The sequence below is a fragment of the Prosopis cineraria genome, unplaced genomic scaffold (genome assembly GCF_029017545.1).
Source record: "Prosopis cineraria cultivar Desert tree isolate PC_DT_omini unplaced genomic scaffold, ASM2901754v1 PC7, whole genome shotgun sequence".
In the NCBI taxonomy this organism is placed as follows: domain Eukaryota; kingdom Viridiplantae; phylum Streptophyta; class Magnoliopsida; order Fabales; family Fabaceae; genus Prosopis; species Prosopis cineraria.
In genome coordinates this window covers 25,362,935-25,507,113 of record NW_026555338.1, presented here as the reverse complement: position 1 = coordinate 25,507,113, position 144,179 = coordinate 25,362,935, and the positions used below count along the sequence as shown (strand labels likewise).

General features: G+C 33.5%; 7 protein-coding genes, 1 long non-coding RNA gene and 1 pseudogene across 13 annotated transcripts; 1 reads left to right on the top strand and 8 right to left on the bottom strand.

The window, feature by feature from the left end:
- Nucleotides 1-10,419: 10,419 nt before the first annotated feature.
- Nucleotides 10,420-25,537, bottom strand: LOC129315603 (DExH-box ATP-dependent RNA helicase DExH3-like; annotated as a pseudogene).
- A 12,510-nt stretch (nt 25,538-38,047) lies between these two features.
- On the top strand, nt 38,048-41,678 carry LOC129315134 (prefoldin subunit 2). The gene is made up of 2 exons (XM_054958693.1): nt 38,048-38,214; nt 40,946-41,678. The coding sequence occupies exon 2, from the start codon at nt 40,950-40,952 to the stop codon at nt 41,433-41,435; it is 486 nt and encodes a 161-aa protein (XP_054814668.1). The 5' UTR covers nt 38,048-38,214; nt 40,946-40,949; the 3' UTR covers nt 41,436-41,678.
- A 1,497-nt stretch (nt 41,679-43,175) lies between these two features.
- Nucleotides 43,176-43,673, bottom strand: LOC129316633 (uncharacterized mitochondrial protein AtMg00810-like). The gene has a single exon (XM_054961042.1). The coding sequence runs from the start codon at nt 43,671-43,673 to the stop codon at nt 43,176-43,178; it is 498 nt and encodes a 165-aa protein (XP_054817017.1).
- Nucleotides 43,674-49,443: 5,770 nt separating this feature from the next.
- LOC129315136 (pentatricopeptide repeat-containing protein At1g62670, mitochondrial-like) lies at nt 49,444-51,402 on the bottom strand. Its single transcript, XM_054958694.1, has one exon. The coding sequence runs from the start codon at nt 51,340-51,342 to the stop codon at nt 49,627-49,629; it is 1,716 nt and encodes a 571-aa protein (XP_054814669.1). The 5' UTR covers nt 51,343-51,402; the 3' UTR covers nt 49,444-49,626.
- A 3,481-nt stretch (nt 51,403-54,883) lies between these two features.
- On the bottom strand, nt 54,884-67,810 carry LOC129316632 (uncharacterized). The gene is made up of 4 exons (XM_054961041.1): nt 65,971-67,810; nt 64,338-64,484; nt 57,749-59,548; nt 54,884-55,964 (listed from the first exon to the last, which is right to left on the bottom strand). The coding sequence occupies exons 1-4, from the start codon at nt 67,644-67,646 to the stop codon at nt 55,847-55,849; spliced, it is 3,741 nt and encodes a 1,246-aa protein (XP_054817016.1). The 5' UTR covers nt 67,647-67,810; the 3' UTR covers nt 54,884-55,846.
- On the bottom strand, nt 62,672-65,165 carry LOC129315443 (uncharacterized). The gene is made up of 2 exons (XR_008594495.1): nt 63,677-65,165; nt 62,672-63,394 (listed from the first exon to the last, which is right to left on the bottom strand). It is a non-coding gene; the product is annotated as an uncharacterized LOC129315443 (long non-coding RNA).
- Nucleotides 67,811-70,570: 2,760 nt separating the features above from the next.
- On the bottom strand, nt 70,571-106,389 carry LOC129315442 (putative pentatricopeptide repeat-containing protein At1g12700, mitochondrial). 3 transcript variants are annotated; one of them, XM_054959110.1, is made up of 5 exons: nt 104,515-106,389; nt 103,887-103,978; nt 94,260-94,330; nt 94,095-94,167; nt 70,571-71,087 (listed from the first exon to the last, which is right to left on the bottom strand). In XM_054959110.1, coding segments are annotated over exons 1-2 (1,686 nt in total). In that variant the 5' UTR covers nt 106,200-106,389; the 3' UTR covers nt 70,571-71,087; nt 94,095-94,167; nt 94,260-94,330; nt 103,887-103,977. The 3 variants fall into 3 exon arrangements, with proteins under 3 accessions (XP_054815085.1, XP_054815083.1, XP_054815084.1); XM_054959108.1 differs by lacking the exons at nt 70,571-71,087; nt 94,095-94,167; nt 94,260-94,330 and adding an exon at nt 100,868-102,792 and having other exon boundaries at nt 104,505-106,389; XM_054959109.1 differs by lacking the exons at nt 70,571-71,087; nt 94,095-94,167; nt 94,260-94,330 and adding an exon at nt 100,868-102,792.
- Nucleotides 106,390-117,345: 10,956 nt separating this feature from the next.
- On the bottom strand, nt 117,346-131,456 carry LOC129315471 (pentatricopeptide repeat-containing protein At1g62670, mitochondrial-like). Of its 4 annotated transcripts, XM_054959158.1 has the most exons (7): nt 129,686-131,456; nt 128,290-128,362; nt 128,072-128,222; nt 121,355-121,567; nt 120,969-121,086; nt 119,337-119,541; nt 117,346-117,856 (listed from the first exon to the last, which is right to left on the bottom strand). In XM_054959158.1, the coding sequence occupies exon 1, from the start codon at nt 131,366-131,368 to the stop codon at nt 129,695-129,697; it is 1,674 nt and encodes a 557-aa protein (XP_054815133.1). In that variant the 5' UTR covers nt 131,369-131,456; the 3' UTR covers nt 117,346-117,856; nt 119,337-119,541; nt 120,969-121,086; nt 121,355-121,567; nt 128,072-128,222; nt 128,290-128,362; nt 129,686-129,694. The 4 variants fall into 4 exon arrangements, with proteins under 4 accessions (XP_054815133.1, XP_054815131.1, XP_054815132.1 ...); XM_054959156.1 differs by having other exon boundaries at nt 117,348-117,856; nt 128,072-128,362; XM_054959157.1 differs by lacking the exon at nt 128,290-128,362 and having other exon boundaries at nt 117,348-117,856; nt 128,072-128,289.
- Nucleotides 120,272-123,283, bottom strand: LOC129316631 (putative pentatricopeptide repeat-containing protein At1g12700, mitochondrial). Its single transcript, XM_054961040.1, has 3 exons — nt 123,265-123,283; nt 120,969-121,086; nt 120,272-120,878 (listed from the first exon to the last, which is right to left on the bottom strand). The coding sequence occupies exons 1-3, from the start codon at nt 123,281-123,283 to the stop codon at nt 120,272-120,274; spliced, it is 744 nt and encodes a 247-aa protein (XP_054817015.1).
- Nucleotides 131,457-144,179: the final 12,723 nt, after the last annotated feature.

Sequence of the window (144,179 nt, the reverse complement as noted above, 5' to 3'; positions counted from 1 at the left end):
TAATTTTTGGTCTTTTTTTATATAATTTTTGAGTCTTTTTTGTTATTTGTTATCAACTAACAATTAAAATTAACTTTTATTAATTATAGGGGTCATATTATCCTGTTTTCAAAAATTAAAAAAAATATTGCATAAAAAATGAGTTTAAAATTTTAGATGCTCTTGACATATAGTTTAGGGGTTGATTTGCTATTTTACCCCAAATAATAATAAAATCTTTACCACTTATGTCAACTTAATTTGTTAAAAATAAAAAAATGAATATATAATTATTAAAATTATATGAATGATTTCAGTAAAAATTTAGGGAAAAAATAAATAAAATAAAATAGAATAAATGATTCCACTAAAATCATAATCATTAAACAAGTTAAAATTAATAAAAAATAATTCATAATATTTGAAAAAATATGGACATGTTCCAAGTTTTTCATCTCATTTTAGCAATATGGGGGTTTTCACTGACTCCTATTTATTGTATTTATTACTAGTTTATAATATAGGAAATTTTTTAAAATCTCAACTTAGTCTTAAAGGGAAAGTATGAGCCATTTGGTATTTTTAATAATTTTTTCAATTATATTCTAATTTCATTTATTATTCCTAAAAAAAGATTCATTAGAATTTTAATTTTTATTATTAAGACACTTGTATAAGACATTTAATGAGTATATAATTAAAAAGATGTATGATTTTTTGAAATATTAATGTTTCAATTAACTATGTTTGAAAATCATGGATGGGATTGTAGGGTGAGAAGAATAGGAAGGAATTGTTTGTTGTGACTTGCAGCTCATTTGGAAATTTACACCTTAGTCTAATCCTTAACTTAGTAATATTTCATTAAAAATTCTAAAATACCTATCCTTTTATTTAGAGAAAGCGTAATACTTGATTCCTATAATTTCATCAATTTTATTTTTAGTTTTTGTAGTTTTTTTAAAGTGTTTTTCAATCTTTATAGAAATTAAAAATAATGAAAAGACTGAAAATTATAAGGATCTAACAAATAAATGTTACCCAATACTTTTAAAATTATAGAAACTAAAAACACTAAAAAAATACAGGAACTAAATGCAAAACTAGATAAAACTATAAGAACCGATGATTTTGTTTCTCTTTTTATTCATAATTATGTTAAAAATTTTAAAATTATTAATTTATCCTTATGATTTAATAGTCTACCTTCTCTCCCAAATAAAAAAACTTTTAATAATTAAGATTGTCAATCTTTAAATAAATAAGTTAAAAATTTGTGTTAAAATTAATGAAATAAAAAAAACATAAATTATATCGAGTAATTTATTATATTAAATTCTTATTTCTTAAATTTTTTGAATTTCATGTTTGAATATTATTTTAGCTTATTTATGTATTTAATTTTTTAAAATGACTAAACAAATGAATTTTCATAATAAAAAATTTAAAATATAAATGAAAAGGTAAACAAATATATGCATTAATTTTGTGTGTGGATAATTTGAATTATTTTTAGATAATATATATTTAAAAAAGAGTATTTTGATTAAATATATAAAACTTAACATTCAACTAACATAGGATGGATGGGAACAAGTTTTTATTTCGTAATTCATACTATGAGAAATTTATATAAGTTTTAAAAATAAAAAATAATGTGTGTGTGTGTATATTTAACATAAAATAAAGGGAAAGTCAACATATTTTATTTCATTTTAAAATATCAGTACACAGACTCTCATCAACTTTACTCTAGAGCCAAGGCTATTGTATGAGGAGATAATGAGACAAGGCTTAGTTTGAAACAAGTGAATACTCGGGGTGCCATAAAAGAGGTTGAAAGTCCTCGTACGTTGCAAAAGGTTTGGGTTGTTGTTCAAGTAGACGGGCTCATGCTAATTTTTTTTTTTTTTGAATTGAAAGCCGCAGATAAACTTTATTAATTGACAATATAACTTACGTCAGCATACAAAAGATTACAACAATTAAATAGCGAGGTATCGAAAGTATGAACATATAAATTGTTGGATAGGCTTAATAAGATAATCAATTTATACATTCATTGTCTCTCTAAAAACGTAATCTAATGTAATTGCCTACTCTCACATGGTGAGATTTTTGATTTTATTGATAGTTGCAGAGAATGGGTGATTAATAGAGAACTCATTGTTAACTAACGAGAGAGTTTTTATAAAATCAGAATAGACATTAAACTTTATCGAACTTTTCAACCAAACAAATGTTTAAACCTTTCAAAATGCCTATAAGCTTAGTTTGTTACTTGGATAATAATTAAGGTATTTGGAGTAATCTTTAATTCAATTACTTGGTTGTTTCAGATAAAAACTTGCACAGCTAGCTGCATCGTGAATGTTGATGAAGTCATCACTATTTAATTTAACTCATTCTTCTTCAAAGGTAGACCATTTAGCTTTTGCTCTATTGTTCTATCGCCCTTTAGAGATAAAAAGTTAATTTTAATTTGAAGATATTAATTTTTGAGTATATTCTGAATGCTGGTGAAAGTAAGTTTATGCTAATTTTAATAATGCTAGGAGCTGTAGAGGTAATTATTAAAGACAACCATAACTCTCCATTGGAAGCTGTCATGCTTAAAATGGCAGAGGGAGACTCACTTTTGGTTGAATTGTGGGCAGGTTTTATTAGCATTTGAAGAGCATGGGATTGTGGAAAGAGAAAGGTGAGCTCCCGAAGTTGCTAATTGGAGGCTCTGAGTTTCATCAAAGGTGAAAATACTGATATTCATGCTAATTGGGATCTAATTCTTGAGCATCACAATATGGTTTGTCAGAGATTAGATTATGGATCTTGGTTTTATATGTAGAGAGGATAATGTTGAAAATGATCATTTGGCGAAATGGGTTCTTGGACTTCCCCGTGATCTTCACTTCCTTCCCATGAAGAAGTTGAGTTCATTGTCTATTTGATTTATAGTGTACGTTTTTTGATTAAAAATAAGAAGATATTTTTAAAATAAATTTTATTTTTAATAAAATAGTTATTTACTTTTTAATTAATTTTATCTTTTTTCATATTTATTTCTATTAAATACCCCCTATAATAAATAAAAAGTTACTATCAAAGAAATACTTTTTAAAAAAAAAAGGTATGACTACAGTTCAAAAAATTAAAAATGTTATTACATTTTTGACATCTAATTACTAAAAAAACCTTACATTTTTTAATAGAGGAAGTAATCATTTTACTTTTTTCATTATCAAAAAAGAAAACCTGGAGTAATGATAATACACTATTTAAAAAAAAAATTTATACACTTGACTTATATATTTAACATATTTATTTTTAATCAATCAAAACAATAATTTTAAAAAATGTTAACAATATTAAAAAATAATAAAACTTTATCATAAAATAAATAATACGTAAAATATTACATATTTTTAATTTAATTTAAAGTATAATATGATGCACTAATGGGGGTACTTTCATTCATCATAAATCATATTCATAAATCAAAGCCCTAAAATTTGGAATTAAGAGATTGTTTGAAATGATTTTTATTTTATTATTTTAAAAAATTAATGTTTTATAAATATTTGTTCTAAGAATAAAAAATATAAAAATAAAATTTTTTTATTTTTTTATCCTCTAAAATAATAATTCCATAATATTTGAATGTTATTTTCTTTCTTCTATTTAAAATAATATTTTATTTTTTATTCTTTAGAGATTTTTTAAAAATACGTTAGTAAATAAATTTTTTTATTTTTTTATTTTGAAAAATAGAAAATTGCCATCAGGCCCTAAATTCCTAATCTCGCTATTCTACTTTTTCTCGTTTGGCGACCACAGTTTTTATTATTTCCTTTTAAGTAGGTTACAAGTCTTTTTCTTCTTTTCCTCAATCCTCTCATTTCTTCCCTTTTTGGGTCCTTTTGACTTCCCCTTACTGGGTTCCACTACCAGAGGCATGTCAACAGTGAGAGATCCTGCTATAAAGCTATTTGGTAGAGATATTCCTGTAGATTCAACACGCAGGCATCGATTCCCTCAAGTTATGGTATTCTTTCAACTTTCCTTTGTTCTGTCCTTTCAATTTTCAATTCTTCTTCTTCTTCTTCGAATATTCATTGCCGCTAATTTGTTACGAACTTGTAATTGCGTGTTTTTTTGAACCATACATTCTGTAACTGGTGACTTTTGAGTGAGTGTGTCTCTGTTGGATGAAAACTTGATTTTCGCAGGAAGCGCAAGTTCTAGATGCATTTATTAACTTTCTTTTTTGGGATTCCCGTGATTGATATATCGTTATAGCTTTGAAAGCTTATTTAACTACAAGAAAATCCTTTTGGTTTGACAACCGCTTGCACTCGTTTGCTGTGCGGGCAATTTAATAATCTGTAAACTAATTAAAGTGGCAGGAGCACTGAAGCACTATCTGAAGGTGTTTGATAACTTATCTCAATGGCGGTGGCGTTATACATTTGTGTTCCAAAAGGAGACTGAAATGAAAAGGAAGAAACTTGGTGGAGGATTTTAAGAAAAGATAAAATGTAGGTTTAGCTCTACTTGATTGTGTCTTTCAAAAAATATTTATTCACTTGTCCATTTCTCATATTTATTGGATAATCTAATAGCAGATAACCATGAAACTTTACCTAGTCCGGTGGTAAAAGAAAATGCTATAACTTTTTGTGATTTTTTGTTTGGTTGGGACTTGATTGTTCAAAAATGATGGACGCCTTGAATTGGATCACTTGTCACGAGACCAACTTAATTAGGTGTGTTCTCTCAGACATATAAATTAACGTTTGTGCAAGATGATTTTTTATGCTTCTGTTATGGTGGAACACGGAACTGTAGGACTTTCAACTTGACTCTTATGTCATATTTTCCATATACTATAAAATGGGCTTATATCTGTGTGTGTAGAAATTGCATGCAATTTTATAGCTAAAGATTAATTTGTTATGCTAGCCTCTGTATTTTAATCACAGAGCCTTTTGGGCCCAATGTATCTTCTGCTGTATTCAATGGTATGCCCTTTGATACAATATAGTCCTCAATTGCAGCAGACAGCTATGATAAATCGACAATTGAAGGTGATGATCCTTTCAAACCTGGCAAGCAGCATAATCCTTCTGAAGAAGCAGACGAAAACGTTCGTAAAAGTCATACTTTTGAAGTGGAGGCCAAAATAGTTCATAGAAATAAGGACTACAAGGCTGGTAGTAGGGATATGGATCATCAAGAAAAAGTTTTGAAGAAACCAGATAAGGTGGCTGCCTTGTCCTCGCTGCAAACAGCTTGGAGACTAAGTTTGCTATTTCAATAATTACAATGTTAATCAACCTAGGCATTTCTGCAAAAATTGCCAAAGATATTGGACAGCTGGGGGGGTAATTAGAAAATGTTCCTGTGGGAGCTGGAAAGCGCAAAAATAAACATTTGCCCTTGCCTGTTGGCCCAGATGTAGTATCTGTCACCCACACAGACTCCAACTCTCTTCCTACAGTTCAAGACCTGCTGGAGGAATGGGAAATAACCTAGAATTGGGAGGAAGCTCCTCTTTGTGAATCCTTGGAAACTGTGTTAAATCTAGAAGGCCAGAAAAAACCGAAATTGACTCCTCTATTGGTGATGATAGTGAGGAGCCTTCCGGAGATTTTGAATCCAGGGAAAATGAATGCTCAGCAAATGAAATTGAGCAGGTAGGTTTGGAGCAACACTTAAATGGTTTTAATCCTCTACATCCACTTCATTATTATCCTGTACCTCCATGGCTTACAATGGAGCCCATGTTGGAATTCAAGGGTAACTAGACCCAATCCTGCTTATATGGGCTCTGCAAACCATGATGGCCGTCCCAGGTTTCACTGCACCAACAATAGAATTATCAGCAGCACCTTTTTATTCATGTGTCCCCTGCCAAGCTGGACTGGCCAGAAGGAAGAGGTTCCATTTGTTGGGCCGACATTTAGTGACATCCCATCACCTTCCTCTTCCAGTAACAACAGTGTTTGTTCTGGGACTAAGTCTCCAACCTTAGGAAAACATTCCAGAGATATAAATACTCAGACAGGCGATGCAATGAGACAGAATCTTTGGGTACCTAAGACTTTGAGAATTAATGATCCAGAAGAAGCTGCAAGGAGTTCTATATGGTCTGCTTTCAGTATAAAGAATGAACAGAACAAACCCATTATCAAAGGAAGCGTTTTTAAATCTTTTGAACCGAAGTCAAAAGGTGCAAGTTCTCATATTCAAATACTGATGAAATTCTGAATGCAAACCCTGCTGCTTTTTTGTCGCTCAGAATCTTTTCAGGAAAGAATGTAAAATATTGCATTTCATTCCACATTTATGTTGTGGAGAACAAAACCATGATGGCATTTGTCATTGTATGAAGCATGGAGGATTCCTGCTTGTCTTCCATTCTGTCATGGCTAATTACAGGTCACTGTGTCTCAGAAGATCGCTATGGCACAAGCTTTTCAGGGAATTTCAAGTTATGTGATCTCTGGTTGTTAAAATATTTGATTATGTGACAACCAATACTTTGAGATAAATTGATACCTTTCATGTTCAAACCTCAAGAACCAACTCATAAAAGAGCCATCTCAGTCAAAATGTTCTATTGCATATTCTATTGCATGCGATTACAGCGATTTTGTGTAAGAGGTATGACCTTTGAACTCCATAGCAGTTGCAATCAAGATAATTTGTCTGTTCCATTTAATTTTTTAGTTTAGTTCATCTGGTAGCCAGTTTAGGAGTTTACATGTGCCACTGACTTCTCCGTGCCCAATTTTTGAGAATTTACTAGATGTCTTCTATTGCTTCTTTCTCTTTTTCTCCTTTATGCAATCCTCTACTGTATCTTGAAAATCGATAATGAGAAATAGAAAGATGCTCAGAAAAGCTTCTTTCTATAAGCTGTTTTAGCAAATTTTTCTTGCTCGCTCTTTATATTCTGAGGCAACCAAAACTATGCTATTTTAAGACTGTCTATACTACATCTGGTGAAGCCTTTCTTGCTTCAAGACAAGGTGTTTTGAGACACTAAATACATTGTAATTGGCTAGGAGGATAATCGCTTTTTCTTATTTGACTTCTATTTTTATAGAGCATCTTTTCTTTGTTTCTTGTCCTTCTTATTGTACAATATTTGATGAAATTTTCTGTTTATCTTCATTATATACATGTGTTCCTTGATTCGCTGTGGCTTATCAATGTTGAGCATGACATTTCGATGCGGTTACTGGACTGAGCAATATTTGCCTCTGATATAACTTTCCTTCTTGTTTATTTATTATTTTATTTCATTTTTGGCGTTATGGGAAGGGTAGAAATTTTTCACACCTCTTTTACACATAAAAGCTTGTTGAACATTGGGTCCTTCTTGTAAGATAAGAGAGATTGCTTATATCTTACTTTATTAGAACTACTAAATTATATTTGGTAACATTCTTGTAAAATTCAAGAAGTGATGGGAAGGCCTTGCAAATGAAAATTCCTGGTCATAATTCTGGCAAGATAGATTTAAGTTGTGTAGCCTGTCTCTGCTATTTCTTTAGGGAAAGGATAGGTATGATCACTTAATGACATTTCCCATGATCAAGATTTTAGTTAAACATTTTCCGTCATTTCTCTCTCTTCCATTCTTTTCAATCCAAACATATATTGTGATTAGAAATTAATGCAATGTTTGTTAGGTGAAAAATTGTTTTTTCGGAAGAGAAACAAGAAATATACCTCTCTTATATTTTCTTTCTAGATACATTTCTCATTTTTTTTAAGGAAACACTTTTCCATGTATCAAACATCAGTAATGAAGCACAGAACTATCACATGCGGAAGTTTATGTCTATGCTTGCATATCTGGCTGATCAGCACGTTGGACTGACCAACCTATGATTTCATGCGTTCTTAGCCAATGCTGGAATGAACTATGAAAGTTTGTGAGAGTGGGACTCTCGTTAGTCACACATGATATATAATGCAAAATCACAACAACGTATGCTGAAGCTCTGTCTGGGATGAGATTTTTCGTAGAATTGTTACACGTGGAAACCCCCCCACCCCCCCCAAAAAAAATATGTAACCTTGGATTGCTCAGAAAAAAATTTTCATGTGTCATCATTTTATTGAGAAGTCTCATAAACGCCTGAAATTGTATTTATAAACTTTTCCATTGAAAAAAAAAAAAAATCTTGAAAACCCTAGTAGAAGGTCAATTATGCAAGGCATTTGAACGTTCATACTAGAGTTTCTTTCGGAACACTCAAAACATTACTTGACTGAGATAAGTCTTTTCATTGGGAGGCTGTTATCTTTTGTGCTTCTGGAAGCATACAGAAGTTTATTCATACTTTTCTTTCATATAAATTTATATTGTGGAAACAAAGTTGCGATGGCAATGTGTGGAAGCTTGGCAATTATCTGGGGTATGCAGAAGTGTTATTTCTGATTAAATCAGAAGACAGGATTTTCAAGGGACCTGTTTCTTTTTTTTTTTCGATTTCTCAAGATTCAATTCATTTGAACATATGGTTATCATTGAAAAATAAAGAGGATCACTGAGCGTTGGTTTTAAATGAAAGAGGCTATGGTTGTTTAAGCATAAGATTTTGATTTTAAATTTGTGTTAATACATAAAATATTTTTGCTTATCTTAGGACTGGTATGACAATGAGCAAATTTGACTTATTTATATATCATTTTGTTATGTTGTGCAATTGATCATATACTTCTGTTTATCAATTTTGATGGTTGCAAGCTTTGGCTGTACTTGACGTTTTTAACTCGTCAGAATATCACCAATGCATGTTATTGTATTCGGTAGAATTTGAATTGAATGGTTTAAATTTAAATTTAAAATTTTGCATTTCAAATCAGCATTGGATTCATATATTTAAATTTTTTATTTGGGTAGTTCAAAAAAATTTTAAAGAAAAGAGGTGAACTAAAATTGAATGTAAAATTAGAATGACAGTTTATATAGGACAGTTATAGACGTAATAATAGTGAAAAGTAAAGAAAATAGATATTAAAAGTGATTAGAATTTTACATGAATATATTGTAAGGAAATTGAAAATTATAAAAAATTATAATTTAAAATGAATTTAAATTTAGTTTAAATTTTAGTTCGTAAATTTTTATGTACCTAAATAAATATTTAGTTTAAATTTAAATTCTTGTTAATCCAACCACATTATTAGAGAATTTACACGCGAGTAATGTGAATAACTTGTGAAACTCGTGTCGATAGATTTAGCTAGTTGATATTAATGATGTCTGTGTTTCTCTCGAACTTTTAATTAACATGTAATGGCCCGCTATAACTAAATTGTAACCTTGTACCTCACCCCGGAATTTGAAGTTCAAGTGAATTACAATATTCATTATTTATTAATAAGTTCACAAATAATGTAACTTTATATTTGGTTATAAATGAATATAAATATCTAAGGGGTCATATAGGGTCGTGAACGTGCCGAAATAATTGCCTGCACAATGTCAAAATAGGGAATGGGGCGGGCATTTCGTCATTGACTTGATCCGAATAAAATATAACAAGCATGAGTCTATATTATAGTTTTTTCATGTAATAAATAATAATTTTTTCAATAAAAGATAACAAATGTGTGTGTGTAGTTGCTTTATAAATGACTCATGAAAGGGTGATTTGATTCAATGAAACATAATCCCTCTTCATTCAATGTAGGTCATGTTACAAGTCATCAGTCAACAATCATCTATATTGTTTGGCCCCCCCAAAAAAAAAAAAAAATCTATATGTCAGAATCAAAATATCATATAAAATTATAAAAAGTGACACTCTTCACCCTCATAACTTAACAACTTACCTTGGAAAAGGCCAAAAAAACAAAAACAATACAACTTATCTCAAACATTGTACAATACATAACAGAATTGGTTTACATAAACCACGAAAAATACCATGTTAACCTATGTGCACGGAGATATTGAGACTAAAATTAAATCAGTAAATGCATAATAGAAAAACAGTTAAAAAAAATTTGCAGGAATAGGTAACCAGTCCAAAAAATTATATGCTATTATTATTGGACAAAGCTAAAAGAAATACATGTCAAGTCATCCCTGTTTGACTAATAAATAATGTTTGTACATTCATAAAGCATATCAGAACCTTGAGGCCCAAAAAAGCAAAAAATCAATCTACATAACAGAGTTCCTCAGTACAATTTAAGCTTACAGTTATCCTATCCAAATGCTCCTATTAATTTATGAGTCAACTCACAAAAGGGAGAATACTGGGAAAGAAAAAGAACTCAGCAGAACATCATACTGAAGATCTCATATTTTCTTTCACCATACTTTTTCCCCGTTATCGTTGTCATGTTTTTTCCCATTTTTTGAGGTGACATGTGAGAACTAACATCCATCTAAGACATGTTCCTAACCGAATTAGAACTGGCAAAGCATTGTACAGGGTCCCAATTCAATAAAGAAAAATGATGGACAATATCACTTTTTTAGAAGCCATCTATGAAACACCAATATAGGAAAAACGAAGCAAAATCATGTCTAGTAGAGGTGTTTGACAATCATATCAAACACTGCACGGTGTTTCAAATTGTACCTGGGCGTTTGAGCTGTCTCGATATCATCAAATATCTCATAAGCATATCATTATATGTGATTTTCTTATGAAGCCATCAGGGGACAAAAATGTCAACCTCAGCGACCTTTAGATTTTCGGCGTCGCCCTAGCAGTTTTTAGCATGTTGTCAGTGACATCAGGAGAAGAGCTATCATCTTCTCTTGATTATTGTCAGAGGTATGAGTCAACCAAGCCAATGCCTCTATGGCAGCATCTCTCTCTGCTAGCTGCTTGTTTCTCTTGGTTTGCCAACAAACTGCATTCCTTTGAACTCCACTAGAGCCCTAAACTCATTTGTTTTAAGGTGTTTTTGTTTTGTACTTTGGTGGAGAGTGCCCTGCTCGCATCAACAGTGTTTGTAGCAAGCTCTTGGGGTTTGTCCCATCTTTTGTGAACTTACTCTCATCATTAGCTGCCTTCAGCTTCCTTGTTTCTCGGCCAAATACGAATCTTCCTTCACATTGATCCCCTGACACAAGTCTTGAACAGCAAGCATCAAGTACTTCCCTCCTTGTGGATGTCAATCTTGGGATCTTCAAGCTGCACAATACATAAATCAACAAATTGATTAGCTCATGGATAATTTTCATGAATTCACAGTTTCCAACTGTGACTTTTCCCTTCATGCAAATAATTAGCTCATGAGCAATACTAATGAATGATAATTTCCAATCAGCATATCTACTTTCTTCAGTTGTTTAGTTGAACAGCAGCATTTTAGAATAATGTATTATGCTCATCGATGGTGTATCTGTCAATTGAATCCGCGTGGAGCGCTGGTTTAGTTTCAGAAGGGGGAAATGTAGATTTAGAAAATGAGAGAGAGAGAGAGCAATGTAACTTCAACAACCTGGAGGAGAGTATTTTAGCCAATCAGATTAAAGTATAGCAAATTTTTAATTTTAGGAAAGGAGAGATCTTATATTGAAATTATAAGTTCATTTAATTCCCATATAAAATATATCCATGTAATTTACTCAGGAAAAAAAATGTAGGCTCTCATTTAAAGGATAAGCCTGCATTATTAAGTTTCAGCACAAGATAACACTACCTTGTGCTTTGTGAGACACGTCACGATCGGCTTTTGCTGAGGGTGTTTGTCAAAAGATAACAAAACTATTTATAGACCTTTACATGAACTTTTGCATTGAGATGTTTCATTGAAAAATAAACTGGCAATTTTGATAAGGAAAGGTTGAAACTCCCTTGTATCTTACTTAAACACGCAAGAGAGAGAGCATAAAACATTTGCAACAGGAACAAGATAGCAAGAAACCAAAATCTGCTGACCTTCTTTTGGACAAGCTTACCAAGCTCTTCCTTTAGCTTCATATAGCAGTCTGCTAAACTAGGATCCATGAAAAGTCATATAGCCATCCAACATTTTTAGATGTCCAGCCTACACCCAGTAAAAAAAAAAAAAGGCATATTATCGTCATGAAATTTATCAAGCAAAAAACTTTTTCTGGAAACTCAGATGTATTAATTAGCAAATTACCTGTGTCCCATTAACTAAGGCGCCACCAAAAAGGATAAGTACTGAATCAGACACACCAGTGGAATCACGTATGAAAACAGCATTGACTTTTACTTTCTCACCAAAAACCAGCCATGGATAAGAAATGGTTTGGTAACGCTCATTCACTGAATTCTGACCAAAATCATCAATAACAGTAAAAATCTAGAAAATGAATATGATAGGGGTGGGGGGGAGTTTAACTCGTAGATATCCATACCATCCATTTGCTACTAAATATAAAAAGTTAAGTGGATTTATAACTTCTGCGTTATAATATATGTACACAGTTAAAACATGCCATCTGTTAAAGAGGCTAACGATATTAAATGTACAGAAGAGTCCTCAACTGAATTCAAAGACTTCCTAGTTATTAATGAATCTGTGAGAGCACATGCATACAACAAACAACAACAAGCCTTTATCCCACTAGGTGGGGTCGGCTACATGAATTGCAAGACGCCATTGTGTTCTATCGTTTATCAAGCTTTTAGGAATATTATTAATTAAGAGATCGCGTTCAACAACTTCCAAGAGTGTTCTCTTAGGCCTTCCTCTACCTCTCTTAATCGGACTCAAAGTTATATGTTCCACTCTTCTCACTGGTGCCTCCCTTGGTCTTCGTTGTACATGCCCAAACCATCTCAACCGATTTTCTATCATTTTTTCTCAATAGGTGCCACCCTCACTTTTTCGCGTATGTGCTCATTTCGAATTTTATCTTTACGTGTATGTCCGCACATCCATCGTAACATTCTCATCTCTGCTACTCCAACTTTATGCTCTTGCTGTCCCGTTAGAGCTCAGCATTCACTACTATATAACATGCAGGTCTGATAGCAGTGCGATAAAACTTTCCTTTAAGTTTATTAGGCACTTACGGTCACAAATAACTCCTTTAGCTTTTCTCCAATTAAACCACCCAGCTTGAATTCTATGTGAAATATCTCCACTGATTTTGCCATCATTTTGAATAATGGCTCCCAAATATCTAAACTTTTCTACTTGAGGTATAATTTGATCTCCCAATTTCACTTCCAAATTATTGTCGAACAGTCCTTTACCAAATTTACAATATAAATATTCTGTCTTACTTCTACTTAGACGAAAACCTTTCGACTCCAATGTCCTCCTCCATAACTCAAGTTTGCAATTAACCTCTTCTCTTGTCTCTGCTATAAGAACTATATCATCCGCAAAGAGCATACATTTCGGGATTTCCTCTTGAATATGTTCCGTCAAAACATTTAAAATTAAGTTGAACAAATAAGGACTCAGAGATGATCCCTGATGTAGTCCAATCTTTATAGGAAAATCCTTTGTTTGACCACTAGGCGTTCTTATACTAGTTTTTACCCCCTCATACATATCTTGTATGGCTTTAATATAAGCAATCCATACTCCCTTTTTTTCCAACGCTTTCCAAAGCACTTCTCTTGGTATACGGTCATAAGCTTTTTCCAAATCAATAAAAACCATGTGTAGATCTTTATCTTTACAACGATACTTTTCCATTAATCCCCTTAGTAGATAAATCGCCTCTGTAGTTGATCTACCTGGCATAAAACCAAATTGATTCTCAGAAATACTTGTCTCCAATCTCAACCTGTGCTCAATTACTTTCTCCCACAATTTTATTGTGTGGCTCATGAGTTTAATCCCTCTATAGTTAGTACAATTCTGAATATCTCTTTTATTTTTATAAATAGAAATTAATGTACTTCTCCTCCACTCATCAGGCATTTTCTTGGACCGTAAAATCACATTAAATAACTTAGTTAACCATCTCACCCCTTCTTCACCTAAACATTTCCACGCTTCAATAGATATACAATCAGGTCCGTTGGCTCTACCATTTGCCATTTTCTTAAGAGCTTCCTTTACCTCCTTATTACGTATTATTCGATAGAATGACAAATTTTGTTCTCCTTCACCAGTTCCTAAATCCTCCAAGTTACTAGATGAATCCTCTCCATCATTGAAGAGTTTTAGAAAAGTAAGTCTCCCATCTATTTTTAATTTCATCATCTGTAACTAAAATTCTTCCCTCTTCATCCTTAATACACCTTACCTGTTCTAGATCTCTTGATTTTCTTTCCCTACTCTTGGCAATCTTATAAATATTTTGTTCTCCTTCCTTCGTCTCAAGGTTCTTATAAAATTCTTCAAAAGCTTTAGAACGAGCTTCACCCACAGCTCTCTTAGTTTCTTTCTTAGCCATACGGTACCTCTCCCAATTTTCCTCATTGTTACACAAATGTATGGCTTTAAAACAGTTCTTCTTATACTTGATTTTGTCTTGTACACTATTATTCCACCACCAAGACTCCTTATCTCTCGGACCAGAACCTTTCGATTCTCCCAAAACTACTTTTGCAACCTCCCGGATCTTTTTAGCCATATCCTCCCATATGATGTTAGCACTTCCCTGAGATTCCCAAATTCCTTTATCCAAAAGATTTCGCTTGAAAATATCTTGCTTCTCACCTTTTAATTGCCACCACCTAATCCTTGGTGTTACTACTTGTCGACGTTTTTGGATTTTACTCATAATACACACATCAAGGACTAGGACCCTATGTTGTGTCGTTACAGCATCTCCGGGGATCACCTTACAATTTATATAATTGCATCAACATTAAAGGACACTGTTGAAGGACACATGCATATCCATTTATATAATTGCATCAACATTAAAGGACAGAGGGGGAAGAATCTTAGGAATACTGTTGAAGGTAGTGCATATGAGAACTGGGGAAAATTGAAATTTTAGTGTTTAACACTGAACTCACAGCTATTTAGAGGAGATTCATCTTTTTCAATAGGCTTCTATGGCTTTATTACTAATAAACAGAAGAGAGATACAGAGAGACAAGCAAGGATGTGCAATTAGTGCTTAGTGTTTTTCCAATTTTTTTGATTGCTCGAGTACCACGTATTCCTATTTTTCAGCAATCTAGTCTAGCCAAGAATTTCTTCTATACCTGATTGTTCCTGTCCATTTCACACAACTCAGAATTCCATCAGGTATCTTTAAACTACGTCATATTTTAATTCAGTCTCTCAATGAAGCAAGATGCTCCCATTAATTTCAGTTAGATGAACCTTGTCTCTCTGTTTAGCTTGTTAGGGCAATGAAATTCCCCTAGTTCTTTAATTTTTTTAATGAACTAATTGAAGACTCTTGTTTTGAACCTTATTTCTTCTTTCTAAGCAACAAACCGTAGCTCTAATTGAAATACAAACACTAAATCGCACTTACTAAAAAATTATAGACCAATTGATTCATATATTCATATACATCTAGATTTCCCTTTGTCTTAAGCATGCTGGTAGGTGCTCACAATAGTAAAATGGAATAAGAGAAATAAATCTATTAGGAGGGTATAAAACAAGAATCTCATTTTATACTTCTCTTAATAGCCACACTTAGGAGAATCTCCAAAGGGTTTGAAAGACTGTTTTATTAATTTATGATATGCTAGCTTCTAAGTTGCTAGTCATATTTATAAAGCTAAATACAATAAAATCTAGATAACTGGATAGATTCTCCTAAAATCCAAAATACTAAAGAAAATCCAAATATCTAAAATACTGAATTAAATCTAAACAACTAAATAAAATCTAGGGAAATCTAAATAAAAACTAAATAGAGGAAAATACCCAATAAAATACTAAATAAAATACTGAATCAAATAATCTATCTTAATTATCTTTATCCTATTTTATCTTTTGATACTTCCTTCTTGAATAAGTCTTCATGGGCATGTTATCTGGAATCTTATCACATTCCCCTACTTCAAAGTACACATGAAGCCCATACGTTTTCTTTTCTATTGAAACAAAAATAATTACCTGACCAAAAAGACAAACTATTAAACCAGAAGACAATATCAAGTAACCCCCCCCCCCCAAAAAAAAAACAGAGAGAGAGAGGACAATAAGTCCACTAAGATGAAGTTAGCCATTTCTTATTCCTCATAATAGCAACTTACCATTTATCAGTCTAAGCAGAATCTGTCCCTCATTTACAACTAAATAATTGAGGCTCTTGTACTTTGTTTAATCTATCACCACTGTCCCAACCTATTTTTATACTAAAGATATGCCCCCTGATTACTTGCATATTCAGAAACTCAGAACATTAGTCATGAATGTCACATGACTGATTTGTTGTTTTTGACTTGGTCTCATAGCAGTCACACTGCTCCATAGCATATGATAATATGATTTACTATATATTTTATTATATATATCAACATTGATTAAATATTTGACTTTTGCTAGGATATTCTATTCAGCTCTTGGGAAGCGAGTCCCTTGGTAATAAATATCATCAATGTTATTAATAGCGTGAGGCTTTATCAATGTATGTACATAGATGGTCAAATACTGATAATGCAAATCAACAGGGAACAGTTGCCTGAGTCCAACAAAGATCATCGTCTGACACACCAAACAACTCTTCACAGATTTTTCCCCATCTTTTAATGCTTTCTGGTCTTACAATGCCATATGCAAGATTGATCCTATACTAAGCATATGATATTTTACTATAATGATCACTTTCAGCCTTGACAAAGTAGAACAATAACATGAAAAAAGAATCCATAAAGATCAAGAATGGTTAAAACAAAGATAATATTTTACCTCCCCTAATCATGAAACAAGCAAGAAGGTCATGTATCTTTAAATGTCAAGTCTGAAGACTCAAACTGTGATTCCACACTAATATTTTTGCTTCATACAAATTAGTCTCAGCATATAAGTTGAACATTCATTCAAGGTAACTCCATCAAGGCCCTAATTCCTAAGAATATGAGCATGGGTTGGCCACTTACTGCATACAATAAAACCTGGCCGTCATCCCTTGTTTTAAATGACATGGACGTCTCCCTGTGCTGTACATTAATGAATAATAAAATTTAATCAACTGAAAATTAACTGAAAAAAATTATGACAATTGTTGAAATACATGTCTAAGAAACAAAAAGCTTACCACTACTGATGCTATGCCAGGAAAGAGACCAGAACAAATGACTGAACGAACCATAGATTGATTGTGACTCAGTTTGTTGTTAATGCTTGCATCTGAATCTAACAAGCCTGCGTCTTTTAAGATGAAGCTAAACTGCTTCCGAAGAGAGTGGATAGCCTGAAGAGTCTGGGCAGAGAGGAAATTTCTCCAGCAGTATTCATAAGCAGATCCTTCTCTTTCAGATTCTTTCCATCCCTCGTATGCACGGACAAGAGCCATGTGATCACTGTAATCTTTTGCAGAAAATCTAGACTTTGCTGTCCCTGCCAACTGAACCCAACAGACAAAAGCGATATGTTTACTCTGATAGTATTACCCTAACTTATGCCAGTGCTTAATCCAAGAAATAAAAAAAGTGAGCAAGGAACTAAAGGTTCATTGGTTCGGTGAACTTCAATCAATGGCTCAGCATCATGCAGAACCTCTAGATTCAAAACTAACCCAAATTAGTATGTGCACACCTGACTTCTCAGATAGAAACAAAGTACAGTTAAAAAAATGAAAATTCATATCTGGTTCATAGTCCATAAATGCAAGTTTTCCAACACATTTTTACTAGAAAGAGAAATTTGTTCAGAAAGATAATAAAAGGATGACAAGAAACTCCCCCGAAAGAGAAGATTCAGAAGAATGCAAGAGACAAAATAATGGAGAGAACACTAGTGTGGGAAAATCTAACAATGCTACCCAGCCCCTACTCATGTATGATGCTCACAAAGTTCACATCACATGAACACTGTTTTCACAGGAAAAGTGATGCTACTACTGTCATAACTAGCATGTTCAAGACTTCCAATTCTCCACTGAGTTTAGTTAACCCCATCCAATACATCTTTCTTTAAAAATGTGATGTGAAATAACTGAAGCACAAATTTGTATTCACAGCCATAACCAAATTCACACATTCAGATATTACAATTTTTTTTTCCCTCAGACATTACATCAATTAAGCACTGTAAGATAATTAGCTTGGCTTACATCCTTCTTGTCTTGGGGCAAAAGGAAAGGATCCCTGACACTTAAGCCAGCAACTATTGTAAGAATAGGATCAAAGCAACGAAATATAGCACCCATAATTAACATTTTTCCCAGCTTGGGATCCACTGGAAGCATTGAGAGAAACTTCCCAAGATCAGAAAGATTTTCCTTCTCATCTAACGCCCCAATCATCTTGAGAAAATCAATAGCATTTTGGACAGCCCGTGATTCTGGTGCCTGCAGAGCTGCTGATAAGAACTCTCCTATGCTCTCCACCTGCAAACTCTTTATTTGCAAGCAAAGAGAGTTCAAGGGTGTTCTCAGTAGCTCAGGAAGTTGGTATTCAGAAAAAGCTTCATAAACACATTTGGGGTAAAGGTGGTAGCATTCTCCTGGTTGTACACGACCTGCTCTCCCCCTTCTTTGACGAGCAGATGCTTGTGATATCCAAGAAGGTAGTAGACAAGGTGTGTTATTCAAAGCATCATAAGTAGTCTCTTTTGCTTTTCCACAATCAATCACAAATACTACATCATTGATAGTAATACTTGCCTCTGCCATATTAGTTGCAAGGACTACTTTCCTTACATTTGGTGGTGGTTTCTCAAATATGAGTCTCTGTTCAGAAGTTGCCATTGAACCATGACATGTTAGAAGCAGAACCCTATTAGGATCTCCTAAGAGAGGATGAGCTTTGAGCTGATCCCTTAAACAACTTATATCCTCCCACCCAGTCATAAATACTAAAACAGCACCCGGTCGTTCCTTCCGACATATGTGGCACAGAACAGCTTCAATGAGATTAAATCCTATGCAATCTGGGGCCCAAGATGCAAGTGAATCACGGGTCCTAGAGCTATAACTTTCAAAACTTGATTTAGAAAGAGCATCCTGTGCAACAATCAGAAGGTAATAAAGTCATATTTCCAACATAACAAATGTTATTTTCATTAAGTTTCTAAAGCAAACAAAGCATAGACACAAAATTGTAGGGATAACAACGGCTTGCAGACAAGGCATACCATGTAGCAAGTCTTATATAAGTAATGAGTCCATGCCTTCAAAAACCTCAAAATAAAGGCCAGAGCTCCTTTTTATAGTTATTTTGAGTAATGACATCCCATTCTTTAAAAAAAAGCTCAAAATAAATATTACATGTCACAAGGCATAACATCAGGGTGCATACCCATAAAGATGACATTTGGCCAAACAGGGATCCGCATTCTTTTGAGTCATGTCAGAGCTAAACTAATAAAACCAATAAGAACACCTCCGAGCTGTTATTGAAGCAGAGAACAGTATATTGACACAACAGTATGCCATGGTTGATGCGTAAAAATGAATCAATAAGTCAAACACCATCCATAAGGGGAAAAAACAGAAATTAAAGGAAAGGATTTCTTCTTTCGTCCTTCATTCCAGTTTGTTCACTTCCTTCCTTCGCCCTTGGTCCAAGACATGAAAATAACCAACAATTAAAATGCTAATCTAAATTTATGGGTAATCTAGCGTGTGAACGGATACAGCACATGATGCATTAACATACTTCTGTAGGTGATTTAAGTTTGAAGATTATTTTTTAATGAATGAAAGCAAAATTATAATTAAGATAGTGCAATATACACAAGAAAATTTCCTCAAAATTCTGCATAATAAAGTCTTTATCAACTCTATCCTGCATGGGTGACAAGGAAATCCCCTATAACTATCCATGGGCTCAATATTAAGGTGAAACAAAGAAAGCATATCCATATTCTATAGCAAAAACATGAATTCAAACAGCACATCTATAACATGAGCTGAAAAATCAATACATTAACAAGTATCTCTAGCCTAACTTACCAAAGTTCCAAACAACTACATAACACTGCATCTTGACAAACCTGACCTTCCCTAATCCCACCCAAAACATAAAACTACAATGAACAAAAACTCTGAGAAAAGAACCAAGTTTCCCCTACTCACATCACACACTAACTAAAAGATAACAAACTTCAGAACATTGTGGGAAGAAATTTGAAGAAACTTTATTCAGAAGCAAATGAAGTATTATATTGGAACAGATCCACAATAAATTTCCACAAACACATAAAGTAGGAGAAAAAGAAACACTTAAGCATCATTAATTTACATGTTATATTAGAATCAAGTATTTAAAGTAATTTCACACCTCAACAAGAGCAGTGATCTGATTCTTCTTTTTCCTTGGTGCTAGCTGCCTTTGTGTTTTCCACATTTTCTCTTGACCATAATCATCAATTTGGTTGAAAGGACTTAACTTATATCCAGTCATTTCCAAAACATCTTCCAAAAAATGAGCTCTCACAGGATAGGTGAAACCCTGGGCAACAAACAAATGCACTCAGAACACTTTTCAGAAGCAAACATTTGAAACATCGGATAAGTGAATAGATTCAGTCTCATGGTCATATTAGAAATAATGACATTGAATTCATTTCAACACATCACGAACAAATTTCATACACTGATTCTTATGAAAAGCATTGCTTAACCAAAAGGCATAACAATGAAAATTTGAGTAAATCATCACAATTCAGTTTCCAGATTTAAAAAAAAAAAAAAACTACATCTGAATGCAGTGTGTTGGGATGACAATTGACAGATAACTAAGAGTATAAAAGTATAAGTTCAAATGGAACCTTTGGTAATAAACAATAATAGGACAAATTGTCTAGCATGCAAGAGTACTGAAACTAACAGAAAATTGGGTCAATTAAATGTCAAAACTGACTAATTTGTCATGGAGGGGAAAACTTGATTCGGAGCCTTTAGACTTTTAAAGACAACTTCTGTAATTATCAAATCGCATGCACACCTAACTCAGCAATCATCCACCCAAACAGAGTTGATACATCCTGTATAACTGAATGTTTTCACAGAAATGCTCAAAGAAAACTCAAGGATGGGCTTACTGGAATATGAAATGTTGGTGCACCCCCAAAATAATTAGAAAATAGCTCAGCATTCAAGGTGGCGCTCATTAAAACCAATCTTAAATCCCGACGACGTGGAAGAAGATCCTTTAACACAATCAGTAAGAAGTCTGAGATCAACAAAAACCAAATAGAGGAAACATAAGTCTAATTTAGTTGCTTCTTTAGCAGTACATAATTATTAAACTGATATTATTGAGAGAATTACCTTCATTCATGCCTCGCTCATGAATTTCATCAACAAAAACATGGGTTGTACCATCTAGGTTTCGATCACTCAGCAACCGTCGGAGTAATATACCACTGGTACAGAAAAGCAGATGGGTGTTTTTCCCCTTCATTCCTTCTAATCGAACTTTGAAACCAACCTATCAAAAAACCTCTGTTGTGGAATAGCAGCAACAACCAAAAAGTTCCCAATTTTAAAATGTATTTTTCAAAAGTAAAAAAAGTTTGAGTCTTTAGTTTCTTCATGAATCTTAATGCTTAGAATTGTCTTTTCTGTACCATAATGTTCTCATCTTTTTGTTGGTATTTTTTTTTTCCTAAGCAAACGGAACTTACTGTTTCACCAAGAGGCTCTCCTCTCTCTGCTGATACTCTCTCAGCCACAGCCATTGCAGATATCCTTCGAGGCTGTGTGCAAATAATGTTACAAAATGCTCCACGACCAGACTCTATCTCTGACTCTAATACATATTGAGGAAGTTGTGTGGTTTTACCACAGCCAGTTTCTCCAGATACTACAATCACCTATCAAAATAATGATTAAGATAGCACATTAATTTGTTAACTTGCAAAACTCCACATTCAGCTCACTCTTACGGGTAAGCCATATACAATGCTAGTGTAGTAGACTCAAAGATCACAAGCAAGACCTGATTTAGGGGATAGAATTTCATCAAGTAAAGATAATCTATTATAAAATTATAAGAAGGGTATGCAATGTTCATATAGTAACTCTGTCACTAATCACAAAGCATCTTATCATGGCAGGAATTTAGAGATAGGTGCAACGGTGGCAATTCATTTTGAAACAAATAAAACCTTCCAGAAGATTAAGAGATAGAAAATTAAAAATCAATTTTAATCTTTCACTTTTTTCTTTGTGCAGTAATTCATTGCTATTTTGTTAGAAATTAATCTGATCACGAGTTGCAATTGGTTTCTGGTTTTACATTTATCTTATTGATTCTTGAAGAAACTAATGAAAGATTTTGGAAAACCTTGACAAAGGGGGGATCTTGTTGTGTCTAAGCAGAAAAAACTTAAGATTGTTTGGCTAGTAACTTATGTGGCACTCTATAGTTCAACATACGAAGAAACGAGAGAAAGTAATACTATGCTAACACGTCTCACTTTAGTATTTCATTCATGGTCACTTAGTGTGTGTGTGTGTGTGTGTATAACAAAGTTCCATATCTTTCTGGTATTAGAAAAGGAGCCCAAAACCTAACATGTCCAATAACATACGTGAAATGCTCATTTACACTAACAAGTTCACAACGTAATTTACAAGAGTTACTACCTTCTTGGAATGTGTTAGCTTAACACTGAAGACATACAACAGTGATGCAGGAGAAAAAAGAGGAATTAATATTTTCATGATCTTAACTAAAATCCCATTTTCCATATTTATCCCCATTTCCTAATTGACTAATAAATCATATATTTTCTAATCTCTTTCCCTCCGCCATTTAACATACCATGTGAACTAAATTCATAAAAATAAATAAACCCACGAACACTATATAATGTGCAATTTCTATATTCTAACTTCTGAAGCACTGACAACAAGCTGATTTTTAACCTGGAAGATATTTCAATGAAACCAAAAAATTAATAGTAACTGCAAGAATTCCAGAGGCCTACCTGATTTCGTGCTATAGCTTGAAGTAAGCCTTCCTTCTCCTTGAATGCTGGCAGAGATTTCCGGAATCCCAGCATCATCTTGCCTTCAGGTGATTCCTATAAAAGGTGCAATATACATGTAAAATATTTGGCTAGAACCTGCACATATTATTTCTAGTACTTAGCGACTGATAATTAAGAGCAGCTTCTCTGGTCATTGAAGTAATTAGCTAGAATATTTTAAAGAACATTCCTGAATATCAATTCACCATTATCATACGGTAAGAAAAACCTACAACATGTAGATAATCAAGACCATTAAATCTAGAATGAGTGGCCCACCATATGCCTAAACTCTAATTTGCAGGCATATGTTCATCACTAATTTTGATCCATTATGCTTTTAGAATATCCAGAGCCATGCATGCATCTTGTGTTCAAGGATTTAGGCCCTTTCTGAAAATAATCCTATAACCACATTTTTTTAAGTTACAATCGTAACAATAAGAAAACCTGCAAATAACCTACCTAATCCTCCGAATATTTGCAAGCAGTAAGCATACACATGCAATAAGATAATTAGCAAGGCTTCCAGTGCCCAATATACAGGTAACTCAATAAATTTTAGAATACAATGTATGGGTCCACAAACTAATTGGCAATCATTAGTATTTCTCCAGTTGCATTATCAAAAGCTAGTAATAGGCACTAAAGATGTGAATTTGAATCCTGCCATTCATGATAAGCAACCAGAGTTCTAAAGGCATAAGAAAAATGGTATATTTATCTCCCAATATCACAATAAGGAAAAGAAAATCAACAAATTTTAGCAGGCAGGAATAGGAGCATAGTGACTTGATGACTTTAATGGGGTCAACCATAAAACTTGAAATCAAGGCTGCTTTTTATTGAAGCATCAATAAGATACAATATTTAGTGATTAGAAAAGGTATGCATTCCCTTTAACTTCAAGTAAGCAATCAGTCTAGCTAATAACTCATAAATAAAGTGAAGGAGGAAAAGAAAATCATCAAGCATACAGAGCAAGTGCAGCAGTTATGATCTCTTGACTGCTACTTACTGATTCAAACAGTGGTACTAAATGTTAATGTCAACAAAGGTTTGAGGAAATCAAACAAGTAAAACCTGCCAGGATCTTTGCGTATTACGCATCCTCAAACTCCTCTTCTGGAGAACCTTTTCCATAACAGATTCATCCACAAAAGAATCACCAATATCACCCATATCGACATTTTTAGTTGGACTTGCATCATCCACATTGTTAGCAAGCTTTTCAGAACATAACTGAAGTCTATCAAGGTATTCCTGCAACAAGCTTTCAACCCTCCGCTGCAAGCTTAGAGGAATAACCACCTGTCCCAAAGCAAGGCATGTTTAGTTTAGAATCCAAAATCAGTCACAGGTTATATTAAATTGCCTCACCACCACCACCTCAAAGTATTACCTCTCTTTGAGGACGCTTGTCATCCAAATCTGGCCTGTAGTGAGGAAGAGGCACTTTACTTGCAACAATAACTTTTCCATACAATGCACTGCGCAAAGTGTGACAGGAGACATATCACATACCAATCAAAGACCAAAAACAATAGAAAAAGCTTCTCTTGCAAGCTCAGAGTAATCACTAGAAGTCAAGCAAACTGCAATTATCTTCTATCAATGAGTCTATTAGATTCTATATTGCACAAAGTGCATGAAAACATGTTTGTTTACCTGTAAAGTCCCATTCTTTTGGCAAGATTAGATATCTGCTCATAGTCTCTCCTATCCTTTTTGTCTCTAGCTACAATCTCCTGGTCCTTTTCATTGTGTAACAGCATGCTGAGTTTCCATTTCCACTCGTCAACATTGGCCACCGTAGATGATGCCTATAACAACTAAATTTTCTTAGAACTAGCGGAAATCCCAAAAAGTGGGCTGTTATGGTTGTGAGAAGCTATTGACTACATGATAGCATATAGGATAAAAGCATAAATTATAATTGATAAATAGAAATAAAACCTTTTAACGTTTCCAGCATGACTTAATAATTAGTCCTAGTCTTAACCATAAACAATCTTCAGAGTTTATATTACATATTATACATCCATAACTTGTTAAACGGCCACGAAGATTAAAGAAGTAAACTTTCTTTTCGTTTCTTCCGACCAAAAAATGAAAAAAAATCATGGCCAAAACAAACCTGATGGTTCTCGAAATCACCCTCATACTCATCATCCGAGAACTGCTCCAGGGCGTACCCAGAAAACCGACGTTTGGCGATGAGGAATGCTCCATTACAAACAGAAGAAAGCCAAGGTGGATACTCAGTGAGTACCCTAGAAGGAGAAGTACGAAGATTGGGGGGAAGCTGGGTGTGGGCTTGCACAGATTTTTTCACACATCCTATGAGAAAAGCTATTGATTGCTTGGAATTGTGCATTCTAAACGATGAAGGTGAAGAGGCATTGATCTCATGGCCGTCTTTCGAACCAAGCAAGCTGCTTGACCATCAAGGCATCAAGCTGTCATCCGTGAGAGGAAGGCGATTGAAAAAGTGAGAAGGAATGGAACTAAGTTCGAGTTCAGTTGTCGATCGGGTACTCTGGTGGGGGAAAAAAAATCGGGACAATTTCCTTAAAGGCGTGTGACGTAATTTCCATTGAGCCCAAAAAATTCATAAATTTTACTACAAGCCCAAAGTATTGAAATTAAATAAAGGATTGAGAGTCAATTTTACTCTGAAATATACATAAAAAGTTATAAATAATTTTAAACTTATATATAGGTGATTTATATTCTTTAATCTTAAATTTTTTTTTTCCAGCACCCGCCATTTTTTTTGTCAATTTTCTTGGTTTGTGGGGCCTACTTTTACATTTTTTAATATTTTATTATGAAATATTTCATTGGGTCCCACCAATCATTTTTTAAATATTTTTCTCCTTCTCTCTTTCCTCCCTCCTCTCTCCCCCTCTCTCCCCTACATTCCCTCTCTCTGCAACTCATCACAAAATGCGAAGTTAGTAGTGTAAGAAAGTTGCATTGACTAGTCAAGGAGTCTAGTAGTGTACACTACCATCGATGTCGAATCCATCCAACTTGCCATGTCCGGCGAGGACACTTCTCCCATAGCTCTTCTTCCTCTAGGCTTTGTCATTGTTCCTACAAGAAGCTCCAAGCTATCGCCAATATCAATGCTAGTTTGATTGAACCTGTAGCCACCATCGAGGCAACCCCTCTCGTAGTTGCATTCTTCTACTTTGAACCAAGCTTGTCTTTGAATACACCGAAGAGTGCTTTAGCAAGAAACTACATGAATACACTAAAGAGTGCTCTAACAAGCAACTTCATGGCCAATTTCTCACCACACTGACAGGTTTCATCCTCCTTGAAGGACATCGAAATCAATGGAGGCCACAGTGGCTCTTTCCAAGGCAAACAAGTTGCACACAACTCTTCCTATCCCAGAGTCAACCCCCGATAATTAGTGCCATCTTCCCTTGAAAAACCACACAATAAGCATGGTTTCATCACAGCTTAATACCAACCTTAAGCCTTAAAAAACACTCTGTTCTACCCTGTTTTTTAATTAAAAATAGAGATCACCATGCCTACCAGCTACTACTACTGCACTATAGGAGCACTACTCCATTGCCCTTCTAGTAAACGTACCTCAACCCCTCGAGTGCCATGCCTGGTGGAAGATAAGGGCCAGAGAAGGGGGAAAGAGAGAGAGAGAGAGAGAGAGAGAGAGAGAGAGAGGACATCCATAAGCTATGCATGGTTCTGGGCTTATGGCTTGTTGATGTTGATGATAATGGTGATGAGGTTGCACCACTTGGCTTAAACCATTCCCATTTATTGCTTCTCTTTCCCATCACCATTATAATATTACTAGATGAAACTTTCTTCCCCAAAACCTGCACTTGTTTCTTCAAGCTTGCTTCCCTAAAAGCTTTCTTTCCTATCACTGTTGTGATGAGCTGCTTTGTTATTTGCTATAAACCCATCCATTAAGATTGCTCCTATCTCTTCTTCAGTATTGTTATTATTAGGCCATAGCAATACTCATTATAATGGTGGGTTTGAGTTGGAGGAGTTGGGGGTAAGAGAGAGGAGGGAGGGGGTAAGAGACAGAGAGTGTGAGGTGAGGATAGATTTGAGAGGGAAAGGAGAGAGAGAGGATAAAAATATAAAAAAAGTTATGTGAGACCCACAAGTAATATTTTATAATAAAAATATTTAAAAAATTTAAAAGTGGGCCCTACTAATAAAAAAATGGACGAACAGGGTGCTAGAAGAAAAAATATTGAGGTTGAGGGATATAAATTACTCATAGTTGAGTTTAGAGTCATTTGTGACATTGTGTGTATACTTCAGAAGCAAAATTGACCCTTAATCCATAAATAAATTTTCTTAGTTAAATGACCAAAATGTCCTTTAATTATAATTAACATTACTGAATTAACAAGTCAAGTTACTATTTTTACAAATGACATAATTGAAATAACAAGTCAAGTTATAATTTTTACAAGTAATATTATTATAATAACAAGTCAAGTCATTATTTTTATAAGTAAGATTACTAGAATATTAAGTCAATTTACGATTAATACTACTAGAATATTATTATAATAAAAACCTTCCCCCTTTTTCCTTTATAAATAAATATTTTTTTCAAAAATATACTTATCCAAACAAAACAAGATTAAAAATCACTACTAGGCTTAGGATAGATGAAGCCCAATAAACAATTTGCAGCAAGTCCAAGGTTTAATAGTAGTTTATAAATATAATCAATTCTGCTAAGCACACCTTTTTATATCATTAATATGTACAATTCAAAATAAATGGGGTTGGCCCAATAGAAAACCATGATCTAGGTCGATATGTTTAAAAGTTATTCAGTTTAAACAAAAAGATTAAGTAATTTTAGTCAAATAACCTACAACAATTATCTAAAATAAAATTTATAAAGGGTCCTTAGGTCATGGCAATTATAATTATAAAATAAACAAAAAACCACATGCCAAGTCGAGAGAAGGGAGCCCAAGCTCACTTCTTCAGTGCCCTCCCTATAGCTCTACTTGATTACTCACCTAAAGAATGATAAGAAGTAACATGTGAGATCAAAATCTCAATAATAGTTGGTTATTCTAACATATACCAACATACTTATTAAAACCAGTTCGCAAATATATCTATAAATATACATATGTATTTCACAATCAATACACAAAATAGGGAATGCAGCATTCACAATTATATAACAATTTTTAAATTAATATCAAATTAAAACAACAGTGATATATTTTTCAACCTCACCTTTACGCCTCTCAACTCCTTTATTACTGCTAGCTAGAGCCTAAATTAAGGTTATACTTAACTAAAGGTGCATTGCTGTTAGAATAGAACTCCCTTCCTTACAAAAGAGATGTCCATCATCCCAAAATGTCAAAAACATTAGGAACTACAAGAAAAAGGCCAACCACTATGCGTGTAATGGAGGCAAACCACGTAACATAAATATTCAATCATCAATCCCAAACAAACAATCATATTACTAACCATTATTATTACCTCTTTTGCATCATATAAAACAAATGCTACATTCCACAATAAAATCACACAAGTATTAATACACACACACACACACACAACAATAAAAACTAGTATCTCAATATATGAAAGGTTATTCTAATGTTACCTCCTTTCTAAGTTATAACTAACTCAAATGTGTAGGAAACTTTTTAGCCACAATAACATATTAATCTACGACATCGAATGATATAAATAGCATTATATATATATATATATTGTAATTTATCAATTAAATATAAAATTTAACCAAACTTATCAAATTTACAACCATATCCTTCCAATCTAAATCCCTCCAATAAAAATCCAAAGCTAAGTTAAGTTAACTTGCCTCAGTCTCAAAAACACAATTTAAACAATAGTTAAAACCTTAATTATAAACTCTCCAATCAGTTAATAGAACAAATCTAGATCAATAAAATTTAAATAATAATTTATCTCTATTGATTTATAGTTCTTGTTGTTAAAAGTCAATACTTACTCTAAATTCAAATATTAAAATTTGCTCTACTCATTAAAATTTTACTATCATTAGAAAGCTCTAAAAGAGTAGGAAAATATTTATAAAAAAAGTTTTGAGAATAGGAATAGTTTTGAGCATGAATCTTACCTCAAAATCTCATCAAATTCCTTATCCTCTCCTTCCTCTTCTCTCTATCTCTTATGTGCCTAAAATGAAATGAGGAAGCAAAGCCAATAAGATATATATATATATATATATATTAGCCTTAACTCCACCGCCTCTTCTTCTTGTTCTTTTTTTTAACTTCAATATACTTCCTCATTAAGTCTTCTCTTTATTTTATATATATATATATATATTATCACTTATCATTATTATTTCCAACTTCCAAAAGCAAAGCTTAACAAAAATATATATCCTAAGTTAAACAAAAAATCTCCAATGCATGTGAGTGTGTTCAACTCGACCAAGGAGGCTAGTAGCAATGCATACGTGTGTGTTCAACTCAACCAAGGAGGCATCCATGCTCATTGTGTCCAGCCCATCCACAATAGTCATCGGAGTTGTCATGGCATTGGTGAGGATAAGGACCCGAGAGAGGAGGGAGAGGATGAGAAGAGGGAGAGAGAGAAAGTAGAGGAGAGCAGATAGAGGAAGAGGAAGAGAGAGACGAGAAGGAGAGGGAAGGGAGAGGGAGATTGAATGGAGGAGAGAAAGAGAGAGAGGGAGAGGGAGACGAGCATGAAGGGAGGGACAATGGATTGAGTTGCAAAGAGATAGAGATGGAGAGGGGGGAAAGAGGGAGATAAGAGAGAAGGAGAAATAAAAGAAATAATATGGGACCCACAAGCAATATTTTATGATAAAAGTATTAAAAAAAATGATATGTGAGACCCACATAAAGGATACGTTAGGTAAGTTTATGCAGGGTAATGGAGCAACGATTTTTTAAAGTTAAAAAATATAAATAATCTATAGTTGAGTTTAGAATTATTCGTGACCCCTCATGTGCATTTCAAGGATTAACCTTTTAAATAACTATAATTATAATTTTTGTTAGTTAATGAAATTGTTTTTAAAATAATTTTTAGGCATCAGGCCAAAACCCAGCTTGAACTTTTGAGCGGCCTGATGCCCAAGTATGCACATCGGGTTAGGCATCAGGTTAGGGTGGAGCCCGCCCCAACCCTGTAACATCTCAATTTAAATTTTAATAGTTAATTTAGGTTAATAGAAATTTTGAAAAATATTTAGAGATAAGCAAATTAGTAGAAAATGATTATTAAATCTAACTTAGGATATAATTCTAAATTAAAAAAATTAATTAAAATTAATTAATTAAAAAATTATTATTAAATTATTATTATTATTATTATTATTATTATTAAAAAGGAGAAAAGGTATATAAAAAAAAAGGAAGAAGAAGAAGAACAAGATAGCTTTCGGTGCAATGATTATGTATATAATAATAAAAAAAAGGAGAGAGAGGAAAGAAGAAATAATAAAAAAATGTGGGACCCACAGTATTTTTTTATAAAAACCCACCTCCTTCCCTCTTTCTTCACTTCTTTCCTTCGTGCGCGAGTTGAGGCAGAGTGAGCGTGAGTCGCTGGTGCGGGAGATCTGAATTTTAAGGTAAGAGGTTTTAATAGGATATTTAGGATGTGATTTCAAACTTTTCAAGACTAAGTAAGTGATCTAAAATTCGTTCTTAGCTATCCTTCCTCTTTGGTTTCTGAGTTTGTGGTGGTAGAAAATTTAGAATTTGGAAGAGGGATGAATTTATGTTGAATAAATATAATTTTTGAGGTTGTTAGTAATATAATAAATATTCTAGAGTATAAATTTGTTGATGATCTTCGAATTTGTGGCTTATGGATCAAATTCTAGACTAGATTTTTATTAAATCTGAAAATATATGTTGATTTATTGAGGTTTAGATGTTTATTTGGGATGAGAAATGAATTATTATGGCTATAGGATTATGATTCTAAGCTAGAGACTCAATTTTTTAATTTTTAGGTATTTTAGGTACGAATTTATGAAATAAAAAGAAAATTTTGATAATAGAAATTAGTTTAGAAGTTGATTTTTAGATTATTAATGTTTATTGATGAGTAAAACAGGAGTTAAAACAATTTTACTTAATAGTATTAACTCTAGATTTGTATTAAGATTGAGATTAGAAATTATGTTATATTTTTAATTCTATTATTAGAATTATTTTATTAGTTTCAAAAATTAAAACTAATATTTATAAATAATATGTTATTTGTAGATTGTGTTGTTGGTGAAGATTGTGGTGGGATAGAAATTGTAAGAAATAATTTATTGAAAAAGCCACGAGATAACCATATTTTTAATTTATGATTTGTGTTACTTTATGTTAATTAGGTGATTACTGAGAAAATTATAAATTTTATAATATTGTATAATTGTGCAATATTATTATTAATTTGTTTGATTATTGTGGGAGGTGTTGGGATACTTGCTATTGTTGTTGTATTTATGTGCCACGTGGTACGCCCTTATTGAAGCTGAATAGGTGGCTCGTAAGGGCTCGGACTAATCTACCTTTGGCCGGTTAATTTAGCACCGAGTGAGGGCTACGGCTCGAGGTTAATGGAGGGATATAAGGATAGTTATTTGTGTGTATTGTAATATTTCTTATATTTGTTAGAATTATATTATTTTTAATTCTCACTTAGTAAGCACACACTTAACTGTTTGTATACACTATCATAAATTGGCTTTGGTTACTGGGACTTTTGAGTCTCATTATGTGGTTAACAATTTTCAGGAGAAGAGCCACGAGTGACACGTGGAGGAGTCCTTGAGATTTAGTGGCATAGATCCACTGTCTTTTTTGGGTATTTGATTTATGATTTATAATGTGTTATATTGTCAATATTAGGGCTTTTTGTTTATTGTCAATTATATGAATATATAAATGTAATCATGCCTTTCAAACTATTTCTATTTTTGGTACAATTTGGATGACTGTAATTTTAATATTTGATTTACTTTGGATTGGTTAAAATGGCATGATTATAAGGCCAAATAACTGGCTTGTGTTGAAAATTGACTAAATTGCTTATTTTACTTATTGGGAGTATAAGGATGGACAAATGTGATTTAGCCTAATGGCATGTGGGAGGTAAAAATTTATCTGAAATGTTATATTGTGTGAGTTGAAGTCAATTATAAAATATTTTATATTGAAATTATTGATATAAAATGTGTTGAGTGGCTGTAACCCAACTATGGTTGAGTTAAATTATTAAAAAAAAAAATTGATGTGTTACAAACCCAACCCATATGCATTCTTTGGTGTGGAAGTAAGCAAGGTAGCTTGTTAAACACCTATAACTAGATCAATTTCAGGCTAACTTGCCCTATTTATTGAATAAGTCAAGTCAAGTTTTGACATTTGATTAGACTTATTTAAATAAATAGGTTAAACATGTTTTTGTAAAATTTGGCCTACAAGCCTTATAAAGCGAGTTATGTATACATTATTGTATAATATAACAAGCACAAGTGTGTGTGTATATAATACGTAATATATGTACTATAGTGTGTGCATATATATACGTATATATATTAGGAAATAGTTGAGTTCACCTTTTTTTATGGCCCATTTTTTTTTTCCTGTTCTTCAAAGCATTAAACATGTTCTCCCTTGTCTGAGTTCATTAAACATGTTCTCCCTTGCTTGTGTTTCTTTTTATTAGCTTTTGTAAGGTGAATTGATGATGTATCAATTTTACCATTTGATTTTTAATAGATATGTTCTTTTTTATTTAGCTCAGCCCAGTCATAAAAAAAATTATAAAGACTTCAAGTCAGGTTCAAATATCTAGCATACCATATAGGCTCATATCTATTTAGCCAAAATCTAACTTGATTTAGTCTATTTTCACCTTACATGTGTGCAGGTAAGGGTATAAATATGTATGTGTTGTGTGCATGTCATTATGCATATGTATAACCTTATATTCAACCTAATCGAATTAAATTTAGCTGTACCCAAAAAAACCAAATAAAATCAATTATCATAAGTATGATTGGCATTTCATTATAATATGATGTTACAATACCGTTAGGTTTCTAACTTCGGCTTATGTGGATTGAACCAAACAACAGTGGTAGGGTCTTGAGCAATCAAATTTGATTTATGACATTTGTACATTAATTTTTCAGAAAATGGCAATCAAGAACTCTCTAAGAATATTAATGACAATTATAAACATAAATTATTGAAATTTCAATTAAAAAGAATTGTGATCCTTACTTACAATTAAAAAAAGCAAATAGACAGTTGGGAAATGGAAATCAATAAAATACACTTTGAATCACTTATAACGTTAGTTGAAAATTTACAAGAATTTCTTGTAAATCTTAATTTTTTATTGTCAATATACAAATAAATCACTTGAAAAATTAAGAAAATACATTTAAAATTATTTAAAATGTTAGTTGGAAATTCACAGGAGCTAATTATAGATCGAAAGCCAATAACTTTTTTTTGCTGTCATATAAATAAGTCGCTTGGAAAATATACAAAATGCACTTGAAATTATTTGTAATATTAGTTAAAAATTTATGAGAATTAATTATGAATAAAAAAATCAATCACTTGTAATTTTTTCATTATCATTTGAAAAATTATCAGGAGATATTGGGGAATCTTTATAGTGTTAATAGAGAATTTACAAAAGTCATCTATAAATATCAAGCATATCAACAAAACATAATTTATTGTAAATAAGAACATAGTCTCTTATTGGAATTTTAATAATTTATTATCTATAATTATCATTAATATTCTTATCAAACCTCTAATTATCATTTACCCTTAATTTTATGGGTTTTGAGTTGAGAGTGTGCCAATGTTTTGATGCACTGTGTATTCAGGAAGTGATGTGCTTGGGGGTTTAGGAAATTCGACGATAGAGCTAGTATGATGTTTGAAGTTTGATGAGTTCTTAGTTGATGATATTTTTTTAAAATATACAGGTTGATATTATTAATTAAATTAAATGCTTCATATTGATTTACAAAAGGTTCTTGAACATATTTGACAAACTAATTTTATACAGGTTTATTTCAATTTACTTTACAGTTTATGCATATTTCAGGATATGTTTTGCAAAATGGACCCAATTTTTAGCTATATATTAATTCACTAAAGTGAAGCTTAATTATTGTTCATTGACCCAAAAAGGTATGCTTATTGTTTAGAGGTTTTGAAACTAAGATGTTATTGGTAACCCAAAAAAAAAAGTGCATTATACAAAGGGAAGACTGGATTATATGAATAAAAAGTTGATTAAAAGAATTACAAGAATAAAATTGTAATTAAAAAAATATTACAAGAATAATAGTTTGGAAAAATTTACTGTTTTTATTTCCCTTCTTCAACCAACTTTACTTGGGCTTTTGGCATCACCGAAGCAAAATTAAGAGTTGTTTGTTTTTAGTTTTTAAAAACTATTTTCTCTTTTTAAAAATAAAAAATTTAAATACTTGTTTGAAAAAGTGTTTTTTATTAATTATTTTAAAAAAATTTTTTTAAACCAAAAAATAAAAACAACCTCGAGTTCTTTTTATTTTATTTTTCTTATTTTTAAACTATATTATATTTAATTATTAAAAATTACAGTTACCTTTATCAATTTTTATTATAAATTATTATCATTAACTACTTATAACTATTAATATTAGTATATTTTTTAATTTTAAAATTAATATAATTAAACAGATTTTCATTTTATTTTATTTTAAAAAAATTAAAAATTATATTACAAAATAGGAGAATAGGAGTAGAGAAGAGAACACAAAAAACACCTTGAGACTCCCATAAACTCCACTTATCATTAGCTTTTAGCCTTAGTTTACCTTCTAGTTTAGTTTAATTTATCAATTTACCCATTGTAATTTCATGTCCATGCACATTATTCAATCAAGCTTGTTCCATTTTATTAATAAAATGGATAAATTGATAAGTTAAACTAAACTGAAAGGTAAATTAAGGCTAAAAGCTAATGATCAATGGAGTTTGTGAGAGTTTCAAGGTGTTTTTTATGTTCTCTTCTTTGCTATTGTTCTCCTATTTATAGTGTGTACAAGCTGTGTTGGCTATTTGTAATTGCCAGCCTGTGTTCCCAAAATATCCACGAGTAAAGGTCACAATCTCACAAGAGTTGAGGCTTGTTTGGATCATGGTCTTGTATAAGGTTATGGTCTCGCTAGTAGTTTCGAGTCTTCAAGGATTCAAGGACTTATGCTTACTTAGTCAGGCCATTTTACCATTACGTGTATAGGACTTATTATTGTTAGATCCTTTGTTGGGCCTAACGCTTCACTCACTTAACCTAATTGTTGCTATAACCGTTGCGACTTTTTGAATAGGTGTTGTTGTAGCTTTAGCCCAAATAATGCTTCCAGCGTGCTAGTGGCTAGTAACTATAAGCCACGTGGCACGATTGAGCAGTCATTTCATCATCGTTCCATTGCTCTGTGCCTTCTAGAAAATATAAATTTCTCCCTCTCCCTTTTATTAGTTCCTCTTGTTCATTTTATCATTTCTTCAACCTCAAGCCTTCGTCCTTCCTTGCCTTCATTGCTTTATTTCAACAATGGCCTCTTCCTTTATTGCTACCTCTACTTTTGCTGCCGCTACCACTTCCAATGTTGCTCATGCCAATGTTCCTACAGCTACCTTACCTAAATCTTTGCCTACGACTCGGAATCCCATTGGCCGTCCAAGGAGTGCTTTGTCTTGTATTCGTTCTTTCTCGGTTTGTGCTTTTGGCCTAACATTCTTTCTTTCTCAAGCTTTGTCGTCCATGGTTCCTCAAATGTGTTAATTTCTAAAAAAGTTCGTCCCTTAGGTCAAATTTCTTGATTTCTTGTGGGTTTATACTGATTAAGTTTTGTCCTTTCTCTCTAGCGTTATTCCATGGAGTTTCCAACTAGCCAATTCGAGCAATGTGGGGTATTTGCCTATAGCCCAGGAGCTATCAAAAGTAAAGGATCCTACTCTACCGAACCTGTGGTGCTTAACCTCAGCATGAGATCTTGTACTAGCCCGAGAGACCTTACCCTTCACTGAGCCATCATGTAATGCAACTACCACAAAAATAAAATTGTAAAATTAATGCCCATTGATTATATGGCATTTTTGGCCAACTAATTCACATATTATTTAGCTTCCTAAAACAAATGGTTATATGGTAAGTGGAAACTTCAAGTATTACTACCTAGTAAGAAATAATTGGTCGAAAAAAGAAGAAATTTTTACATAAACCTAGTACATTATGTTATTTGTATATTATCCAACAAACTCCTGTCATGTCAGATGTCTTTAAACATAAATTAATTATGCCATTGACAATGATAAAGAGATAAAATGAAAGAAATTAAAGAAGCACTTTATTTCAAAAATAAAGTCATTAAAATAGTGACACACAAGATGCACTTGATATGTTCATGCAAGAATTTCTATCAAAATAAATATAAAATACTAAATATCTTCAAGAAACAGAAAATAACCACTTTAAGCACTTTTACCTATCAAAAGAATTATCATATCTAACTGTCTAAAAAGACCCACAATTAATCAAACAGGTTGAAGCCCATGTCATCATTAGATTCTTCAGCTGGCTCTTCCTTCTTTTCCTCTCCACCAGCAACCGGGGCAGCACTTGAATCAACAAGAGCAGCCACAACAGCAAGAAAACTTACTAGGATCCTGTAATTGACACAAAAAAGAATTAGTAGAGATCAATTTTATTTATATGTCATTTTTAATGTATTTTATCAAAACTAAAAAAGAGCCTAAAATTCATTAATTCTGTCTAAAAAATTTGATAAATTTTCAACTTTTCTCTTATTAAAAAGTATATATATATATATTAATAATATATTTTCTCTTACTAACATTTAATAAGAATAAAAAAAACATTATAATATAGATAAAAAAAATATTTTTAAAATGTTTTGAGTATTCAAGCCAATCTGAATAAACTCGAAACCTAAAGGTATTAGGGTTGAGCTTGGTTATATAAGCTTTTTAAAAAAAATAATATACTTTAAACTTAATTTAAATAAGCTCACCTTGCCTGAACTATCAATTGTAGGTTATAGATGTTTTGCAGTCAATAATGCCAGGAAGGTATTTTTCTTATAATTTCAAATAAGGGCATATATTTTGTAATTGGATATCACAATTTTTTTTTAATAACATTTGGAGACGTTGGGACTACATTGTTAATTCTTGTTTTCATGGAACTTCGTGGTAATTTAGGTTTTCTTGTAGGGCCTATTGTAATTTTACCCCTATTTTCTTTCCTTCTATGCTTTTGTTTTTATGGAAAATAAGGCCAACATATTGTGTGCATTTAGTTTTTAATTTATTAAAAGTTCATTTGATAAAAGTTCATTTAATAAAAGTCAATTTAGTGAAAGTCAGTTGTTATAATAAAATTTGTGTTTGGATATATTTTTTCAAAAGTTAGTTTTATACACTAAAAGTTATTTGGTTTGTGATAGTGAGATATGCTTTTAAATATATAATTATAAAAAAAGATATTGATTTATGATAATTTACAATTTTTATTATACAAATGTAATATATTTGAAATATATACAAATATAATATATTTAAAATATTTAAAAAATATGATAAATATTTTAAATAACATAAATTTTGATCTATAATGTTAAAAATTTGATCTCTAGTTATTTGTGTTTTTTAAATTTATAATTTTAAAAAATGTAATAAAAATACATTAATGCTAAAACTTAACATGATTAATTATTTAATTTATAATGCTAAAAAAATTGATACCTAATTATTATTAATAAAATAATAATTATATTTTTAATAAATTAATTATTTTTTTAAATAAAAAATAGACGATTAAACTTGAATAATATAGTTGAATAATATCTTATTTTTTAAAAATTTTAAATAGTTGTTTTTATCTAAACAACTGCTAAGTTTTTAACAATAAAATTTTGGTTTCTGAACAAACGGAAGAAAACCAAATTCGTTTCCCCCATCAGCTTTTGTTCCCAATTGCAAACCCACTCTTCAGTCACCGCACCATAGAACATCGAAGACCTCCTTTTATCTTCGTCGTCATCCTCGGCAGTAGTAGGCACCAGCGGAGCTCCGTCAGCCACCGCCGATCACCCAGGTTCCATTCTTCTTTTCCACATCGCCTTGTTTTTCTTTTCTTTTGTTTTTGTTTTGCCCTTCTTTTCCTGTTCCCGTCTTCCATATTTCGTTTCGGGTCTCTCTCCCTCGCGATTTCTCTAGAAAGTTGAGCTTTCTAGTGGCCTTGAGTTCTGTTGAAACTTGGAACTTTACTGCTGTAGATTGAAGATGGATGACTCCCCCCAGAGTTCTCGATTTCCGTTGAAAATGAAACTTGAAACTTTGCTGTTGAAGATTGAAACTTTGCTCTCGGTTTCTTTCCTCTTTGTGTAAATTTCATAGTCAAACAAGAGTTTGAGATGGTTAATCTTTGTTGCTGCTGCTATGTAATTGATTTGAGATAGTTTATCTTGTTGCTTGATAGTAATTTAGTTTGGTTATTGGGTTTCATTCTGTTTTGAGTCATGAAATATGCTAAATCTTGTGTTGAACTTTGACTATTATATATGGGGTTGTTTATGTGTTGTAAACCTGTATGAAATTGGGGTGTTAGATGGTGTCATGTTTTAAATGCCAAAACTTGAAGATCTTCTGTTGAATCGTGGACTTTTATTTTATTTTATTTTAATTATGATTGCCATGGTGAAGCTAGATAGGAATTTGCTATATCTTGCAGATCGAAAGATTACAGGAGATATGTCTATTTCTAATTTGTTCCTTTTCATGCCCAGATTTATTAATATATTGCTTTATGCTTTATAGTTAGATAGCCTTTCTGATTTTTCTAAATAGTAGAACAAAGCATCGCTTATTTGACAAATTATGACGGAAGTTCTAGTATTTTCTTTGTCGACACTTTCATATCAGGAACTACAATTATAGAAAAAACTGGGGAAGCCTTGAAGGTGACACTTTCATATAGGATGACCTGTTTATCCTGGGATTGAACCATAACTCTTCCTTAGTCTCATGACTTTTGGTGCATCCTGTTGATACTTGATTATTGATTTTCATTGTTGATTGGCTGGTGGTTTAATTTTGGTATGTAAAGTTTGAGATTATCCATTTGTGAAGCTGAAAGAAGCGTCTATATTTAAGATTTCATAGAGGAAACTAAATACACACGCTTAATTGTCCCTAGAAAGACACATGCTCAAGACAAGAAGGAAACATGATTAAGCATTTGGGGCTTTATGAATAGCATTAAGTTATTTGTTGTCAGATCTTTTGAATAATTTTTATTCAGATTATGTTTTGCCATTGCACTCTCCCTCACTCTTTCTCCCTCCCTTTATCCCTGTCATTCTGACTCTTTTTCCTTAACCCTCCCCCTTTCCTCCCTTGTTCTACATCACAAAGTCAGAAAGTTGAAAACTTGTATTTGTTTTAATTAAAATGACCCACAATATGTTGTCCCAATTGAAAGAAATGCATCCTTCAGGCTTACTAAAACACTTTCCCAAGCAACAGTTTTAAACCTATATTTTCCATGAGTTGCAACCATGCAACCATTATATTGGCCAAGCAGCATTCCCCTACCTTTGTGCATTGCCTTAGTCTCTGTTTGTTTTGTCCGGCAGCAACCTTCTGGACATGGTGGGCTGGTGACTTGGCAAGAATAAGTTACAGACATTCAGAGTTCTGCCCCTCAAACAGTTTACAGTTTGAGCATGTTTTTTATTGTACAATATTTATATGATATATTCCATACTTATTTTCAATATCTTTTTTACTTGCATGATTTTGTTTGATTTATGATTTATGAAATAAATTAGCCTTCTGATCCACAATTTGAATTGTGACTTGATTCCTATGATTAAAACAATTTATGTGATTTCGAAGTTGTATGAGTTTGTAGATTTTTGTTTCCACTAAGTAAATATTATATACAGCATCTTATAATCCCAATATTTTATCTATGCAACATCTTAGCTGATTCTATTTCTACTTACTCTCAATCATAACAACCTTGCTCCTAATATTTTTTTTCTCATTTGTCTTCACATGCTCATTTAAGATTTTTTAAATGCTTGGATGATGATTGGTATCTTAAATGGAGTGCGACTTTGAACTCTTGTCTTCTAGAAATAATCTGACTGGTGTGCTTATCAGGTTGGCTGGTTGGATTTTACTGTTTTTTCCAATCAAAGTATTGTTTTCTTTGATTACTGGTCATTGGTTTTATTGATTTTTCATGATTTTGATTTATGCGATGAGAAAGTTTTGCTATGAAAAAATTTCTTGAAGAGATTGTATTATTGAACGGGAAACACTTGCACTGCTGGTTGTTTGCAAGTTAGAAGCATATTTTGTTACATCAATTGTGATTATCATTTGGTAGGTGTCATTCGTCACAGCCTAGAGTATGGCCAAAACAAAAATCATGGCCTAGAGTAATGAGCTGATGGATATAGGATACTGTGCATCTTTTATATTGATCAGATCTCTGGCATACGCCTATGACACCTTATTGATATGATTGGAGAGATTAATAATTGAGGTTTCTGAAACTTCTATATGGTCTTTTGGAAATGATTTCTTTACTCTTTGTGGGAATGTTTTTTGTATAGATATTTATGCCATACTCTACATGTTCTATTATTGTGGACTGCATTGCAAGAAGTGAGTCACTGCTATATGCTGCATTAAAACTAAAGAAGGGGGGGGGGGGAAGAAAACTATTTCCTTTTCTAGTGTATCCGAGTTTCATTTTTATTTTCGTATATCCTTTTCCTTCCCCTAATGATTTTTTTCCCCTTCTATTTGCATAGAACAATGGCCAGTAGTGATGCCGAGGCCAGTACTCTAACTGCTGCAGATACTTTATCCATGGCCAGTGGCAAGGAACCAGTTAATGAGCAAGTGATCGCAAATTTGTATGCTTCTATGAGAACTGAACTCAATCGAATTTACTCAAAAATCACTGAACTCGAAATGGAGGTTAGCGAGCACTCACTGGTTATCAATGCCATTCAGCCACTGGATCCATCCAGACGATGCTATCGCATGATCGGAGGGGTGCTGGTGGAGAGAACTATCAAAGAGGTTCTGCCCGCCGTGCAGCGCAACAAGGAAGGCCTTGAAGAGGTTATTGCCAGGCTTAACGAGACATTGGAAAAGAAGAAAAAGGAAATTGCTCAGTTTGAGGCTAAATATAAAATCAGAATAAGAAAGCCAGACCAAGAAGAGAAAGACGACGGTAGCCGGAAAGAAGGCTCTGCACAAGGAGTTCTTGTAGGCCCTGCTGGTGCAAGTGATTAAAATTTTTTTCCATTGTAGTTAGCCGGGTGCCAGCAATCTGAATGTTTGGTTTTTAAGATCACTCTGAGTACGACTTGGTAATTTTGGTTGCTTGAATCTCAACTAGACTGTTCGTGTCTTTTTATTTGAGAGAATCTTCTTAAGTGGGAAATTGCCAAACACATACTCAATGCTTGTTAATCTGCTAGTGCTCCATATATGTATACTCTTTGTTTCATAGTAGAGGGAGATCGTACTTGTTTAGTTTATGTTCACCATGATATTTAGATTTTCTTAGCCCATATCTGCCATGTGATCCTTTTGTTGGTCAATTTTAGTGTCACTGTTATTTTGAGTTTTTTGAGTTTGATTACAAATCTGAGGCTAATGAAATCAATTTGATTTTTAACATGTTGAATACATTTTTTTAAGGGTATCAAACTTAATTGAACTTCATATTCAGTTCAGTTTAGTTAATTGAGGTGGATTTTTTTTAAATGTCTAATAAATTCAGGATTTATTTCACAAAAAAAGGAAAAGAATTTATTCCCTTTTTATGTCAAATAACGAAGAAATTTTATGAAAACGATCATTAAAATCATGTTATAAAAATGTGTGGGTGTGCATATACCTAGCATGGTCCACTATTAACTATTTAAATTAATTCATTCTTAAACTGAGTTAAATAGAATTGTTCAGTTTTTAGTTACTTTCTTTATTCTTTATTTGGATAATGAGTTACTTCTCTAATTCTATTTATAAGCTGCTTCTGACATGTTTCACTAGTATCAAGAAAAATTTTAAAACTTATTAACTTTGTTTTAAAATTTAACAAGTTCTTAACTTTGTCTTTATTAAATATATATACTTTAATAACATATTTTCTCTCTCCAATATTTAATGGAAGGTAAAATAAAAAATTTGTGATAAAAATTTAATGACGTGATTTATAAATATGATAAAAAAAATTTCCTCTCTACTTTAAAGAGGACTAAAGGGAGTACTCACTTTATTTCTAGTAAATTTGTATCCTTTATTTTAGGATTTAATTTGACCTGTTTTTATTAAGCATATATTGTGATGGTTTATATATTCCCAGCTTATTGTCACTAGATAATGTTTTCATTTAAATCTCTACCCCCACACCAAAATAAAGAAAATCTCTTTTCCCTCAGCTGGTTTTTCTCATGTTAAGCAGAGAAAAAGCAGCAAAAAAAACTCTAATCATGTGAACAATGTAGGAGTTGGAAACATATAATATGCCCATCAATGTGTGTATATATATATATTTGAAGATATTTGAGGAGAAATTCTCGTTATATTTCCACTGGACCCTTTCAAGGGAATATATACAGGTATGAAGACACAAATCTGGCCTTAAAATGAGGGATAGGCCGAGATACAAGGAAGGAAAAAAAGGAAATAATCACCCTGACTAAATAAACATATATTTAATTGATATTAATTGTAAGGATATTAGGATATCAATACTCCCCCTCAAGTTGGATCATAGATATTGATCATGTCCAACTTGCCAACAAAATGTTTAAACTTGTCTCGAGCTAATCCTTTTGTAAGAATATCAACAGTTTGTTCTCTAGATGGGATTTAGGACAATTGAATAACACCATCATCAATTTTTTCTCTAATAAAGTGCCAATCAATTTCAACCTGTTTGGTTCTATCATGTTGAACAGGATTATGAGATATGTTAATGGCTGCCATATTATTTGAATATAGTTTAATTGGTAGATTCATGCTCTACTTTAACTCTTCCAAGACTTGTTTAAGCCAAATTCCCTCACAAATTCCAAGAGCAATTGCTCTGAATTCTACCTCAGCACTACTCCTTGCAACAACACTTTGCTTCTTACTTCTCCAGGTTACAAGATTGCCCCACACAAATGTGCAGTAACCTGAAGTAGACTTTCGGTCATCTTGATTACCTGCCCAATCAGCATCTGTAAACAACTCCACATTTCTTTTATCAGATTTTTTAAACCATAGTCCATGACCGGGTGAACCTTTCAAATAGCAAAGGATTCTATAAACTTCATTTAGGTGTTTCTGCTTCGGATCATGTGAGTGTTGACTAATCACACTTACAGCAAATGCAATGTCTGGCCTGGTGTGAGAAAGATATATCAACTTTCCTACGATACGTTGATATCTTCCCTTATCAACCGTCTTCCCAAGATCTTCATCTTCACTGATCTTATCTATTTTGATGGGATTCTTACTTGGTCTGCATCCCAACATGCCTGTCTCCTTTAAGAGATCCAGAACATACTTCTTTGAGAGATGTAAATCCCCTTCTTTAATCGGGCTACTTCCATCCCAAGGAAGTATTTCATTTCTCCGAGATCCTTTATTTGGAACTCTTGGGCTAATGCAATTTTAATGTGGTCAATTTCAGCTGTATCATCTCCAATGAGAACAATATCATCAACATAGACAGCTAGAACTGTCATTTTTTCCTTTCTGTGTTTGTAGAACATAGTATGATCACTTTGTCCCTGAGAGAACCCTTGCCTCTTCAACACCTTGGTAAAACGTTCAAACCATGCTCGAGGTGATTGTTTTAATCCATACAGTAACTTCTTCAGCAGGCATACTTGGTTTGATTTCTTCCTTGGAAACCCTGGAGGCATTTTCATATATACCTCTTCTTTGAGTTCACCATTCAAAAACGCATTTTTAACATCTAACTGATGTAATGGCCAGTCATGATTTACAGCTAATGACAGTAGAACTCTAATAGTATTCAACTTTGCTACTGGTGCAAATGTTTTTGTGTAATCCATCCTATATACTTGTGAGAAGCCTTTTGCAACAAGTCTAGCCTTATATTTTTCCAAGCTTTCATTAGCTAGATATTTAAGAGTGAAGACCCATTTACAACTAATAGGCCTTTTTCCTTTAGGGAGATCAACTACTACCCAGGTGTTATTTCGCTCAAGGGCCTCCATTTCTTCTAGAACTGCTTTCCTCCATTCAGGCATGACTAGAGCTTCATCAATGTTATTTGGTACCTTGATACTATCAAGGTGGGCAACAAATGCACAATATTTTTTTTTAAGGAAAGTGCCTGATAGGAAACGAATTTTTCTATGGGATGTCGTGTGCAAGCTCTAGGCTTCTTTCTGACTGCAATAGGGAGATCCAGGTCTTCTATTTCTTCTTCTTGTTCATTGCTATAACTAACACTTTGTTTCTCCGTTGGACCTGCTGTTGGTTCTGACTCTTGGTGAGTGCTAGGGCTTTCGGGCACAATACCTGTCTTGTGTCTTCGTGTATAGAACTTGTCAAATTTCCTGGCAGTCTCTACCCCTGGGTCAGACTTTTCTGTTTCATTTGGCATTTCCCCACTCTCACTATTAGTATCTTGGGGGGTATTAGTATCTTAGGGGGCAAGTTCCACAGACAACAAGTCAGGTTCAGGTTCATTTATGGGCTGAAATTCACTTCAACTCTCCCCCTAAATTGAAGACTCATGGTAATAGGGGACTTCTTCCTGAAAGGTAACATCACAAGTAATATATAGACGTTTTGTAGTAGAATCAAAGCATTTATACCCTTTTTGAGAGGCAGAGTAACCGAGGAAGACACACCTAACAGCTCGAGGGTCAAGTTTGTTACTATGATGTAGGTGGACATAGGAAGTACAACCAAACACACATAGGGGAAGGTTATTTGTGAGATAGGGTAGGTTATAAGTGGCACAAAGAAGCTGTAACGGAGTTTTATAAGATAGCGTTCTACTTGGTAGACAATTTATAAGGTAAGTGACAGTGAGGATAGCATCATCCCAGTGATATTTAGGCACATTGCTGCTAAGCATTAGGGCTCTAGCTATGTCAAGAATATGACAATTTTTTCTTTCCGCAATCCCATTTTGTTGAAGACTGTGAGGGCAAGTACTTTTATGAATGATTCCATGGTCTTTAAGGAAAGTGGAGAAATTTTTGTTGAAATATTCAGTGCCATTGTCACTATGAATGATTTGAATATTTGTGTGAAATTTTGTTTGAACCATTCTGTAAAAGGTAGCAAAAGTTTGATAAATTTCTCTTTTATCTTTCACAAGAAAAACCCAAGTTACGCGAGTGTGATCATCAATGAAGGTTATAAACCATCTAGTTTGAGTTCGATTTGGAGTCCTAGAGGGACCCCACACATCACTATGGATTGTAGTAAAGGGATGAGATGCATGATATTAAAGGCTAGGAAAGGATGAGCGGTGATGTTTAGCACGTTCACAAGAGTCACAACAAAAGATAGATGAGTCTTTATTAGAGCAAATTGAAGGAAACAATTGAGACATATAATGAAGATTAGGATGACTTAACCGTTTGTGCCATAACTCCAACTCACTAGACCTAGGGAGGGACACTTTATTACAAGTTCCAATACTCTTAACATCACTTTCATCCAGGTAGTAAAGCCCATCAAACTCTCTAGCACTACCAATCGTTGTCCCCATCAACAAATCCTGAAATAAGCAATGATTTGCAAAAAAGTTAACATGGCAACGTGTGTATTTTGCCGATTGGCTAACAGATAGTAAACTACACTTTAACTTGGGAACGTGAAGAACATTATGTAAAGTTAAGGTAGCAGAAATATGAACGTCGCCAATACCAGCCACCAAATAATTAGAATCATCAGCAATTGTAACAAGTTTTTTCTTGCATGAGACGTATGTTGTAAAGAGTGTAATATTATCAGTCATATGGTCAGATGCACCTGAATCTATAATCCAACAGTTCCTTGAGCACTTACCTTTGACGGTAGATAGTGCTTGAGAGAAATTACCTCGTTTAACCATAGTTGTAATTGGTTGTTTGTCGCTTTTCATGGCAACAAGCATCTCCAAAATCTTGTTGAGAGGATCATCTTGTGAAGACATGCTGGGTTCCTTGGCAGCTTCAACTATATATCCACGACCTCTGCTTTTCCGAGGTTTCCAATCAAGGGGTTTGCCATGCAAGTCCCAGCAAGTATCTTTAGTGTGTCCTACCTTGCTGCAATGATCGCAAGTAGGACGTCCCTTATTATTCTTTTGCTCATTTGAACGTACAGCAAGTGCGGAAGATGATTCAGGCAATGTAGATTGTGCTGTAGAATCTCCTTTCAGCATGACTTTTCTCTGAGATTCTTCCCTTCTTAATATAGCAAATGCTTCTCGGACAGATGGAAGAGGTTCTGTGCTCAAAATTCGGCCTCTAGCATCATCAAACACAGCATCCAAACCTACAAGTAATTCAAATAGACGCTCCTTTTCTAATTTTTTTGGGATTTAGCAGTGCCAGTAGGGCAGCACCATGTATCATCACTCATTAAGTCCAGTTCTTGCCAAAGAGAGTTTTTTTCGAGATAATACTCACCCAAACTTGACCATTCTGGATAGAAAGTGAAAGTTTCTGTTTTATCTTAAATACCTGAGAGACATTTTCACCATCACTGTAGGCTTCACGAACAGCCTCCCAAATAGCTTGGGTGGTAGAAAGAAACATGAAGCTCTTTTTGATGGTTGGAATCATAGCATTTATGAGCCATGAAGAGACAAGAGCATTTTCAGATTTCCACTTCTTCCAAGCCTTGAAGTCGAACGTTGGAGGAGTAGGAGATTCACCTGAGATGAAGCCCAATTTGGCACAACCTTCTAGAGTGAGTGTCATTGACTGTGCCCACTCACGATAGTTCTCGCCATTCAGCTTCTCTGGTACGATCAAAATCGCGAAAGTCTGAAGCCCAGAAGAGACGCCTCGTGTGGACCCATTTGCAGCGGAATCCTCTATTGCTGGCAGCATTGTTGATTGCGACTTGCTTTGCCCTAGTCGAGGACTCATCTCTGACTGAGTATCCGAAGACGAATTGAGTTCTCCTGTTGCTCTGATACCATGAAGATATTTGAGGAGAAATTCTCGTTATATTTCCATTGGATCCTTTCAAGGGAATATATACAGGTATGAAGACACAAATTTGGCCTTAAAATGAGGGATAGGCCGAGATACAAGGAAGGAAAAAAAGGAAATAATCACCCTGACTAAATAAATATATATTTATACTATATAATTGATACTAATTGTAAGGATATTAGGATATCAACAATATTATTGGTAATTAAAATCTTAAGAATTGAAATTCTTCTGAAGAATCATAGAAATACACTATGAAAACTTCTAACTGAAGAACTCATGTTCCATAAAATTATAACATGGTCATCCAGATGCTGCAACGGCCCTTTCATTGAGGAAGCAACAAATTAAAATCCGCATTGCAATATCAATTAGTAACTTCGAGTATAAATTGTAAAAAGAAAAAAGAAAACAATAGCAGCCACTTATTTTTTATGATTATCAAAAGTATGAACACTCACAATAAATTTTAATCATGAAAAAAACCTTGAAAGCAGCATTTAAAATGTGTTCAAAGAAAAAATCAACAGTTGCATTACTAGCTCGTGAAGGCGAAAATGTAGCAAAAAGAATGCCATGACCAGGCAATCTGGAGAAGATTATTGTAGGAACTACAACTGAAGAAGAATTTTTGTCGACAACAAACTAGCAAATGTAGTATCCAAGAAAGTAGTCCATTATGAAATGTCTAAGCATATTGATGAGCAGTTCTATTTTATCAGGAAGCATAAAAATTCAAATGAAGCTGAATCAGTGCAGGTGAAATTCAAGGAGCAAATAATGCATATTTTCAACAAAACAACTTAAGATGAGTTTTGAAGAAATCATACATAAATTTTAGTCCCAAATCAAAGAGCGCATGAATTGAAAAAACTGTCAAAGAGGCTAGCAAAAAATGTTGAAGGCTAAGTTCTTGTAAGGATTATAAATCCTTTTGTACACCAAAACCCTGAGATTGTAAATAGAGGAATGCAAGTGTGGGAAGTATTTGACATGATAAGTAATACAGGGTGTTTGCAGCCGTAAGGAAAGAAGGAACAGCTCTATGTTAATCCATAACCAATCAAATTACACCAAGATGTTAAAATAACTACAACAAATGCATGACTATAACAGAACTTCTTCAACAGAAATCACAAGGAGGAATAATCCAATAACTTCTCTAAAAACTTTTGGCAAATATCAACATCAATACAAGCATATTATGATCAAAATAGAGCCTTTAAACTTGTTTTACTGTTGTAGAAGACCTCTATCTATCATCTCATAAAGAAAAATGGTTGCCTTATCATTATCATTTTTCCTCAAAAGAGCTTGTATAAGCATTTCAAATGTCACAAAATTTGGGAGGCAACCATTATCTTTCATCTTTGAGAGCAATGTCAATGCTTCACCGAATAAGCCTTCTTTGCAAAAGTCCATTCATCATAATACTGTAAGTGTAGACATCAAGATGATTGCTTTAGTCAGAAGGAAATCAAAGATCTCTTTTGCAAAAATTAACCTACCTCCCTTGCACAAACCATCAATTAATATATTATATGTACAAATTGTCGGTTGCATTCCTGGGTTGACCATTTGCTGATATAATTCAATTGCCTCATCAAGATGTTTCATTTTGCAAAATGCATCCAACAAAATGTTGTAGGTTATTATATCAGGAGCTAGATCATTGCGAAGCATCTCATAAATAAGATCTTGCACATATAAGAGTCTCTTAGCTTTGCACTAGACATACAATAAGACTGTTGTAAGTGACTCTATCAAGAACCAAATTTTTGCAGCGCATTTCTTTAAAAAGATCAAGGGCTTCATCCTCCATTTTAAATTTACAATAGCAGTGAGTTTTCATTGCAAATTAACCCAGCAATTTCTAAGTGCACACAATATTCTTTGTGCCAGTATAGCTTTAAATAATAAATTTAAGACAATATCATGTTATTTTTAGCAACAATTTATATAAGAAAAAATGCTTATTCATGAGAAAAATTTGATACTAGTCAAAGTTTGAAACAAAAAAAAAAAATCAAATCATTAATGAACTGTAAAACAAGGAGGAACCAAACTAGTCTTAGGACCAAAAATTACACAAAAAAGGTCCAATCCTCTAAGAATACAAACCAAAGTTAATATACTAGCACATGACTTCAACAAAACATCTTCAAGAGCAATCAACCAATTGAATAGTACAACTTCATCAACCCAAAGAAGGAACCACTTTTTTTTTCCCCATATATTTCGAATGAATCTTAACAAGTACAGCAATGATCAGAAGTATCGTGACCTTATTTTTACCATTTTAGAAGACATCGACCAATCATTTCATGAATAAGCATCTCTACTTTATCATTCTCATTTTTCTTCAAAAGACCTCCCACTAACGTTTTAAATGTCACCAAATTAGGAAGGCACCCATTCTTTGTCATTGTTGAAAGCAATGCCAATGCTTCACTGCACAAGCCTTCTTTACAAAGTGCATTCATCATAATGTTGTAAGTGCAGACATTTAGATGATTGCTTTCGGTCAAAAGGAATTCAAAGATCTCATGTGCTAAATTTAGCTTACCACCCTTGCACAGACCATCAATCAATATATTGCATGTCCTCATTGTAGGTTGCATTCCTTGGTTGATGATTTGCTGGTATAATGCAATTGCCTTGTCAAGAAGTTTCATTTTGCAAAATGCATCCAACAAAATATTGTAGGTTATTATATTAGGAACTTGGCCATTAAGACGCATCTCATAAACAAGATCTTGCACATATGAGAATCTCTTAGCTTTGCACAAGCCATCAATAAGAGAGCTGTAAGTGACTATATTAGGAACCAAATTTTTGCAGCGCATTTCTTTAAGAAGATCTAGCGCTTCATCCACCATTTTTAATTTACAATGTGCATTAATCAATATATTGTAACTCCAGACATTAGGTGCGAAGCCATTTTTGATCATCTTGTTGAAAACTTCTCTTGACTCATCAACACTATTCCTCATAAAGTACCCATGCATCAAAGCGTTGAATATAGCAGAATCAGGTTTTATAGAGCATTTCATCATCTTGGCAAGGACAGATTGAGCTTCTACGATCCTTCCTCTTTTGCAAAATCCATTGACTAGGATATTAAAGGTACAAAGATCAGCAGTGATGTCTTTCAAAGCCATTTCATTTAGAAGTTCAGCAGCTTGTTGCATTTGGTTGACGCAGAGGAAACCATGAATTAAGGTGCTGTATGTGACAATATCAGGACATAATCCTTGGCTCATCATTTCAGAACACAATTGAGATGCCTCACTTACAAGCCCTTCTTTACAAAGGCCATCAATGACTGTGTTGTATAAAATCAAATCAGGCTTAGTTTTAATTCTCCGTCTTCCCATCATTCGAAGCAAGTTAACAGCACATCTCGTTTTTCCAGCTTTACACAGTCCATTAACCAAGGTACCATAAGTAAATGCGTTTAAACAAAATCCTTTTGTCAACAGGTCATCGTGAAAGTCCAGCGCCTTCCCTACATCTTTCATGCAGAGTCCTTTCACCAACGTAGTCATTGTTATAGTATTTGGTTTATAACCCCATTTGAAAGTCTTACCCAATGAAGAGAAAGCAGAAGCCATGTCACCCACATGACAATAACAATTGATCAAAATGGACAGCGTAACTAAAGATGGTTGGAATCCTTTCAATTCAGCCTGGGCAGAAAGTGAGATAGCCACTTGGTAGTGTTTGGACTTTGCAAGTGATCCTAAAATCTTATTAATTTCGACAATGGAGGGCCGCGGACTCATGGAGAGCAAGCGATTGAACGAAGCAACAGGATCTCGGAGGCTATTAGGGTTTTCGGAATGGGAATGTAGAAAGCATTGCAGACTAAGGGCGGAAGGGAGAGAAAGAAGGAAAGCAGGCAGCGAAGATTGCAAAAAGAGAGGGGATTTGAGGAAGCCATACCTTGAAATAGCAGAGGAAAACGACATCTCCAGATGAGATTCAAAGAAGAATGTCGAATACATCAACGCTGCTTCAACAAAGGAGAAATGCGAGAAACAGACGCTATGGAATTGAATCGAAGATATGACATTGCCAAAGTGCAGCAGGCGAAGATGATTGGGAGAAATAGGGACTGTAATTGCAACATCATTTTCTAATTTTCTAATGAAAATAATTACTCCTTATATCCTAAATTACAAAATATTTTTAAATAAAATTTATATACTAATAAATTTTATTAAATATATTTAATAATATTATTTTTAAAATAAAAATATAAAATTTTTTAAATGCCTATTATTTAATATATTAAAAATAAAAAATAAAAAATAATTATAGAAAGAGAAAAGATAATATTAAAATTAATGCATTTAATGAAACTTTAATATACTTAAAGTATCTAATATTTTGAGACGAACAAGCTCTTCAAAAGTATCATATGATTTGAAACAAAAAGATAATATTTAAACATGAATAATATAGCTAAGTCAATAGAGTCAGGCAATAGCTTAGTTAAATCAAACCAAAGTTTTTTTTTCTTTTAAACAGATCAAAATATTAGTTAAAATGATTTCTTGACAAACTAATTAAATTAAAATGATATTTAAATTCTCTTTTAATTTAATTTCCTATTATTTAAGAGTTAATTAAAATAATTTGTTAGACAATATTTTCTAAATTTTTCTAAATACATTATAAATTAAAATGATGTTAAAATCACTTTTAACAAGAAAACACAGAAAGATGATGTTTTGATCACATTTAATTTAATTACTTATTACTCCCCCGATCCAAAATACATGGCATTTTCTATCTACTAAATGCCATTTGCTAATATAAGAAAGTAGTGATAATAGTTTATCATTTTAATATTACAAACCAATTTCAATTACCATTCTTAATCTTTATTAAGTTCATTAAAAAAAGGTCTTATCTTTTGAATTTGAAAAAATATCATATTTTATTTACACGCCATCTCTCCAATAAAGTGTTTTGGTGCTATCAAGTCAGGCTAATTGATTTAATTGCCTATTATCTTAGAGATAAGTGAAATCATTTGTTTCAAATGATATTAATAAAACATCTATTTTGACTAAATCTTGCTTAAAAAACTAACACATAAGACATTACAATTTTTTTTTTTTTACATTCTTCTATTAATTCAAGTTATTTGGCCCAACTTTTGAAACAAAAATAAATATTATCTAGTTAATTTATTTACTTTTTATTTCATCACTTAGTATCTTAAAAAACTTGAAACATTATCACATCTATCTAAACTAATGCATACTCTCACTGCATAGAACCATTATTACTAACAGTAGCCTAATAGATACTTTAGAGCTAGTGACTGTATATTTAAAACTTGAACTTTGAAACTCCAAGATAAGTGGAACGCACAAAACATTGCAAAGGTTTTTTTTTTTTTTTAACACTCATCCTTTTCTCATCTTGTTGAATGCTTCTCTTGACCAGTTAATAATGTTCCTCATGCAGTACCCATTTATCAAAGAATTGAAGGTAACAACATTAGGTTTTATGGAACATTTCATCATCTTAGCAAGGATCGAATGAGCTTCTATGATCCTTCCTCTTTTGCAAAATGCGTCAATTAGTATATTAAAAGTATAGTGATGTAGCTGATAATGCTTTTGGATACAATACTTGCCTCATAAGAGATGCAAAAGCTTGTGGCTTTGATTTAGTATGGTATGGTGAAGAGGCAGCAAGGTTGGTTTTGATTTTTCTGTGGACTCTTCTTTGTAGCAAGCTTGATTTTCCTTGTTTTTATTATATCTATGTTAATGCCATATTTCTTATGAATATTCGGGGTTCTGAAGCTTGACAAGTTATATTTCTGCCACAAGGGTCTTTTGGGACCCCATATTCAATCAAATTCTGCCTGCCAGGACCCAGGAGAACTCTTCTGAACCTTTCCACTAGGACTTAGGATTGATATTCAAGTACCTAATTGGAGTGGACTCTTAAAAATATATATTAGGCCTTTATGTTGATTTCGATTAACGAAAGGTTGATAATGCCTTCTCCCTTTTGTCTGTCTGGGTTTGTAAGGTTATATAACTTCCCCAGTAGATTAAGACTAACGACCCTCATGGTGTATGGACAATGATGTATCCTTTTGTATTCCCAATCAATGGTAATGGTAGTTATTATACTCCTTAAATATATTTTAATCTGAATGATGACTTTTTAAACTATGTTTAGATTAATGTGCATCACAAAACTTATTCATTATATAGAGAGTACGGGTTTTATGTTTACAAGATAAGAGGCTCATCCTTCATTTTTGTCTCGTAGAAGTAGACAGAACCAAACCAGATTTGTTGAGATGAATCATGTCATTTTTTCCCGAGTCTTTCCTGTTTAGAACATATGAGCCATGTACAATTATCTTTGTCTTGCTTTGATCCACTGGATGATGTTATTTTGTTGCCTCAGCTTTTTCTACATTGTACTCACAAGTTACCAAATTCAACTATTTACTTATTAATTCCAGCTAAATTAGTGATTTATCTTTAAAATACTGATTATGGCAAGGATCATGGATATACATGATAGTGCCCCTCCCCTTTCCCTCTATGTAGGAAGGGGTATGAGTCTATGAGAGATGTAACTGTTTGGAGACATTCTGCATGTGTCACCTAGAATTAGAATCAAACACATGCACGCACTGACACACATTTATTTTATATTGATTATATACCACTGGTGTTACGTTCTTTGGCAACAGGTCTTTTCTTTTTTTAAAATACATAAGGCAAGCTCGCAGCTAGTGAAATAAAATTAAAACAGAGTAACTACCCAGAAACTAAAAATAAACAAAGCGCATTCGTAACTGGTTGCCTACTCCGATTGCATTCTTAGCCAAAAAATCAGCAACATTGAGACTCTCTCTCTGTGGGCATGATGAAAACTAACCTCCCAATCCGTAAAGATGGTGTTCCGTGTGGTCTCTAATAGCTGTCGGCATCTATTTCCAGCCCCACCATCCCTCATTAAAGCGTTAACAGCTTCGAGAGGATCTGAAAATAACCGACCTTCGGAAATTCCAAGTGATTTGCAGACTTATAAGCCTGTCTTTATAGCTTGTAATTCTTCCGTCTTAATAACATCCATGAGCCCGATTTCTTTTTGAAATCCCTTGATCCATTCCCCTCGTGAATTCCTAATCACTCCTCCGCATGTAGCATGTTGATTATGTTGGACAGAAGCATCGACATCAACTCGAACAACACCAGTTGGCGGGGAGTTCCATAGAATATGTGAGTCTTAAGCTGTATGACATAATCTATTTCCGAAAGTACCATTAATAACCTCCTTCGTTAGATGAGCAAAGCATGACTGAACAACCTCATTTACTGTACTCCAGCTGACACCAAAAATTTTCTGGCAACGTGTAATCCACAAGTTCCAGCAGATTATGGAAAAAATTTTGATCCATGGCCATCTTCTAAATATGGCAACAGGCCTTTTCAGTAACCACGGACCACTCTACTTTGTCTAAACAAGAGTCAGTTTCTCAGAGATGGGTTTAACCTGTCATATTGGAAGGATTCATTGAGGTATATCAGCAGAGTAATTACTGCAATATTAATGATTAATATTAAATGATTAAAATAACTAACAAAAATATATTTGTTTTTGTGTACATTATGTGTATTTGTCTTTGTCCGGGTGTTATTTACTTGTGCTATTACTGAATGTTGATTGATCATTAATCAGGCATCCGTTAAGACTTAATAACAGGGAAGAAATATTAATCTTTATCCAAGTCTGGACAAGGATCTCATACAAGCTAGATAAAGCCAAGAAGGAATCTCCAAGTAATAAGTCAGAAATCATTCATATCTTCACATAGATTGTCTTACAATTATATAAAACCACATAATTACAGTTATAACTATGATTTGACAGCACACACACTTGAACTCCTAATTACTTGACAACTCAACATTCCTAAGATAAGAAACATAAGCTCCAATATTATAATTCTGACAACACATAAGGTAGTTATTCAACGTGAGTAACTCCCTTGTCAACTGATCCTAAAGATGCATTTTGATTGGGACTTTGCTTGCGCCTCTTATATACTAGTAACGGGTTCCTATCAGCATCAGTTGAGAAAAATGCCACGGAGATAAAAGAGTATACAGAGGAAATTAATTGGGGCCCAACAAACGTATTTTGCTTCTTGGGCATAGCAAGGGAGGAGCAGATACGGCCGCTGCTTTATCATTTATATTGGTCTGACTTGAAAGATAAAGTTGCCTGGGGACGGCTTGGGAGAAGGACAGCTTGGGGATTATGTAACTTTACAGAAACTTACAGAGATTCTTGTCTGTAGAATAATAAAACAATAATGTCTTTTGACTGCTTGCCATATAAAACTGTGAGGGAGATCATATATAGAAATATTCATATAAAAAAAAGAGAATATTCGCTAAATAAATTTCTGCGTAAGTCCATTTAGTATGTGTCACCCACAAAACATGCTTAACTCAATCATCAACAACATAATAACCCTATTTGCATAGTTAAACCACTTAGGAGCAATCTTACACTGCAAAACCAAAATTGCCTGTTTTTAGAGTGGTATACCTCCAATGCTAGACAATAATAAGTTCTGCAAGTTCCAAAAATATAAATCAAGACATTAACAAATTAAAACATGAGCAATAGTATCGATGAAACAACTACAGAGGATCATAAAGAAATTAACAAAAGGTTCTGAATATTTAAGTCATTAATTGCATATAGCTAGTGAAAATTAAGTCTATCGGTATATGCATTAACCTTGGGAGCAGCATTGAAAGGCTGTAAAGCGCATTCTTTCTAATCTTAGTGGAGCTATCACTCAAGGTCATTTCATGCTGCTGATTTTACTCTCACCATTTACTGTGATGCCAATTGGCAAAGAAATACAAATGATAGAAAATTATAAAGAATAGTGTAACCATATCTAAATGTTTTTGCCTTGTGGTACCAGCTATATGACATAAAAGGAACAAATACTGGAGTCTGCAAGCTCTTGTAACAATACTTATACGATGATTTTACCTTGCCATCAATGCCTCCATATTTTTCTCTTGCCACTCAGAATGTTTCATCCTTGATGAGCCCATACTTTATAACCTCAGCAAAACCTGATGGACTCATGAAATTTGAAACTTACATTTTTAATTTAAAACTTATAATAAGAATTAATCCCTTTTTCCTAGTAATGCACACAGAAGAGGCCTAACAAAAAACGTCTCTTTCATTAATGCTACCTAACAATTAATAAAAAGTTCTTAGAGAGTAATGATCCCTTTTCTTTTTCAGACCCCAAAGAAAAAGGAGAGCAATGATCTGAAGTATGACATACTTAGGTGGATAATTCTGGCTGCAGCCATTGCTGCACCTGCCACCTCCTGCTTTTCCTCCACCTCTTCAATAAGTGAATCATTTGAATTGATGCTCACAATTCCTTCAATTATGGTTTTGATTCTTGTTATTCACTGACTATTTACTACTATTCCTACCCAATGCTCATTATGCAAGTCTAGGCAATCTATAAGGCATAAAGGGCTTGACATTCATGTCTCAAAACTGATGCTAACAATTCTTTCGATTATGGTTTTGATCCTCAAAAACTCAGAAGTTCACAACCATTTCAGCAAATATTACAGCTAAAAATAAAGTGCTTCCCTTAGCATTGGTACAACAGTGAAACTGTACCTCATCAACAGCTCGCTGAAAGTACTCAACTGAAGAAACCTCTCAAAAGCACTCCTATTTTCTCTGTTCTACCTACCCTACACACTTTCATGCACCCCTCAATTCACATGCCACCATGAGCCGCGTAAATTGAGGTTGGCTTGGTGGTTTTGTTATGTATGATATATTGATGGTGTAGTTCCTCCTCTTGTGGCAACTACACTTGATCTTAGACAAAAGGCCTCCACAATTTTATTTTATATTTTATAATCACTATTAGTTGTTGTAAAATTATGAAATAAATAATGATTACCATTTAACTCATTAATTAATTTTACCCCTATTTGATTGGAAGAATAGAGGGAATGAGAGATTTTAATAAGTTCGATTTGAAAAATGAAAAAAAAAATTGCGAAGTTAAATTAGAGCAAGTGAAATTCAAGGAGCAATTCATGCATAATTCGACAAAACCACTTGAGAAGATTTTCGAAGAGATCATACATGCATAGTGGTTCCAAAACAAAGAGCACATGAATCACAAAAAAGAGTAGTAAAGGCTAGCAGAAAATGTTGACGACCAAGTTCTGGTAAAATAAAGGAGTGCAACAATCTGATAAGTGCAAGTGCCTAAAATTAGCAACAGCTTTTCCTCTTTCATTTATTTCAAATAAATCTTAACAAGCACGGCAAAGATTAGAAATGGTATTTGACCTTATTTTATCTTTTAGAAGACCTCTACCAGTCATTTCATGAATAAGCACCTCTGCTTTATAATTCTCATTTTTCCTCAAAAGAGCTTGTATAAGCGTTCCAAATGTCACAAAATTTGGGAGGCAACCATTCTCTTTCATCTTTGAAAGCAATGTCAACGCTGCACCGAACAAACTTTCTTTGCAAAGCCCATTCACAATGATATTGTAAGTGTAGACATTTAGATGATTGCTTTTGGTCAAAAGGAATTCAAAGATCTCCAGTGCCAAATCTAGCCCACCTCCTTTGCACAGACCATCAATCAATATATTGCATGTCCTCACTTGAGGTTGCATTCCTTGGTTGATGATTTGCTGAAATAATATAATTGCCTTGTCAAGACGTTTCATCTTGCAAAATGCATCCAACAAAATGTTGTAGGTTATTATGTCAGGAGCTCGGCCATTACGACGCATCTCATAAACAAGATCTTGCACATTTGATAGTCGCTTAACTTTGCACAAGCCATCAATAAGAGAGTTGTAAGTGGTCGTATTAAGGACCAAATTCTTGCAGTGCATTTCTTTAAAAAGGTATAGGGCTTCATCTACCATTTTTAATTTACAATATGCATTGATCAATATATTGTAACTCCAGACATCAGGTGCCAAGCTAGTTTTGATCATCTTATTGAACACTTCTCTTGACTCATCAACACTATTCCTCATGCAATATCCGTGCATCAAAGAATTGAATGTAACAGAATCAGGTTTTATACAGCATTTCATCATCTTGGCAAAGACAGATTGAGCTTCTACAATACTTCCTCTTTTGCAAAATGCATCAACTAGTATATTAAAGGTATAAAGATCAGGAGTGATGTCTTTAAGGGCTATTTCATTTAAAAGTCTAGCTGCTTGTTGCATTTGGTTTACACTGAGGAAACCATGGATTAAAATGCTGTAAGTTACAATATCAGGACATAATCCTTGACTGATCATTTCATAACACAATTGAGATGCCTCATTTACAAGCCTTTCTTTACAGAGGCCATCAATGACTGTGCTATATATAATCAAATCAGGCTTAATTTTAATTCTCCGTCTCCCCATCATTTGGAGCAATTTAACAGCACATCTCGTTTTTCCACTCTTACACAGCCCATTAACTAAGGTACCATAAGTTACTGCGTCTAAGAAAAATCCTTTTTTCAACAGGTCGTCGTGAAAGTCCAGCGCTTTCCCTACATCTTTCATGCAGAGTCCTTTCATCAACGTATTCATTGTTATAGTATTCGGTCGGTAACCCCACTTGAAAATCTTACCCAATAAAGAGAAAGCAGAAGTCATGTCACCCTCATGACAGTAGCAATTGATCAAAATGGACAGCGTAACTAAACACGGTTTGAATCCATTCAATTCCGCCCGCGCAGCAAGTGAGATAGCAGTTGTGCAATGCTTGGTCTTTGCAAGTGATCCTAAAATCTTATTAATTTCGACAATGGATGGCCGTGGACTCATGGAGAGCAAGCGATTGAACGAAGCAACTGAATCTCGGAGGCTATTAGGGTTACCGGAATGGAAATGTACAAAACGTTGCAGATTAAGGGCGACAGGGAGAGAAAGAAGGAAGGCAGACGGCGAAGATTGCAGAAAGAGCAGAGATTTCAGGAAGCCATACCTTGAAATGGCAGAGGAGAACGACATCTTCAGATAAGAGTCAAAGAAGAATGTTGGATGCATCGACGCGGCTTTAACAAAAGAGAAGTGCGAGAAACATATGCTGTTCTTCAAAAAGAAACATATGCTGTTGGATCTGAATCAAAGAAATGAGACTGCGATAGAGAAGAGGGCAGGCTTTATTGATTATACTAACAACGTTAAGAAATCCGTTTTTTCAGCAGAACAGAACAGATCATGATCATAAAATCAGTTAAAATAATTAAAATGATGTTTAAATCTCTTTTAATTTAATTGCCTATTATTTAAGAGTTTATTAAAAGCGTTTGTTAAACAATTTGTTGTCAATTTATTTTACAAAAATAATAATAAAATCCATTCAAATAAAAAAATTAATAATATGAATTCTCGAAACGCTGATGAAATCTCTAAAGATTTTTATATTAATAAATTTTTAAATAAAAAAATTATTTTATTTTTATTAAAAATAATAAATTTGAATCTCAACTTTTTTTAATAATAATAATTTTTATTATATAAATAGTAAGAATTAAAAAAAATTACAACCTATTAAATATAATTTTTATTATTTAAAAATAAATTTCAATCATAACTTTTATTAAAAAAATAATAATTTTTATTATATAAATTATAAAAATTAAAAAAAATCACAATATATCAAGTAAAATTTTTATCATTAAAAACAATTTCTCAAAATAATAAACTTTATTCATAATTTTTATTTAAAAAATAATAAATTTTTTTTTAAAAAGGAAGAATTTGAATAAAAAATCATAAAATTGTTAAAAAAAAATAAAATTATCTTTTTAATTTAAAATTTATTGACATAAAAATATCTAAAAACTTCATTAAAATTATGATATTTTTAGATACTAGATTGTTATTTATATAATATGAAAGAATTTTATTGTCATCTTCTCAATTTTTTAAATATATTATTATTAATATTAGTAAAAATCATATCAAAATCACTTTAAGAAAAAAACGTAGAAAGATGATTTTCAAGTAAAAAATGTGTCTTGTAATTTGTAAAAAATTTGAGACTTTATATCCAATTAGAAATTTGGTAGGAAGAAATAATAAAGAAAAGGAAAGGGTTAAGTTGCTAAATGCTATGAACACAATATGGTGTCTCTAATATAAAATGATCTCTAAAAGTAGGATAAGGAGTTACTCCTTCTTTTGAAAAATATAAATTATTTTTAATTAAATCTTATCTCCTAATAAAATAATTATCTACTTTTAAATTAATTCTGTTTTTTTATATTTATCTTTGTTAAATATTATATAATAAATATAAAATTATTATCAATAGAGACACTTTTAAAAAAATAATTATTACACTTTAAAAGATTAAAAATATCTTAAATTTTTAAATATCAAACTTCTCAAAAAATGTCTTATAAAGAGAGTATTATTTATACTATTAAAAATTTAAAAAACTAAAACATAATTTCAACCCTTTAATTTTATAAAAAATTTTAATTTAATTCCTTAATTTCATGAAATATTTTTTTTTATTCGTTAACTATAACTTTATTAGCTTTAAATTATTATTTTTTATATCAATCATTATTATTTTTAAAAAAATTAAATTTAACATATTAACATTTAAAAATATTTTATCAATATTTAAAAATTCAATTAAAAATTTTTTTATTGATGAAATAAAAATATTAGAGTTGAATGATTAAAAAAATATTTTATAAAATATTTTACGTATTAAAAATGATAGGAATACAACAATCTGCATCATTTTAATTTTTTCTATTAGAAAAATATTTACAATAAGATTTTCCTAAATCAAAATTTAAAATTTTTTGGGCTCATTCTCGTTAGCCTAAATTAACAACATAAAACTACATGACTAATAGACTCAATTGAAAATATATTTTATAAGAAAATAATTAGAATGCCCTTTGATTATATAAAAAGACAGAATACACACACACACACCCACACACACATGCGGCTCCTTAAAATTTGCGGGTGAAGCCGTCTCATTCTGTCATCACAAGTTTGTTCTCAATGGCTTTGGGTTTTTGTTCTTTTGGCTCCTGCTCTTTCACTTTCCTCAGATATAAAACAAATAAATTAACACATCTTCAGAACTTGATCAACTATAGAAAGCAAGCAAAGGAAATAGCAAATTGATCATATGTTGGAAAGTACCCATTATATAGGTCACAACTCTAGTCAGGTGATCTTTGGAACTAAATATCTTCTTCATTAGTACAACTAAAATTAAATCAACGAGAGGAAAATTAGAAACTAACGTAAGTTGTTAAACAAGGACAACCTAGGAAAAAGGAAAAAAAAAAAAAACAAAGGAAGGTAAAAGAGAAAGAGTAAGAGAAGAGAAGAGATACGTGGCAGCCAACAAACATTAACAAACTATCATAGAACATACTTTCTTTTAACAAACAAAAGCAAGCATAGCTTGAAACAGAGAAAACACAAATAGAAGTCTACAAACTGCTGGCTACTGTTAGCCATGTCCTTCAAAACAATTTGAGCGCATCCCTATGGGATTTCAAAAGCCACCGATGCATTTGATCTACAACAATGGGCTGATCTTGCCATAAAATCTGCACACTCTTGCCATATTACACCACATACTAATTGATCATAAAACCAAAAATCATAAACAAAACAAAACACGTAGAAAACCATACAGAACAGAGAACAAAAAAGAGAAAATGGACTTAGCGAGCATGAAGAAGTCGATCAGAAAGCAAATGGACAGAAAGAACACACAACAAGAAAGCACAAACAAGACGGTCAGCCAAAACAGCATTCAATTGTTGCTTCATTAGCATGCTGAGGTGAAAATGTAGTAGGAACAGGATACCATAGCCACACAATCCGATGAAGATTATTAGAGGAACTACAAGTGCATTGAAAGAAAGATTATTAAATTTAAAATGTTCATTGATCAATGCTACGTAGATCCAAAGAATAGGCGTCAAATCAGCTTTGTCATCTTATCGAACGCAGCTCTGGACTAATTAACATCATTCATGGTATGGTACTCATTCATCAAAGAACTAAAGGTAATAGCATTAGGTTTTATGCAACATGTTATCAAGTTAGCAAAGACACATTGAGCTTCAAAGATCCTTCCTCTTTTGCAAAATGCATCAACTAGTATATTAAAGGTCAAGGATCAGGAATGATGTTTTCTAAGGCTGTTTCATTTAGCAACTAGAACCTTGCAATTGTTTGATGTAAAAAAAGCCACGGATTAGAGCGTTGAAGATTAAAATATCAGGAGAAAAATCCCTGCCTGATCATTTGAGAACACTATTTACATGCCTCACTTACCAGGCCATCTTTACAAAGGGCATTCACGACCATGTAATATATAAACAAATCAGGCTTAATTTTAAATCTCTTTCCCCCCATCATTTGTACCAATTTAACAGCAGCTCCCATTTTTCCTGTTTTACATAGCCCGTTAACAAAGAAACCATGAGTAACTGAGTGTAAGAAAAATCCCGTGAAGGTCTAGTGCTTTCTCTATATCTTCCACAGAGTCCTTTCATCATCATATACATTTTTACGGTACCAGTCAATAACCCCACTTGAAAATATTCCCCAATGAAGAGAATGCAGAAGCCATGTCACCCATATGACAGCAAATATTGATCAAAATGTTCAACGTAATTAGAGATCATTTGAAAGTCTAGTCATTTGAAATGTCATCCAGAGCATACAATTTGCTCTAGCTGAAGAGGAAGATGTTCGTATTCATCATGCTTACAAGGAAACTATAAAGTGTGCTGATCAAATGGTGAGGAACGCTCATTCAGGAGACTTTGAACCAACCCTTCACTGGGGAGTTCCTTTTGACTGTTTTAATTTCTTTATTGATGACTTAGCTACATTTAATGGTACCTCCAACAACCTGGAGGTGCAGTAGTCTGTCTTTTTTGTGTTTCGTAACTTTCTCAAGCCTTTGACTTGCCTGTATATTGTGGAAAAAAAAAATGTTCATATTCTACATATCAACTCACAAAGGTCATGCTCATTTAAATTCGACAATAAACAAGCCTGCCAAAAAAATTTTCTAGTTTTTATATCTACCAAAACTTAGATATGCTCCAATTGAAAAATATAAAAAAGGGCTCCCACTGATAAAATCACTTTCAAGCATATTTCAATTTGCTGCTTCATTTAAGATAAGGATGAATGCAAATACTATAGATTAAGAAATTAAGCATCACATGTTCATGATAGTTAATCTTACCTTCTAAAAAAATGAGGAGGCATCGCAAATGCTTCAAAATTTAAGGTTTAAACTAGGACAACATCATTCATCGAGTTACCCAATAGAGACCTGCATTTGCAAACCTTTAACACAGATTCAACAACTAATAATAGCATAATAATGACACAACCATTATTTATATTCGTACTCCATAATTGTACTTCCATATGCAAAGGGTGACACCAGAATTGCTGATTTAGATAAAAAAAATTGCATAAAGGGATGCATTTTTACAAACTATCAAAGAAAATTTGACACAAGCTCAACTTCATATGAAGGCTCAAGCTAACTCTAAAAGAAGGGATGCAGAATTTGAGCATGGAGACATGGTATTTCTCCATTTACAGCCCTATCGTCAGCAACCTATGGCCAAAAGACATTTTGAAAAGCTTTCTCCTCAATTATTTGGGCCCTATCCGGTGTTAAGCAAAGTTGGTAAAGCGGCTTATGGGTTACAACTCCCTCTAGGAGCTAACGTATACCCAGTTTTTCATGTTTCACTTCTTAAACTAGCTCAAGGGTATGATTCACAAGCACCACTGCCTCCCTTACCCATTTCAAAAGATTGGGAATTTCAAGTGGAACCTGCTAAGGTTCTGCACTTGACTCCTGGAATTGTTGATTCAGCAGAAAAACAGACCTCTTGAAGAATCTAATTGGGAAGATCATGATCTCATTGCCTCGCAATTTCCTGCATTCCACCTTGTGGAGGCGGTTCTCATAGGGGAGGGTAATGATGGGAACCAATGTCCCTTGTTGGTTTATTCCAGGAAGAGACATGGCATTCCTATGTGATATTGTTTATGTTTTATGGATTTCATTTCAGTTTTCAGTTATATGTTGTTATTTTCAATTTCTTAAGGATAAGACTTGATGGTTATAGTTAGTTTTTGTGTCTTGTCATAAATATATTATTCAAACATATTTGGAGATACTCCTAACTTCTAGAATTAGATTCTGATTCTAAAAAATATCCATTTACTCTTCTTAACATTTTCTTCCACTTATCAATTTCTACTTGTTCCTTTTCAAGATTCTACCAGTCTACCATTATGAATATAATTTATAGAGAAATGTTTACTAATGTGGAAGGAATTAACTAATGTTTGGCATATCCAATCAAATCTAGACAAATAGATCTTAATGTGTTAATTAAATTAATAACAATAATTTATTATAAAATAAATAACTTATAAAAGATCATTTGTCTTGATTTAATTGGAAATAAACACAGCAAGTATATAAGACTAAGTATAAAGGTTTTTTCCCTAACAATAATACCGACTGGTTATGATCATCTGCATTTGTACATCAAATAAATGCATAATTTGGTTCTAAAGAGAGAAAATTGAGAACTAGTAAAGGAAGGGTGAAAAAGAGTGACCATATGTATACTTTTATTCTTTGTATAGCCGTTATTTTGCCCTAAACGCATGTCTGAACAGAACAAGTTCACAATTCAATATTTACAAACCTTAGGATTATAAAGGAACAAAATCATCTTTGGTCTCCAAACGTCTTCGTTGCAGATACCTTGCCCTATAGACTTGAGTGGTGCCAATTGCCAAAATATCAATTTAGAGATGCATGCATGATTCAGAGCCATAATATCAATTCACATGTTCATGATAGTTAATCTTACCTTCTAAAACAAAAACGAGGAGGCAACCAAGGTGCTTCAAAATTTAAGGTTTAAACAATGACAACATTGCCTTTTGAGTTAGCCAACAGAGACCTGCATTTGCAAACCGTTAAAACAGATTAACCAATTAATAACAGCATAATACTGACACAATGCCATTATTTATTGTACTCCATAATTAGGCAGCGATTTTTCATTGCAAATTAACCCAGCAATTTTTAAGCGCCCACAATATTTGTCATGGCAGTATTGCTTTAAATAATAAACTCAAGACAATATCATGTTATTTTTAGCAACAATTTATATAAGAAAAAAATGCTTATTAAAGAGAACAAATTTGATACTAGTTAAAGCTTGAAAAAAAAAATCAAATTATTAATGAACTGTAAAACAAGGAGGAACAAACTAGTCTTAAGATCAAAAATACACAAAAAGGACCAATCCTCTAAGAATACAAACCAAAGTTAATATATTAGCACATGACTTCAACAAAACATCTTCAAGAGCAATCGACTAATTGAATAGTACAACTTCATCAACCCAAAAGAAGCAACAACTTTTTTTTCCCTTTTATTTTGAATAAATCTTAACAAGTACAGCAATGATCAGAAGTATCGTGACCTTATTTTACCATTTTAGAAGACCTTTGCCGATCATTTCATGAATAAGCATCTCTACTTTATCATTCTCATTTTTCTTCAAAAGAGCTCCCACTAGCGTTCTAAATGTCACCAAATTAGGAAGGCACCCATTCTTTGTCATTGTTGAAAGCAATGCCAATGCTTCACTGCACAAGCCTTCTTTGCAAAGTCCATTCATCATAATGTTGTAAGTACAGACATCTAGATGATTACTTTCAGTCAAAAGGAGTTCAAAGATCTCGTGTGCTAAATTTAGCCTACCACCCTTGCACAGACCATCAATCAATATATTGCAAGTCCACACTGTAGGTTGCATTCCTTGGTTGATCATTTGCTGGTATAATGCAATTGCCTTGTCAAGAAGTTTCATTTTGCAAAATGCATCCAACAAAATATTGTAGGTTATCATATTAGGAACTTGGCCATTAAGACGCATCTCATAAACAAGATCTTGCACATATGAGAATCTCTTAGCTTTGCGCAAGCCATCAATAAGAGAGGTGTAAGTGACTATATCAGGAACCAAATTTTTGCAGCGCATTTCTTTAAAAAGATCTAGGGCTTCATCCACCATTTTTAATTTACAATGTGCATCAATCAACATAGTATAACTACAGACATTAGGTGCGAAGCCATTTTTGATCATCTTGTTGAAAACTTCTCTTGACTCATCAACACTATTCCTCATACAGTACCCATGCATCAAAGAGTTGAATGTAAAAGAATCAGGTTTTAGAGAGCATTTCATCATCTTGGCAAGGACAGATTGAGCTTCTACTATCCTTCCTCTTTTGCAAAATGCATCAACTAGTATATTAAAGGTATAAAGATCAGGAGTGATGTCTTTTAGGGCTATTTCATTTAAAAGTCTAGCTGCTTGTTGCATTTGGTTTACGCTGAGGAAACCATGGATTAAAATGCTGTAAGTTACAATATCAGGACTTAATCCTTGACTGATCATTTCATAACACAATTGAGATGCCTCATTTACAAGCCTTTCTTTACAAAGGCCATCAATGACTGTGCTATATATAATCAAATCAGGCTTAATTTTAATTCTCCGTCTCCCCATCATTTGGAGCAATTTAACAGCACATCTCGTTTTTCCACTCTTACACAGCCCATTAACTAAGGTACCATAAGTTACTACGTTTAAGAAAAATCCTTTTTTCAACAGGTCGTCGTGAAAGTCCAGCGCTTTCCCTACATCTTTCATGCAGAGTCCTTTCATCAACGTATTCATTGTTATAGTATTCGGTCGGTAACCCCACTTGGAAATCTTACCCAATAAAGAGAAAGCAGAAGTCATGTCACCCTCATGACAGTAGCAATTGATCAAAATGGACAGCGTAACTAAACACGGTTTGAATCCATTCAATTCCGCCCGCGCAGCAAGTGAGATAGCAGTTGTGCATTGCTTGGTCTTTGCAAGTGATCCTAAAATCTTATTAATTTCGACAATGGATGGCCGTGGACTCATGGAGAGCAAGCGATTGAACGAAGAAACTGAATCTCGGAGGCTATTAGGGTTACCGGAATGGAAATGTACAAAACGTTGCAGATTAAGAGCGAAAGGGAGAGAAAGAAGGAAGGCAGACGGCGAAGATTGCAGAAAGAGCAGAGATTTGAGGAACCCATACCTTGAAATGGCAGAGGAGAACGACATCTTCAGGTGCAATTCAAAGAAGATTGTTGGATGCAACAACGCTCCTTCAACGAAGGAGAAATGCGAGAAACATATGCTGTTAGATCTGAATCAAAGAAATGAGAGCATGAGAATGCGATCGAGAGAGGAAGCCATCTTTATTTTCAGAGTAGGGCAAAAGCTTGTTTTGTTTTGTTTTGTTTTGTTTTTTGTTTTTGATGAAATAAATAAAATCATACTTACCAAATTTTCTAAATATATTATTAATTAAATTAAAATAATATTAAAATCACTTTTAAGATGGGAAAACTCAAACATCAAATTGAGTTAACTCATGTTCTTAAGGATAAAAATAGAGATGTTGATTATCTAGTTAAGCTATCTTATAATTTAAAAGTTAATTTTTGTCTCTTTGATTATTATTCATATCCTAATTTAAGTATGAAAGATGATAGACTTTTTTGATTTGTTTTTGTTCCTTGATATGTTTTGTGTCCTCTAATTAGTACTGTATTTCAGTTTCCATTCCAAAAAAAGGGGAAAACCCAGACGAATGATATTTTAATCACATTTACAAATATCCAAATTAATCATATCATAGAGGAATTATATAAAAAATTAAGAATAATTAAGATATGTTAATTTTTATTGAAGGCTAATATGAGAAAGTAGTAATAATAGTTTATCATTTCAATAATATAAATCAATTTCAACTCCTTTTCTTAATATTTATGAAGACAATTAAAATGATCTTATATTTTGAATTAGAAAAATATCATATTTTATTTACAACTATGTTGTGTGTTGCACCAGAAACATTAATTAATTAAATATTAATAAACATTCATTACATATATTTTATCTAAATATGTATAATTAATTTTTCTTGCAATTCCATAAAACTTTAAATTATAATAAACTAATCCTGAAATATTCACGAAATTAATAAAGGGATATATTTCAATATTAGCAAGAGCATCAAATATGCAAGTTATGATAACATTTAGAATCCACGTAATGCCTCATATTTTGTGAAATAAATGAAATAAAAATTCATGAAATGGTTTTAGATAATCTAGTAAATAATTCAAATTATATAATGTTATATGAAGACAATTATAACGTCCGTTTGTTTATAATTAAAAAAATTTATATTATTTAAGAATTTTTTAAAAAAATATTATTTTACATTTGGTTACAATAATTAAAATAGTAATTATTAATTACTTATTTTTTATTTTATTATATCTTTCTTAATTTATATTTTATAAAAATAATTTATCATTCTATTATTTTTAAAAGTTGATAATATCTGCATGTATCTTGTCTTTATAATACACTATTTCTTATCTACTATATTAGATTATTTTTAAAAATTACTTTACTCAAAATAGTTTCTTAAAATAATAAAAAATATTTTTGATCATTTTCAAAACTTTAAACAAAAATAAAATAAAGTCATAAAATATATATTTTTTTTAAAAATAAGTGATGTTTTTTCATAAAATAAATTAAAACAAATGAGTCCATGATTCAAAGAAGCATAACACAAAAAGAACAATTCATTTCAATGCTGTCAAATACTTGATGAAAAACTTTCAATAAAAAAGTAAAACACGTTTTTTTTTATGAGAAGAACAAAAATATAAATACTAAATTCAATGATATAAGAACAATCGAAGAGCAAAAATATACATACTAAATTCAATGGAATAAGAACGATCAAAGAACAATTAATTTTCTTTATATCTACAATTAAACTTCCCATGATCTTGCCATACAACAAAAAATCAAGATGAGAAATTATAATTTTTTCACTAAAGATGCAAAAGTCAGATAAACATGAGCAATACAACTTACTGAAATCTATATAATGTAAAAAAAAAAATTAAAACTATTATATTAAAACTTCATCAGGCAACATTCAAGAAGTTCCAGAAAGATTCATACATTCATATTCTTCCATGAAAACAGACAAGTTGAAAAAAAGCAGAGACATCCTAGAAATATCCATACATCTATATCTCTATCCACTAAAAATTAAATAGAGCTTGATGAAAGATGCAAGCATAAAGGCAGCTTTTGGAGAAGCAAGAGTAGCAAAAATATAAGAATTTCCATTTTTTGATGATATTGTTCACCTAAATCTACATGAGATATTGCATGAGCTATCTCTAGGATATAAATATACACACTAATGCAAAAAAACCAAAACAATTTTAGAAACATTTAAATCCAAAACACTTATCCAAATAATTTTTTATTTTAAAATAAAAATTATTTTTTATAAACAAATCAATCACACCTTAATGTGTAAGATTATAGTGATTGTATTTCTTTGTTTTCAAGTCGAAAGAGATCGAATGCATTAATTAATTAGAAAGAAAATTTAAAAAAAAAAGTTAATGCTTAGTATCCTTTAGTGAAATCACATTTGGTTGTTAGGAAAATGGCACAATTACAACACTAACACTGGTGTCTGTTCAAAAAAGAAAAAAAACACTTAACACTGGTGTATGCTACGATCTGTCAATGAGTGAAATTGTAGATTAAAATTGCTTCAATAACCTTTACTCATGTATTTGAGTCAGACAAATCTAAACATTTGATCAAGTTTTGTCACAAATTTGAGAAAAGTCCAACCTTTATAGTTCAAAATCAGGGTGAGGTGAGGATAACATTGTTTTGATTTAATTTGCATCCCATCCCAAACTTGCCACATATCTCCATACAATATAAATCTAATAAATTATCAATGATATGTTTCAAACTTACGACTAAAAGATTGCTTTTCAAACGAAGCATTTGGTCGTTAAGATTTGACATACATAATTCATATAAATAGAACAGATGACCACAAGACACATGGAAGACAAGAAACAGAGATTGAACAGATGATCAGCCTGTCATCAGCAGCTGGACAAAATATCTAATTAATGAATGACAACAACCCATACAACCCAAGTAGATGAAAAGAACTGCATAATTTGCAGCTTGTGAAAATATAGAACGAATGCTCAAAGAACTGAGAAGCAATCAAGACGCTAATACAACTTGAATGTTCTTTCTTATTTGTAGGCCAAGATTATTGCCTCAAATCCTTAACTGAGAAACCATTTTTGCTGGGTGTCCAGTGAGAAACTACCTGAAGAAACTTAAAATTTTACTCAGTCTGAGCCATTTAAATTGCCAGAAATGGCAATCCAGTGACCAGTTCAAGTACTTAAAGACCTGGCCTAGACTATCAGTATCCTCAAATAATCATCAAACAGTGTCCATTAACTAACCTACCCCCAATAATTATGCACCTTAATATTTGTAGAGATAGCTGCTGCCAACATTAATTGGCACCTTGAAGATCGTTTTACTTCCTGAAAGATTGCTAGCGATTAGTGTATTTTGAAATGAATCAACACTTGTCCTAGGGCCATCATAAGCTGGAAGCCGGTGAGCATATAAGCCCTGAAATAAAACGATGAACTATACATATTAGGCAAACTATATACGTCAAATCAGAAGCAAAAGGTGAAGGGCAAACAGTTGCATTATGGACAGGCATTGTCTGAGGCATGTGTATAATGTGTCCCAAGCCAGAATCACAGCAAAGAGTAATAAATAAGACAGCAACAGCAATAAATATGAGAGGAAAATACTTAGGTTTTGATATTAATGAGATGAATAACCGAATCAGATGTAGATGGGGACTCTGATTCTGGCCCAAAACCCTATTTCCTCTAAAAGATGATAAAAAACTCTAGCAACACAGATTACAAGCTTATATACAAGAGTCTCACTCACACTGGCATTTGAAAGGCCAATCTCTCCTTACTTTTCCACTCTCATTCTTCTTGGCCCTCTCTTCCTAAACAAAAGACTACTAATACCTTCAGTGGCTGACACATAGCCCATACCACCCAAAAGACCCCAATCATTACTAAAGATCACAAAATACTGTTCCTTACGGCTATGGACCGAAGGGTAAACTTCTAGACTAGTTCAAGTATTTTCACTAGAGTTATTCTTCCCCTTTGACTTCCTCTGATATGTCTTAGGAAAATAACGGGCCCTATCATCAACCTCCCCTAAAAGCTCTACCTTGTCCTCAAGGGGAAAAGTTGGAAACTGTTTGCAAATTGATTCTGCACATTCCCAAGAGTTCTCAAATTCAGGTAAGCCTTGCCATTTAACCAACACTTCTCGCTGTCCATTCATAAGCCGACACACCTTCCTAATATCTTGAGGCTGCACTTGTAAGTCAAACTCATTAGAAAGCATCGGAGGGATGGTAGGCTGTGCCACAGTAGCTGAAACAGTTTGTTTGAGCTGAGAAACATGAAATACGGGGTGAATGCAGGCGGTGGTTGGAAGTTCTAACTTGTAGGCCACTGTTCCGATCTTCTCAAGAACCTTGAAAGGTCCATAAAAACGTGAGTTGAGATTCTCATTGCTCCTCTTGGCTAAGGTTTAGTCCATAAGGGTGAAGCTTCACATAAACAAAGTCCCCAATCTTAAATTGCATGTCCCGACGATGCTTATCAGCTTGCGCCTTCATTTTACTTTGAGCCTTAGCTAAATTGTCCCGTAATTGTTCAATGATTTGATTTCGAGCTTGAATTTGTTCATTCACATCTTCCACAACTGAAGGTTTGCCACTAAATTTTTGAAATGTAGGTGGATCCCAGCCATATACCGCCTTAAAAGGTGTCATGCCAGCCGCATTGTGGAATGAAGTATTGTACCAATATTCAGCCTAAGACAACCATTTAGCCCATTGAGTTGGTTTTTCATTAGCAAAACAGCGCAAGTAAGTCTCCAAACTCCTATTTAACACTTCCGTTTGTCCATCCATTTCCGAATGATACGATGAGCTAAGGAAAAGTTGGGTTCCAGCTTGCTTTAACAATTCTTGCCAAAATTGGCTAATGAAAATTTTGTCTCCGTCTGAAACTATAGTTTTAGGGAAACCATGCAACTTCACAACCTCATTCACAAACTTTTCAGCAACATCCTTTGCAGAAAAAGGGTGGGCAAGAGTGAAAAAATGAACATATTTGGTGAGTCTATCCACTACTACTAGAATGGTGTTGTACCTTTTTGATTTAGGAAGCCCGGTAATGAAATCCATGCTAATGTCTTCCTAAATGTTTTGAGGGATGGCCAACGGCTGTAACAGAGCAGCAAAAGTTAGAGCTTGATATTTATTCTTTTGACAGATCTCACAACTCGCCACATATTGCTGAACATCCCTTTTAATTCTGATAGAGCTCATGATTTTACTAAGACCTATAAGAGGAAATCAATGAAGGCAATGACCTATAAGAGGAAAAGTAATTGATGGTCTAGTGATGTGTTAGATCCCTAGTGATGTGTTAGTCTTCTAGGGGTAAGGGTTGTGTCAGAGTCACTTTTTGGGTCTTTAAATCTTCCTCCTTGCCTAGAGAGAGGTGTGGAGTATTTTGAATATTGAGAGTGGTAAGGAGAGCTCTGGCCTCTCGAATGCCAGGTTGGGGGTGGAGGAAGTCATCTTTCTTCATCATTTTATCTTCTGCTTAGTGTATGTTTGTAAGTGAGTGACTTATATTTTGTGACTGTTGTTTGGTGGAGTGTATTTTGTGCTGTTTCTGTTTCAGTACGTCGTAATTTTCAGTTCCTTATTTCGCTGTAATCCAACTTTGCTATTCGGTAATAGTAATTTTCAGTCCCCATTTGTGGTGTAGTTTCTGGTTTATGCTTGTTTAAAGCTTATTAGAATAGAGGGCTCCATCAAATTCCCTCCCAATACACCACATTGGACAGCCTTTTGTAGGTGCATAAGTAGCCCGAATGCCCCCTATTGGAGAATCATGATATTCCTTTAATAACAAGGGAATTCTGGTGGAATTTTTTGGTAAGACTAACCTCTCTTTATAGTGTAGGCAGCCATGAACTAAGCTGTACCCTTCCACCCCAGTTTTATCAGTTAAGAGTTGTTGCAGAATTTTGCTCAGTTTCGGATCTGCTTGCACCTCCTTCTCCCATTCTTCCACATCATTATATTGCCATAATTAAAAACCCATTATTTCCAGTGATTCTTCTCTTCTGGATAAGGCATCAGCAGCCCTATTCTCTTTTTCGGGCTTGTAAATAATCACAAACTTGAAGCCCATTAATTTTGACACCCATTTCTGCTGGTTTTCATCAACCACTCTCCGCTCCAGCAAGTATTTCAGTGCTTTTTAATCTGTACGGATGATAAATTTATGCCCCTAAAGGTAATGGTGCCATTTTTTAACTGCCATAACAATAGCCATGAGCTCTCTTTTATAAATAGAGCATTGTTGGGCTCTATGTGAGAGTTTTTGGCTAAAATATGCCACCGGTCTGCCTTGTTGCATCAAAACTGCCCCTATTTTGGTACTGGATGCATCAGTCTCAAGCTCAAAAAGAATGGTAAAATCGGGCATTGCGAGCATTGGCAGTGAAGTCATGGCAGTTTTGAGCTGTTCAAATGCCTTTTACGCTTCCACTGACCACTTGAAAGAATCCTTTTTAAGTAAATCAATAAGGGGGCTAGCAATCTTCCCATAGTTTTTGACAAATCGACAATAGTACCCGGTTAGCCTAAGGAAACCCCTCAAGGACTTCACATTCTTAGGCTTTGGCCACTTCACCATGCTTCTATCTTAGCGGGATTAGCTTGAACTCCTTCTCTTGATATAAGATGCCCCAAGTATTCAATCTTGGGTTGTATGAAACTACATTTCTTTAAATTAATCACAAGCTGATTTTCCTTTAGGATAGCAAATACAGTCTCCAAATGCTTTAATTGAGTGGTTAAGTCATCATTATATATGAGAATGTCATCAAAAAATACCAATACAAACTTGCATAAGTACTCCCTGAATACCTCATTCATCAAGGATTAGAAGGTTAAGGGAGCATTGGTTAATCCAAAGGGCATCACCTTGAACTCATAATGCCCTTCATGTGTTTTGAATGCTGTTTTGTGTTCATCCCCAGCCTTAATCTGAATTTGGTGGTACCCACACTTCAAATCCAGCTTGGAGAAAATTTTGGCTCCCTTCAATTCATCCAATAGTTCATCTATGGCTGGAATAAGAAATTTATCCGGGATCGTAATTTTGTTTAAGGCCTTATAATCAACACAAAACCTCCAACTTCCATCTTTCTTCCTGGCCAACAACACTGGACTTGAGTAGGGGCTGTTGCTTGGTTGAATAATTCCAGCCCGTAACATGTCCTTCACCAAACCTTTTATTTCATTTTTCTGCATATAGGGGTATCGATAGGGCCTTATGTTCGGTGGCTACTCTCCAGGTTTAATAAGAATAGCATGATCTTGTGAACGGGTTGGAGGTAGGCCTTTAAGAACTTGGTAGACAGTAGGATATTTCTCCAATAACTCCTGAATTTCAGGAGAAAAAATGAAAGTACTTTCATTGTTGCCCGTGAGTCCACTATATTCAATTAGAAACCCTTCTCCTTTCTTTCCTACAGAGCGAATTAGTAACCTGAAAGTAGCCTGAGCCTGAGTGAGAGATGGATCGCCCTGTAAGCAAATTCTCTTTTCTTTCTTGCCAATCTTCATTATTAACTCGCTCCAATTGGCCTTCACATCCCTTAGGGATTTCAACCACTCCATTCCCAAGACTGTATCAACCCCTTTCAATGTGAAAGGATAGAAGTTTGAATGATTTGGTACCCTTGGACACTCAAACAGAGGTCCTTACACCTTTTCGTCCCTTTCATAAGAAACCCATTATTATATGTTATAGCTTTACTTAAGGGCTTTATTGTCTTTTCGTGTTCTGTTATTGTTGCCTTTTATTATCTTGCTGAATTCTAGGAAGATATTGACAGTGTGGGACCCTTCCTCACACTTGTCCAGGTTTAGGGTATGTGTGCTGTGCCCTACCCATTTTGAATGTTTTATGAATGGAATAGTTATTTTCTCTCCTTCTTCTTCCTCTTCCCCTTTCCTCATAACATTAAGGTATCGGAGTCAGGCTCTCCGGCCATAGCTCCGCCAGAGACACGATCCTCAACTGAACGACTCATTGATTTAGAACATTGTCTTGAGATGCAATCTACCCTAGTCCATCAAAACACCGACCATATAGTAGAGATTAAACAAACTTTGACCCAGTTCTCAGACCAACTTTCAGACATCTCAACCAAGCTCTCCATTCTGACCACTCAACCCCCTCGCCTCCCTACCTTTGAAAGAGGTGAACCTTCCCATGCACCTCCTCCTCTTCCACCCCCCAGACCTATAGTTTCCCTATCGTCCTAGGCCATATCTGCCCCTCTTCTACCTCTTTTACCACCCCAGTTATCTAGACCAGTGACGCCTTCAGCTTCCGCACCCCCACTACCAATTTTCACCCCACCCCCTCAGTTCGGTTCATTTCAAGGCCTTCTTCCTACTCCCCCTTCACACTATTCAGTCCCAAAAAAACACAGCCGCGTCTCATTTCCTATATTTGATGGTACTGATTTTCGAGGATGGGCTTACCGTTGTCATCAATTCTTTGCTGTTGATGACACGCCTAACGAGCATGGCCTACTACTCCTCAGCGTTCACTTGGAGAAACAAGCTTTGCATTGGCATTTAGCTTTCGTGAAACAGAGGCAGCTGTCTAATATTTCTTGGGATGAGTATTTTAGGGAGATGGAGATTAAGTTCGGTGATATTAAAGATGACCACCCCATGATCGCCATTAAGAAGCTTCAAATGGGGGATTCTATTAAGGAATATGAAAAGAAGTTTGGTGAGCTTTTGACAGAGGTGGACTTACCTGATGATGCTGCGATGAATTGCTTCATTGGTGGACTCAGGAGTGATGTCCAGCAGAGCATTCTAAGCTTCCAATCCAGGTCCCTCACCAGCGCAATGAAGCTCGCACGCTATCAGGTCGCTGCCATTAAAGCCATCCACGACCATGCTCTTGTCCCCGCAGCGTCTTCGTCGTGTCGTCTCGCAGTGTCCTCTGCGTTTCAGGCGGCAAACTCTTTTGGTTATTCTTAGGTTCCTTTATCATTTCACCCGGCTATGAAGTCGAACCCCAATTCTAAAGGCATGACATCTATGGGCCCATTACTTGAGAAGCCTAAAATTGGACTGCCAGCAGCTGCCTCGTCGTCGGCCTCTTCTAAGCCTCATAGGGCCCTTTCCAAACACGACATGGATGAACGCAAGACATCTGGGCCTTTGCTACTGGTACAGCGATCGATATAGCAATAGTCATAGGTGTAAGGAATCCCAGCTTTATGCCTTGCTGGTCGAAGATGATCTTGAAGCTTTTGAAGATGCCAGAGACGACATTGAGCCGGAAGAAGCCACGGGCACCATTAACGCCATTGAAGGCAGAGACGGCATTTCCACCTTACGTTTATGGGGGCGAGTTAAGCGTCAACAGGTCCTTATTCTCATTGACACAGGAAGCACTCACAATGTTTTCAATTCTAAGATGGCTAAAAGACTTCGACTACCTATTCATGAAAGGCATGGCTTCCACATCACAGTTGCTGACAATCGCCAGCTTTTAATCATGCAATACTGTTCCAATTTAGAATGGGAAATAGGTGATTCTGTTTTCTCTTCTGACTTCTTAATCATGAACATTAGGGCGTATGACATGATACTGGGTGCCCAATGGCTAAAATCCTTGGGGCGGTTTATTATGGATATGACTGAACAAGTGTTCGAATTTTACAAGGATAGGGTGCTCATTCAATTTCGTGGCATAGAGTGCAAAGCACCAGATCCTATTGGTCGCTCCCCTATTCCATATGGTAATCTACTGCCTACAGACACCCTTTATTTGATTCATGCTTTGTACCAACTCCAGGTTAAATCATCCCCGAATTTATCTCTTTCCCTAAATTAGCAACTTCAACTACAATCTGTTTTAGACTCCTTCCCAGATATTTTTGCTAAACCCACTGTCTTGCCCCCACCCCGTGCTTTTGATCACACCATTCCAGTCACCGTAAATCATCGAATCTCCTGTAAGCCTTATCGGTATGGACCTGTGCAAAAATTTGAGATTGAGAAACAAGTTCAACAGATGCTTGATAGTGGAATCATTTGAGAAAGCCATAGTTCTTTTGCTGCCTCGGTAGTTTTAGTACAGAAAAAAGATGGCACATGGCATTTTTATGTTGATTATAGAAGGTTGAACGAGGCTACTATCAAGAACAAATTTCCAATTCTAATTATAGAGGAACTTCTAGATGAACTGACAGGAGCTCAATTCTTCTCTAAATTAGATTTACGGGCAGTGTAACACACCAAAATTTTTTTTTTAAATAATTTAACTCAACCATAGTTGGGTTACAGCCACCCAACACATTTTTATATCAATAATTTCAATATAAAATATTTTATAATCGGCTTCAACTCACACACTATAACATTTCAGATAAATTTTTACCTCCCACATGCCATTAGGCTAAATCACATTTGTCCATCCTTATACTCCCAACAAGTAAACTAAATCACATTTGTCCATCCTTATACTCCCAACAAGTAAAATAAGCAATTTAATCAATTTTCAACACAAGCCAGTTATTTGACCTTATAATCATGCCATTTTAACCAATCCAAAGTAAACCAAATATTAAAATTACAGTCATCCAAATTGTACCAAAAATAGAAATAGTTTGAAAGGCATGATTACATTTATATATTCATATAATTGACAATAAACAAAAAGCCCTAATATTGGCAATATAACACATTATAAATCATAAATTAAATACCCAAAAGAGACAGTGGATCTATACCACTAAGCCTCTGGGACTCCTCCACGTGTCACTCGTGGCTCTTCTCCTGAAAATTGTTAACCACATAATGAGACTCAAAAGTCCCAGTAACCAAAGCCAATTTATGATAGTGTATACAAACAGTTAAGTGTGTGCTTACTAAGTGAGAATTAAAAATAATATAATTCCAACAAATATAAGAAATATTATAATAAACACAAACAACCATCCTTATATCCCTCCATTAACCTCGAGCCGTAGCCCTCACTCGGTACTAAATTACCCGGCCAAAGGTAGATTAGCCCGAGCCCTTACAAACCACCTATTGAGCTCCAATAGGGGCGTACCACGTGGCACATAAATACAACAATAATAGCAAGTCTCCCAACACCTCCCACAATAATCAAACAAATTCATAATAATATTGCACAATTATACAATATTACAAAATTCATAATTTTCTCAATAATCACCCAATTAACATGAAGTAACACTAATCACAAATTAAAAGCATGGTTACCTTGTGGCTTTTTCAATAAATTATTCCTTAAAATTTCTCTCTCACCACAATCTTCACCAGTAATACAATCTACAAATAACATATTATTTATAAATATTAGTTTCAATTTTTGAAACTAATAAAATAATTCTAATAATAGAATTAAAAATATAACATAATTCCTAATCTCAATCTTAATACAAATCTATAGTTAATACTATTAAGTATAATTTTTAACTCCTCTTTTAATTATCAATAAACATTAATAATCTAAAAATCAACTTCTAAACTAATTTCTATTATCAAAATTTTCTTTTTATTTCATAAATTCGTACCTAAAATACTCAAAAATTAAAAATTAAGTCTCTAGCTTAGAATCATAATCCTATAACCATAATAATTCATTTCTCATCCCAAATAATCATCTAAACCTCAATAAATCAACATATATTTTCAGATCTAGTTTAGAATTTGATCCATAAGCCATAAATTCAAAGATCATTAACAAATTTATACTCTATAACATTTATTATACTACTGACAACCTCAAAAACCATATTTATTCAACATAAATTCATCCCTCTTTCAGATCTTAAATTTTCTACCACTACAAACTCAGAAACTAAAGAAGAAGGATGACTAAGAAAAATTTTTAGAACACTTACTTAGTCTTGAAAAGCTTAAAATCACACCCTAAATATCCTATTAAAAACTCTTACCTTAAAACCCAGCACCGGTGAATTTGGCTCACAGATGCTCTCTCTGCCGAAGCTCACGCACGAAAGAAGGAATGAAGAAATGAAGGAACAGGTGAGTTTTTATAAAAATTCAGTGGGTCCCACATTTTTTTTAATTATTTTCTCTCTCTTCTTCTTCTTCTTTTTTATTATTATTTTATTATTGTTACTGTTGAGGCGGCGGACGAAGCAAATTCGTTTTCTTCTTCTTCTTCCTTTCTTTTTTTTTATTATTATAATAATAATTTAATAATATTATTTTATTATTATTTTTTTTTATTTTTTTTATTTTCTATTAACCCAAATTAACTATTAAAATTTATATTGGGATGTTACAATTCTCCCCTCCTTTTAGAAATTTTGTCCTCAAAATTTAAAATTAGTAACTATTAACTACTCACTTAATCAAAAAGACGAGGATAATCACGTCGCATACTGTCCTCGGTCTCCCACGTAGCATCACCTGGAGTCGTGCCCTTCCAAATTACTTTAACCAATCTAATGGTCTTGTTTCTTAATTGCTTGTCCTTGTAATCCACAATCCTTTCTGGTTCAGCTTTGAATGTCAAATTCTCCCTGAGTTCAATTTCCTCGGGTTCAATTATATGGGAAGGATCTGGTTGATACTTTTTCAGTTGTGACACATGGAATACGTTGTGTATTCCAGCAATTTGGGGTGGTAATGCTACTTGGTACGCTACTGGTCCAACTCGTTTTAAGATCTCAAAAGGCCCCATAAACCTTGGTGTCAACTTCTTAGCCTTAATAGCTCTTCCAACACCAGTTACCGGAGAGATTTTTCAAAAATACATGGTCACCTACTTCAAACTCAAGCGGTCTTCTCCTCTTATCCGCATAACTCTTTTGTCTACTTTGAGCTGTGAGTAATTTTTGCTTGATTAAAGCAATCTTTTGGGTAGTCTCATCAACAATGTCCGGCCCCAAAACAGTTCTCTCACTTAATTCTGTCCAACACAGTGGCGATCTACATTTTCTTCCATACAATGCCTCATAAGGTGCCATCTGAATGCTAGAATGAAAACTATTATTGTAGGCAAATTCAGCTAATGGTAAGTGACTATCCCAATTACCTCTAAGCTCAATGGCACACGCTCTTAACATGTCTTCAAGAGTTTGTATGGTTCGTTCCGTTTGCCCATCGGTCTGGGGGTGGTAAGCGGTGCTAAAACTCAGACGAGTACCCATGGCTTCCTGTAATGACTTCCAAAAGTTTGATGTGAATCTCGGATCACGATCAGATACAATATTTGTCGGCACTCCATGCAATCTCACCACTTCTCTTATGTAGATTTCAGTTAATTTTTCGAGAGAATACTTGATATTAGTAGCCAGAAAATGAGCTGATTTGGTGAGTCGATCTACGATTACCCATATAGTGTCATGACCAGAAGATGTTCTAGGCAATCCTGTAATGAAGTCCATAGAAATGCTGTCCCATTTCCACTCTGGAATATCAAGAGACTGTAGCATCCCGGCTGGTTTCTGATGCTCAATTTTGACTTTCTGACAAGTCAAACAACGAGTTACATGTTCAGTTACATCTCTCTTCATCCTTGGCCACCACCAACCACGTCTTAAGTCATGATACATCTTAGTTGCTCCTGGGTGAATGGTATATTTACTCTGATGAGCCTCCTCAAGTAAGATATTTTTCAATCGAGTATCATTAGGCACACACACTCTACCTTTATATCTTACGACATCATCATCGGTCACATCAAAATGTTCAGCCTTTCCAGCCCCAATCTCTACCCTAATCTTATTCAAATAATCGTCCTTCTGCTGCGAAATTCTGATTTCTTCCCAAAAATTATTCTCAAATTCAGTAATATGTAGAGCAGCCAAACGATTTTCGACTACTTCTACATTTACTGCATGAAAACTACTCCATAATTCATGTTCTCTGACCATCATGTGAGCAGTATGTACAAGCTTCCTGCTCAGAGCGTCGGCGACTACGTTAGCTTTCCCTGGATGATACTTCAACTCAAAGTCATAATCCTTCAAAAACTCAATCCATCTGCGCTGTCTCATGTTGAGCTCCTTTTGATCAAACAAATATTTTAAACTTTTATGATCACTGAAGACTTCAAAAGAAGAACCATAAAGATAGTGCCTCCAAATCTTCAAGGCAAATACCACAGCAGCAAGCTCCAAGTCATGAGTAGGGTAATTTTCCTCATGAGGTCTCAACTGTCGAGAGGCATAAGCCACTACTCGATCCTCCTGCATCAATACACAACCTAAACCTTTCTTAGAAGCATCAGTATACAAGGTATAAGGAGCAGTTGGAACAGGTAAGGTGAGCACCGGTGTGGTGGTCAACCTCTTTTTCAGCTCCTGGAATGCAATTTCACACTCGTTCGTCCAAATAAATGGAGCATCTTTCCTGGTCAACTTAGTCAAGGGCATTGCAATTTGTGAAAAACCCTTAATGAAACGACGATAGTAGCCTGCAAGACCCAAGAAACTCCTAATCTCTGTCACACTTCGAGGTTGTTCCCATTTCATCACTGCATCTATCTTACTAGGGTCCACCGCTACCCCTTCTTCTGAAACAACATGGCCTAAGAATTTAACTTCTTTAAGCCAAAAATCACATTTGCTCAACTTGGCATAGAGCTTGTGCTCTCTTAATATCTCCAAAACAATTTTAAGATGTCTAGCATGGTCCACCTCATCTCGAGAATAAATAAGTATGTCATCAATAAAGACTACAACAAATTCATCGAGATAAGGCCTGAAGATTCGATTCATATAATCCATGAAGACAGCTGGGGCATTTGTTAACCCAAACGGCATCACTAGGAACTCATAGTGCCCATATCTAGTCCTAAAAGCAGTTTTAGGGATATCCTCTGCTCTAACCCTCAATTGATGATACCCTGATCTTAGATCAATCTTAGAAAACACCGCTGAATTGACTAATTGGTCTAACAAATCATCAATTCGAGGTAAGGGGTACTTGTTCTTGATGGTTACCTTATTCAATTGTCTATAATCAATACACAATCTAAGGCTTCCATCTTTCTTTTTCACAAACAGTACCGGTGACCCCCATGGTGATACACTCGGTCTGATAAACCCCTTCTCTAACAACTCTTCAATTTGTCTCTTCAACTCAGCTAACTCCGATGGAGACATCCTATAGGGTGCCTTAGAAATAGGCCCCGTACCAGGTACGAGTTCAATCGAGAACTCAACCTCTCGTTCTGGAGGCAAACCGATCACTTCAGTAGGAAAGACGTCAGGGAATTCTCTCACTACTGGAATCTGATCTACACCTTCTTCAATCTCTGCCTTGATTGAGAAGAAAATCATAAAAGCTTGACAGCCCTTTCTTATACACTGTTCTACTTGAGCTGCAGACAACAACATAGGACTTTGGGACTCTACAGGGGTTACAGTAAGAGCTGAGAGTGACACACTCTTTTTCTGACAATCAAGTACAGCTCCATTTGCAGACAACCAATCCATCCCCACAATAACATCAATCCCAGACAAAGACAAACAAATGAGGTCTATGGTGGTCTTTCGACCCTCATACTCAACCTCTACATTTAGACATGCCTTAGCAGTCCTTACAGTCAAACCAGCAGGAGTAGAAATCTTCACATCAAAAGGTAAGGTACACACAGGCAATTTACATCTTTTCATACATTCATCAGACACAAAAGAGTGTGTAGCACCCGAATCAAACAAAGCACAAACATCATTATCAAGGATTCGGATTATACCTCGGATAGCATTAGGGTTGTTAGCAGCCTCCGGCCCAGAGAGGGCATACACTCGTGCTGGTACTGTAGGTCTCTGATCATTACCCCTATTTTGGTTTTGATAGCAGAATCGAGCAATATGACCAGGCTTCTGACAGATGTAACAAACCCAACAATCACCAGAATGAAACTTCCCACACTTACTGCATGCTTGATTACTAGCAGCACCAGGAGTAGGATTAAAGGTAGCTGGGCTCCTGTAGGACCCTTGACTCCCACTCTGATTCCCTCTGTAGCTTTGGCCCTTATGGTAGTAGCCCTTCTTCTTCTGATTTCTAAAGCCTCCAAAGATTTGACTGCTCCTCTTCTCTACTCCACCAATGGGTCTGGTGTGGATAGGGGGCTTCCCATGAGGTTCTTTCCTCCTCTCTCTATCAGCTTCTAATCTAGCCTCTCTCTTCCTCCGAGAAACTATTCGAAGCTTATTGCACATCTCACTGAATGTCTTGATCTCAAAAGGGGCTAACTGTTCCCTTAGATCAGGCCTCGCCTTCTCTAGTAATCGTTCAGCCATCCACTCCGTATCTTCATGTTTCTGGAGGTAAGTAGAGTATTTAGATAATTCTGAGAATTGTTCAATAAATTCATCCTCATCTAGATCACCCTGACGAAATGCATGAAACTCAGCCTCCTTTTCTGCTCTCAGTGCAGTAGGAAAATAATTCTCGAACAATATGGCTTTAAAATCTTCCCAAGTAAGAGAGGAATCATCCTTCGGTCCTGATGTTTCCCACCATTTCTTAGCACTCTTCTGTAGTAGGAATATTGCCAGCTGCACCTTTTGATTAGAAGTGCACACAACCATACGAAAAATACTCTCCAATTGATCTATCCATTCTTCAACCACCGCTGGCTTAAGATTTCCATCGAAAGTAGGAGGATTAAACTTACGAAAAGTACTCCAGATCTTTGTGATCGTGGATGTCTGTTGGTCAGAGTGGAGACTCACATTCTTCGGACTAGTCTCATGGTGAGAATAGGAAGGTGAGCCTTTATCAGCAGATTGGCTCGCATTAAATACCTTGGTATGGCTTCCTTCTTGTTGGCCATTTCCCTCTCGGTTGGAATTCTCCTTATATTGTCTTAAAGCGGCCAACTCTTCTTCTTGTCTCTTCATGCGGTCACTAAGATTATATAGTAGATCCATCATTTGCCTCATAGTTGGCTCATCCTGCCTTAGTTGTGACTGTATGGGCTCGCCCTGCCCGATTTGTTGCTGTGTGGGCTCTGGTTGTGGCAGTGAAGGTATGTCATTTCCTATTGGCTCTATAGAATCACCGGTAATTTCGCCACCTCTCCTAGTTTTGGACACCATCTCTCCCCTCCTAAAGGATGGAAGTCACATAATTAAAGTTAACACTAATCTCAAGACAAGAAAAATAATGGAGAAGTATTATGATTTACTAATGTATATTGCCAATAAACTAGGTTAATGTATAACAATTTCATAATTTATAAGAATTTGAAACATGTAGCTCTGATACCAAAATTTGTAACACACCAAAATTTTTTTTTTAAATAATTTAACTCAACCATAGTTGGGTTACAGCCACCCAACACATTTTTATATCAATAATTTCAATATAAAATATTTTATAATTGGCTTCAACTCACACACTATAACATTTCAGATAAATTTTTACCTCCCACATGCCATTAGGCTAAATCACATTTGTCCATCCTTATACTCCCAACAAGTAAACTAAATCACATTTGTCCATCCTTATACTCCCAACAAGTAAAATAAGCAATTTAATCAATTTTCAACACAAGCCAGTTATTTGCCTTATAATCATGCCATTTTAACCAATCCAAAGTAAACCAAATATTAAAATTACAGTCATCCAAATTGTACCAAAAATAGAAATAGTTTGAAAGGCATGATTACATTTATATATTCATATAATTGACAATAAACAAAAAGCCCTAATATTGGCAATATAACACATTATAAATCATAAATTAAATACCCAAAAGAGACAGTGGATCTATACCACTAAGCCTCTGGGACTCCTCCACGTGTCACTCGTGGCTCTTCTCCTGAAAATTGTTAACCACATAATGAGACTCAAAAGTCCCAGTAACCAAAGCCAATTTATGATAGTGTATACAAACAGTTAAGTGTGTGCTTACTAAGTGAGAATTAAAAATAATATAATTCCAACAAATATAAGAAATATTATAATAAACACAAACAACCATCCTTATATCCCTCCATTAACCTCGAGCCGTAGCCCTCACTCGGTACTAAATTACCCGGCCAAAGGTAGATTAGCCCGAGCCCTTACAAACCACCTATTGAGCTCCAATAGGGGCGTACCACGTGGCACATAAATACAACAATAATAGCAAGTCTCCCAACACCTCCCACAATAATCAAACAAATTCATAATAATATTGCACAATTATACAATATTACAAAATTCATAATTTTCTCAATAATCACCCAATTAACATGAAGTAACACTAATCACAAATTAAAAGCATGGTTACCTTGTGGCTTTTTCAATAAATTATTCCTTAAAATTTCTCTCTCACCACAATCTTCACCAGTAATACAATCTACAAATAACATATTATTTATAAATATTAGTTTCAATTTTTGAAACTAATAAAATAATTCTAATAATAGAATTAAAAATATAACATAATTCCTAATCTCAATCTTAATACAAATCTATAGTTAATACTATTAAGTATAATTTTTAACTCCTCTTTTAATTATCAATAAACATTAATAATCTAAAAATCAACTTCTAAACTAATTTCTATTATCAAAATTTTCTTTTTATTTCATAAATTCGTACCTAAAATACTCAAAAATTAAAAATTAAGTCTCTAGCTTAGAATCATAATCCTATAACCATAATAATTCATTTCTCATCCCAAATAATCATCTAAACCTCAATAAATCAACATATATTTTCAGATCTAGTTTAGAATTTGATCCATAAGCCATAAATTCAAAGATCATTAACAAATTTATACTCTATAACATTTATTATACTACTGACAACCTCAAAAACCATATTTATTCAACATAAATTCATCCCTCTTTCAGATCTTAAATTTTCTACCACTACAAACTCAGAAACTAAAGAAGAAGGATGACTAAGAAAAATTTTTAGAACACTTACTTAGTCTTGAAAAGCTTAAAATCACACCCTAAATATCCTATTAAAAACTCTTACCTTAAAACCCAGCACCGGTGAATTTGGCTCACAGATGCTCTCTCTGCCGAAGCTCACGCACGAAAGAAGGAATGAAGAAATGAAGGAACAGGTGAGTTTTTATAAAAATTCAGTGGGTCCCACATTTTTTTTAATTATTTTCTCTCTCTTCTTCTTCTTCTTTTTATTATTATTTTATTATTGTTACTGTTGAGGCGGCGGACGAAGCAAATTCGTTTTCTTCTTCTTCTTCCTTTCTTTTTTTTTATTATTATAATAATAATTTAATAATATTATTTTATTATTTTTTTTTTATTTTTTTTATTTTCTATTAACCCAAATTAACTATTAAAATTTATATTGGGATATTACAGGCAGGGTATCATCAAATTAGAATGAATGAAGGCGACATTCCAAAAACTGCTTTTCACACTCATGATGGCTTGTATGAATTTATGGTAATGCCATTTGACCTCACGAATGCTCCTGCTACCTTTCAAGGTCTCATGAACTCGGTTTTCCGCCCATTTTTGCGAAAATTCATTTTAGTCTTCTTTGATGATATTTTAGTCTACAACAGCAATTGGGCAACGCATTTGGACCATTTGAAGGCCACATTATCACTTTTACAAAACCATCAATTGTTTGCCAAAGCTTCAAAATGCACTTTTGCTGCAAGCTAAATTGATTATCTTGGACATGTCATCACTGCAAATGGTGTTCAAGCAGACCCCAAGAAGTTAGAAGCAATAGCTTCATGGCCTACTCCCTCTTCAGTCAAGGAATTAAGGGGTTTCCTTGGTCTCACTGGGTATTACCGACGCTTTATCAAGAGCTATGGTTCTATTTGTAGCCCTCTCACAGCATTGTTACAGAAGCATGAACGCTTTGTTTGGTCCCCTCAAGCTCAAACAGCTTTTGAGTCCCTTAAGAAGGCTATGATGTCTCCTCCGGTCCTCGCTCTCCCAAACTTTAATGAAACCTTTATCATTGAGACTGATGCTTCGGGGCATGGTTTGGGAGCAATTTTATCTCAACAAAGCCATCCATTAGCTTTTGCTAGCAAAGCCCTTTCTAATCGCAAGAGACAATTATTCGCTTATGAGCGTGAACTGCTAGCTATCATCTTTGCCATCAAGCAATGGCGCTCATACCTTTGGGGGAGGAAATTCATCATTAAAACAGACCACTTGCCCTTGAAACATCTATTGGAGCAGCGTGATTTAAGTCAGGAACAGTGCAAATGGCTTTATAAACTATCTCGACTATGATATAGTCTATTGTAAAGGATGTGATAATACAGCTGCTGATGCTCTTTCTAGACGCTCGAGTAGGGGCTGTTTGGCTATTTCTCTACCTATATCTCCTTTATATGATCGAGTGCGTGACTCTTGGCTTCTTGATGATCAGTTACAGCACCTAATTAAGGGTCTCGAATGCGATCCTTTGTCCAACGCTCACTATACTTGGCAGCACCACTTGTTGAAGCGGAAGGGTAAACTCGTGGTGGGGGCTAATCGTAAGCTTAGAGAGGATTTACTTCAATCCTTTCATGATGATGCTATTGGTGGACACTGTAACATCCCAATTTAAATTTTAATAGTTAATTTAGGTTAATAAAAATTTTGGAGAATATTTAAAGGTAAATAAATTAGTAGGAGATGATTATTAAATCTAACTTAAGATATAATTCTAAATTAAATAAAAAATTAATTAAAAATTAATTAATTAAAAAAATTAAATTATTATTATTATTATAAAAAAAAGAGAAGAAGAAAAGGTATGAGAAAGAGGAAGGAAAGAAAGAAGAAAACAAGAGCGGCTTTCGGGGCAATGATTATGTATATAATAATAATAAAAAAAAGGGAGAGAGAGGAAAGAAGAAATAATAAAAAAAAATATGGGATCCACTGAATTTTTATAAAAACTCACCTGTTTCCTTTTGTCTCTTCAATTCTTTTCCTGTGCGCGAGTTGAGGTAGAGAGAACACGAGTCGCCGGTGCGAAAGATCTGAATTTTTAAGGTAAGAGTTTTTAATAGGATATTTAGGGTGTGATTTCAAGCTTTTCAAGACTAAATAAGTGATCTAAAGTTTGTTCTTAACCATCCTTCCTCTTTGATTTCTGATTTAATGGTAGAAAATTTAGGATCTGGAAGAGGGATGAATTTATGTTGAATAAATATAATTTATGAGGGTTGTTAGTAGTATAATAAATGTTCTAGAGTATAAATTTGTTGATAATCTTTGAATTTGTGGCTTATGGATCAAATTCTAACTAGATCTGAAAATGTATGTTGATTTATTGAGGTTTAGATGATTATTTGGGATGAGAAATGAATTATTATGACTATAGGATTATGATTCTAAGCTAAAGACTCAATTTTTAATTTTTGAGTATTTTAGGTGCGAATTTATAAAATAAAAAGAAAATTTTGACAATAGAAATTAGTTTAGAAGTTGATTTTTAGATTATTAATGTTTATTGATGACTAAAAGAGGAATTAAAAATTTTACTTAATAGTATTAACTCTAGATTTGTATTAAGATTGAGATTAGAAATTATGTTATATTTTTAATTCTATTATTAGAATTATTTTATTAGTTTCAAAAATTGAAACTAATATTTATAAATGATATGTTATTTGTAGATTGTATTATTGGTGAAGATTGTGGTGGGAGAGAAATTGTAAGGAATAATTTATTGAAAAAACCATGAGGTACCATGCTTTTAATTTGTGATTAGTGTTACTTCATGTTAATTGGGTGATTATTGAGAAAATTATGAATTTTGTAATATTATATAATTGTGCAATATTATTATGAATTTGTTGATTATTGTGGGAGGTGTTGGGAGACTTGCTATTGTTGTTGTATTTATGTGCCACGTGATACGCCCCTATTGGAGCTCAATAGGTGGTTTGTAAGGGCTCGGGCTAATCTACCTTTGGCCGGGTAATTTAGCACCGAGTGAGGGCTACGGCTCGAGGTTAATGGAGGGATATAAGGATGGTTGTTTGTGTGTATTGTAATATTTCTTATATTTTATTGGAATTATATTATTTTTTGTTCCTACTTTGTAAGCACACACTTAACTGTTTGTACACACTATCATAAATTGGCATTGGTTACTGGGACTTTTGAGTCTCATTATGTGGTTAACAATTTTCAGGAGAAGAGCCACGAGTGACACGTGGAGGAGTCCCAGAGGCTTAGTGGCATAGATCCACTGTCTCTTTTGGGTATTTGATTTATAATTTATAATGTTTTATATTGCCAATATTAGGGCTTTTTGTTTATTGACAATTATATGAATATATAAATGTAATCATGCCTTTCAAACTATTTCTATTTTTGGTATACTTTGAATGACTTTAATTTTAATATTTAGTTTACTTTGGATTGGTTAAAATGGCATGATTATGAGGCCAAATAACTGGCTTGTATTGAAAATTGACTAAATTATTTATTTTACTTGTTGGGAGTATAAGGATGGATAAATGTGATTTAGTTTACTTGTTGAGAGTATAAAGATGGACAAATGTGATTTAGCCTAATGGCATGTGGGAGGTAAAAATTTATCTGAAATGTTATATTGTGTGAGTTGAAGCCAACTATAAAATATTTTTATATTGAAATTATTGATATAAAATGTGTTGGGTGGCTGTAACCCAACTATGGTTGAGTTAAATTATTTAAAAAAAAATTGGTGTGTTACAGGCACTCAGGTATGACCCTAACTTATAAAAGATTAGCTTCTTTCTTTTATTGGAAGGGAATAGACAGAGATGTTTGCAATTATGTGCGTTAATGCACCATTTGTCAACGTTTTAAGCCAGAGTTGGTAGCTTCACCAGGACTTCTCTAACCATTGCCTATACCCGAACATGTTTAGTCTGAACTCTCCATGAACTTTATTAGTGGCCTTCCTAAGTCTGCCCACTTTATGGCCTTGAAGCACCCTTTTACTGTCGTGGATGTTACTAATACATTTATGGATCATGTTGTTAAGTTACATGGTTTCCCCAAATCCATTGTTTCAGACCGGGATCCAATTTTCTATCGTAAGTTTTGGAAGGAATTATCTCGATTGTATGGTGTTAAGTTGCATTTTTCTTTTGCTTATCATCCCCAAACTGACGGCCAAACAGAAGTACTTAATCGTTGTTTGGATTGCTATCTCCGTTGCATGACAGGTGATTTTCCAAAATAATGGGCTAAGTGGCTTTCTTTAGCTGAGTTGTGGTATAACACCACCTATCATTCCTCCATTGGGATGACTCCTTTTGAAGCGGTCTATGGAATGCCTCCTCCCACACACTTACCTTATATAGCGGGTGACTCCCCTAATGACATGGTTGATCGGACTTGCACAGCTCGAGAGCTTACATTACAGCTGCTGAAGCAACATTTGTTGAAAACAAAGCATCAAATGGTGCAGCAAGCCAATAAGCGTCGTTTCGAACGCCAATTCAATGTGGGTGATATGGTTTTTCTCAAATTGCATCCCTTTTGGAAGAACTTATTGAACAATTCTTTACTACATAAATTGGCTGCCCGTTACTTGGGGCCTTTCCCAGTAGTGAGATGCATTGGAGCTGTTGCATATGAGTTAGACTAACCTCCCCATACTCACGTTCATCCGGTGTTTCATGTTTCATTGTTGAAAAAAATTGTTAGCCCGGATGTTCCCCTTTACTCCACCTTGCCACTAGTTGATGATCAAGGCCAATTTTTGTTAGAACCAGAAGAAATATTAGGTAGGAAGATAGTTAATTGCCATCATTTGCCCGTCACTCAAGTTCTCATTCGTTGGAAGTTTTCCCAGCTAGAAGATGCCACTTGGGAAGATCTTTCAGCCATCAAGCAACAATTTCCTCACTTCAATGTTGTTACTCCTTCCACTACTCCCATCCTTGTGGACAAGGATGTTTTTTAGGGGGAGTATTGTTATATGTTATAGCTTTACTTAAGGGCTTTATTGTCTTTTCGTGTTCTGTTATTGTTGCCTTTTCTTATGTTGCTGAATTCTAGGAAGATATTGACATTGTGGGACCCTTCCTGACACTTGTCCAGGTTTAGGGTATATGTGCTGTGCCCTACCCATTTCGGATGTTTTATGAATGGAATAGTTATTTTCTCTCCTTCTTCTTCCTCTTCCCCTTCCCTCATAACACCCATCACCCACTGTAACTGTATATTCAGAAATCTCATTAAAAGGTAATTTCAATTTACTCTGCAGATTTTCAGCCATGAAGTTATGGGTAGCGCCACTGTCAATCAGAATAATCACTTCAGTGCCTCCGATCCTTCCTTTAAACTTCATAGTGTGATTATCGCCAAATCCACCCATGGAATTAAGAGATAATTCCATCTATGCCCCTTCATCAGCATTTTCAAATTCCCCTCCTTCAAGTTCAGCCTCTGTGTCATCTTCCTCTCTCTCTTTTTCCACCCTCATCTCCATTATTAGTACCTGAAGGTTCTTGTTCTTACACTGGTGGGTCGGGCTAATTTATCTCCACACTTGAAACATAGTCCTAACTCACGTTGCCTTGCAATCTTAGCGTCAAAGAGTCGTCACGAGTTTCCCGTCCTCTTCGTCGATGATCCCCAGTTCGAAATGCTCGCAGCTTTAGAGTGCTCTGTTTTTGTATTCCGTTTTCTTCGAATTTTTGGCAGCCGAAGACGTTGTAGTATGCGTGTTGTGATTCCCTTCAGTTACGTGCGCAACTCATGTGGAATAAATGGGTTGTAGCATTTCAGGTTTGGGCCCAAACTGAGGACGTTGGGCTCGGGTGATCCTAGTTTCTCTGTAATCTCTAGGTATCCGATTCCTCTCCTTTATACAAACCGCCATCTCCATTAGCTCTTGTAGTGTCAGAGTTTTCGTTAGCTTCAACTCGGCTCTGATCTCTGGTTTTAACCCAGAACGGAATGCGCCGATCAAGCATTCTTCAGAGGCCTCCTTCAGCGGCGCAGACAAGAGCTTGAATTCTTCAACAAATTCCAGCACCGTCCTGTCCTGTTTGGATGTGAACAGTTGCTCATATTCCTCCCTTGGCTGAGAGGAGTGAAACCTGTGTAGCAACTCACTCTTGAACTCCGTCCAGGGACTCAGGGGTATCCTAGCCTCCAGCCATTGTTACCAGTTTAATGCCTTATCCTCTAGACATACCACCACAGCCTCAAGCTTATCTCGTTCTGCAATGGAGTTAACATGGAAATATCTCTCCACCCGAAAAAGCCATCCCAACGGGTCCTCGCCTGAAAAAATAGGTAATTCTAACTTTCTATATTTGCTTCTGTCTGTATCACCGCCTGGGTTGCTCACCGAAACCTCCTCATGACCTTCCTGTTCGTTTGCACGTGGCCCGGTTATCTTCTTCTCTATTTGCACCAGGGCATCATTAATAGTCTTCAATGTTTCTTTAATACCGTTTACATCTCGGGTCAATACCCTAACCGTCTCCTTCAGTTCTTGTACCTCCAGATCAGCATACTAGACCCTTTCCGCCATATCTCCTTACACACCACACCCAGAGATTGTACCGCTCTGATACCAAATAATGTGTCCCAAGCCAGAATCACAGCAAAGAGTAATAAATAAGACAGCAACAGCAATAAATATGAGAGGAAAATACTTAGGTTTTGATATTAATGAGATGAATAACCGAATCAAATGTAGATGGGGACTCTGATTCTGGCCCAAAACCCTATTTCCTCTAAAAGATGATAAAACACTCTAGCAACACAGATTACAAGCTTCAATACAAGAGTCTCACTCCCACTAGCATTCGAGAGGCCAATCTCTCCTTACTATTCCACTCTCATTCTTCTTGGCCCTTCCTTCCTAAGAAAAAGACTACTAATACCTTTAGTGGTTGACACATAGCCCATACTACCCAAAAGATCCCAATCATTACAAAAGATCACAAAATACTGTTCCTTACGGCTATGGATCGAAGGGTAAACTTCTAGACTAGTTCAAGTATTTTCACTAGAGTTATTCTTCCCCTTAGACTTCCTCTAATATGTCTTAGGAAAATAGCAGGCCCTATCAGTGTATAATAACAAATTAAGGTTAAAATCTCATTTCAGAGTGATAAAAGTCATAAGCTGATAACTTAGTCCCAAAAAAAAGTTATAGGAATATCATGATAATAGATTTTTTTTTCTTAAATGTCACTACAAGGGATTATAATAAGAAAAACACCTTCAACAATTATGCATACAGCACAATCTTAAAAAAAAAGCAAGCTATTATTGCTTTTCAAGCAGTGCAGCAAGGTAGCAACCATATACAAATTACAAGGTCTTTAAAATAATTTCCCAACAAAGTGTAATTTTTCAACCAGCATAAAAGAAGGTCACTCTCGTGATTCAATTATTATAAAAAAACTTCTAATTTACCTTGTAATTCTATCAACCAACAGTCATCAATTATTAAATAGCTTGATATGTAGCTACTATCTAAGCTGTGGTAAGTAAACCACTTACCATAAATGACTGAGGCTTAGAGGAAGAGAGCTCAAGGTAACTGTTCGAAGCTGATAATGATATTTGCTTACATCTACAAAGAGCTTAAACACTATATAAGGGGAAAAATGACAAATGGCAATAAAACAAAATAATGAACTCTTAAATATCTTCGAAGTTCAGTACCTTCCACCAAATGTAGCCATATCCCAGAGCATGCAAGAAGGCTACTGGTGTTACAAGGGACAATATATTCCCTGCAAAAATTATAGACATTTTGAAAGCAATAAATGTAGTGAAAATACAACATTTCATAATATATCAATGATCAATGTGTGCTAAGTTCTAAAATAACTTGCAAAGAGAGTAGTTGCTAGAATATACCACCTAAAGGTAGGGCAATGCAAAAGTCTCTCAGTCCTATCCAACCTAGTACAACCTAAAGAAACCCGATCCAATCCAGTCCTATAAAAAAAAATTAATCCAAATGACTAAAAAGACTAACAAGACAAGACTTCATCTTCAAGCTAGACTAGACAGAGGACCGAGCCTTCAAACCACTTGGTTTGGTCTAATACTATAAAATTATTTTAATGTAATTATAATGTGTTGTGAAGTCAGAGTGTTGAGTTGAATTTGAATAATTTTGGATTGTAATTGAAATGCTTTTTGTTTTTGTTGGAGATTATTATGGATTTGTTATGATTAATCTTTAATATTTTGTGATATATTTTATATGATTATAAGTATTTTTATTATCTTAATTAAGTTTATCATATTGAAATGAATTGTTAAGTCTCATAAAGGAAAAAGGAGGGAAAAAGCAAAGTGAGGCACTAGACTACTGAGACCAGTCTCCCAATCATATGGACCAATTTTGATCATATTCAACTTTAGGTTAAACCTAAACCAAACCAAACTATGAGTTGCCTCACCCAGTCTTTTCTCTAAAAGATACTAGACTTCGACTTAGGTCAAAGTCATGTCCTGTATGTCTTTTGTGCAGTCCTACCTAGAGGAATTTCAAGAACTTTCTTTTCTGACAAGAACTTACAAAAACATAGGCCCATTTGGTATGATGGACGAGTTTTTGAAAGAATTGAAATTGGGATTAAAATTAAAATCATAATTGGATTATAAAAGTATATTCAGTATGTATATGGAATCTGAGTATTATTTATTATTTAATATGCATATTTATATATTAAATGACTAAAATAACCTACCCTAGTAAAAATATCTCCCTCCACTGTTGAAGACAAAAGATCCGACATCATGCGTCCACATCCTTTGTACGCCAAAATCTTCCAATCACCGACTTCAAGTTGAAATTTCAATCTAAAACCCATATTGCAACAGAGTGTAAAGCAAGAATCACAAGACATGACTGCAAAATATAATAGCAAGAATGTGGATAGAATATCGAAGAAGATGAATGAGGATGACAGATTAAAGAGCCATCTTTTCTTATCAATGCATGTGCTTTTTGAAACAAAGTTCATGGCATAAGGAGGTGTATGACTTAGTACAAATTCAGAATCAATCAGCACTGGCTGTATGTGATGTTTGAATGGGCGAAACAATTTATTGTCATTGCTACTTGTGCATCATTACATTGTATTGCTGATCTGTTTCAATGCCTATTAGAACTTACAAACTATAATTTTCTCCACGTACGAAAATTACATCAGTATTTGATACGATATTTATGCCACAATGGCAACGCTCCCTTTCTTTCTACATTGTAGTTGAATCTTGCCTTTTTCTATTTATTTTGTTCTGTAGTATTTTTCACAAATTCCGCCTATGTTTATAGCCGGTCCCAAGCCTGGGTAAAGGAGGAGGGTTGTGTTAGGCCATCAATAGTCAATGTAAAATTTTGTTGAATCTATCATGAACATGGACAACAGACATTATAATACTAATGCTAGGTTGTTGCTCGTAAGTAACGCGCTACATGGCTCGAGTACAATGATAAGAAAGTTAGAGCCATTGCATCGACACCCGAATGTAGTGTTAATTGAGCAAGGGCTATCGTGTCATTGTGGATGTACACAGCTAAAGAAGTTAGCCCATGAAAGCAAAATTAGATTTGGTACTTGAAATATTGGGACATTGAATTGTAAATCTGTAGAGGTTGTAGGGTTATGATTTAAAGGAAAATCAATATCTTATGCCTGTAAGAAACAAAATGGCATGGAGAAGAAGCTAAGAATATTCAAGGTTTCAAACTTTGGTATACAGGAAAAGTAAGCACACACAATGTAGTAGACATCATTATTGATAAGGAGTGGAAGAAGAATGTTGTAGAAGTTAGCAGAATTGGAGACAGAATTATTTCCTTAAAAATGATAGTTGGACGTGAGACTGTTAATATTGTTAGAACTTATGTGCCTCAAGTTAAGACAGAACCTAGTCTTAAAGAATTATTTTAGGAGGACTTGGAAGGGTTGATTCGACACATACCACAGAGTGAAAATTTTTTTATTGGAGGAGACTTTAATGGGCATGTCGAGAGAGAGGCTGGTCAGTATGCGAGGGTGCATGGTGGTTTTAGTTTTGGAGAGCTAAACAATGAAGGACAAACTCTTCTTGATTTCTCATTAGCATATGATTTTAAAATTGCCAACACTTATTTTAAGAAGAGAGATGAGGATCTCGTCACTTACAAAAGTAAAGTCTCAAGGTCACAGATTGATTTTCTTTTGGTTATGAATATAGATAGAAGACTTTATAAAAATTGCAAGGTGATTCCTGGGGATGTTGTAACAACACAATGTAGGGTCCTTGTCCTTGATGTGTGTATTATGAGTAAAACTCAAAAATGTTGACAAGTAGTAGCACCAAGGATTAGGTGGTAGCAATTAAAAGGTGAGAAGTAAAATATTTTCAAGCGGAATCTTTTAGACAAAAGAATTTAAGAATCTCATGGAAGTGCTAACAACTTGTAGGAGGATATAGCTAAAAAGATAAGGGAGGTTGCAAAAGTAGTTTTGAGAGAATCAAAAGGTTTTGGTTTGAAAGATAAGGAGTTTTAGTGATGGAATAATAGTGTACAAGACAAAATCAAACATCAAAAGAACTGTTTTAAAACCATACATTTGTGTAACAATGAGAAAAATTAGGAAAGGTATTGTATGGCTCAGAAGGAAACTAAGAGAGCTGTAAGTAAAGCTCATTCTAAAGCTTTTGAAGAATTTATAAGAGCCTTGAGACAAAGGAAGGAGAACAAAACATTTATAAGATTGCTAAGAGTAGGGAAAGAAAATCAAGAGATCTAAAACAGGTAAGGTATATAAAGGATGAAGAGGGAAGAATTTTAGTTATAGATGATGAAATTAAAAACAGATGGGAGACTTACTTTTTCAAACTTTTCAATGATGAAGAGGGTTCGTCTAATAACTTGGAGGATTTAGCAACTCATGAAAGAAAACAAAATTTGTCATTCTATTGAATAATACGTGATAAGAAGGTAAAGGAAGCTCTTAAGAAAATGAAAAATGGTAGAGCCAACGGACCTGATTGTATATCTATTGAAGTGTAAAAATGTTTAGGCAGAGAAGGGGTGAGATAGTTAACTAAGTTATTTAATATGATTTTACAGTCTAAAAAAATGCTTGATGACTAGAGGAGAAGTACATTAATTCCTATTTATAAAAATAAAAGGGATATTTAAAATTATACTAACTATAGAGAGATTAAACTCATAAGCCACACAAATAAATAGTGGAAGAAAGTAATTGAACATAGGTTGAGATTGGAGACAAGTATTTCTGAGAATCAATTTGGTTTTATGCCAGGTAGATCGACTATAGAGACGATTTATCTATTAAGGGAATTAATGAAAAAGTATCATTGCAAAGATAAAGATTCACACATGGTTTTTATTGATTTAGAAAAAGCTTATGGTTGTATACCAAGAGAAGTGATTTAAAAAGCCTTAAAAAAGAAGGGAGCACGGATTGTTTATATTAAAGTTATATAATATATGTATAAGGGGGTAAAAACTAGTATAAGAATGTCTAGTGGTTAAACAAAGGACTTTCCTATAAAGATTGGACTACATTAGGGATCACCTTTGAGTCTTTATCTGTTTAACTTGATTCTAAATGTTTTGACGGAACATATTCAAGAGAAAATTATCAAATTTATGCTCTTCGCGAATGATATAGTTCTTATAGTAGAGACAAGAGGAGATTAATTGTAAACTTGAGTTATGGAGGAAGATATTGGAGTCGGAAGGTTTCTGTTTGAGTAGGAATAAGATGGAATATTTATATTATAAATTTAGTAAGAGACTAGTTAGCAGTAATTTGGAAGTGAAATTAGGAGATCAAATTATATCTCAAGTGAAAAAGTTTAGATATTTAGGAGCTATTATTCTAAATGATGGCGAAATCAGTAGGGATATTTTACATAGAATTCAAGTTGGGTGGTTTAATTAAAGAAAAGCTAAAGGAGTTATTTGTGACCTTAAGGTGCCTAATAAACTTAAAAGAAATTTTTATCATACTACTATCAAACCGGCTATGTTATATAATAGAAAATGCTTGGCTCTAACGGGACAGCAAGAGTATAAAGTTGGAGTAACAAAGATGAGAATGTTACGATGGATGTGCGGACATACATGTAAAGATAAAATTCAAAGTGAGGACGTACGCCAAAAAGTGAGGGTAACACCTATTGAGGAAAAAATGGCAGAAAATTATTTGAGATGGTTTAAGTATGTACAAAGAAGACCACGGGAGGCATCAGTGAGAAAAGTGAAATACATAACTTTGAGCTCTGCTAAAAGGGGTAGAGAAAAGCTTAAGAGAACACTCTTGAAAGTTGTTGAACGCGATCTCTTAATTAATAATATTTCTAAAAGCTTGCAAATGATAGAGCACAATGACGCTTTGCAATCTCTGTAACCGACTCCATCTAATAGGATAAAGACTTGTTATTGTTTGTTGTAGTATTTTTCACAAAAGTGCATATGATGGTGATTTATTTCACTTTTCTGAATAATTTCAAGTTTGGTTCCAAATGTGTAGGTCCTTATATTGTTCAACTTTTAACCCTATATTTTTTATCGGTTTTGCACAGGATCCATGTAATACCACAGCATGGATTATGGATGCTAGAAGAGCTCAACATATGAGAACTTGAATTCATCATTAATGGATGAATTGGAAACTCTTTATTATCATATATTTTCGTTATTGCTGTACTGGAAGCATGAAAATCGGATTTTCTTCGTCAAGGTAACTTTTTATGATCATTATTATTTTGATTATTTTCCATATTCCTTCCCCATTTCAAATCACTTTGCAAATGCTTTTTAAACCAACTCATTTTTTCAAAGCACTTTGCAAAGTCTTTTTAAATGCTCTTTTTAAATCTCAAGTTAGTGGTTATGATTCAATTTTCTTTTCTTTAAAGCCTATGCTATTTATAAGTGAAAGCAAATTTTCGACAACATTTCAGATAGTCGACATGCTATGGATGTTATTACCTTACCAAAAGTGCAGCAATCAAATGGAAAATAATTAATAGAGGCAAAATATGAAATGATACCTGAATGCAAGTTAAACGAATTGACAATAATTTATATGAAACATGCAAAGATTAACATACCTTGTAATTAACATCAGAGATAACTGTCTCAAATTATAACTTGAAGAACTTTCTATGTTAATAATTTTCTTCATCACTTCACGGGCAATATAAAATAATTGTTTTCATATTTGTCTTCTTCCCCCTATCAATAGATTTGATATTGTTCAGCACATAAGATTTTGCTTCTCCTTTCATGTCTTCTCATCCCTTAAAATCTGTTGCCATCAAATTGTTTGCTTCCTGGCCAATTTGTAGGGTGTAGAGCAACCCATATAGGGTCTGAAGATAGGGAAAAGTGTAAAATTTAGCTAGTTCAGTTGCTCCCTACAGACAACGTATATTGGATGTTAAGTATAGTATGGTGGAAAAAAAATATCAGGCCACGATGAAATTATCACTTGGCTGTGACTAACCTTTGAGAGAAAGGAAGATTGGAGAGCAATATGCCAAGATCGGAGAACTAGCTAATTTTAAGTTGGATAAAATAAATGGATGAAGAGCAAATTCCAGTAAAACAGAGATATCATTATGATGACAATCTTTTGCTTCATGATGTAGTGAAAAGGAAGAAGCAGTCAGCAATTTAGAGGCTAATTCATTGAAACCACTTGAAAAGCCCAGGACAAGCATCATTCATAGTATATTAATAGCGTGGCACAGTACACCAGTCTCATTCTGCAGAACTTTGAGTATTGCTTTTTCATTAGGCTGCTTCATAGAGACCGAATGATAACATGTAATCCTTTCCCTATTTTGGAATGGAACTGCAGCTAGGCCACATGCTAGGCAAAAGTAGAGGTGTTATTTGGAGGAAAAAGTGTCAGAGAAATGGTTTCACTTTCTCTGTACCTAGAAAAGGTGGATAGTTTAGATATCGAAAGAGAAATCATTGCGTTATATTTAAAGTAAACCCTTGCACATGTGCCTAAAAGATATCAAAAGCTTATCAATCTTCCATCTCCAGGTGTCTAGAAGAGAAAGGGACGGGGAGTATGGTCTTCAAATATTATGAGGTCCAGTCAAGAAGAGGGAGAGAGAGGGGAGACAGAAAGACATGGTCTTCAAATATTAACAATCCAAAAAGTAAAATAATAATAATAATAATAATAATAAAAATCCAAATTACGTATGACAAGTTCACCAAAATCACAAGTAGTAGATGCTGAGTAAAAGGATAGAAATCATGGCCTCTTGTGCATTTGACACATTCATTTTTACACTTTCTTTGGTGAAAGTTTGCCCATCCTTACTCCAACACGCCAACCCTGCCCTATTTGTGCCAAGGCAATTCAAGTCACAAAGTCTAGGTATCTAAATCTACAATGTTACCTGATTTTCTTTTTTCAATGGACTAAAACATTACCAAGTTATTGGTATATCAGAGATTCATCTTACAAGCAAGTCCAGGCACACTAATATCAATTATAGGACAGCTAATATTCATTTTTTGGGATATTTTTTAAGCATACTTGGTTGAACATGCTCTACTATACAAAGCATCAGTAATGACACATTTGTATATCTGTCTATTAACCTATTGATATAAAATTCACATACCTGTTTAATTCACTTGAGAATTTAGTAGCTAGATTTATTGCTAGATATGACATATATAAATGCATCCCCTACAATGAAGCTGATCGTCAATTATCTTTCATGAGGTGTTGGAGGGGTCAGGGGTGGGTCTGTTGATATTGAAAGATGAAGAGTGGACAGTTGATACTTGTGAGGCGTGAGTGAGAGGGCTGAGGGCGACATTGAGCTTTACATGAAAGAAGAAAAATGATGTATTTGACTTCTTGGATGTAGTGATCTTTATTTACTTTAGCCATGATGGATTGAAGCTGGAAGAAAGCAAAATTGATAGACCACCAACTTTTTGTACAAATCAAAGAGGCTCTATATCAAGCCTACATCTGTTACCAATGACACATTATGATTATTATTTTAATTTCTTGCAAAAATATTTTGATTTTTAACTTCTTTCAAATCTATTAATTATTTATGCACTGAAGTTTACTTACTAAACATGACCCTTACCGAATTTTATTTCTGATTATTATTTGGATTTATCTGTTCTATTGGTCTTCTTTTCGGTGTTTCCCTAATGTTCTGAAAATGGTTTCTTGTGCAGTACGCCCCTGCCATAGATATCTAGAGTATAGGAAATATTTGTTTTTGAAAATGCTAATGAGGGAGCCTTTATCTCCAGGTAAGAACGTGTGGCATCAATATCAGAGGTTGTGTATGGAAAATATTTGAAGGAAAATCTGACTTCCTATCACAAAGTGAAGAAAATGCAGTTCACTTGCAGTTAGGGAAATCAAAGGCAGTGTAATCAGCTGAATGTTGTGATTAACTGATTATTGGATGTTAACCAAGGAAACCTAACCTTGTGGGTAATCAACTTCATGCGGCTGTATACTTTTGGTTTCGTCAGTGCATTTTTTGTGTGTTGTGTATTGACCAACGGTTTCATATTTTATTGTCAACGTTATTCTTTTTGTAATTTCATTAAACATCTGCAGTAAATCTTTTCCTATCTTCCTTCTACAGTTGCGGTGTCAAACTTTTCTTCCTTTTTAGCTGGAGTGACATGCCTTGACAGCAAGTTTTACAGGGAAGGTAGGGAAATCTTTTTTAGCAGTTACCAATTCAGCCAATGTTTTGTAAATTGTAAACTCACTATTTTGACAAGCGAGCCCCAAAACAAAAAATGGAAATAACCAAAAAAATAATTCTGATTACTAGTCGCGTAGCACAAACTTATACTGATTTTCTCAAATGTCATTCCTATATGTAGCATTCTTTTGTTACCATTCATTAACTTACACCTTTATAGTATGTAATTATATATTCAATGGTTTGTTATTATGTGCTTCTCGAAAGATTTTCCATTATGATGGTTTCTTTTGGAAGATTTACAAGCAGCCAACAATATCAAACCTATAATATCTAAAGGGGCAGTGAGAGATAGACAAGAGTAGAGCACAAGCACATGTGGCTCCAGCTTTCACAATTTGAGGGTCGTGTGTCTGCTAGTAGACTGTAGTGAAACGTGTTTGAAGCATGCTGATGCAACTGAACAAGAGTTGTTGATTAGGGAGCTTCTTGGACACTGATAAAAGGGACAAGATATACTTTGTTAATGCTCTATTTTCATTGGCTTTTTTGTGTCGAAAATGATATTAGTTAAAAATAATTTATACATGAATGTATCTTTAGACATACTTAACTACAAAATATTCATGCTTAGTTCTATATTAATTACTCGCAACAGCCATTCGATGTTTGAAGTATTAGAATCAAAATTAATACTTACAATCACAACATGGTTCTTTCATGTATAATGATGATCAGAAGACTTTTATATATCATTTTCTTACTTTCAAAATGTTGTGCCTTTGTCTGGTTAATTGCAGCATGGAATACAGCACCATGGCCATCACATAGCCACTTGTATAGGTACTTAATTCTATAAAAACTTTTCAGCTAAAATTAAAACGAAAACTATGTATTTGTAATTTTTATTGTTTTTTACTTTTTCCTCTTCATTTTGAAAGTGTGGTGGATAGATTTTTATTAAATTTGTATAACTTCCCCATGATATTAATGGCTCTTTTAGTTTTGCAGGATATAATTTTATGATTTGTTTACTAGGGTAACTTTGTTATCTCAAACTAATATTAATATTTCTGATATTACCTAATCAAATATTACTCAACATCTATAACTATTTTAATTTGTTATAAAACATTTTCATGATTGAAAAAATAAATGCAAGGAGAGCGATTTTTTCATGAAAAAATTGATAACATAATGTCAGCCTTTTTTCATACCCTTTTTTATTAATTACCTTCTTTTTTGCAATTTCCCTTTTTTTCATATCTAAAAAAACTTTTAAATTTAGTTCCTTCATCATTAATGGTATTATAAGTATACTAATATGATTGAAATGTCCATACTCCACATATCAACTCACAAAGGTCATGCTCATTTAAATTTGACTATAAACAAACCTACCAAAAAATTTTCCAGTTTTTATATCTACCGAAACTTAGACATGCTCCAATTGAAAAATAAAAAAAGTCTCCCACTAACAAAATCACTTTCAAGCATATTTGAATTTGCTACTTCATTTAAGATAAGGAAGAATACAAATGCTACAGATTAAGAAATTAAACATCACATGTTCAGGATAGTTAATCTTACCTTATAAAAAATTGAGGAGGCATCCAAAGTGCTTCAAAATTAAAGGTTTAAAACTATGACAACATTGTTTTTTTGAGTTAGCCAATAGAGATCTGCATTTGCAAACCGTTTACACAGATTAACCAATTAATAATAGCATAATACTGACACAACCATTATTTATAATTGTACTCCATAATTAGGCAGTGATTTTTCATCACAAATTAATTTTTAAGCGCCCACAATATTCTTCATGCCAGAATAGCTTTAAATAATAAAATTAAGACAATATCATGTTATTTTTAGCAACAATTTATGTAAGAAAAAAATGCTTATTCATGAGAAAAAAACTTGATACTAGTTAAAGTTTGAAAAAAAAAATCCAAATTATTAATGAACTGTAAAACAAGGAGGAACAAACTAGTCCTAAGACCAAAAATTACACAAAAAAGGTCCAATCCTCTAAGAATACAAAGCAAAGTTAATATATTAGCACATGACTTCAACAAAAACATCTTCAAGAGCAATCGACTAATTGAATAGTACAACTTCATCAACCCAAAAGAAGCAACAACTTTTTTTTCCCTTTTATTTTGAATAAATCTTAACAAGTACAGCAATGATCAGAAGTATTGTGACCTTATTTTACCATTTTCGAAGACCTCTACCGATCATTTCATGAATAAGCATCTCTACTTTATCATTCTCATTTTTCTTCAAAAGAGCTCCCACTAGCGTTCTAAATGTCACCAAATTAGGAAGGCAGCCATTCTTTGTCATTGTTGAAAGCAATGCCAATGCTTCACTGCACAAGCCTTCTTTGCAAAGTCCATTCATCATAATGTTGTAAGTGCAGACATCTAGATGATTGCTTTCAGTCAAAAGGAATTCAAAGATCTCATGTGCTAAATTTAGCCTACCACCCTTGCACAAACCATCAATCAATATATTGCAAGTCCACACCGTAGGTTGCATTCCTTGGTTGATCATTTGCTGGTATAATGCAATTGCCTTGTCAAGAAGTTTCATTTTGCAAAATGCATCCAACAAAATATTGTAGGTTATCATATCAGGAGCTTGGCCATTAAGACGCATCTCATAAACAAGATCTTGCACATACAAGAATCTCTTAGCTTTGCACAAGCCATCGATAAGAGAGCTGTAAGTGACTATATCAGGAACCAAATTTTTGCAACACATTTCTTTAAAAAGATCTAGGGCTTCATCCACCATTTTTAATTTACAATGTGCATTGATCAATATATTGTAATTCCAGACATCAGGAGCGAAGCCATTTTTGATCATCTTGTTGAAAACTTCTCTTGACTCATCAACACTATTCCTTATACAGTACCCATGCATCAAAGAGTTGAATGTAACAGAATCAGGTTTTATAGAACATTTCATCATCTTGGCAAGGACAGATTGAGCTTCTACAATCCTTCCTCTTTTGCAAAATGCATCGACTAGGATATTAAAGGTATAAAGATCTGGAGTGATGTCTTTCAAAGCTATTTCATTTAGAAGTTCAGCAGCTTGTTGCATTTGATTGACGCAGAGGAGACCATGAATTAAGGTGTTGTACGTGACAATATCAGGACATAATCCTTGGCTCATCATTTCAGAACACAATTGAGATGCCTCACTTACAAGCCCTTCTTTACAAAGGCCATCAATGACTGTGTTGTATATAATCAAATCAGGCTTAGTTTTAATTCTACGTCTCCCCATCATTCGAAGCAAGTTAACAGCACATCTAGTTTTTCCAGTTTTACACAGCCCATTAACGAATGTACCATAAGTAACTGCATTTAAACAAAATCCTTTTGTCAACAGGTCATCGTGAAAGTCTAGTGCTTTCCCTACATCTTTCATGCAGAGTCCTTTCACCAACGTAGTCATTGTTATAGTATCTGGTTGGTAACCCCACTTGAAAATCTTACCCAGTGAAGAGAAAGCGGAAGCCATGTCACCCGCTTGACAATAACAATTGATCAAAACGGACAGCGTAACTAAAGATGGTTGGAATCCTTTCAATTCCGCCTGGGCAGACAGTGACATAGCTGCTTGGTAGTGTTTGGACTTTGCAAGTGATACTAAAATCTTATTAATTTCGACAATGGAGGGTTGGGGACGCATGTGGAGCAAGCGTTTGAAGGAAGCGAAGGAATCTCGGAGGCTGTTAGGGTTTGGGGAATGGGAATGAACACAGAATTGGAGACTGAAGGCGGAGGGGAGAGAAAAAATGGAGGAAAAGGGAAAGGATTGCAGGAAGAGATTAGATTTGGGGAAGGCATACCTTGAAGTAGCAGAAGAGAACAACATCTTCCACATGAAATCGGAAGAACAATGTCTGATATATCAACGCTGATTCCCCCAAAGGGGAAATGCGAGAAGGAAATGACACAGCGCAAAGAGAAAAGAAGCTAAGATTGATTGCCCATCTCCGCCGAATGTGATTTTTTGGTGACAATCAAATAAGTAATGTGTTCCTCTTAAAAAAATAAAAAAATAAATGTCAAGAAACGCTTTTCTTTATAAAACTTTTTTTTTTCTGCCAATCATTATATATATATATATATATATATATATGTATGTATGTATGTATGTATGTATGTATGTATGTATGTATGTATGTATGTATTCTATTACATATAACTAGATAATAATTAATGAAAAAACTACTTAACCAAAATATATAAAATCTATTTATATTACATCGATATTTGTTAATCAGTTATGTTGTTTAGGTTTTAATTTAGATTTCGAAAGTTCAAATTCATTCCCTCTAGCATCAATTAAGCACTAGTTAGAAATAAAATAGAGTTGCGTGAATACCAGTTCATTTGTTGACTCTGATTTTTTCTTACATTTCATTCATTTTGAGTTTATCGTTTATTTAGATGCCTTGTTATTTTTTCAATCTCTTTATTAATCTCCATGGGTATTAATTATTTTTCATTTTCTTAGCTTGTATTGTTCTTTTTACTGATGTTGTTTGTGCTGTCAATCCATCAAGGTGTACCTAGCATACTTGGCACCATATATGAAGTTAATTAAAATATAGAATCTACATGCCCAATTGTAATAATAATTATCTTAGATTGACAATTATACATTACATAACCCAAAAAGAAGTGAGACAAAAGAAACTAGTGTCCCATGTATCAATCTAGGCCTCTAGTGTTTCCTCAACTAGACCCATTCTTATAAAAATATTAACCATGATAAATAATATTCAAAGGTCCTAATAACCAAAGTTAATATATAATGATACATATGATATAATTAACCATGGGTTTGCTAAGTGTACATATTACAACAAGCTTCCAAACGCAGTTTATCCAAACAATCCGAATAAAAATGCTTAACACATCTTTTATCCCTCCTTACATTATGTCCAAAACCAACATTAAAGATAAGTCGGCCCAAGCTAAGTGTTACTTAATGGGTTCAATAAAGGCCCACCACATGGTATATTGTCTTTGAACAAAAATCCCTAGCACACATATATTTCAAATCTAACAAATCATGCATATTAAAACATATCCGAACACTTTGTCATAATTCCAAACACAAAAATTCATATCAAACAATATATATCTATATATACAAATATATATCATCCTTCTTGGCAAATAATTTTCAAAACACATAAAAAACATAAAAAAATGCATTAATAATGATTACTTTATAACTCGACAACACCACTTCCACCATACTCTTGGTCAATACAATCTACACAATTATTTCATAATACATTAGTGTTAATTTTAAGTTTGAAATTAATAAATAACTCCAATTATAAAGTTAGAAAGTCTAGACCTAACCCAAAATTAGCATTAAATTAAAGTAAGCACCCATTTTATCCATTTCACACTTCTCTATAAAATTCCCATGCAATAGTAAAATATAATTAAGTCTCAAATCACTCCTAATATCACAATTTCATTAGTCCATATTCCTAAATTCGTCCAAAAATACCTTGAAAAATAAAAAATTATTCTCAAACCTTAAATCACCATTCCAAGCCTTAGAAACATTTACACACACTCAAATAAACATTTAAACATCATAAATTCATCCTAATGATTCATATTCAATATAAACTAAACTATGTAAGTTTAGAGTTTTAACTCAAATTTCTCAAATTCATAATCCAATATCAAATAGATGTTTTATAGCATTTATTACACTCTCAACTACCTTAACAAAAATGATAAATTATTATAACTTTGGATTACCTACCTTATAGGAACACCTTAATTTAAAAATCATCCTCAAACTCAAATAAAAATGGGTAGAATGGTAGAGGGAAAAGCAAAAAACTTATTGCAAAGTTCAAATCTAGCTCCAAGGTTTTGAAAAATTAAGCTCTAGTAGAGAAAAATCACTCCTCTATGTTTTCCTCTCCCTCTCTCACGTTCTAATTTAATTTTTAGGATAGAAATTTTTATCTATGTTTTCAACTGCGATCGATAGTGGTTTATGTATTTCACAATCATGAATGATTGAAATCACTTAAACCCATCCACTGTCTTTATTTAAAGACTGCAGACATTATAATCAAAATTACCACATACTAATTCATCACCAAATCTCAACCTAACTACTTTGAATCCCAAACAGCGACACATTTAAATTCCTAGTCATTTACTAACCTCAAATGACCTCACATACAAACTCATCCTTTAATCATACCCCAAAATAATTTTCAAATCCTAATCTTAAATTTAGAATTCTCACAATTAATTCCTTAAATAAAAACTAGGATGTTACATGAATTCCCATTAAGAGGATTGCTTACATTTAATACTTGATCATATCTTAAATATAATTGTTTCCAATAGGAGGAGACTTGTGAGTAAACCAAAAAAAAAAAAATCCTTATGGTCAAATTTAAAAATTATATAGACTAATGATGTAGACTAAAACTTAAGGGATCTTGAGTAGCAAAAAAATAAAATATGACTAATAACAGAATACAGTAAAAATACAGGGACCAATAATTATATTTTGATATTTTCCCCTAATTTTCTTTAAAATGTTTCCAACTTCCATGATTACCTTTGGGTCAAGCACCTGAACAAAATTTAGTTACATTTTTACTTTGTTAAGACATTTTATAAAATTATTTTCTATGATTTGGAAGCCTGGAGCAGAAGAGTAATATAGTACTTTTGTCCTCATTGTTAAATTATACAATACTTGAAAGAAAGTAGGACTTTGAGAGAGCACGTAATATAATGAGAAAATATGTGATGTAAAACGTTGTAGAAATAACAGAAATAAATATTATTTTAATTTATTTTACATATTTTCTATTTAATAATATTATTTAGGTTTTTTTTTTGTTTTGTTGAGTCATCCTCAAATTTAAGAGTAGTAGGGTATGGGTAATTATAATACTAGAAATTATTTTCTATTCAGTATTTGGATATATCTATGTTAAATTCTATCACATTTAAAGATATGACTATGCACGTTTTCATGATTTGATTATAAGATATAGAAAATAAAATGTTTCTCTTGAGTCTTATTTGGGATGATGAAAGAGTTTTTTTAAAAAATTAGAATTGAAATCAAAATTAAAATTGAAATAGAATTGAGATTAAAAATATGTTTGTTATTTAGATAAAATCTTGATATAATCTTTTTAAAAATATATATTTATAATACACAAATACCACAATCCCCTCTCAAGATATGGGGGGAAAAAATCACATCCCTCTCAAGTAATAACCAAACAACCATTGACGACCACCTTAGCCGATGACCACCATAAAGCACCCTCCCAACTACAAACAATACTACATATATCCTATTCAATCAATTACATTAGCAAATCACAAATATCTTAAGAAATTTGAAACCAAAAGAACCATCATCGTTTTCACCTACTGCAAGACCTATAAACCACTGCAGAAGCCACGACGAAGGTGAGAAGCTCAACAGAGATCTTTGGTCTTCCTTGGTGAAGATGCTGTGAAAAATATAAAGCTTCGTCCTTCTTGGTAGTTGACGGTGGGTTGAGGTCATCCTCTGCACTGGTTCATGGTGGGTGGTGGTCATCTTCCTCTGAGAGTGGTGGTCGTTGACAAATCTCGAAGGTGGGCTCTAATCCGCCATGGAAGAAGAGGAAGCTACCATCTAATATCACTAGACGAAGGTAAGGAAGAAGACCAATACGTATATGCACTACATAATGATGAGAAAAGAATATCATGGCTAGGCAATCTGGTGAAGAAGCAAATTGGAGGAACTACAAGTGCATCAAAAGCAAGCTGTGGAGATTCTCTGTCTTCAGCAAACCAAGGTCTGAGCATAATGATGAGCAATTCAGTTTTATCAGAAAGCATACAAGTTCTAATGAAGTTCAATTAAAGCAAGGGAAATTCAAGGAGCAAGTAATACATATTTCTACAAAACCACTTGAGAAGATTTCCTAAAAGATCATGTATAAATTGTGGTTCCAAAATAAAGAGCACGTGAACCACAAAGTAGTGTCGTAAAGGCCAGCAGAAAATGTTGATGGCCAAGTTCTTGTGAGGACTATAAATCCTTTTGCGCGCCAAAACCTAAGACTGTAAATAGAGGAGTGCAACAATCTGATAAGTGCGAGTGTGCAAAGTATTCAACATGAAAAGTATTGATGCAGGATGTTCATGGCCGAAAGGAAAGAATTAATAGTCAAATAACTACACCCAATATATGACTAGAACATAGCTTCTTCAATAGAAATCACTACGAGAAATAATCCAATAACTTTTAATCCAAGAGAAGCAAGCATTTTCTGAAAACATTTGGCCTATAAACATCATAGGATTTCATGTATTTTTAAGAAGTCACTTCTCAAAATGCAACACTGAACTTCTAGTTGCAATAGCTCATAGGTGTCTTGATGGAAAAAATCCATTAAAAATGAGAAGAAAAATTGATCTATTTCACACACAACTGCCGTCATGCAGAAGAATACTGAGCAATGTCAATTTAGCTCTTGATTTTGCAAATTCAGGGCATATATGCAGTCACTATAATATAATAAATGTGAGGGTTTTTTTTTCTTTAAATGATGGTAAATAACATCATTTCTAACAATAAATAATCCTTTTGAGCTCTAGGCAGATCGATAGAAGTGCCCATCTTGCTACCTCTACCCTTGGAATTTGTTCATCGTGTGTTCTACTTACCAAGTTCTCTGCTTTGTTCTTCCAATAGCCCTGCCCCATACGAGACCTCTTTAGCAGCACAACAAAGGACTTCATTGAAGATTGAACTTACCTCAAGACGCAACTTGAATGGCTGCAACAACCTGAAATAAGCCTAGTCCTTGATGACGTTTGTCACAGGAAAAGGCCAGGATGATCACGTTATTGAATTTATTGTTTTGCCTCGTCAAGATTATGACAAATGATTTTAGCAAAACATTTTGCATTCTATGACACTACCATAAAATATGAATAACTGTAAATGGGACACCCAAATAAAAAAAACATTTTTTCATTTTTTGAGATCACAAGTACACTTTGTGATCTCAACTACAGAGAATTGTTATGACTTATGACTAGCATCTCCTTAAACAAATGCGTTTATGGCAGCAATTAGTCCTACCAACTGTGACTCAAATGTTCCTACAGGAATATTTGAAATGTTCATATTCCACATATCAACAAACGAAGGTCATGCTCATTTAAATTTTACCACTGAGATAACATCTTGAATTATGCATTTACCATTTGATTAGTGTTAATTTGAGGTTTTGATGTCTCTATTGTGTTTGACACTTGTGTATATGGATTTTACTATTAATTTAGGTCCACTGTGGTCTGTATAAGTTGGTTTAAGTGATCTTTAGACTATTGACACTTGATTTGTGGTTTTGGACACCTTTGTGTACATTTTGAAGAGAAAAAGTGATTTTTTGCACCTACTGTGCAAATCACAAACAGTGTTGTGTTGTGAAATCAGTTTAATAGTTAGATAACTTAATTACATGTGAACACTTATATCACTCAAATCGAATGTCAGATGGTGAAATTGTATACACTTCAAAGTTGGTTCTGGAGTGCTGTCATGACAACTTATTGCCGTTATAATAGGAAGGGTGCGCTGCGGCATACGATAAATGAGAAATTTCTCCTTTTGTGCATGCACCGTGGCATACAGAGCACATTGGACAATGTCCAATTTGTCCGTATTTGATACTCGTTTTTTTTATTATTTCTTTTGCCATATGTCCTGTATCTTCTCTATTAATGTTTTAATGTATGTTTAAGCTCAAACACCTTATAAAAAAGGGTTTTTTTAGGATTCGAATTCTTAACTACCTTTGAGCTTTAACACTAGTCTATTATGATAATCTAATATAAGGATTTACTTAATTCTAATTATTATGATAGTGTTGTATGGCATGTTTTAGCAATATCAAAGCAGACATTAAAATTTGTATGGTTGCATGCTCTTTTTGTTGCTTCTGCATATAAAATTAATACCAACTGGTTACGATCATCTGCATTATATATCATATAAATGCATAATTTGGACCTAAAGAGCGAAAATTGGGAACTAGAAAAGGAAAGATGAAAAAAGAGTGACCCTCGTATGCTTCTTTTATGTTTTGTATAGCCGTTATTTTTCCCTGAAAGGATGTGCGAACATCTGAAGTTCACAATTCAATATTTACAAACTAAAGGATTAAAAATGAACAAAATCATCATTCTTGGTGTCCACAAAACCTCTTCATAGTAGATACCGTACCCTATAGACTTGAATGTTTCCAAAATTTCAATTTAGAGATGCACGCATGATTCGGAGCCACAAACACAAGATCAATTAATGTGTGTACTGACCTGAGATCTCTCTGAAACACAACAAACCTTTTGGAAACCAAAATCATAGTGTGCTTATGTTGTTGCACATAGTGGGCTTGTGAAAAAATTTAAAGAAGCATTTATAATGTGTTCAAAAATACATTCAATTGTTGCATTATTAGCATGCAGAGGTTAAAATGTAGTAGGGACAGAATACCATAGCCACACAATCCGGTGAAGAAGATTATTGGAGGAACTAAAAATGCATTGATAGAAAGACTATTAAATTTAAAATGTTCATTGTTCAATATAGTGAAGATCCAAACAGTAGGTGTCAAATCAGCTTTGTCATCTTATTGAACGCATCTCTGGACTAATTAGCATCATTTGTAATATAGTATCCATTCTTCAAAGAATTAAAGGTAATGGCATTAGGTTTTACACAACATTCTACTAAAACTTAGACATGCCCTAATTAAAAAAAAAAAAGTTCTCCCATTGACAAAATCACGTTCTAGCATATTTCAATTTGGTTCATCAGGAGAATAATTTTTGAGATGTTACATATTACTTGTTTCTGTTTGAATAATTGAAAGTTTAGATGCAATTTTGTTTTCAATAATAAGCATCCTTAACCTGTGACTCTTTTTGACTCCACTAACTATATGATTAGAGATTTCTTGCTTGCTAATGCCTTTTTTCCTTGTAGAATCAAGAAGTATAAATGATGCTCTTGAAAGTGCGTTGGAAGCCTCCTTTTGTAGGGGTTATTTAAGATAAATTCTGATGCTGCTTCTACAAATATTCCTCTTCTGCTGGGTTGGGAATCTTGTGCAAGGATGATACAAGATTATTTCTTAAAGGTTGGATGGAAATAACCATGGCCTGCTCTAGTTTTTCAGCAAAAACGCTCGCTGTAAAAAAAGGTATGGTACTTTCCCAAGCGCAATTTAAAATGATGGAAGAGTTTTTAATTTTGTAATCAGAATCAAAATAAAATTAAGCTTTAAATATATATTTAGTATAAAAATGGAATCTTAATTTAATTTTAATTAATGTACATACTTAGAATAGAAAAACACCAAATTGCCCTTTTTTTTCTCAAAATTAAAAAAACCTCCTTAATCATAATTAGACAAAAAAGATGAGGGTAGTGGGGTTCAGAATACAATTCTAAAGAACTAAAGCAATTCCAAGGTCATTGTAATGGAATTACATTCTAGCATTTTTGGTAGAATCAAAATTCTTAAGAATTGCAACTTTTATATGCCAAATAAGTTTAGATTAGGATTCTCTTTCGGATTTTATTTTCACCTTGTCAATTTAATAATACCAAACATGGCCAAGAATTTTTTCCACAAGAAGCTATAATTGAAATGGATTACACTAATCTACACAGGGCTCTAGCTTCTCGAGACATTCTTTCTTGTGAATGGGAATGCCACAGTACCCTTGAAGACTTGGTTGATGCTTGTGAATTGTTTTGGCTTCAAGGGAGTTGGGATTGTTAGGTTTGGTTTTACCACCATTACCTCCTCTAACTTCTGTTATTCTTACAGATGCTTTGCATTTTTCTCTATCTGTTATGAATTTAATTTGAATTCTCTCTATATCTTCTCTCAATACATCTCTCAATACTCAATCTTATCCATTCATTTGATTTAATTACATCATCTTGTTAATTATGGCTGTAATATAAATAGATTATCCACTATTATCTCTTAAATGTTTTGAAAATAAATTTATAATACTTATTTATGATGATCATTAAATGAATAATATATTTATTTTAATGTTATAATCAACAATCTGTCACCATTAAATCAAATAAATAATAAAATGGATAGATGGGATTGAATATTAAAAAATGTATTAATAAAAGGCATAGAGAGGATCCACATCCGTTATGGATCAAAGGTGCAATGAGGCCGAAAGAAAAGGAACAAGCCAATTGTTAGTGTGGATCTCTGTAATATTTTTTGCTCATTTAGTTTAGCGTACTTTCTTGTTTAGTCGTTTTATGTTTGTTTTGATTTCTTTGTTTGTGAAAAAAACATTTTAACAAAGAATTTAAAATATACTTAAAATACATTTGATTTATCAAAAAAATAATTTTAATAAATGTTTTTAGAAAATCTTATTATTTAGACGTATATAGAAAGCATGAATTAAAAATGTAATATCATTATGAATAATCTGGTTGAAATAATTTATAATTTCTTTTTATAAAAACTTCATTAAGTTTTTGTACGATGTTTTAAATAATTTATTTATTTTTTAATATAGTCATTAATTCAAAATTTTTAAATTTCGGGGGAGTAGACATTTCTATTATAAGAATAAATTAATAATTTTACATTTTTTTTACCCAAATTTCGACAAACAAGAAAAGCAATTTACAGGTTATTTAGATAGCTCTGAGCTATCTCCTGTTTTATCAAAAAAAAAAAAAGCAATGTAAAATTTTTTTAAAAATATTTTTCACCGTGATAAAAATTAGATTAAGAGAATGTTTTAAAAATATTATAAATATCAATATATTTTATGTATAATAACCACATCCGATATCTCTTCTTGGAAATGCATTTGCAACAAAGTATACACGGATCAAGTTCGCACAATAAAATAACACCACCAATTAAAATCATAAACAATCAGTCAAGGATAAAAGTACTTGATTAATTGAATTTCATTCAACGTTAAGAATTTTTAACGTTAATTGACAAATAACTACCAATATATCAATTACTAAATCATCAATGGAATGAACTGATGTTCCATCCTACACAAGCACAATGAAGCTTCCAGATAATTCAAAGGAAAACATAAAAAACAAAAAAGCCATATCACTCCACAGTTTTGGTTTCTTTGAACGAAGGAGCAAGCATTGCCAATCTAACACAGAAGAAACAGAAAGCATGGTTAAAGTGCAATAAGCAAGTAGAGCAACAGAAGCAATGCCAATCTAACACAAGTTCCAGAATACCAAAAGAATAAAGCTCAGCAAACAGGGGAACAAATGAATAATGAGTGAACTAGATCATATCCACAGAGTGCCATCACTCACTTTGTATCTTATAAACAAATAAATCATCTGGTTACAGGGAGATTATAGCCAACTTGGATACAATTGAAATTCCAAACAGTATGAAAGAATCTTCACTAAATGGAAAGAAGTTGTTGCAGAAAAGCTCCGGACACTTGAAATAATTGATGCATGGCAACTCACTCAGACCACAAGGAGAGCAACAAGAGGAATGCAAATGGCTGTTTAGTGTGGAATATATATGGCAGATGGCAGGGTTGAAAGATACAAGATGGATAAGCTGCAAAAGACCACAAAAGTCTTTCATTTTCCCACAATTTAGGCTGGATAAAGAAACTGCATGCAATTATGTATGGAAATGTTTAGGGTTTAAGGTTTAGGGTATAGGGTGCCACTAAACTGGAATTTGGAAATGTTCATAGTTCCCATTTCCCAACTTCCATATCGACTCACAAAGAATCAAGCTCATTTACAATTGGCTACAGGCAATCCGGCCAACAATTTTCCTGTGATGAGGCATGTCTTGTACACAGTCCTCCCACAAGTATGGCATGCTACAATTGAACAATGAAAGAGGTCTACTCGTGGAAGAAATCACACCCTAGCACATTTCAATTTGCTACTTCATTTAAGACAACTACATAAGGATGGACACTCGTGAGTGCACGTGCTGGAGATTAAATCATTTAAGAATCACATGTTCATGATACTGGACCTTCTGAAAAAAAGAGGAGGCTCCCCCCGTGGACTTTAAACAATAATATGACACCAACATTTATATCTGTACTTCTATTTCCTAACTAATCCAAAATAGGATTTTCTTGGTCCCAAAACACCAGAGTGAATTTTAAAGAGCCCATCATATGATTGTCATTTTAGATGACAAAATCACAGACAATTTCATTTTATTCCTTCCTGCAATTTAAATCAGGAAATAATAAATCATGTGAAACAACTTAGCTGTGGCGATTCGAGACGGACAAACTACTTAGCCAATGCAGAAGCCAAGAATGAAGTTCGTTATCAAAGGTCTAAGCATATTGATGAGCAGTTGTGTTTTATCAGAAAGCAAACAAAACAAATTCCAATGAAGTTGAATTAGCGCAAGTGAAATTCAAGGAGCCAAAAATACAATATTTCTACAAAACCAGTTGATGAGATTTTTGAAGAGATCATACATAAATCGTAGTTCAAAAATAAAGAGCACGTGAATCACAAAAAGCCTCATAAAGGCTAGAAGAAAATATTCATGGCCAAGTTCTTGTAAGGATTATAAATCCCTTTGTCTGCCAATACCCTGAGACTGTAAACAGAGCACTGCTACAATCTAATTAGTGTGAGTGTGAGTGTGAGTGTAGGAAGTATTCAACATGAAAACTTTCGATACAGTGTAGGGTGCTTACAGCCGAAATGAAAGAAAGAACGGGCCTATGTTAATCCACAAGGACCATAACAAACCAAAAAAAATAAAAAAGATGTTAAAATAACTACACCAAATATATGAATAGAACAGAACTTCTTCAACAAAGATCACAAGAAGTATTAATCCAATAACTTTTAACCCAGCAGAAGCAAGCATTTTCTAACTATATTAGGACTATAAATATCATACGATTTTATGTATTTTCAAGAACTCTCATCTCAAAATGCACAATTGAATTTCCAGTTTACATAATAAGCTAATTAGCTTTGAAAGATATATCACATAAAACAAAGGCCTAGATAACCTGTAAGGCAGCAAATAATTCGTAGGTGTCTAGATGCAATAAATCCATCAAAAATTCCGGGCACCGTGCAGAAGCATACTGAGCAATGTCAATTTAACTCTTGATTTCGCAAATACAGGGCATATTTTACAGGTTAAAAAAAGCAGTCACCATAAAATAAAAAATCTGTTGATTTTTTTTTTAAATTATGCAAATAGTACAATAAATAACGCTTTTGAGCTCTAGGCTGATCAATAGCAGTGCCCATTACTTGCTACTTCTACCATTGGAACTTGTTCATCATGTGTTCCACTTGCCAAGTTCTCTGCTTTGTTCTTCCGATAGCCCTACCCCATGCAGGACCTCTCTAGCAATACAACAAAAGACTTCATTGAAGATTGAACTCACCACAAGACGCAAATTGAATGGCTGCAACAACTTGAAATGAGCCTAGTCATTGATGATGTTTGTCTCAGGCAAAGGTAAGAATGATCACCTTATTGAATTTAGAAAGAATGACAGTTGAGTCCATAAAGAGTGAATTAATGATAGGCCCTCGATAAAATTTTCCACCAAAAGAAATGTAAATATCAATTTAAATAAGCAGAAATCTTTATTATAATTTAAGAGTTACATTTTATACTTAAATACTTATTGCAATTGAAACTCCTGGATTCATTACAATCTAGATGAATATTTTCAACTTACTTTTTTAAAACACTTGTCAAGAATTCAACTGTTATTAATTCAGTGTTTTGAGACCTAACTGTATTCTGCATTGACTTTATTATTTTGGCTCACCAAGATTATGACCAATGATTTTAGCAAAAGATTTTGCATTTTATGACACTACCATAAATCAAGAATAGCTGTAAATGGGACACTCATATAAAGAAAACATTTTTGCATTTTTTTTGAGATCATAAGTACACTTTGTGATCTCAACTATAGAGAATTGTTATGACTTATGAATAGTATCTCCTTAAACAAATGCCTTTATGGCAACAATTAGTCCTACCAACTAGGAATCAAATGTTCCTACAGGAATATTTGAAATGTTCATATTCCACATGTCAACGAAGAAAGGTCATGCTCGTTTAAATTTTACCATAAGCAATCCTACAAAAAAGTTTCTAGTTTTTATATCTACCACAAGTTAGATATGCTCCAAATGAAAAAAAAAAAAAAAAAAACAAGGTCTCCCAATGACAAAATCACTTTTGAAGCATATTTCAAATTGCTACTTCATTTACAATAAGGATGAATACAAATACTAGAGAATAAGAAATTAAGCATCACAGGTTCATAATAGTTAATCTTACGGTTTAAAAGAAAGAGGAGGTATCCCAAGTTTCAAACTATGACAACACCATTTATTGAGTTAGCCTAACGAGACTTGCATTTGCAAACCGTTAACACAGATTCAACAATTAATAATACCATAATACTGGCTCAAAACCATTATTTATATTTGTACTCCTTAATTAGACAGTGATTTTTGTTGCAAATTAACCCCTTCAAGGCAGTATTGTTTTAAATAATAAAATATAAGACAATATCATTTTATTTTTAGCAACAATTCATATAAGGGAAAAAAATGTTTATTAATGAGAAACAAATCTGATGCCAGTTAAAGTTTGAAAAAAAAAAATCAAATTATAAACAAACTGTAAAACAAGGAGGAACAAACTAGTCCAAAGACCAAAAATACACAACAAAGGACCAATCCTCTAAGACTAGAATGAAAAGTTGATATATTAGCATATGACTTCAATATAACATCTTCAAGAGCAATCAACTCATTGAATAGTACAGCATCATTAACCCAAAATTAGCAACAACTTTTTTTTTTCCATTTATTTCAACTAAATCTTAACAAGTACAGCAATAATCAGAAATAGTATCTGACCTTATTTTAACATTTTAGAAGACCTCTACAAGTCATTTCATGAATAAGCATCTCGGCCTTATCATTCTCATTTTTCTTCAAAAGAGCTCCAACGAGCGTTTTAAATGTCACCAAATTAGGAGGGCAGCCATTCTTTGTCATTCTTGAAAGCAATGTGAATGCTTCACTGAACAAGCTTTCTTTGCAAAGTCCGTTCATCATAATGCTGTAAGTGTAGACATTTAGTTGATATCTTTCAGTCAAAAGGAACTCAAAGATCCTGCGTGCTAAATTTAGCCTACCTCCCTTGCACAACCATCAATTAGTATACTATATGTACACACTGTAAGTTGCATGCATTCCTTGGGAGACCATTTGTTGGTACAATGCAATTGCCTCGTCAAGACATTTCATTTTGCAAAATGCATTCAACAAAATATTGTAGGTTATTATATTAGGAGCTTGGCCATTACAATGCATCTCATAAACAAGATCCTGCACATTTGAAAGTCTCTTAGCTTTGCACAAGCCATCAATAAGAGAGCTGTATGTGACTGTATCAGCAACCAAATTCTTGCAGCGCATTTCTTTAAAAAGGTGTAGGGCTTCATTCACCATTTTTAACTTACAATATGCATTGATCAATATATTGTAACTCCATACATTAGGTGCCAAGCCAGTTTTGATCATCTTATTGAACACTTCTGTTAACTCGTTAACACTATTCCTCATACAGTACCCATTCATCAAAGAATTGAAGATAACAACATTAGGACTTAGAGAGCATTTCATCATTTTAGCAAAGATAGATTGAGCTTCTATGAGCCTTCCTCTTTTGCAAAATGCATCAACAAGTATATTACATGTATAAAGATCAAGAGATATGTCTTTCAGGGCTATTTCATTCACTAAGCTAGCAACTTCTTGCAATTGGTTGTTACTGGAAAAACCATGAGTTAAAGTATGTGTGTGACAATATTAGGACATAATCCTTGGCTGATCATTTCAGAACACAACTGAGATGCCTCACTTACAAGCCCTTCTTTACAAAAGCCATCAATGACTGTGTTATATATAATCAAATTACGCTTAGCTTTAATTCTTCGTCTCCCCATCATTCGTACCAATTTAACAGCACATCTCGTTTTTCCACTCTTACGCAGCCCATTAACTAAGGTGCCATAAGTTACTACGTCTAAGAAAAATCCTTTTGTCAACAGTTCATCGTGAAAGTCGAGTGCTTTCCCTACATCTTTCATGCAGAGTCCTTTCACCAATGCAGTCATTGTTATAGTATCTGGTTGGTAACCCCACTTGAAAATCTTACCCAATGAAGAAAAAGCAGAAGCCAAGCCACCCACATGACAGTAGCAATTGATCAAAATGTTCAGTGTAACTAAAGATGGTTGGAATCCTTTCAATTCGGCCTGGGCAGAAAGTGAGAAAGCTACTTGGTAGTGGTTGGACTTTGCAAGTGATCCTAAAATCTTATTAATTTCGACAATAGAGGGTCGGGGACGCATAATGAGCAAGCGATTGAAGGAAGCCACAGAGTCTTGGAGGCTATTAGCGTTTGGGGAATATGAATGAACACAAAATTGGAGAATGAGGGCAGAGGGGAGAGAAAGAATGGAGGAAGAGGCAAAGGCATACCTTGAAGTAGCAGAAGAGAACAACATCTTCAGATGAGATTGGAGAACAATGTCGAAAATATCAACGCAGCTTCCTCCAAAGGGGGAATGCGAGAAGGAATTGAGTCGCACGCAAGAGACTGCAAAAGAGAAGAAAGCGAAGATTAATCATCGTCTATCTCTACCGAATGTGTGATTTTTGGTCACAAATAATGTGGGAAAAATCACTCTAAAATCTCATGAAGGCATTTGAAATACATTGAGATCTCATAAATTTAAGAAATTGCTGTCAGATCTTAAAAGATTTAAGAGTGAATAAATTTAAAAACAAAATTATCCATTTGCCCAACATTTGAAATATTTGAAAATCACTATGTTTCCCAATCACCCACGAAAGCTGAAACGCACAATAAACGGTTCTGTGTTCCTCATTCTAACATTTTCCAAAGTTCATCGCCGACCACCATTCTCACAATCACATTCCGTTAGAGAAGACTATAACATCTGTTGTCGGAGAGTCCAAGACTAGAAGGAGTAAACAAAGAAAGTAGCGAGCTCCCGCTTCACTGACTTAAATATGCCTTAACCACCATCATCGGACTGTCTCTGCAATAATTTAGCCTGGCAAATGAATTTCTTAGATCCCAAGGAACATATACTCTTGTCTTGCTTAAGGATATTGGTATAATTGTTTGTAAATAGAAAGAAAAAAGGAGAAGTGTAGTTGTGCATGAGATTTTTGTAATCAAGTATAATCATGGTTTTTCTTGTCAAGATGTTTGCGCATTAATGACAAAATTCTCAATTCTGCTTATAAATCTATAATTTTAAATAATTATGAATTTCGCGATCGACGACAACTGCTTTCTTTGTTGACAACAACCATATACTCTATTGACAAAAACTATTTATTCCATGAATGACAACTAATTACTCCAATGACTACAACCATAAATTCTATTGAAAACAACAATATGCTTCATTGACTAGTAAACCATCATGACTAGTGAATCGCTTTTCTCTATGACTTGTGTTTTCTTGTTCCTTATGGATATTAATAAACAATGTCAGTGCAAAAATCTATGAGTTGGAACTTAGTATTAATGACTAGTGTGTAAAAATCTTTTTTCGACATATTTAATTAAACTTTTCTATTTTTTTTGAGATAAAGAAAGATGGAAGAGAAAGTAAAGACAATAGTGAAGAAATTTACTATTCCATTCCGTACGCACTGCTCTCCTAATCAATTTATTGAAGTAACAAAGTATGTGAAGGAAAATGAGAAATTATAAAAAAGGATAGAGAAGTTAGGATTCAATAGATTATTTGATATGTCTTGTAAAAAGATTTTTTATAGAATAGATTACTTGATGTGTCTTGTAAAAAGATTTTTTTACAGAACTTTAGGATATAATTTTATTGATAATCATATCCTTTTATATAGTTAGCTTATTTCGTGTAGTTAACTTGGATAATGCTATTATAAATGCTGATTACAAGTTTGTAAATGTGACAAACATTGAATATTAACAAGTGTTTATCACTTTATTGATAAGTAGTTATAAGTATATTGAAAAGCTATTAATTCACCATTGACAAGTGCTGAGGCACTAGGTGTTATTATTCCCTTCAAAAATCAACCAGTTAAAGGAACATGTTGACTACTTGTCGTTGGAAATTAACAAATGGTTATAACTATATTAACAAGGTAGTAATTCACCATTGACAAGTGCTAAGGCACTAGGTGCTGTTATTCCCTTTAAAAATTAACAAGGTGCAAGAACCTGTTGACTACTTACCATTGGCAACTGATAAGTGGTTATAACTATATTGACAAGGCATTAATTCACCATTAACAAGTGCTAAGGCACTAGGTGCTGTTATTCCCTTTAAAAATTAACAAGGTTCAAGAACCTATTAACTATTTGCTGTTGACAATTGACAAGTGGTTATAACTATATTGATAGGCTAGTAATTTGTCATTGACAAGTGCTGAGACACTAAGGGCTGTAATTCCCTTCAAAAATCAACCAGGTGTAAGAACCTGTTAAGTACTTGCCATTGGTCATTAATTACAAGGTATCACTTCATTTATAAGTTATGTATTCGCTATTGACAAATGCTAATATATTAGGTGCAATAAATAAAAAATAAATTCCAGATACATAAACAAAAAAATACACTAGTCTCTAATATTTTCTAGCATGAATTAGAATTTTTGCAAGTCTTGAAAGTATGACCAATCTTATGGCATTTTTCACGATGATAAACCTTTTTGTTTTGGAATTGAAATTCCCTTCTTTTATTCTTTGACCTACCTGAAAGCCTTCTAGTCATTGGTGTCCCTATATATGGAAAAAACGTAATATATATTTTTCAGAAGAACTTGCCATCTTATTAGTCAACTTGCACTACATACAGTGTATTGACAACTACACACAATGTATTAACAACACATTCATCCACTATTGACAAGATGCAGTGTTGTTTCATAGCAGAGATTTTTCAACAAAACAAGCTTGCATCAGATGCTTGAGAATAATATAAAAAATGTCTCATATGGAAAAAAAAAACCTAATACACGTTTTCCAATAGCATTTGTATTTTTACAAGTCAACCTGCAGTCCTACACAATACAGTGTATCGACAACTATTCATAGTATATTGACAACACAAGAAAACACTATTGATAATATATAGAGTTATTTACATCAAATATTTTTCAACGTATCAATATTGCATCAAATTATTCCATATATTAGCTCTACAAACCAAATGACTGCAGGTATACCTAGAAAGCATTATTTTATCCTTAAACAATAATGAAATCATTAATGCACAAGAAATCGTTTACCCAGCCAACAATAAATATGTTGCTATCAATCGATGATTTACCCAATTTTACGGCCAACAATCATTTACCTAGAAAAATTATTTTCTGTCGATGAAATGCTGTTGTTGTAGATGAAACACTCCCAACTCGCTTAGATAAAGACAAGGGCTGTACTCATAGATATAAAAAAGTGAAAATTACCCTATTGTAATCAACAAGCATGGATATGCAACAATCTTTAGTATTTTTGATCATGAATTTCGTGAGACATGCGGGCACAAGCAAAATCTCCTTTTTAATGCTAGAGGACAAATGAATAATTTCGTTTTCAGACTTATTCACCCTTAAGTCCCTTGAGATCTGGCAACGATTTTTTAAATTTATGGAATCTCAGTGTATTTTAAGTGCTTCCATGAGACTTTAGAGTGATTTTTCCATAAAAAAAAAGTTATATATGAATGGTCAAAAAGAAAAAACAGCCAATCCCAACCAATTGATAGGGCCAATTTATACATAAATTATGATAGGCATTTGGCTCTCAGATTGAATAAGTGTGGCTTGTATAATTTGAGAAAAATAGGAATAAATTGCTTCACAGAGTGTTTTATGTGGATTTCTGATAAAGAAGGCAAAAGGAGAACAAAATCCCATAATGACAAAGGAATCATGCCCTTGGTTACATTCGCGCACGGACAAAGCTTGTGATGAAGAGGAGTGTTTGTGCATGGCTTGCACACGGACGAGCTACAATGCGGCTCAACCGTAAGCAGACATAAATAGAAGAGACAAAGATAGCAACTAATAAAATTATTAAAGAATTATATTAATTATATGATAAAAGGAAATTTGGGCCAATTGGACTCTTAAGTTTTTAGGGTGCGAAAATTTTGTTTTTTTTTTTTAACCCCTCACTCTAGACTGAGCATCGGATTATGGTTTTTCTCTTAAGATATGAAAATTTATGAAAAAGAACTCGCCCTGGAGATTTGGAGAGTGAAGCCAGAGATGGCAATCAATCCATCCATGAACACAAAGTTTGAAGATAATGAGTATAAATCTTCTGATTTTCTGAATGACTTTTGCTAGTAGATCTAGGTGGTTATGATGTGAATCAAGATTTCTCTTTTGACAAATGAAATTTACAAAAGCAATTATTTGCTTTAGTAATTCAGATTGTAGTTATTGCATGAGCAAAAGCAATGTGTCCCTATATTCATTCAAATCTAGAGACTTATTAAGCAAATGAGAGCAGTCCCAATAATCCATACTTGCTTACAGTTAAGGAGCAATTAGGGATTGCCTTAATAACTTCCAATTGGCATTAATTTTTTTGGACAAATTGCATATAGGTTTTATAAAGTAGACTTATTTATAAATAAGTCTGTAAAATTTAGAAACCATAATCAAGTCTCTTAAAATTTTAAATGTAATTTAAAATTAAAATATAAAAACAATATTATCCTTACTTGTAATGCATGATTAGTCTAACTATTAAATATACGAAGTTATTATAAATTACTAACAAAATAATTTACAAGACTTATTTGTAAATAAATATGCTCCACAAGACTTATAATTTTCTTGATTTTTATATATAAATCTCTTTATAATTTTTATATATAATAAGCACATCTAATATCTCAATGGAACGACAAAGCATACTTGTATCAAGTTCAAACAATAAAGTAACATCACCAATTAAAATCACAATCACTTAGTCAAGGATAAAAATACTTTATCAATTGAATTTCTTTCTATCTTACTCCTGTAGTCCTACTTATAGAATAGAGAACGAAAATTTATCTTAATCTTATTTATAAAACACCTCAATAATTATTATATTCATCTTTACTCCTTTGTCTCTATTAAATGTTGAGGTCATTAAATGTTAACATTATTTATTTTCAAAGTGTGTATATTTAACAGGGATAAATTTGAAAACTTGTTGAATTTTTATATAAAGTTAATGAAGTTAAAAGTTTTTTAGTTCCAATAAAATATTAAAAGTGACTAATAAATAAAAGTAGAGAGAGTAAGAATTTTAAACTTCAATTGACAAATAACTACTAATCTATCGATTACTAAATCATCTATTGAATTAATGTTCCATCCTACAGCAGAATGAAGCTTCCAATTAATTCAAAGGCAAAAAAAGAAAAAAAAAAAAAAAAAAAAGAGGCCACATCAGTCCACAGTTTGGGTTCTCTGTCCCACAAACTAACCATGGTTGATGGTTCTCCAATGCCTTACACTTGCCTAAACCTGAATGGCTAAACCTATCAACCCACGTGAGACCCTTGAACCAAGGAGCAAGCAAAGACAAGCATAGTTAAAGTGCAAAAAGCAAGTTGAGCAACAGAAGCATTGCCAATCTAACACAAGTTCCAGAATACACAAAAATAAAGCTCAAATCAGGGGAATTAATGAATAATGACTCTGAAGAATCTTCACTAAATGGAAAGAAGTTGCTGCAGAAAAGCTCTGGGCACTTGAAATAATTGATGCCTGGCAACTCACTCAGACCACAAGGAAAGCAACAAGTGGAATGCAAATGGCTGTTTAGTGTGGAATATGTATGGCAGATGGCAGGGTTGAAAGATACAAGGTGGATAAGCTGCAAAAGAGTACAAAAGTCTTTCATTTTCCCACAATTTAGGCTAGATAAAGAAACTGCATGCAATTATGAATGGACTACACTAAACTGGAATTTGGAAATGTTCGTAGTTCCCATTTCCCAACTTCCCATATCGACTCACAAAGATAAATCTCATTTACAATTGGCTACAAGCAGTCCGGCCAACAATTTTCCTGTGATGAGGCATGTCTTGTACACAGTCCTCCCACAAGTATGGCATGCTACAATTGAACAATAAAAGAGGTCTACTGGTGGACGAAATCACACCCTAGCACATTTCAATTTGCTACTTCATTTAAGACAACTACATAAGGATGGACACTCGTGAGTGCACGTGCTGGAGATTAAATCATTTAAGAATCACACGTTCATGATACTGGACCTTCTGAAAAAAAGAGGAGGCTCCCCCCGAGGACGTTAAACAATGATATGACAACGACATTTAGAGCTGTACTTTCCATTTCCTACCAAATCCAAAACAGGATTTTCTTGGTCCCAAAACATCAGAGTGAATTTTAAAAGGCCCATCATATGACTATCATTTTAGATGACAAAATCAAAAACAATTTCATTTTATTACTTCCTGCAATTTAAATCAGGAAATAATAAATCATGTGAAACAACTTAGCTGTGGTGATTCCATACGGACAGACTACTTAGCCAACACAACAGCCAAGAATGACGTTCGTTATGAAAGGTCTAAGCATATTGATGAGCAGTTATGTTTTATCAGAAAGCAAACAAATTCCAATGAAGTTGAATTAGCGCAAGTGAAATTCAAGGAGCAAAAAATACAATATTTCTACAAAACCAGTTGATGAGATTTCCGGAGAGATCATATATAAATTGTAGTTCAAAAATAAAGAGCATGTGAATCACAAAAAGCCTCATAAATGCTAGCAGAAAATATTGATGGCCAAGTTCTTGTAAGGATTATAAATCCTTTTATCTGCCAATACCTTGAGACTGTAAACAGAGGACTGCTACAATTTGATTAGTGTGAGTGTGAGTATGAGTGTGGGAAGTATTCAACATGAAAAGTTTCGATAAAGGGTAGGGTGTTTACAGCCAAAAGGAAAGAAAGAACGGGTCTATGTTAATCCATAAGGACCATAACCAACCGAGCAGAAAGATGTTAAAATAACTACACCAAATATATGACTAGAACAGAACTTCTTCAACAAAAATCACAAGAAGAATTAATCCAATAACTTTTAACCCAGCAGAAGCAAGCATTTTCTAACTATATTAGGACTATAAATATCATACGATTTTATGTATTTTCAAGAACTCACACCTCAAAATGCACAATTGAATTTCTAGTTTACATAATAAGTTAATTAGCTTTGAATGATATATCACATAAAACAAAGGCCTAGATAACCTGTAAGGCAGCAAATAATTCGTAGGTGTCTAGATGCAATAAATGCATCAAAAATTCCGGGCATCATGCAGAAGCATACTGAGCAATTTCAATTTAACTCTTGATTTTGCAAATACAGGGCATATTTTACAGGTTAAAAGAAGCAGTCACTATAAAATAAAAAATCTGTTGATTATTTTTTTAAAATTATGCAAATAGCATCATTTCTAGGGAAAGAACAATAAATAATGCTTTTGAGCTCTAGGCTGATCAATAGCAGTGCCCATTACTTACTTCTACCATTGGAACTTGTTCATCATGTGTTCCACTTGCCAAGTTCTCTGCTTTGTTCTTCTGATAGCCTTACCCCATGCAGGACCTCTCTAGCAATGCAACAAAAGACTTCATTGAAGATTGAACTCACCACAAGACGCAAATTGAATGGCTGCAACAACTTGAAATGAGCCTAGTCCTTGATGATGTTTGTCTCAGGCAAAGGTAAGAATGATCACCTTATTGAATTTAGAAAGAATGACAGTTAAATCCATAAAGGGTGAATTAATGATAGGTCCTCGATAAAATTTTCTACAAAATGAAATGTAAATATCAATTTAAATAAGTAGAAATCTTTATTACAATTTAAGAGTTACATTTGATGCTTAAATACTTATTTGCAATTGAAACTCCTGGATTCGTTATAATCTGGATCAACATTTTCAACTTACTTTTTTAAAACACTTGTCAAGGATTCAATTGTTACTAATTCAATGTTCTGAGACCTAACTGTATTCTGCCTTGACTTTATTGTTTTGGCTCATCAAGATTATGACCAATGATTTTAGCAAAAGATTTTGCATTTTATGACACTAATATAAATCAAGAATAGCTGTAAATGGGACACTCATATAAAGACAACATTTTTGCATTTTTTTTGAGATCACAAGTACACTTTGTGATCTCAACGACAGAGAATTGTTGTGACTTATGAATAGTATCTCCTTAAACAAATGCGTTTATGGCAACAACTAGTCCTACCAACTAGGAATCAAATGTTCCTACAGTAATATTTGAAATGTTCATATTCCACATGTCAACAAATAAAGGTCATGCTCATTTAAATTTTACCATAAGCAATCCTACAAAAAATTTTCGAGTTTTTATATCTACCACAAGTTAGATATGCTCCAAATGACAAATAAAAAAGGTCTCCCAATGACAAAATCACTTTTCAAGAATATTTCAATTAGCTATTTCATTTACGATAAGTATGAATACAAATAATAGAGATTGAGAAATTAAGCATCACAGGTTCATGATAAAAGAACAAGGAGGTATTCCAAGTTTCAAACTTTAAGGTTTAAGCTATGACCACACTGTTTATTGAGTTAGACAAAAGAGACCTGAATTTTAAAACCATTAACACAGATTCAACAATTAATAATAGCATAATACTGGCTCAAAACCATTATTTATATTTGTACTCCTTAATTAGACAATCATTTCTGTTGCAAATTAACCCCTTCATCGCAGTATTGTTTTAAATAATAAAATATAAGACAATATCATTTTATTCTTAGCAACAATTCATATAAGAAAAAAACTGTTTATTAATGAGAAACAAATCGAATACCAGTTAAAGTTTGAAAAAAATCAAATTATAAACAAACTGTAAAACAAGGAGGAACAAACTCATCTAAAAACCAAAAATACACAAAAAAAAAAAACCAATCCTCTAAGAATAGGAAGAAAAGTTTATATATTAGCATGTGACTTCAATATAACATCTCCAAGTGCAATCAACACACTCAACAGTACAACATTATTAACATAGAAGAAGCAACAACTTTGTTTTCATTTATTTCAAATGAATCTTAACAAGTACAACAATAATAAAAAATAGCATTTGACCTTATTTTATTATTTCAGAAGACCTCTACCAATCATTTCATGAATAAGCATCTCTGCTTTATCATTCTCATGTTTCTTCAAAAGAGCTCCCACAAGCGTTCTAAATGTCACCAAATTAGGAAGGCAACCATTCTCTGTCATTTTTGAAAGCAATGTCAATGCTTCACCGCACAAGCCTTCTTTGCAAAGGCCATTCATCATAATGTTGTAAGTGCAGACATCTAGATGATTACTTCTAGTCAAAAGGAATTCAAAGATCTCATGTGCTAAATTTAGCCTACCACCCTTGCACAGACCATCAATCAATATACTGAATGTCCACACTGTAGGTTGCATTCCTTGGTTGATGATTTGCTGGTATAATGCAATGGCCTTGTCAAGAAGTTTCATTTTGCAAAATGCATCCAACAAAATATTATAGGTTATTATATTAGGAGCTTGGCCATTACAAGGCATCTCATAAACAAGATCTTGCACATATGAGAATCTCTTAGCTTTGCACAAGCCATCAATAAGAGAGTTGTAAGTGACTCTATCAGGAACCAAATTTTTGCGGCGCATTTCTTTAAAAAGATCTAGGGCTTCATCCACCATTTTTAATTTACAATGTGCCTTGATCAATATATTGTAATTCCAGACATCAGGAGCCAAGCCATTTTTTATCATCTTGTTGAATACTTCTATTGACTCGTTAACATTATTCCCCGTACAGTATCCATTCATCAAAGAAGAGAAGGTAACAGCATCAGGTTTTATAGAGCATTTCATCATCTTGGCAAAGAGAGACTGAGCTTCTACAATCCTTCCTCTTTTGCAAAATGCATCGACTAGGATATTAAAGGTATAAAGATTTGGAGTGATGTCTTTCAAAGCTATTTCATTTAGAAGTCTAGCCGCTTGTTGCATTTGATTGACGCAGAGGAGACCATGAATTAAGGTGTTGTATGTGATAATATCAGGACATAATCCTTGGCTCATCATTTCAGAACACAATTGAGATGCCTCACTTACAAGCCCTTCTTTACAAAGGCCATCAATGACTGTGCTGTATATAATCAAACCAGGCTTAGTTTTAATTCTCCGTCTTCCCATCATTTGGAGCAATTTAACAGCACATCTCGTTTTTCCACTCTTACACAGCCCATTAACTAAGATACCATAAGTAACTGAGTCTAAACAAAATCCTTTTGTCAACAGGTCATCGTGAAAGTCCAGCGCTTTCCCTACATCTTTCATGCAGAGTCCTTTCATCAACGTATTCATTGTTATAGTATCCGGTTGATAACCCCACTTGAAAATCTTACCCAATGAAGAGAATGCAGAAGCCATGTCACCCGCTTGACAATAACAATTGATCAAAATGGACAGAGTAACTAAAGATGGTTGGAATCCTTTCAATTTTGCCTGGTCAGAAAGTGAGATAGCCACTTGGTAGTGTTTGGACTTAGCAAGTAGTCCTAAAATCTTAGTAAATTCGACAACGGAAGGCGGGTTACTCAGGGAGAGCATGCGATTGAAGGAAGCGACGGAGTCTCGTAGGCTATTAGGGTTTGGGGAATGGGAATGAACACGAAATTGGAGAATGAGGGCGGAGCGGAGCGAAAGAAGGGAGGAAGATCGAGAGGATTGCAGAAAGAGAAGAGATTTAGAGAAGGCATACCTTGAAGGAGCAGTAGAGAACATCGTTCTTAGATGAGATTGGACGAAGAATGTCGGATATATCCACGATGCTTCTTCCAGATAAGAAATACTAGGAGGAATCAAGGAATTGAGCCGCAGGGAGGACACAGCAAAAGAGGAAGTGCAAGGTTTTTTTTTTTTTTTTTTCCATTTCTTTATAAAAGTACAGTAATCTGAAAATACTATTTTTTTATACAATTTTAATATAAATTCGAATGATATTTAAATTGATGGCAAAAAGAATGATATAATAATTTAATTTCTTATAATTAAGAGCCAAATAATAGCATGTGATGAAAATTTTTACTCTCACTATTATTAATTTATTATCTACTTTTATTAATAAAAAAAACTACATACGAATGATTAAAAAGAAAAATAGCTCCCCAATCCCAACCAATATATGAAAATATAATGAAATAAGACGGCTACTTTTTTTTGCTGCCAATGTGATCCTTCTGGCATTACCCATAAATAATGAATAATTGTAAGGGAGAGCATCGGTTAATTCGATTTGGTTCGATTGTGATTAAAGAAAATTGATAAACTAAAATTTAACAATTTTTTGAACCGAACCGAATTTTAGTGGTTCGGTTCGGTTATTTATTTCAGTTATTAGGCCTTTTTATCAACACACTAGGCCTTTTTTTGTCAACAAATTGGGCTTGTCTTCAAAAAAGAACATCATACTAATTAAGAAATAATTTAAAACACCAGATGCCCCTAACTAAAGTAGAGGAAAAATGATCTGGACTGGTCTAGTGCTGTGAAATCTTAATTCTTGAAACGTCAAACAATTATAAAATTAACATGATAAATATAAATAGTGAGAGAAACAAAAGGGATCTCCAAAAACAATAACGTGGACACTGGACAACATAGAAAAACATATCAAAATAAAGGAATCAAATATAATACTAGTATTTCTAAAAAATATTAATAAAAATACAAACAATCCTTAATAATATAAATCAATTATAATATTTATAAATATATACAATTAATTTTAGTTAATTCGATTTATTCGGTTTTGCAATCTTCAAACCGAACCGAACCATTTAAACTAGAATTCTTTTAAGAAAAAACTGAACCAACCATTTAAACCGAATAAACCAAACCAAATAGATCAAACTCAATTTGGTTCGGTTCGGTTTTCGGTTTCGGTTCGGGTTTGCTCACCTCTAGATAATTGTATCCTAAAAAGATTACTACTTATCTTTTAGCCTTTATTTGCAATGTTTATTTTTTTAATAAAAGAATATTTACGATGAAAAGAAAAAGCATCAAACTAAAGATTGCAATGTTTAGTTGGGAATTGAAAGAACTACAAGAAATGAATTTTTTAGATGTATTTGTTTTTATTTTAAATCTCAACTTACCTTTCTCATTTCTTTGAATTTTTTTCCTTGGTCAAGATTTCTTTGAAATTTTGAGTTTCTTGCCTTTTTGTGCTTTACCAAATGCTGTCACTATTAGCTCCAACTTGAGTTTTGTAACATCCTCCTTATATGTTCTCAAGCAAGGCTCTTCTTGTGTTCTCAAGAAAAAGTCCTATTTAATGAGTGACTTCCCATATGTATATATTTGTAGGTCAAGTTTAAGCCTGACTTCTTAATTATCATTGGTAAGAAGCATTTTGGGAAAATGATAATTAAGTTTTAAAAGATTCAACTGATAATAATTAAGTTCTCAAGAAAAATTAAAAAAAAAGTTGAAAACATTTATTCAAAAAATTAAAAAAATTATGAAATTTAGTTGAATATAAAACCTTCAAGTGCAACTCTCATAACTCTCAAACTATATATGTGATTCCTCTTATTTGTAACTATTTAAATTGATATTTATAACTTATTTTTTAGAAAAAATTGTTAAGAATTTAACTATCATTAATTTAATGTTTAGAAACCTAACCATTATTCTCACACACATTTTTCATTAGCCCATATAAATGACGCATGATTTCTTTGCATATGAGAAATATTAGCAACTTGATAAGGAATTAAAAATATGCTCACCAATGGATATTGAGTCTAATAAAAGAAATTAATCCTTTATAATATAATAAACTAAATTCAAATCTCCACTGAGAGATATGCTCATATTTAGTTTATCAACCATGCCTCGAACATTATTACTTTTAATAGAAAGAAACTTGTGGGTAATATATATATATATATATATATCCTTATCTTCAAATTTAAAAATTATTTGGACTAATGTTGTGGATGAATAAAACTTAAAAGACTTGGATCAACAAAAAAATATAGACTGCCACCAAAACACACTAAATATAAAGATCAACAATTATATTTTTTCTTATTTTCTTTAAAGTGCTTCTAACTCCCATGAGTAATACCTTTAGGTCAAAGCTTGCACCTAAACCCAAAATTAAAAAAATTATTTTCTATGATTTGGAAGTCTTGAGCAGAATAATATAAATCATAACTAAAAAATAAAGATATTGAATTGTATTCTTTTGCCAATGTTTTTATATCCAATCCAGTTTGATTTTTTTTTTAGCCAAATCCAGTTTGATTAAAGAATAATAGAATATTCAATCCAGTTTGGACTAAGAGTAATAGAATATTTTTGTTTTCATTATTAAAATTATATAATACTTGAAAAGAAAGTAGGACTTTGACAGAGCACGAATTATTATAAGATAATAAATGATGTGGAATATTATAAATAAATGTTATTTTAACTTATTTTTACGCATTTTTTATTTAATAATTTCATACCTTTTTTTTTAATAAACCGTGGGGCAAAGTTCAAACAAAAACATAATGAACCTCGGGAAATTCTAATTTCATAATTTAATAGTGACTTCTGTTCATTATTTGGCCAAACCTATCTTAAATCATATTCACTTCGTCCCAAATTATAAAATACTTTTATACAAAATTTCATATATTAATAAATTTTATTAAATATACTTAACAATCTTATTTTTTTCAAAATAAAAATGTAAATTTTCAAAAATATCTTTCATTTAATAACATTAAATTCACATCTAATTAGTATTAAATAGAGAAAGAGAAAAGATAATATTGAAATAAACCTACATAATCAACCTTTAATCTTCTCAAAAGTGATTTATATTTTGAGTCGGTAAATCTCTTTTAAAAGTATTTTATAATTTAAAATGAAAGGAGACAGCAAGCCCATGCATGTTTCCATGATTCGATTACACAGTAGGAAAAATAAAATTTTACTTTTAAGCTTTATTTAGAATGGTGGAAAAAAATTTGTTTAAAGGGTTATTAAAAAATAAATTTGTCTTGAAACCTTCTCCCTAAATATACTTGGTATCCACTATCCTATACGGCTAAACTTTTTATTAGAGCAATATTATCTTTTGTTTTTTAAAAATGATGTTTAATTCTCACTCGCTCACACGTTAACCGTTAAAAACATTGATGTGGCAAGCGGACGAACTCCCATGCGAAAATTTTTTTACATCCGTGGCTCGAACAATCTATTGTCTGCAACATATTTCAATTAAACCACAACTTCAAAAGCAACGGAATCAATCAAACAAAATCATAAAGCAACATAGACAAGCTCTAAAGTTTCTCTTTATATCCACAGCTTTAAAACAAACAAAACAGCTCTGATTTTACTTGCACAATTCAGATCAATTAGATTCAGATTTCAATGTCAAATCTCTAATTTTCTTCCCAGAAATGGATGAAACAGAAACGGAACAAGGCTTTTGCTAATATCTCAAGAATGTTATATATTCCGAGAGAAATAGAGTAATCTCAGAGAGATTGAACCAGCAAAGAACGAGGAAATAAAGAGAAGGTAAGAACTAGGGGTGTTCAGTCCGGACCCGTCCCGATTGGTCCGGTATCGTCCCGATCATATCGGGACGGATCTTGTCCCAGCCCAAAAATAATCGGGACGGGACTTTACGGGACGGGACAGGAAAGAGGTTCGGGACGGGACGGGACACGGGATTACCATCGAGACGTCCCGTCCCGTCCCGAATATTATATATATTATTTTTTATTTTAAATATATTAATTATATTAATATAATTTATACTTATATTAATTATATCAATTATAATTTTAATACTTACAATTCTTATTTAAAACTAAAGTTTTTTTATATTGATAATTTTAATGGCATGGAGTAAACATGGCGATATCTTTCTTTATAATATATTAATTATATTAATATAATTTATTCTTATATATATCTATTTAATAACTTTTATTTACAACGTATTTTTTGCTTATTTTTAGAAGAGTAATTAGCTTAGTACATCTTCACTAAAGTAGAAGAATAATGATTTGATGTTATGTTTGACTTGTCTGTTGTTACTAATCTTATAATATAAAGATCATTTGTGCTTATTATTATAATGTGTAGTTATGATTAATATAATTCAATAATTGATTTTAAATTATTGTTATTTATGTACTTGTGTTGTTTTGATTTTAAACTTAATAAATTATATGATTTAAAATTTTAATGAATGTTATTATCCAGATCTTTTTTCGATATTATTCCATTTATCGGAACGGCGGGACGTCCCGATCTTGTCCCGGTCCCGTCCCGACTCTTAACGGGACGGGACGACTTTCGAGACAGGACGGGACATGGGACTAAAATTCAGTACCGATCTTTTTTTCGGGATGGGACACGGGACAGGGGTGTCCCGGTCCCGTCCCGTAAACACCCCTAGTAAGAACATAGAGCGAAGAGACTTACTCGATGCCGGCGACACAGTGACAAGGAGAAGACGAGATGGGTGAGAAGGAGAATGGCCACAAGAGAGGAGACTGATAGAGAGAAATGGGAGAGAACATCGAAGAGTGAGGGAAGAGTGAGAGGTAGAAATTGAGCTTCGACACAAGAACCAAGCCACACTGCAACGCCGGGGAGATGAGAGACTAGTCTGAAAAGAGGAAATGGGGATCTTCAATGGTGAAGGAGGTGGAACGGTGGAGTGAGCTTGAGCATGACAAGTCGACTGCAGAGGAGGAATGGTGTCAACGGAGGAGCAAACGGCCAGCCGCCGGCGTGAGCCAGAACGGCGAGGAACCCCAGTTTCTGACAAATGAGGATGGGTTTCTTCCTGCGCGGAAACGAGGAACGGCAGAGAAGTAAATTGTTGCTTTATTAATTAACAATAGTTAATGATTAAAAAAGAAGTCCAACTCAGGTTCCCACCTCAGTGTTTATTGGTCAAAGAAATACACTTCCTTTCGTCTAAAACACATTTTAAAAAATTCATTTAATTTTATTTATAAACTGTGATATAATTTTTTAAGTAATATTTAAAAAATATTTTTAAAATTATCTTTCATGAAAGTTAAAAAATAACATAACATTACTTTTTAAATTTTTTATATATGAATATATTTAAAATTTTATATACTTTTATTTTTTATATTAATATTAATAAGATTGATAAAAATAATTTATAAAAGGGCCTGAAGGAGTATTTAACAGTGAATGTTCTTCAGAATTAACGGCGCAATGCACCGTTTTTAAAAAATAAAGATAACATTATTCTAACAAAAAATTTATGATATTAGGCGCATTTGAAAAAAAAGATTTAGAATCCTTTAACCTTTAAAAGCATTAGAATTGAAATCTTAGTAAGAAGTCCCAAGTTTAATCTTATTTGTAACTACCCTTCTAATTCAAAAAAAGAAAAAAGAATTAAAATTGGTATTAAAATTGAAATAAAATTAAGTTTAAAAATATGTTTGTTAAGTAAATGAAATTCTGATATAATTTTTATTTTAAATATATATTTAAAATTCACAAATATCAAAATCCCCTCTTCAAGATATGGGGAAAAATCACATCCCTTTTAAGTAACTAAAGACCAAAGAGCCATTGATGACTACCTTAGTTGGCGACCACCACAAACCACCCACAACAACAACAAACAAAACTACATATACCCTATTCAACCAATTACATCAGCAAATCACAACTATCTTGTTTAAGAAATCTGAAACCAAATGAACCATCATCATCTTCGATCTATTGCAAGACCTGCGAACCATTACTAAAGTTGCGATGAAGGTGAGATCTTCAGTCTTCCTTGGTGAAGATGCCATGAAAAATATAAAGCTTCATCCTCCTTGGTGGTTCATGGTGGGTCGTGGTCATCCTCCTGTGAGAGTGGTGGTCATTGGCAAATCTAGAAGGTAGGTCTCATCGACGATGGAAGAAGAGGAAGCCACCACCTAATATCGCTAGAGGAAGAAGGTGAGGAAGAAGACTGATGCATGTGGATTGAGAAGGAGGTGGGTCATAGATGAAGAGGTAAAATGAAGAGGGAAGCATAGAATTAGATTCCAAAGAGGGCACGATGGAATTGAATCCTACCAAATTTCCTTGAATCAGAACTCCTAAAAATAATGTTTATTCCGTACCAAACATACTTGTCAATGGATCCCATTTTCAATTCCATTTTCTACTTCCTGACTCTAAGCTAACAACCTTAAAAAATGAGTATGATAGACATTTTCCCCCTCTAAAATTCAATTGAGTGATTCTAGACTAAACTAGATGCAACGCAACCACCCTACTTATTATTATATGACTTGACTTGATGAGTAATAGAATATGAGGTTAGATCAATCTAGTATCCTTACTCCTTTTTATTGTGCCATCCACATAATTTTTTTAAGGAGTCATTAGATGTATTATTAACAATTAAAATCCTAAATGTTCAAATTCTTCTCAAGAATCATATAATCTGAGGATGTCATAACTCAGGATAATCTGCAATCATAGAAAACAACAGTAGCAAGTTCCATTAAATTCTTTTTTTTTCATTCAAACCCCCCCACCCGCAGCAAGTAGTCACTTATTTTTTATTATTATCAACAGCAAGATCAATTACAATATGTTTTAATCATTAAAACAAAACATAAAAGCAGCATTTAAACCGTGTTCAAAGAAACAAGCAATTGTTGCATCACTGGCTTGTGAAGGTGAAAATGTAGCAGGAAAGAGTGTCATAGCCAGGCAATCTGGTGAAGTAAGAATATTGGAGGAACTACAAGTGCATCAATTCAAAAGTAAGCTGTGGAGATTCTCTGTCTTCAGCAATCCAAGGTCTAAGCATAACAACGAGCAATTCAGCTTTATCAGAAAGCACACAAATTCTAATGAAGTTAAATTAGATCAAGTGAAATTCAAGGAGCAAGTAATACATATTTCTACAAAACAAAGAGCACGTGGATCACAAAGAAGTGTCGTAAAGGCTAGCAGAAAATGTTGATGGCCAAGTTCTTGTGAGGATTATGAATCCTTTTGTGCGCCAAAGCCTAAGACTGTAAATAGAGGAGTCATCAATCTGACAAGTGCGAGTGTGGGAAGTATTCAACATGAAAAGTATGGATACCGGGTGTTTATAGCCAAAAGGAAACAAATAAAAGGCCAATGTTAATCCATAACCAATCATACAACAAGAAGATGTTAAAATAACTCCACCAAATATATGACTAGAACATAGCTTCTTCAACAGAAATCGCAAAGAGAAATAATCTAGTAACTTTTAACCCAGTATAAGCAAGCATTTTCTGAAAACATTAGGCCTCTAAATATCATAAAGCTTCAAAGTATATTTTAAGAAGTCACTCCTCAATATGCAAAATTGAATTTATAGTTTACATAAAAAGATATTAGCTAATCAGCATTGAAAGACATAACACAACAAAGGCCTAGATAACCTGTAAGGCTGCAATAACTTATAGGTGTCTTGATGCAATAAATCCATTAAAACTTGGACGAAAAAATGATCAATTTCATACACAACTACCATCATGCAGAACAATACTGAGCAATGTCAATTTAACTCTATATTTTGAAAATTCAGGGCACATTTTAGAGGTTAAACAAGGCAGTCATTATAATATAATAAATGTCTGGATTTTTTTTAAATGACTGTAAATAACATAATTTCTAACAATAAATAATCCTTTTGAGCTCTGGGCAGATCAATAGTTACTGGCCACTCCTACAATTGGAATTTGTTCACCACGTGTTCTGCTTACCAAGTTCTCTGCTTTGTTCTTCCAATAGCACACCCCATACAAGACCTGTCAAGCAGTCCAACAAAGGACTTCATTGAAGATTGTGTTGGAATATTTATTTAATTATGGATTAACATTAATTAATAAGCCCAAACAGATTGGTCTTTATGATCTTGTGTGGACCATGATAGGAGGACCACACAAGTGAGCCCAATGGGCAGAGGCCCAACCCACAACCCAGTAGCCGTCAGTTATTCCCTATCTCTTAATTGACTGAGTCAGAAATAATAAGATATATAATTATTTATTATTTAATAAGGCGGTTACCGATATGATTTATATAAGATGATTAGTCGATAACCGCAAAAATAAACGACTCATTCTTCTACTTCCATTATCTCTAAACTCTCTAAAGGCTTTGGAGACTTGTGAGTTGTGTACCTGCCTACACTCGAGGTAATCGAGATTTCTCAAATACTCATGGATTCTTCAGGTACGCATACATTACTTTATTCATTTATATGAATTGAGATATATAGATTCAATAGATTGAACTTACCACAAGACGCAAATTGAATGGCTGCAATAGCTTGAAATGAGCCTAGTCCTTGATGTTTGTCTCAGGAAAAGGTAAGGATGATCACCTTATTGAATTTATTGTCTTGGCTCCTCAAGATTATGACCAATGATTTTAGCAAAAGATTTTGCATTTTATGACACTACCATAAATTAAGAATAGCAGTAAATAGGACGCTCATATAAAGACAACATTTTTGCATTTTTGAGATCATAAATACACTTTGTGATCTCAACTACAGAGAATTGTTATGACTTATGACTAGTATCTCCTCAAACAAATGCGTTCATAGCAACAATTATTTCTACCCAACTGTGCATCAAATATTCCTGTAACGTTCACATTCCACGTATCAACAAACAAAGGTCATGCTCATTTAAATTTGACTATCAACAATCCTACCAAAACTTTTCTAGCTTTTATATCTACAAAAAGTAAGATGTGCTTCAATTGAAAAATAAAAAAGGTCTCCTATTGGCAAGATCACTTTCAAGCATATTTCAATTTGCTACTTTATTTAAGATAAGGATGAATACAAATACCAGAGATTAAGCAATTAAGCATAATCATGATAGTTAATCTTACCTTCTAAAAAATTGAGGCATTCCAAGTGCTTCAAACTTAAAGGTTTAAACTAGATTACAATGTTTATTGAGTTAGCCAATATAGACCTGCATTTGCAAACCGTTAACACAGATTCAACTACGAATAATAGTATAATACTGACTTAAAACCATTATTTATGTTTGTACTCCTTAAGTAGACAGTGATCTTTGGTTACAAACTAACCCAGTGATTTTTTAAGTAGCCCATGATATTCTTCATGGATTATTATTGTTTTAAATAATAAAATTTAAGACAATTTCATTTTATTTTTATCAACGATTTATATAAAAAAATACTTATTCATGAAAAACAAATGGTACACTAGTTAAAGTTCAAAAAAATAAAATAAAATTATTAATGAACTATAAAACAAGGAGGAACAAACTAATCTTAAGACCCAAGAAAAAAAAAACAAAACACACAAAAAAAGGACCAGTCCTCTAACAATACACACAAAAATTAATATATTAGCAAATGACTTCAATAAAACAACTTTAAGAGCAATCAACTAACCGAATAGTACAACTTTATTGACCTAAAAGAAGAAACAACTTTTTTTCATTTATTTCAAATAGGCCTTGAAAGTTACAACAATGATCAGAAGTATTGTGACCTTATTTTATCATTTTAGAAGACCACTACCAATCATTTCATGAATAAGCATCTCTGCTTTATCATTCTCATTTTTCTTCAAAAGAGCTCCCACGAGCATTCTAAATGTCACCAAATTAGGAAGGCAACCATTCTCTGTCATTTTTGAAAGCAATGTCAATACTTCACCACGCAAGCCTTCTTTGCAAAGGCCATTCATCATAATACTGTAAGTGTAGACATTTAGATGATTACTTTTAGTCAAAAGGAATTCAAAGATCTCATGTGCTAAATTTAGCCTACCTCCCTTGCACAAACCATCAATCAATATATTGCATGTCCTTACTGTAGGTTGCATTCCTTGGTTGATGATTTGCCGGTATAATGCAATTGCCTCGTCAAGACGTTTCATTTTGCAAAATGCATCTAACAAACTATTGTAGGTTATTATATTAGGAGCTTGTCCATTACAACACATCTCACAGACAAGATCTTGCACACATGAGAGTCTCTTAACTTTGCACAAGCCATCAATAAGAGAGCTGTAAGTGACTATATTGGAAACCAAATTTTTGCAGTGCATTTCTTTAAAAAGGTGTAGGACGTCATCCACCATTTTTAATTTACAATGTGCATTGATCAATATATTGTAACTTCAAACATCAACTACCAAGCTAGCTTTGATCATCTTATTGAATACTTCTTTGACTCATCAACACTTTTCCTCATATAGTACCCATTAATCAAAGAATTGAAGGTAATAACATTAGGCTTTACAAAATATTTCATCACCTTAGAAAAGATAGATAGAGCTTCAACGATCCTTCCCCTTTTGCAAAATGCATCAACTAGTATATTGAAGGTATAAAGATCTGGAGTCATGTTTTTCAGAGCTAATTCATTTAGAAATCTAGCTACTTGTTGCTGTTCATTGATGCAGAGGAAACCATAGATTAAAGTGTTGTATGTAATAATATTTGGACATAATCCTTGGCTAATCATTTCATAACACAATTGAGATGCCTCACTTACAAGCCTTTCCTTACAGAGGCCATCAATGGTTGTGTTATATAGAATCATATTAGGCTTAGTTTTAATTCTCTATCTCCCCATCATTTGGAGCAATTTAACGGCACATCTAGTTTTTCCACTCTTACATAGCCCTTTAACCAAGGTACCATAAGTTATTATGTCTAAGAAAAATCCTTTTGTCAACAGGTCATCGTGAAAGTCTAGTGCTTTCCCTATATCTTTCAAGGAGAGTCCTTTCATCAGCATATTCATTGTTATAACATTTGGTTAGTAACCCTACTTGAAAATCATACCCAATGAAGAGAATACAGAACCCATGTTACCCACATGACAATAACAATTGATCAAAATGGAAAGAGTAACCAAAGATAGTTGGAATACTTTCAGTTCCGACTGTGCAAAAAGTGAGATAGCCACTTGGTAGTGTTTAGACTTCACAAGTGATCCTAAAATCTTGTTAATTTTGACAATGAAAGGATAGGGCTGCATGAGGAACAAGCGATTGAATGAAGCCAAAGAGTCTCGAAGGCCATTAAGGTTTGGGAATGGGAATGAACAGAACATACTAGGTTTGAGGACAGAAGGGGGAGAAAGAAAGAAGGCAGATGGAGAAGATTGCAAACAAAATTGAGATTTGGGGAAGGCATACCTTGGAATAGCAAGAGAGAACAGCATGTTCAGATGATAATAGAAGAAGAATATCAGTGTATCGAAGCTGTTTCACCACAGGGAAAATGCAAGAAGATTATGCTATTGCTATGTGATAGAGCTGACAAGTTTATTAAGACCTATATGAGGAAATCAAGGGAGACCAAGAGGGTAGAAATAGAATTCACCACCAGTTTAAATGTTTATCCCATGGATCCTGATGACAAGGAAAAGTAATGCTAGGTCACTTATGGTTTTGGGGCTACCTAGAGGTATAGCCTATGTTGGGGGATGTATAAGTCACTTTTTGAAGTCCTTAATGTCTCTCGGCTATGAGGAGACATTCTATGGATTATTTGGTATTTTGAGTGTAGGAGAGTCTGGCCTCTCGAATGCTAGTGGCTGTGTGTTGTTCTTGTGATTTATGTACTGTGGCTTTGTTGATTGTTAGTTGCCATTGTAATAGGAGAATAGGGTTTCAATAGAATTAATGGACTCTTATAACATTGATTCTATTTTTCAGCACATTTAAATAGTAGAAACCACAGTATTTTCCCTCATTACTTCCATCTGTTGTCTTTTTCTGGTGTTATTTTCTGTTATTTCAACAGGGTTCTATCATTTTGATATCAGAGCAGTACGAATCTAAAGGTAACTGTGGGAAGGAGTAATGGCAGAGGAAGTACGCTATGCCGATGTAGAAGTACAAGAGTTAAGAGAGACGGTTGCAGGGTTAACCAAGAGCGTTAATGCTCTGATAGGGATGGTTGAGACAATACAAGAAACCTTGGGACAGTTAGTAAAGTAGAAGAATACTATTGAGTCTTATGACAAAGAAAACATGGGACTTCACAATGAAGAAGCGTCATGAAGTAACACAAACTCGAAGAAAGAGATGAACAAGTTCAGGAAGCTCGAATTACTTGTATTCGCTGGAAAAGATCCTCTCGGATGGCTCTTCAGGGTGGAGAGGTATTTTTTCATCAACTCAATAACTAAAGTTGAGAAGTTGGAGGCAGTTGTGGTGTGTTTAGAAGGAAAGGCTTTGAACTGGTACCAATAGGTTGAATCAAGAGCATCCATATAGAACTGGTAGGAGTTTAGGCATGAACTCTTATGATGGTTTCATCCATCACAACTGGGGGATGAGTACGAGATGCTGTATGCAGCCAAACAGAAGCATTCTGTACTCAAATTTGTTGAGGAGTTTGAGCGCTTATCTGCCCTTTTGAAGGACACGCATGAAGAAAGCCTTATTGGGGCTTTTAGGATTGTATTGAAGCTAGAAATTCGAGCAGAATTAAGGCTCATGAGTGCTAGCACCCTTTATGAGATCATGGAGATGGCT

Coding starts and splice junctions, on each gene's coding strand:
- LOC129315471 (XM_054959158.1), bottom strand. CDS start 131,368: ATGTTCTCTACTGCTCCTTCAAGGTATGCCTTCTCTAAATCTCTTCTC.
- LOC129315136 (XM_054958694.1), bottom strand. CDS start 51,342: ATGTATTCGACATTCTTCTTTGAATCTCATCTGGAGATGTCGTTTTCC.
- LOC129316633 (XM_054961042.1), bottom strand. CDS start 43,673: ATGTTGGGATGCAGACCAAGTAAGAATCCCATCAAAATAGATAAGATC.
- LOC129315134 (XM_054958693.1), top strand. CDS start 40,950: ATGGCCAGTAGTGATGCCGAGGCCAGTACTCTAACTGCTGCAGATACT.
- LOC129316631 (XM_054961040.1), bottom strand. Junction 120,879..120,968: donor TTCTCTTCTGCTACTTCAAG/GTATGCCTTTGC, acceptor AAACGCTAATAG/CCTCCAAGACTCTGTGGCTT.
- LOC129315442 (XM_054959108.1), bottom strand. CDS start 106,199: ATGTGGAAGATGTTGTTCTCTTCTGCTACTTCAAGGTATGCCTTCCCC.
- LOC129316632 (XM_054961041.1), bottom strand. CDS start 67,646: ATGTCGTTCTCCTCTGCCATTTCAAGGTATGGGTTCCTCAAATCTCTG. Junction 64,485..65,970: donor GGCAAAGGTCTTCTAAAATG/GTAAAATAAGGT, acceptor AATATCACATAG/GAATGCCATGTCTCTTCCTG. Junction 59,549..64,337: donor CCAATTAGATTCTTCAAGAG/GTCTGTTTTTCT, acceptor CTCATTTCTTTG/ATTCAGATCCAACAGCATAT.